Source organism: Dermacentor andersoni, chromosome 5 (genome assembly GCF_023375885.2).
Source record: "Dermacentor andersoni chromosome 5, qqDerAnde1_hic_scaffold, whole genome shotgun sequence".
In the NCBI taxonomy this organism is placed as follows: domain Eukaryota; kingdom Metazoa; phylum Arthropoda; class Arachnida; order Ixodida; family Ixodidae; genus Dermacentor; species Dermacentor andersoni.
The window spans coordinates 50,207,349-50,330,809 of record NC_092818.1 but is presented as its reverse complement, the minus strand read 5'-3'; the positions used below and the strand labels follow the sequence as shown (position 1 = coordinate 50,330,809).

The following is a 123,461-nucleotide window of genomic DNA, read 5'->3' as shown; positions in this document are numbered from 1 at the left end:
CTTCAATAAGGTAAAGCGAAGATCGAGATTCAAGACAAGATTTGGCGCATGAAGACCTAGCTATGGCAATACATGAATCGCATGAAATCAAATTTCAGTATAGATACAAACTACAGTCGGACTTCTGTATAATGAATGCCGCTGCAGAAAAAATGACCTGCACAGTGAAGGATATGCCTTGTCCGGCTTCCCGTCTTTCATATGTATATTGAGAACACTTCTGCAGCGAAGACCACTGCAGTGCATTGAATGAAGCGATCACACCTTGCCGCTAGTGTCATTCGCAGGCTGCCACACGGGAACCCTTAGTGACACTTGCTGGAGAGAGCACTTGTCGGCTAGTGTTTTCGGCGAACAAACTTCGTGGCGTATCCTCGTTAGCAATGAGTATAGAGTAAGTACAGTAATATTTAGAGCAGAGTCGGGGGTAATTTTTAATATCATTTTTTAAAAAATTGCTAACATTACAATGTTATAAAATGTGCCACACTGCAATAAAAGGAAAAAGAAAAAAAAGCAGCAAAAGAATTACTCTCGCTCTCGAGCTGTTCACGGCCACGCCGGGTAGCGGCCACGCAGTTGTTTGGTTGAAAGCGTCGTTAGCATTGGTACTGACTGGTCAGGTCTTGCCTTGGCTCGTGATGATTGATCTTGTTATTGAGGTTGCAATGAATGACATCATTTGCACTTGATTGTAAATGCTGTTTCTAACAAGAACGAACTGTCTTTGTGCACGCATCTTCAAGTTAACAAATATATGGTTTGCGTTCCGACTCCCGGTCGCCATTACCACCAATATGAAAAAAAAAAAGACATTTTTCTTTCTCGTGTAGCAGCGTGCCGCCAAAATGACACTCAGCGTGCTGAAGTTCACTTGCTCAAATTGAGTGAAGGAATGAATGAATGAATGGATGCACTTTAGTTAGTCCGTGTGACAGGGGTATAAGTTGTTGCTTTACAATAAATGCATGCAGTGGTTCGCAGCTGCGGGGCACATAGGAACACCAGATGACGCCAGAACAAGGACCGCACGTGAGGGTTCCCCGATCCTGCAGTAGCTGTGGTTCACGTGCATGCCCAGTGCAACGAAATGAGAAACAGAATAGCCCAGTGAGTGGAACAGCCAAACACTGACGAATACTAGTAGTACTAGCTGGTAACTAAAGAAAGCATCACTAGGCACAGAAAGCTTCGCACTCTTGCTCAGTGGCGGTGTTCGATGTAGCCGGCCTGGAACTGGCCATGGAAACTAGCATTGGCATACTCTGCTATCGCAATAAAAAAAAAAAAGACTAAACTGAAGACGGCAAATACAGTGGTCACAGTTGGTTGAGCGGCACACTCCGAAAAAGGAGGTTCGCTTTGGAGGTACGTACGTCCGGGGAAAATGTGGCCAAATGCATACTGTCTTGTCACACAGAGTTACTCGTACTATTTCTTGAAGTGTGCTCAGTTTGGTGATTAGATGGGTTCAGTTACACAATTCCTAAATATTCATTTTAGGGCATCGTTAACATTGCAAAAGTCACAGAATGTGCCCAGAAACACCCAATAAAATTGATTCCATAATGTGAGTGCTTACATTCTTTTTTTTTTTTCAGGGTGTAATGTGTTAAATAAATTTTCAACAGGTAGACTTAGCTGGGGACCCTCTGTTCTGCGCTAGTCCTATAGAAATGATACAAAATTGATGTGGAAGCCTTGTGAATCATAAAAATGGCATGGGAAACAAAGAAAATATGGAGTTACTGGACTATATATAGAAGCAATTTGCTGTGGATAAGTTCTGTGGCTTATATATGTAGAGACCACAATAAGTTCCAAACTTCTGGTTTAATTGCTCTTTCCATCACTTTTTCTAAACGTAGAGGCTGATTTTGAACTGGACTTGCACACCTGAGGTGATGGGAAAAAAAGTCCCATTGCACCAATAAAAATTGCACCATTGCACCGATGTTGTGCCCTACCACAACATTTTCACACCACTGGTACACATGTGGAGACAGTGCGGATACATACTGAGGAATACGCGGGGCATTGTGACTGACTAGCTGCAGATTAGGCATACTCCAGTAATAGCTCTCCTGCAAGAAAAGAGAGAGGGAGAATAAATATTTATTATTTGTCCGAAGTGTCTGGGCCTTGACTCCTCAGACTTCAAGAATTTCCTGGACGAACCTGACCAAGGATTTCCAGAGCTGTGGCTCGAAAGCCCATCGGGGTGCAGCTATCTTGTTCATATATTGCAAGAAACTATCGTACATGTGGTTTCCTTCCTCCTCCATTGTATAGTGACCCTGCGACCTAATTTCCTCAAAGGTTGCCGTAAGGCAATTAGAATTGTAACCAACTTCTGGCACTTAACAGAAATGTTCTGTCCCTGCACCTTCAATGAATGTTTGCCATCTGCAGTGGTTGCGTGCTGGCATCCAACCAATCCAGCACTATGTGCTGTTAATCATGGACAAGGCACCCCTGTAGTTTCTGTATGAAGAAGGGCCACACAGGTTTATTAAAGTGAACCTTTCTGTGCCTGTCTCCCCTGGGTTTGGCATAGGTAAGTCAATGGGTTTCATGAAGAAGTTTGAAGCCCGAGAAAGAAACCCATGCAGCAGTGCTGTCATTCCTTCACAACCAAGTCTCTTGCATCCAATTCTACAGCTTTGGTGTGACAAAACTGACTGTGGTGTGGAGGCTGGTTGTTTAATGAAGGGTCCTTTGTGCTGTCCAAAGGTTTAGATGGTGTGGTGGGTGGTAGCGGTGCGTTTTGTTCCTCCGCGAACACCTGCAAAGTACGTTGCCATGGCAGACTAGAGTTGCAGACCGATTTAACACCGAAATCTGCTGCACAAGGCACGAATTAAGACCGCACCGCTCTGTGTCTCTTATCCTGTTGTGGCAGTTCGTCTTGCTGGCTCATTATTGCTCACTTACTCCAATTCCCACAGTATGTGGAATCTGCCTATTTGTTATTTTTGTATGTTATTCCCTTTGGCAACCAGGTGTTCCTCCGTGAACACCTGCAAAGTACGTTGCCATGGCAGACTGGAGTTGCAGACCGATTTAACACCGAAATCTGCTGCACAAGGAACGAAGTAAGACCGCACCGCTCTGTGTCTCTTATCATGTTGTGGCAGTTCGTCTTGCTGGCTCATTATTGCTCACTTACACCATTTCCCACAGTATGTGGAATCTGCCTATTTGTTATTTTTGTATGTTATTCCCTTTGGCAACCAGGTGTTCCTCCGTGAACACCTGCAAAGTACGTTGCCATGGCAGACTGGAGTTGCAGACCGATTTAACACCGAAATCTGCTGCACAAGGAACGAAGTAAGACCGCACCGCTCTGTGTCTCTTATCATGTTGTGGCAGTTCGTCTTGCTGGCTCATTATTGCTCACTTACACCATTTCCCACAGTATGTGGAATCTGCCTATTTGTTATTTTTGTATGTTATTCCCTTTGGCAACCAGGTGTTCCTCCGTGAACACCTGCAAAGTACGTTGCCATGGCAGACTGGAGTTGCAGACCGATTTAACACCGAAATCTGCTGCACAAGGAACAAAGTAAGACCGCACCGCTCTGTGTCTCTTATCATGTTGTGGCAGTTCGTCTTGCTGGCTCATTATTGCTCACTTACACCATTTCCCACAGTATGTGGAATCTGCCTATTTGTTATTTTTGTATGTTATTCCCTTTGGCAACCAGGTGTTCCTCCGTGAACACCTGCAAAGTACGTTGCCATGGCAGACTGGAGTTGCAGACCGATTTAACACCGAAATCTGCTGCACAAGGAACGAAGTAAGACCGCACCGCTCTGTGTCTCTTATCATGTTGTGGCAGTTCGTCTTGCTGGCTCATTATTGCTCACTTACACCATTTCCCACAGTATGTGGAATCTGCCTATTTGTTATTTTTGTATGTTATTCCCTTTGGCAACCAGGTGTTCCTCCGTGAACACCTGCAAAGTACGTTGCCATGGCAGACTGGAGTTGCAGACCGATTTAACACCGAAATCTGCTGCACAAGGAACGAAGTAAGACCGCACCGCTCTGTGTCTCTTATCATGTTGTGGCAGTTCGTCTTGCTGGCTCATTATTGCTCACTTACACCATTTCCCACAGTATGTGGAATCTGCCTATTTGTTATTTTTGTATGTTATTCCCTTTGGCAACCAGGTGTTCCTCCGTGAACACCTGCAAAGTACGTTGCCATGGCAGACTGGAGTTGCAGACCGATTTAACACCGAAATCTGCTGCACAAGGAACGAAGTAAGACCGCACCGCTCTGTGTCTCTTATCATGTTGTGGCAGTTCGTCTTGCTGGCTCATTATTGCTCACTTACACCAATTCCCACAGTATGTGGAATCTGCCTATTTGTTATTTTTGTATGTTATTCCCTTTGGCAACCAGGTGTTCCTCCGTGAACACCTGCAAAGTACGTTGCCATGGCAGACTGGAGTTGCAGACCGATTTAACACCGAAATCTGCTGCACAAGGAACGAAGTAAGACCGCACCGCTCTGTGTCTCTTATCATGTTGTGGCAGTTCGTCTTGCTGGCTCATTATTGCTCACTTACACCAATTCCCACAGTATGTGGAATCTGCCTATTTGTTATTTTTGTATGTTATTCCCTTTGGTTTTGAGCTGTGAAGCAGTTTATTGCAAGCAGGCTCAGCTGTATGTATTTTCATTATGCATCAGAGCTGAAGCCTACGACTTAAGCGCTGGCCCAAATGGCTAGAGCTTAAAGAAACATTTACGAACAATCCGCAGCACTCAAGTTCTGCGCATTTATTAAGAGAATTTCTAGTTGAAAGAGACCTCGTGTATGTACACGTACACTATTTTACTATCCAGCCGCATGGTTAAATGCACAGGACAAATCTAATCCTGGTGTTGAGGAGGGTGAACATCTGTCCATGTTGTATGCAGAGGTGGGCGTCCAGTCCCTCTCGACTATGACCAGCCCATTATGCCGTCCAGCAGCTGCGGAAAGCGGTTCAGGTTTGGCTCCGGAAAGGTCCTCAAGCGACTTGGTTCCATTTCCTCCAGAGTGGCCTGCAGGTCTCTGCGAGTGCATGCACGCAGATCACTGACTTTTGAATGCGGAGAGGTATAAATCAACTAAAAGTGGAACAGCCAAATGAAGGATGGCTGTGAATTGAAAATCAATTGCAAAAACAAATTCCTCACTAGAGAGGTAATTTCATTGGACATCGCACCCTCTACCCTTCTGACAAAGCAGTGAGGGCATGCACTATTAAACTGATATCCTGCCTATTTTATAAGAGCATTCAACAGCATAAAGAAATGGCTCATGTGGTTATTTAAAAAAATGTTACTACAAATGTAAAATGACCGACCAAGAGCAAACCTGGTTGGGATATAAAGCAGACAGCACTTAAGTTTCTGTAAGACCTTACGACTTGTCAGGGTGCATAATTATTTGAGTTGAGGCACTTATATTCTGATATTCTGATGACGGCATCATTCTTTCATGCTACCGTCTTTTCCACTTCTCGCTCACAATGCTTTTTTTTTTTTGTCACAAAGTGGCATGCACAAAATAAGGTCTAAGCACGATCATGCCATTTGACGCTTTCTCACATTGATAGCCAATGATGGCAGCAACACGCTGGCACACTGTTTCAGCGCTGAAATAGTATCGGGCCACTAAATAAAGTAATACATGGAACTACAGTTGGAATAATTCACACATCACTATGTACCCATACATCAATTATGGCCTATGGAGGTCAATACCAGCTACTCACTTGCAAGTACAATAGAGCAGATATCCCTCCTTGTGTAACTGGCCCGCCAATTCACTCTGGTGGTTGTGGAGCAGCTTGTCGTTCACTACCGCAACCAGCTTCTTCCCGGCCCTGAGAGCTTGGAGTATGCTGCCCGCACCTGAAATAGCAGTTCAAATTAGTATCATTAAGGTACAAATGCTTGAGCCGCGAAGGAAAAAAAAAATTTCATTTCTTGCGACCTCTTGTCGAGGAAGGTTAGTTCACTGCCTCTGCCATTTCTTAGTTAAGCCTCTAACACGTAAAAGAATGTGGCACATGCAAGTGAAATATTGTCATATACTCAACAGTAGCACAAAACTACAAAAGTATGGGTTTCTCAGAAAGAAAGCTTACCTAGAGCGAGAACCAGGATTACTTAGAAAGAAATCCTGGTGCTGGGATCAAACCCAGGACCAACACATTTCCAGCACTATTGCTCATAGAGGCCACCATTTACATAGTGGACTTATGCAGAGCTGATTTTGCATACTCAGTGTCCCTGTACTTGTAGCTGTTGATTTTTAGCTTCGGTCTACAATCTGCTAGCTTCCTGGTAGGTTCAGATGGTATATAGTGACTATCCTAGAAAGGCCTTGGTCTCAGGTTCAACCCACAGGCCAGGACAAATTTTTGTTCGGCTGTGTAGATTCCTTTCTTTCGTCCTATATCGATTTACTTTGTAGCGCTGTGCTCCTGTAAGGTGGACGACGATGTTTTCCTTTCTTGAATCTTCCTCCACTTTGTAGATTCAGAACTGATTTGACACCTGAACATGCCCTTGAGCCTTTTTGTTAAATCCTTTAAAACAGCTTCATTCTTTGCACTATTGAAGAATGGAACTCTCTTCTGGGACTGGTCATTCAGAGTAGCAATTTTGATAGCACATTAAATTAACGTTTGATACACCTAAACCTGTTATGCGCGCAAATAAATTTACATTTTTGCCTGACGTTAATGAGTTCGCAGACAGTTATAATGTTATAGTACTCCGTGATGATCTCTGCATTTTCTCGATTAGTGCATTGTCCACAACTTGTGCTTTAATTTCGAAGGCCTGTTTGCAGCGTTCATGTAAATTGGTGTGTTATTGTTCGTACTGAAAACATGCCCGGCCTCATAAGGCCATCTGGCCTGCCGTATCTTGGAATATACAAGTGGCATTGTTGGGGATTGCTTGGGACAGCTGCTCCTGGACCACACATAGTACACAGGATTGCATATGGATGCAAGGACGAAGAGGGGGGTGGGGATCCAATTAACAAGAGGAGGTATGCATCTCTAATGCTTTTTTGTGTAGAATGAGAAAATGTGTACCAGGTCATTAAGTAAAATTACAAAAGCCGTTTCTGGATTTAGAAGAAATGAAAGGCGGCGTACATACACGATAGTGATCACGAACTCACCTCCATGACTTATCACCAGTGAAGCTTCGTTTATGTCTCTGGTTAAGGAATCCTTGAAGTTGTAGCTTTCCACAGATGGCTCAACGTGTCCTTCAACTTTAGGTGTGCTCCCTTTGCCTACTTGAAGGAGAACCTTCGTGTAACCTTGGCTATTCAGGACCTGCAGAAAAGACATCCAAGTTGTCCATTTAGAAGAACTTGGCTTAGCTAGTTGATACTATGCATTTAGTTATGTGCAATCGCTCGCGCAGCCAGTGTAAGATGCGAACTAACAGCTAGCACCTCCGGCGATACAACAGTCTCGATGAGCTCGTCGAAGGAGGTTGTTCCCACAGTAACAAACACGGTCTTCATTCCAAGGCTACTGCTTGCGCTGTTCCATCAGAATGGTATGTGCCTGCGTGGAGAGCCAGCGTCGACGATGTGAACAGCCAATATGATAAAAAGGGAAAGAAAGACATGCTTCTACAGCAGTATGTATACATGTATGTTCGATTAGACATAACTAGCCCATATAAGCACCGGGAAAACGAGTCACGGTCTGGTAAGGACTGACTGAGCGCGACGTCAGCCGACATTTTTCGTCCACGTATGCCCGCAGAGATCAGTTGCGTTCGTATACCTTTCACAACAGTCAGGCTTCACGTTACTCGCGTACTGCGCCGCGAATGAAATACAAGCACAAGGCCTCAAGCTGTAGTGTTGCGCGTCGATTACGTGATGCAACAGGGCTTCGCAGAACCGCGTCAATATCAACCAAAACCAAAACTCCGCGTTTACGTGCCGCCAGCGCTAGGGTACCAGCGCGCGCTGCGTACGCCTACCCTCGTTCCAAGGAAGCAACCGTCGCTAGAAATAATAATAAAAAAAACAGAAAAAAAAAAAAAATCGGAAACTACGGTATTGTGTTGTTCCCGTGCCTGCCATGGCGGAAGGGTGGATAATCGCTCCGTGGTGACAATATTTCTGTGCTGATACTCCGGGCTTGCCTGCTCACCATTGGCTTTAAGATTGGCCCTGCTATGCATTATCTATAATTGGGGTAAGCAGCACGATGTTTTCGTCTTCGTTGTCGTCATATTTCGAGTGTTTGCCGGGAGCGTCGATCGTGGTAATGTTGATGGAACGCCGACCTCAGTGTGTGTAAAGTGAGGACGCTGAAAGAAATTTGACAGAGTTGGTCAGCTCTTTTATGTTGTCCTAAGCGAAATGTCGATACATCGACAGCACGGTGTTAGTTCTGACGCTATCGCAGTAATTGGCAAAAAAGCTGGTCGCATCCTAGCCCTTATTTTGCGAATATCGGAACCTGCTGAGGTCTTATCTTGTGCAAGGATTGGTGTTTTGTAAGCACGCGATGCACGAAGGCCCAGATTCTATGGTTCCCCTGGCTACGTGACATTTCTTGTGCATTTCATCCCAGATTTCTTCAGGATAGCCACGCCGCTAGACACATCGTTTCCTCTGTTGCTCTTGTTTGCCAAGTGACAGTTGTTTAACTCTCTCATTCGACGCTCCTTTTTCTTTTTTTCTGCCCCAGCTTCGGCTTTCCGTTCTCTTATCACCGCTTGTCCGTGCAGCGCTGCTAGCCTTTGTCGATTGCCTACTAAGCCGGTGCAAGGCCCCTTCTAGTTCGCTGTCTCCGTGCTACGCCTGCACATCGTGAATCACGTCGATTGCCTCGGCTTCGCGAAGCGATATTCAATGCGACTTGGCTAGGGTGACGCTTTTAGCTGCTCTGCTCGTCGGCCCCTGTTGTCTGTGGAGTTGCTTTGGTAATAGTTGTTCCGTTGGCGTTCGAAGAGCGGTTAGAAAGACGCAGCCGACCGCAAAATTGCTTGCTTGACCGCGCACATTTTTTGCTTCACCGCAGCTGTGTTGGCTGGGTCGGCGTAGTATTCGGCCTGTGAAGCCACGTTGTTTTCCTTTTTGCCCAAACTACTTGGTATCTGACTTATATTAGATGTGTTTGGTCTTTGTTGTTCGCCGAGTTTAATTATGATACCTCGGCCACAGTAAAAGCTTTAAAAGAAAATATGACGGGCAAGGCATCACAACAGTTGCGTTCAGTGTTTGTCGACCTTTTTAATGTCTTTATTGCTTGCGTAGTTCCGGATGTTGAATAATCACGTACGTCGCAACGAACTAAGTGTTTTTTTCTCTCTTAGCAAAGCAAGCTGTTGCCCTTAAATTGTTTAGCAAAAGCACGCTGTTGCATTTAAATTGTGGAGCAGTATTCAAAACAGCACTTCTTCATTGCTTCAGTACCCTGCTACGTTCTTTGACTGCATTTCATATGCAAGTTTGCTTTTCTGCTGTTTTTTGGCGAACATGTGTGTGAGGGCAGTGAAATCTGTTTTATTGCAAGTTTAACAAGCATGATTTAGTAAATTATTGTGGCTGGCAGTTGGACTTGGCTGCAATTTCAGGAATACGCTGATAAAACATTACAGAGTTGGGCATTGCCACATACAGTGCACCTGCTGTGTATTTCACACCACCGTCAATACATGCATCAAGATGTAAGTGGTGAACTGGGCTTGTTGGTTAGGGTTAAGATAAATCATTTGTACTGATGAAAAAAAGGATGAACAAGTAGCCTGTAGTGCTCTCGGCACTTATGCGTGCTTCTTCCCATTTCAACAATATTCAGTGTATCACTACTTGTTGCTGGGCCAGATGGTTCATACAATGACGCGAGATTTTCTCTTAAAATTGTGGAGAAAAAAACGTATCACGCTTACCACTACTCTGCTCTCGCTCGAATTTTGTAGAAACATCGCACTTTGTGGTACAGATCACTCTACGTAACACTTGCCAATGCCTGGTTTTTAAGAAAGAGAAAAGCCATGTCGTCTTCGTCTGAGTCTCTCAGATCTTGAAGGCCACGCTTCGCTGTATGGCAGACAACAGAAGTGACATAGCCGCCATGTTTTTAAGAATAGGTTGTTGCGAGGGGCACAATGAGGGGCTCAACTTAAACCTTCTTTTTTTCTTGACAAACCAGGCAAGTAGCAGTGCTATGTGTTATATTGAACGTTCTGGACTATAAGATGCAATCTTTCTGGGAAACAGTAGCAAGATTGAAGTCTTTATTTATACTATTTTAAAATAAACATGCACATACTTGTTTTGTTGCAACACGGCACTCTTTCTTGACCAGTTTGTTCTTGCCTCATATTGTTTTGCACCCCTATTACACCAAAAACAAATGGTGGGATGGTTAATGAAACCTTTATTAAATGAACAACGCTGCCAACCCACGCAGGTTATGGAGGACCAGCTTCTGTCTCCAGGTGGTCAGACTGCCCAATGGAGCCATTCCTCGAGCCTCGTCAAGGGCCAACCAAAGGCAAGTTTGCTATCCATTTGGCAAGAGTTGCTAATGTGTTGGTGCACTGTCTTGCTGTTTTCCGCTCAAGCAAAAAACAAACAAAATTCACTTCCTACGTTTGAAGGCTGAACTGTTGAATTTCTGCTGTTTTGACAGTAGATTCTGTTGCTTACTTGGTCCCAATGCATTATTGATGGAAGAGTAACAACATTTTCATCATTTGTCTGCAGGGGACCGTTTTCACTTTTCAGGGCGTGCTTTGCAATTTTCACGTTGCATTTCCTGTGCAAATGTTTTGTTTCGGCAGGCTGTGCAGTGAATTTTTGAAGTGAAAACACTGCCTAGCTTGTCACAGTGGTTCCTGCTGTTCATGTGACTGGTTAGGTATATTATTGCTTCTGCTAAGCTGTGTTCACAAAATTTATTGTCTGCCCATTTTGTTGTGCAGTCACTTTCTCCTCATGGCAAAGTAGTTTTGTGAGGTTTTCATTATTCCTTGTTAATTGGGGATATCTTCAGCAGCAACAATTTTGGCCGTTAATGTCGCTGTCATTTTGACCCGTCTTACATTACCTTTTCATTTAGCCACGTTCACTATTCATGTACATTTTTCCTTACCCTCTGGGTGCTAGGTGCTTTTCGGAAGTGCCATAAATAAAATTTTTCTCTTTGTAATACACCAGCAGGCTTTAAATTTATATGCTATTTATTCACGATACGTTGCTGAGGATTTAACCAATTTCTCAACTTGAAAATTTATAAAATAATCAAGATTTACGCTAGTTATTTTAATTAAGATGATTAGTGTTCCTTAGGCAATGCGGCCTCTTCGTCACTGTCCCTTGAAGACATGTGCATAAGCAACGTTAAAGTCCCCTGAATGAGAGTTTGTAAGCAGTTGTTGAATTTCTACATTGTTTAAAGTTATAAAAAACATGCGAGCTTTCTTACACCGGTCCACCACATTGAAAAATGAGAAATGCAAGCAGCACTTGTAGTCAATAAGCTTTGTTGTACCATCTCTCATATAAAAAGAAAACATAGCGAAAAATTTTTGTTGAATGAACTTCTGGGTATAGATGGCGTAACCAGTCTATAGATGGTTTTACATTCGCAAATTTTTGTGAGCTTGGCCATGTGTGTGTATTGCCAGTAAGGTCAATGTACAAGGGCACGACACAGAGGTAATTGGCTTCGTCAGCATTGTTGCTGTGGGAAACAAAAGTGAAAATATTGTCTGGAATTGCCTGCATCAACTATGTGTACTATCGCAAGCAAGAGTTTGAAGACCAGTGAGAAGCTATATAATGTGGTCACCCAGCTTAGACTTGGGATGTGCACATGGGACTCCGTTTCAGATTGCGTGTCTGGGCTGAAAAAAAAAAAAAGAATCCTTTTTGGGTAGCATTTGTGCTCTTGGAATGCTTGTGACTGCGGAGAACACGCTACGAGTGTATATAGCATGCATTGTGTAACACTTGGTGTGTGAGATGTTGTAAACAACTTCCTTTCTGCATGAGCTTAATTTCTCATGTTTCGTTTCAGCAGAGAAGTTTTCAAATGAGCTCGCATACCCTAAATTTTGCAGCATGGTGGTTGTGCTGCTCTCCCCCCTAAAGTGTCTGCACTCACATTATTGTCTGTTACCCATATCATTAGAGGATTGTTTTGAGTTGCCTCTACCTTTTCACTTAAGATTTTACTGGGACTAAAAGCTTACTGCATCATTGTTTTTTATCTGCAAATCCTGATGCTAGCTAGCAGTACAAGCGCATTAGAAGCAGCAGTGGCGGCTACCCGATCTGTATTTTCTCACTCCAAAGTTTTTTTTTACTTTCCACTCTGGACACCACGCACAGACACAATAAACATAAGTATATACACTGGACAGAGTTTATTATATTTTTAAAGAGAAAGGGGTAGCCAACTAAAAATTATTTCTTCTGGTATGTATAGCCTACCTGCTGTGGTTGCTTAGTGGGTGTAGTGTGCTGGGCTGCTAAGCATGAAGTCGCGGGATTGAATCCCGGCTACAGTGACCGCTTTTCGTTGGGGGAGAAAGGCAAAAACACCCGTGTACTTTGATTTAGGCACATGGTAAAGAACCTCGGGTGGTCCAAATTATTTCGGAGCCCCCCACTACAGCATGCCTCATAATAAAATTGTGGTTGCGGCACGTAAAATCCCATAATTCCATTTTTTTTATGGGTAGCCTATGCCTAGAGAATCAGTATGTTGTTGCGTGCTCACCTCTCTTCAAATTGGTTTGAGTTGTTTTTTGACGCTGAAAAAATCCTGCTGACTTCACTGACCTCTTCGGCAGAGTCTTTTATCAACGGTGTGTGAAATGCACGTGAATGACATGTGTCTCAGTATTGCTACTCTTTCCAGGCAATGCTAACAACTCGTGAGAAAAAAAAAGCTCTTCTTCTAATTTACAACCTTTGTCAGGGATGGAAACATTGCTACTTGCTTGCAGAGGTCACAAGTGTATTTCATTCACTCAGTAACCGAAATGAGGCCAAGCCGTGTTCACTCAAAATTGGAATCAACAGCCGTCATGTGCAGCAGCGCTTATACTTGGACTCTCAGGAAAAAAAGAAATGAGGCTGCACTTCACCAGAAAGGTGAAGCCGTACTATTAGTGATAGCGGAAGTATAATATAAAAAGACGAGGGAAGGTAAGTTAGTGTTACTTGCCGTGTAAGTTAGTTTAAGGGCTGCACCCCCAAGTTGACAGCCAATAATAATAATAATAATAAACAGCAACCGAGAAGCAATTGTGTTTGGTGTACTGATTCCGATCGCGCTTTACGGCGAATTTTCACATACGACATGCTTTCACCCATTGCTACTAGATTTGCTTTGACAAGTAATTACATTACATTGCGTTATGGAGTTACATTGCTTTATGCTAATAATTCTAGCCATAAGTTGTGTTTAGAAATTGTTATATACTGGGTAATTCTTATATATGTTATGTGAAGAAGACGCGCCTCGCAACACAGCCGCATCACCAACGCGCGGCTCGGCTCGCGCTGTTGATTGCTGGCGTCCTTTTGGACATTGCTTTGAGCTGCCTCGCCATTCTCGGTCGCTGTGCCTTCGCATTAGGAGCCGCCAATAAACCTCTTCTCAGTTATATCTTATCTTCTCAACTGACCTTTCGTCAGGAAAAGATTTCTTTATTGTATTTTTGTCTATTAAAGCGTTCAGAAGGCATTACATGGCTTTTTTTCATTGATGTGTATTTGTGCGACTTAATGTGCCCAAACACACATATCTCCCTAACGTGCTTAACTGAATGCGCTTGTTGCACGGCTCAGTCTCTTGGTAGTGCAAGGGGACTCTGACTGAAATCGAATGGTCTTCTATTATGAGGTCTTGTATATACTCATATAATGCTGTTACTTCAGTGAACAGTTATTCGAGGTCACACAAGGTTTCTTCAAGTGCAACTGTTACTAAAAGTATATATATATATATATATATATATATATATATACCATACGCATGTGTCTATGCGTGCGTGTTATATATATATAACACGCACACACAGACACATGCGTATGGTATGAAGGTTGGACAAATATATGTACTTTGTCATTCTCATGGTAGCTGAATTGCCCCAGTCCCAGAGTTTACTCTGGTAATTTTAGTATGGAACTCTATGCTGAGCACAATCATAAGGTCTGATCCTGTCTTGAAAAATTGGTATTGTTTCCCCCTTCAAAATTCTGACTGTCGACTCGCCACCATGGGAGGTAATTTAAAGCCATAGTTTAAAAGTAGTAGGGAATATCTTTAGAAGCATATGTAGAGGGGGTGCTGTGGCAGAGCCAACCTCGGACACACCAGCGTTACCCGTCGTGCAGCCTTCCCCAGCGTGTTGTGTGCATTTTTGTGTGTTTGTCCACGTGAGCCTGTGTTCAGTGTCATCACCAGTTGCAAGAAAAGCCAGATTTTCGCATGCATGCATCGAAGAGTTCTTCAGGGCCTCAAGTTTTGACAAAAGGATGAAACTGCGCTGAAGCACTCAGGTTTTCGCTTTGCTAAAGGAATGTGAAGTGTTCTGAAGGGAAAGTGCCTGAGGACAAATGAATGCATAAAACGTAAAACTGTATGCTATCACAATACAGGTTTCTAAGTGCCGTCTTCCATCTACATAAAGGTGTGGGTTCTCTGGGACCATTTGAGTTCACAGTCCCATAAAAACAAACCGATCTTTTTTTTGTGTACATGCGCGAATGAAAAAAGAGCACAGATGTTGCACCTATAAACTTAGCTTTCCCGCTGCGAATGTTTATGCTACATTAATTAACGTGTGAACGTGCATCAGAAATTACATTTCGTGTCCAAATATGAATCACGCTGACTGTTTAGCATGAATACTTGGGAACATCAGGAAAGCATATACAGTTTCACTGATTAGATTCAGTTGCATTTGGCCCCGACATTACCACTTTCAAGGTCGCTTTCTTGTTTAGTAAAACACATCAGGCAAGCATCTTGCATGATACTTTGAGCTGTTATAAGTGAAATAGAAATAGTAAGCATTGTAAGTGTAAGTGGCATGTGTAAGGGATGTGACGAATTTCGGCATTTCAGAAACAGACGGGGACACATTGCAAAAAATATTTAAAAAAATTTTATAGCAAGGAACGGTTCTAGTAATAGGGCCCCTCACCAGGTCTGGCCATTTTGAGCTGACAAGTGCAGCACAAACATTGGTTGATAACAATCGTGTCTGCAAAGTATTACGTTGCTACGCGCCATGGAAAGACCTGAAATTTCAAATCGAACGCCGTTTTTCCTTCTCCTCGCGGCTGCCGGGCTCCAAGCCAGACGGTGACGTAGACGTGACCCTGAGCCTACGTGGTCATGTCCGCAGTGTGACATTGCTCGTGGTGTGGCATGTGACTTCGAGAATTATTCAAGACATCTGTTATCTGTGTGATCTGTTGCTTGAATTGACGAATTGAACTTTACAGAAATAATAAAACATGCAAACGGAATGTCTGCATGTTTTTTGTTTTACTTCGCACTGAAGAAAGAGAGCTGTACTTCCGCTCCGTCTGTTTGTTTCCACGGTCGTGCAGTCACGTGCATAGGTACCGAAACTATGTCATTTTCTACTGTGCTCCAGTGCGTGATCATGCTCTGCGATCCGCTTGTTCTGCCTCAGTATTCGTGTAGCACTGAATTATACCGCTAGTCATGTTTCCTTGTGCACATCGTGCAAAATCGTGCACTGCGTGAACGAGACAACAGCTTGCGCGTGACGCCATCAACAGAGAGCATCTTGCTTGGCAGTGGAGCCCGCCTGCTGAAATCATGGGTTTGTGGTACTGAAATATTTCTCTCTGCTATTAATGAGCCGATGTGAAAATTTTTTGCAGCAGCACGCTCCCTAGAAAACACGTAACAACTTCCAGCATATAACCAAAATTTGCTATGGGCCCTGCAAGAAAAACGAACAACAAGGTAATTTCACACACCATAAATCCTATGCACGCACGAAGAACTCCCTCAACTATACAATGTTCTTCAGTTCAACTGAACAAGTGACATGTAGCCACAAGAAATTGGAACGTTCTGACCGTTGCCAGTAGTGTTAGCCCAGTGGGGCATAAGACGTCAGCCGCCATGGTTCTGACGTGGAGTAGGCATCGGCCTCCGTTACAAGAGATGGGGTTATGGCTCTCTACCAAGACCAGCGTGGCACAGGATGTGGTCTTGGCCAGTGCGGTGTTGCGCCACTGACGTGGTCAGGTGGTTGCTTCTGTGACACTGGACAGTGGCCGGTCATGTAAATGTGGGGCTTGACTAGGCCCGTGGAGCAATGCCACAGTGACGTACCCAGGGCTCGGGATCTGTATCTGCTGCCGGCCATCTCCAGGTTGTCCCATGTCCAGTCCGGGTCCCTGAAATTGCTTCTTCCCGTCTCCGGAGCACAGCTAGAGGTGCATCTGCCCTGTTCCGAGTCCACGCAAGCAATACCCCTTTCAGCAGCCTTCGCCTTCATTTTCTTCCTCTTCTCTTGTGCTTGACGCATCATGTGTCCCAGTTCAGTCGTTTTTTTCACTTTGTCTAATAAATGCTTCCAGCTTCGTTTCACTGAGTGGCGTCGTCGTCTTATTCACATGCACCTTCACACCTTTTTCACCACACGTGATTAGCTCTGTCACTCGTGACAGGAGATGAGCAACGTGAGAGTCAACAGAAGAATCGGTTATGGCGAGAGCCAGGAGGTGGAAGCATAGTGAAAAAGAAATTGAACTAGTGGGTTGCAAATTGAACTGCAACCAGGAAAGCTGTGATCACGTTAGAGGTGCATGCATGCAAGCTCCACGATAGCAGCAAAGGTACAGCAAAGGTACACTTCACACGGTGCACACTGCGTATCCGCTGCTCTAGCTCGTCATGGAGGCACGGCCGTGTTGAGAAACAAGGCAAATAATTTGTTCTGGTGAACAGTTAAAATAATTACTCGAGCAACTAACAACTTAACAGCTCATGCCTGAAATTACGCAGTTGCAATGTAAGCCTGTGCAGTGCTTTACTATATATGTTGGCTGGAACAAAATTCATGACAAATGCCTTTGCTTCACCCTGTGAGGCATTGCGACCATTGTGCTGCTCACTCAATAAAACAAAATAAATAAAAGAAACCTGACAAAGTCATTGTTATCTTGTAGTGACTTCTTGCTAAAAATTCTGTTCTTCAAGCTGCACCCTTGCAACATCGAAAAAAAGAAGTTACCAGCACTAAGGCAGATGCGTGCTAATGATGTTTCTTGTTAACAAATCCTTATGATAGTGAAACTCTTGGCAGTTGTCACTGTGAAGTTCTTAAGGTAAAATGTTATTACAGGTCTCCCAAGAAGTGGTTGCTGAAGAAAGTCCGCCTCCTTCACTGTCATCCATATTTGAGACTGCGTTTGGCGCCACTGTGACGCAGTCATCGGCTGAACTGCCAAATGGTACAGAACACGCATTTGACTTTTTGCCTTGGCGTACTATCTTTCGTGTGGTGACAGGTGTTTGAATTCGCTAATCGTGACCATCGGCATTAGTGGCACGTCCTTGAAAAAGGAATGCAGAATGCATTTTTAAAACATTTCAAATAAAAACACTTGGTGCTTTCAGTGTTTGAAATGTTCACTTTTTCAGTTTAAAGCCTGAGCAGAGGCACAAAAGAGCCGGAGGGGGATTTCTGGCTGATCACTTTTGCACAATTTCTTGTGACTCTGCATCGAACATGCGTTTATGAGCAATAGTGCTCCTGCTACTATGACAAGATGGCATGCTTGGCACTGTGTAAGGAACACTAAGCCAAAGATGCCATTGCGTTTTCATTGGAGTCATGCAAAACCTTGAGAAAATAATTCTCCCGCCGGAAGTGATCAACCAAGAATACAGCCCGTGTCTAAGGAGCAGTAGTGTATTTGAAGTGCGACTTCACGAGGCGCTCTTTGTTGGCATTGCAATTGCTCAGAACAATGGTTCGCATCCTGCTGACATTGAGGTAGTGGGCTTTAGTTGTGTGCAGTTCATTTCTGTGCATGCAGGGTGTGTATGCCAGCTTGGGCTGTGTTCAGCTTGGAGGTTAGCTTGGGTGCCTTTGTCCACTCTTCTTTCCCCGCTGCCGCAGCTATGCCTTCTTGCCTCTCAACCGGCGCTGTTTTGTTTCTGTCTCCCTGTTGCAGTTCCCGAGATGCCTATTGAATGTGGCTCTCCTCTCTTTGCCTCTGCCGACGAAGATGCCGACAGTGCATCCATTCGGCTAGACCACGGAAGTCTCCGTGGCAGCCGCTGTAACTATCGCCGCACCACCTCTCCGCCACCGGCGGTTCCTCCGTACTCCCCTTACACCCCACCTCCAGCACCGCAGGAGTTCTCCCCCTTCTCTGCGCCCCCTTCTCACCCGCTCCTCTCCCTGACTGATCTTCGCATGGACATTCGGCTAGCCCCGAGAAGTGGCAGTGCGACGGCTTTCTTGTCTGCCGCGAACGTTGCCCCTCAGAACCAGGAATGGCATCCAAGCAGCATCGTCACGCCGGGCATTGTCTCGACCAGCGTCTACACTTCGAGCGTGGTTTCGCCGGACGTTGCCTCGCCCTGTCTGGTGTCGGCGGGGGGCCTAGAGAGTGCCGAGGCGCGCCACCGCAAGCGCCTGCTCAGTGAGGGCGAGAGCAGCCACTGCAAGAAGGAGAAGCCGCGCAAGGTGTATCCTCAGGTGCCCTCGTCCTACTCGGCCTCCATGTCATCGTGCCGGAAGGTAGACGGCCGCCGGCGGAGCTCCGAGAGCGAAGACGGCGTGCCTGGTGGCAGGCGTGAGGAGAGGTGTGGCTCTGAGCAGAGAAGTGGCCGCGTGTCGCCGTCGCCGAGTGAGTGCTTGCCGGATTAATGTGAAGCACGTTGCACTTCTGATGTCGGTGTTGAAAGCACAGATTGCTTTAAAGGCAGAGGTGAATGAAATGCCATCAGTCCTTGTGTTCCTGCTCTGCTTTCTTCCTTTATGCTTTAGTCTTTATCCCTGTTATGCATGCTTGCTTTACTGTTGGTTCACTGAAAGGCTGTGAAAATAAATTGTGGTACAGGAAGTGGTTAATCCAGATTTGTGCCGATATTTCGGGTAGTGGCTTCATATTAGTCTTCATTGCCTTCCTCCTGCAATTCGTGTTCTAGTAAAATTGGCAGTTATATCCTGGTTGTTTTGTATTCTTTCAGGTGCAGAAACAGCAGCCGGGGCAGCTCAGCAGGGTGGTGCTTACAGAAGGGCTACGAAGGCGTCATCTGAAAGTGACAGTGATGCAGACATAATTGTCACCCCACCCAGGCCCCGTTCTGGCCATCAGTCTAGGCCACTGTCGCAGGATCCTTGCGGCCAAGATCACAGCTATTCGGAAAATCGGCCTGTTAGGGAGCATCGGAGTCACCGTAGGGGGTCATCAAGGGATCAGCCGAGTAAGCTGTGTGTTTTAGGCATTTTTGTCTGGCACCCAGGGCACGGGATTTGTTGTGGTTGCAAGCAGCAGATGTGTGAAACAGTCCTGTTAGTTGACATTAATCACTAACAGCAAAAGAAGTGCAACGGAAGAACAGCACATGACAAATAGCATTTCAGTAACAAACAGGCAGTAGAGCCTCTCTCCTGTATGTCGTTTGGCTGTTGTTCTTCTGTGGAGCTTCTTTACCCATGAAAGATGAAAACATGCCTCAGAAATGTGAGGCTGTCTAGGAGGTTGGCATCCATCCTCAATGGGAAAATAAGCACAGCAAAAGAAAAGCAGAGGAGAGATAATTCACTCTGTTATCTGTCGTCGGCTGTTCTTTTGTTTCTCTTGAGTTTCCGTAATAGATAAGTCATTCCCTTTTATCTCCATTCTCATTACTTCTTTTTGTCATTGGCATGTGTTCCATTATTGTCGCTGTCATTGACCTGTCAACATGAGAAGTTAAATAGAAAAGAGCTGAAATAAAGGAATTATGAAGTTAGGCCCATGTGGGCGCACTCACATTAGTATTGCAAGTAGCTACTCCTAATAATTTGCTAACTAATCTGATTGTTTCGGTTTTCTAATATACTGAACGATCTGTGACCAGTGACCCACCCACATGGTTGTTGGCACAGTTCCTGCCTTGGTGGGCAGCACTGGACAGACATGTCTTAATTATTTTTTTGTTGCAGGGGAGATTACAAAACCGTGGCTGAGGGACAAAATTTTAGGGGAAATATTATTTTATCGCTTTCTCATAAGCCAGCAGCACAAAAAGATATTTTAAAGCGTTTTGCGCTTAAGTACAGCAGCATTTGGTATGGATTGGCAAGTAAAGAGGGCAGCTGATATTCTTGTCTAGGTTTAGGAGCAAGAAGTGAAATTGGGCATGTCATATACCTAATGCGTAGAACAAATTACTGGTGATCTTTTAGAGTAATGGAATTGGGTGCAAAGGTAAAGGAATCACAGCTGATGACAGCGGAGCATCAGGTGGTGTGATGGATGAGGAATAATACAGTCGTAGGGTGGTACCGTCTTATGCAAGGTAGGAAGGATGCAAGGTAGGAAGTCGTCACACAGGCTGATGATGATAATGGTGCATCTGTTCTAGTGAAATTAAATGTTTGGCATACTGGTGGATATTCATATTGTGAAACAGTGTTGCTTATCCCTTTGTTGTCCTTGTCTCCCGTTGCTGTGTGTTTCATGAGGCATTCTCTCCTATGCTAGCCAGACTTTGCCGTGCTAACTGCTAAAAGTGAACCTTTTTGGTGTATGGCTGCTAGATGATAGGAAAAGGCTGGGGTCTTGCCAGTGGTAAGCTTAAAGGGCCCATCACCAGGCCCCATATCAAATTTCGGTTATATGCTGGAAGTTGTTACGTGCCCTCTAGGGAGGATTCTACTGCAATAATTTTTGAAATTGGTTCATTATTAGCCGAGGTAGAAATATTTCAGTGCTGCGAACCCATGATTTCAGAGGCGAAAGCCACTGCCAAGAGAGACACTCTCTTCGCTTGCCCCATGTAGCCTCCGCAATTGAAATTCCTTCCTTGCATTCGGAGCTTAAAGATCGCATGATCGTCACGGGTGCTGCCTTGATTCTTTTTCCCTCGCTTTTTTGCTGTGCGGCACACTTCCGGTGATGGTGTCGCAAGCGAGCTGTTGTGTTTGTCTCGTTTCACGCAGCGCACAATTTCCCGTGCTGTGCACGAGAACACCACACTAGTGGTATAAGTCAGTGCTATGCGAATACTGAGGCAGACACAAGCGGATCACAGAGCATGATCGCACACTGGAACACGGTAGAAAGCGACATACTTTCATTTTCTGTGACTGCAAAACATGGGAACAAGCAGACCAGTGGAAGTTCTCTCTTGCTGCGGTGCGAAGTAAAACAAGAACCCGCAGACGTTCGGTTTGTGTGTTTTATTATTTCTCTAAACTTTAATCGTCTGTTGAAGCAATAGATTACACAAATAGCAGATGTTGCTTTGAATAATTATCGAAGCCGTGTGTCACTGTGAGCGGCGTCGCAGCAGTGTGATGTACAAGTATGGTCACTGCTAGCGGAAACACGAGAACTCGTGGCAGCGTCCCGCAGAGTGCCACCGCCGATGACTCGTGAAGCCTTGGCAGACGACTCACCATAGCAGATGACTCCCCGGGCTTTTCGCCAATCGCTTTGATTGCACCTGTGCCGTAAACTTCACGAGGCGCCGGTGGTCAGCCACTCTGCGGAGTGATGCCGTGGGTTCCGTGTTCCCACTAGCAGTGGTACATAGGCGTGCTTGTGCGACATTTGTCGACTCTCCGGATGGGAGCGCGGTGCCCGCAAGGAGAAGCGCGAACGGCGTTCAGTTTGAAAGTTCAGCTCTTTCTGCAGCGCATACTGATGTAATACTTAGCAGATACGATCGTTAGTGCGCATTGTATGTACGGTGCTTGTCAGCTCAAAATGGCAAGACTTGGTGAGGGGCTCTTTAAGTAAGCTGATGCTGGTTGCTAGATGGGCTGCAGGCGCTGGCTGACCCCTTCTTTCTTTTATCTGGGGGCCAGGTACATCTCAGGGTGCCGAGGGAGGCCAACTAGAACCTGGGCAGCTAGGCCCAGACTGCATCTGGCCTTCGGCGCCGGATCTCCAGCTGGATTGCCTTATCAGTGATGACGATGACGACAGCAGCAGTGTGGAGCTTGTCAGTGTGGAGCTTCCCAGGTGAGAGGTGCTAAGGGTCATTGTACATTTAGCCTGAAGTGGAACCTGGCTCATATGTTGTTTTGAAAAAAAAAAAAAGGTAGGAAAAGCCTGAAAAAAGAAAGACAACATTAACAGCATAATATTTTGGTGCACAGAGTTTCCTGGAAAAATTACTAGAGGGAAATGGAAGGTGCTAGTGTCTACGGGTGCAGCAAGTATGGAGATCGAACAAGCATGGGATCGATGGGTAGTACATGGGTAGTATGTGGGTATAGTACAGTAGAACTTCATTGATACAATCCATTTTCGTACTGGCACTAACGTTCGTGATTGAGAACACAAAAAATGACCTAATACATGCAGTCAAACCTCGATGTAACGCACCTTCATTTAAGGCATGCGGGGTATCTTGGAGGTAATCTCTCTGCGGAAAATGCAAAGGGCGAATGGTTGGTGCCTTCATGCATATTTGGTTATTCCCACACGTCTAGTGTTGGCGGTCGTATAATCTCGAGTCTCCGAGACATGGTGCGAAGTGCTCGCTCGCATTGTGACTGCAAGTTTGTGGTCATCGAGTGAGATCTGTTGTTAATGTTAGCTTGAGCGCGGCTGACGCTGATATAGCCACGGAAGATTACTTTGTGTAGTTGGCCCTCATTGCTATCGCCATCAGTGCCCCGCCTTTCTGACGAAACTGTGACTTTCTTTTCTCAATCTGGGCCGTATCTTTTTACACGTTTGTTTTTAATTTGTAGGCGTCCACTGCGGGCACTAATTGCAGTCGGCTATGGCGTCCAAGATTTACGGTGCCGTGCAACGGAACTTGGCAAATCTTGGATGCCGTGAGCTACGTGGACGCGTTGCTCTCGGCACGATCTGCGCCGCGCGTGCTAGTGCTCATAACTGTGCTATCGTGACCCAACCTTTCTGCAGTTTGTTTATAAGTGCTTACTAACAAGGTGTTATCCACCAAAAATGCTCTGGAGTTCGTGAAGTTGTTTTTAGTGCTAAATCGTTAAAACCTCAAATTCATGAAATTTGTAATTTAACGAAGTTTTTCGCTGCAAGTACAACTTCGTTAGATCGAGGTTCGACTATAGTATACACTTCTCTTTTACCGCCTAATACGTTCCTGGAAAATGTTATCTTTCAGCTCCAATGTTCATGACATTGCTAAACTGCAATCGTACAATATATTTTCCCAGTGCTAGATCCTACATGAAGAAAAATATGCGCGAGGCACGCGTGATCAAGAGCATCCGTGGCAGCGTCCCCACAGTACTCGCGCGCCTGTGCCATGCTGGCACGCATTCGGTTTTCTTTGCTAGTACCAACAAAACTTGCATTCACAGCTGTCAACACCAACCCTATATGATAAGCATCTTCACCTATATGTTTTGCAGTGCTTCTGGCATAGGAAGCTTACTGCATGCTTTTAATAGGCATTAACCCAAACGTGGTGCCGTTCCTCGCTGCAGGCGGTACGAAGTGAGCGTCATATTTCGCTCTGGCACCATCGTATTCTGGCGCGTTTCTTGTTGCCGTCTCAATGCGCTACACAATAGGAAAACAATGCAGGGCGTCTCGGTTTGCTCAAGCCCCGCCAGCTTCAAGCATCCATCGGAGTTCCGTGCTGCAACAACGATTGTTGTGAAGCGGGCACGTCAAAACTTCCAAAATGCCCCGCCCAAAGGAGCTGCTGGCCCAAGCAGAATCCGAGCACTGTAAACGTAAGCTTGCAGAAGCCGCGAAATCGACAACTTGCGTCTCTAGCTGCTCAGGCCCCACAACCTCGGCACGCGTGTGTTGGTGTTTCCTGCTGTGCTGCTTCATGCAATGTTTCGCATTACGTAGATGTCAGCTGCAGTAGAATCTGCCAATTCTTTAGTGACATCGGATTGTACGTTTTCCACATTACAGTCGCCGACCGTTTATTCGGACCTCACGGGGATTGTGGAAATGTCCGAATAAACAGGTGTCCGAAAAAAGCAGATTAAGAAAAAAGAAATCCTTTATTTCCACGCACTTATTCGGGCTTGGCAGCAGGCTTGAAGAAATGGTGAATGCGCCGTTGCACGCTGTTCCATTTAGGCGCAATCAGATAAGCCTGAATCTCGGAGAGGGTCATACGGTCACTATAGGCGGCTGAAAGCACAGTCTCTGCTTGTACACGCTCCGCATGCGATGGCAGTGTAGCACATGGTGCGTCATCTTCCGACTCGGAGTCATCGTCCGGCGGCGCAGCAGAAACGTGACGAATGGTCTCGCCGTCGTCGAGTTCTGCGCATGTCAGTACAGCAGTATCAGCACCTGTGAAACTGTCAAATGAGACGGTGTCCGGAATCGCAATGCAACTACAGTGCAGTCCACTTATAACGATATCGAGAAAGACGAAAAATATGATCGTTATAACCGATGATCGCTATATCTGGACTGCAGTTATCAAAAAAAAAAAAAAAAATTACACGCGTTTGCGCTCTTTACCTTTGCAGCTCTGAACTCGAATTCGCTACTTGCTCTAAAGAATAGATGATGTATACAGCAGGCCGTGAAAAACAAACTTTATTTCTAGCGCCAATGACAGTGTCAAGGATTAGGCGCGCCGAAATAGTCCGAAATCTGCACTTGCTTTTGCGGCAGCTTCAGCTTCACAACCGCGGTGTGCATGGATTCCAGCTGCTGCGCGAACACTGGCGGCAATCTTTTAGCATGCACAAAATCAATTAAGGAGTCGATCGACGACAGTGCACTTTGCGTGGACATCGTGGTCGGGGTCAAGGAGCCACTGTCGATGTCGTCACTGTCGCTGATGCCGTCGCCACCGTCGCACAACTTTGCGTCTGTCAAGACAGCACATCTTCGGCGATCGCCTCGTCGGTGACCTCATCGCAGAACGAGGCAGCACTGTCTGCAGTCAAAAACTCCTCCTTCGGCACACCACCTGTGTCACCAGTAGGAACGAGCTCCCAGAGCTCGGTTATGTCGGAGACTTCCACCGGGTCGGTCTCAGCGGGTTGGGGAAGTTCGTCCTTACGCACAAAGCCTGCCTTCTTGAAGCAATTGGTGATGAACCATTGGTAAAGCACCTCTTCACCATCGGCGTACAAAGGGTCTCTAACCCCTTTTCCGCTGATCGGAATGGCCGCTGATAGCTCCTGCCTTCACAATCGCGGTGCTCCCGGTTTTCAAGATGGTTGATATCGTTAACTGGACGAGCTCATACTTCTTCACGAGGGCGCTCACCTTGAAGCCGCATCGAGAGTCCTGCAATATATCCATCTTCGTGTCAAACGACACATTACTTTGCGCTTTGTCGGCGCCATCTTCGAACTGGGTTGAACCGTTGGTTGCACGCTGCTTCGGTGGCGTCAGCCTGCTATCGCGAGAGAGACGCCGGATGATAGTGATCTAAGGAAAGCAAGAGACGCGGGACGGGCGCCGCCGCGCCGCATTGCTTGTCGCTTCTTTTTTTCTTTCTCTCTCTTTCGGAGCGACTGTGGCCGACGCGCATGAAGCAGCTAGCGCCATCTTGTGGCGCGCTGCGCCAACGTTGGCTGCGCCTACTCGTGCGCGGGCGGGGCGAGACGCGCTGCGCGGTAATGGCGGCAGATACGAACTTACAGAGGTAAACATCGCCTCGCCTCGACATCGTTCGTTTCAGGGAACTAAGCAACGCAAACGTTACGATTATTTGGCACGGAAAACGCCGTCCAGACTGCAAAATTTTGATCGTTATATCCGATATGCGGTGAATAACCTATCGTTATAAATGGTTTTTTTCCCCATAGACCTAATGCATAAAATGACACTCTCATGTCGACCCATCGTTATAACCGATATATCGTTATATGTGGTATCATTATAAGTGGACTGCACTGTACTGCGCAGGTCTCGGCAGAAAATTTTCGCCGTCAGTAGGGAGCACATCGGAAGGCGACAAATCCTAGGCCTCCCGGCACCCGCTTGCCGGCATTCCCCAGCGCAGTCTGCACGGGCACTGTCGGCGCCATTAGACAATAGACGCGATGTTTCCGTATGCTGCGATGCATCACTGCAACCTCGACACAGCACACAAAGCAAATGCCGTCACGCCGACACCAGTCGCACAAACGAAAAAGGTGGCCCACTCGCAGCGTCGTGCACGAAGAAACAAATCAGCTGCTGGATTGTCTTGACATGGCTTACTAAGCTGAGACCGGAACTGCTGTAACTACGAACCAGGCAGAAACGATGATGACCGGGGATCTGCAGTAGCATCACTTCGTGGGGCAGCAATGAGGCTCCATTCAAAACAAAAATGGCGTTCACCAAGTCGAACCATGCGCCGGTCAGAGTCGGTGCATGGTGCTCTCGATCGAGTTGGCTCAAGGAGTCTCCGAAAAATCAGACGAGAGGTTGCAAGGTGTCCGAACTTTTGGCATTTGTTATACATTATGGTCTATGGGGAGAATGGCGGTGCCGCGAAGCAGACCGAATAATCGAGCATGTCCGAATTTTTGGAGTCCGAAAAATTAGTCGGCGACTGTAGTAGACTTTATTTCATGTTTTTTTCCAATACGTATGACTGAGAAAAACATAGGTAATGGATGGTTAGTAAAGATAGGGGTCGTACATATGCAGTTGATGACATACCTGGGTTCCGTTGTGATCAAATTTTCCTTGCTTATTCTAAAGCCAGGCTATTTTTATAGTTTGTCATTGAAGCACCCTATTAGTACTGTTGTGTTCAGTCGTTCACCCTGCGACAACCTTTAGTCACGGCTCGCACGATTATGGAGAACGGGCCAACGGCCTCGTCAAAATGGTTCTCCACACGGATGAATTATTACCAGCGTGGGAATACCTCGTTCATGACAGGTTTCAGCAATTATCAATGATACGGCTGTCACCTGTCAGCAGCACAAACTGACGTGTCCAAGCCAGAGACGCGCTCAGTGCGATGATCCGGCCATCACCTCTCAGAGTACGATCGGCGTCAGCGCAAATGGCAACCTACCTCCGGATTGGTGGGACCTGATGTCATCGGCCCCCTGGCACCGGATTGGGGGAAGTGACTAGACAATGATCACGCAAGGCATAAAAGGAGCTACGGACGGCGGGAGTGATCAGCGACTAACACTTTATCATCAACTTTTCTGTATTTCTTTGCATGTTCTTGTACTTAGGTAAATATATACATGTCTGTCCAACATCCTGAATATCGGACCCAGCCTCACGTTCACTCACTCCTCAAAGGAAAGAGGATCCCACGTCTTCGAACCCCGAGTCGCAACAGTACCCAACTGCTTTAAAATGACGGTCCAAAAACATTGTTGAGTTTGCTACTTGGTCAGATTTGTAGTTTGGAAACCACGTTATTAAGCACATAGCCAAATTAGCAGCAAGAGTTTTTCACTTGGCGGCTGGTGTTCTCCTTTTGCATGAAGAGGCAGCACATAGTGGGTACTTGAGCTGATCGTGTCAGGCAGCCAGAAGCAACAGCAGGGGCCCCATGACAGTGCCCCCTTTTTACTTTTCGTATGCTTTGCCGCATAACACGGCTGTACTGCGGCGAAGCTGGCTTAAAGAACTGACAACAGCAATTTTTAGGGGTTCGAATATTTCAAACAGTGAGTGTCTTTCAAATCCAGTACTAACTAATTGGGATGGAACATTTGCACACTGCTTCTTCTCTTTACTCTGCGTGCGGTATAGTGATGGGTGCAGAACCAGTTCTGGAGCAACTGTTGGCAGTTCCTTTGGAGCTTAAATGGCAATGCGACAGTAATGGTCTAGCAGGCTTCATGCGTATATTTCACTCCTTCTGTTTTTATTTGACCTTCCCCCCCTTTTCCCATCTGTAGAAACTACCGTCGACCAGCCTCACGTCAGGCACTTGGCAATGGCGGCGGACACCCCTCCACTTCTGGTTCGAGCCACGGTGGTGCTTGCGATTTGTCACGTCATGCATCGCGGCGGTCCCCTTTGTCGAGGGGACCTCTGGAGCACTCTTTGGCACAGCAAACCGCCGGCGGCAACAGTCGTGGGCTCTCCCGTCACGGTGCTGCAGCAGCTGCATTTGTGGACCTGACACAGTCGGACGAAGAAAGTGGTGCTGCCGCAAACGGCAGTGCCAATGACGGGGCTGGTCTGCCCAGGGGCGGGCGAGGGTCACCTGTGTTGCCAACGTTTTCCTCGGCGCCATCTTCCGCATTGCACTTTGGGCACGTGAACGCTATGCATCCGTGCGGGTGAGTAAACAGCTAGGGATTGTCTGTGCCAGGCCTATCTGTGCGGCACTGTTATGCTGCAGTCACTTACTCATTCTCCATCACCGTTTTAACCATACGTCATTGAAATATGTGTGCCCAATTGGCTTCTTTGTGTGAAGTCTTCAAACTGAAGCAGTAGGCTCTGAAATCTTCCTGGTCCCTAATCGCTCAGCTATTTCTGAATCGTTAACCCCCTTTGGGATATTGTGTGCAAGCTTCCTTTTTCTTTTAAGGAAAGAAGAGCAAGAACAGGATGCTGAACGTCTTGTTGGGCCACTAAATGGCAAAAGTGTGGCATGTCTCTCACACTTACAACTTGGGTGCTTTATATTGTTACATTTGTATGCATAACCTGTGCCCAGACCTTCTACTATCCCCTGGTTTCTCTAATAGAATGTAATGGGAAAAGGATTGAAAAAGAAAAATAGTGGCATCAATTTGTGACTGAATTTGTTCGCGGTAACAGCATTCATTTCCTTGACTCACTGCATCGCCTCCAAGTTTGCACAATGTTCCTAAAGTCTCGTGGAAGCTCCCAGCAGCGCTGATTGAGTGTGCTTTTGCAGTGAATTTAATGACCACCTAGAAAGAATTCTATGGGCGACAAAATTTCCTAGATATGTGCCATCAAACTTGCGGTGAAAGCACACTGGTGTTCTGCTTACTTTCTTAACAAGGTGTTGTTTTATGCCAGAAGCACGAAAATAACTGGACTGCCGATGTATTTCTTTGGAAAGTGGCAATTAACATCTCCAAACTGGTGCCATCTTGAGAATTTATTCCAAGTGTATCTGCCTTGCAAACCCCTAACTACAATTTGTAAATTGCAGTGTGTGCTGTGAAGATCGGTTAAAATGTTATGAGTGAATTTTAGTAATTGGTCAATTTGCATATTGATTTCTCATGCAAATAATGTCTGCCTTTTTTAGCAATCCAGCTCAAGGATTAGAACTGTGCTGTCTGCCATAGGTGATTTTTTAAAATTGGTAGAAGTCTTTGCACGAACAGCAAGTGTATATTTGATTGAGATTTGAAGTTGTTTTTTTTTCAGCATGCTTGAATTGATTAGCTAATTTTGTTGTTTAAACATTACTGCACTTAATTGCCTAAAAAATTCACTCTGTTGCACGTTTGAGACTGGTGAGAGTCATTGTGGGAGCAGTTTTTGAGCATTTAAAGAAATTCTGTTTATGGTGTGCTTTGCATGTCACATTGATGAAAATTAGAAGTGCAAGGATCTTTTAATTGTATTTGCCATTTTTTTCACAGTTTAACTTGCTTACTAATATGCCTACTATGCTGTCTAATTATGCCGCTAAGTGCCTACTGATATGAAAACACTTTGACGCACATGCTTTAAGATTCTCCAGTACGAAATTCCAGCCCAACACCCTGAGAATATTACCAGGGAAATTATCAATGCCTTGTAACAGAAGTGGTGTAATAAATGTGGCAGTTGCCTGTGAGTGAATATGCTGCAAAAAAGAATTTGTTTCATCGCGGGTGGTGTGATGCAGCAACAGCTATACAAATTTGTGACTGCCGTGTTGTACTCGTGTATTTTTTGTTTTCGTTGCATAATGGCAAACAAATTGGCACTCATTGCACTGAATTTCTGTGTCCTTGTCAGAAAAGGGCTCACTTGTTTCAAGTACTGTCCTTGTTTGCCAAGATTGTGTTTGCTTTCTCCCGCGGCAGCGTGTCTGACGAGGGATCTCTTGTGCGCAGTGAACGTCCCCTCCCTCCTGGCAGAGAGCCGTGCTTCGTCCGCATGCACAGGGGCCTCCCCTCGTGCCCACTGCCGCCATCGGGGGGTAGCCGGCTACTCCCCAGCCACATGCACGGGTATCCCGCCCAGCCGTACGGGGTGACCCCACAGCCTCCCACGTCTTCTAGCCTGGTCTCTGGCTTTGCCAGCTGCCGGTTTCACGGGAGCGCTGCTCCTGCAGAACCACTGCAGCAGCATATCCACTGCAACGTTGAGAGTGGTGACTCCTGTGCACGCACCATGGTGAGAAGAAAAAGCCTGGGGCCGTATTCTGTAGCGGTTCGCTTTGGAACCGGTTCGGTCTGGCTGTTGCCATTGGTCGGCGCTTCGTTGTCGTCATCCCTGGTGGGCGGGACGACAAATTTTGTTGACGTCACACAGGTTGTCAATCATCTGGAAAGGAACCGGTTCCCTGCTACGAGAGGAACCGCGGAGAAGTGGTTTGCTCGAGAGTCGCGCGCGGTGGCGAGCATGATGTCGAGGGTTGCTAGGGCAACCGTGGCTGCCGGCTAGTCTCGCGCCAGCTGACGAGCCGGCACCTAGACGAGACGAGACAGAGACGGCAATGGCGGCTCCTTTGGTTGTGCTGCTGGCGAGCACCGAAAGACAACGACGCGACGAGAGGCAATGACGCGACGCGTTCGGCATGGCTGAAGAAGAGTTTCGAAGGCATTTTAGGCTCTCCAAAGACACAGTACGACGTCTTTGCGATGAGCTGGAAGAACATCTCGGACCTAAAAGATTTCGTGGTGTCGACACTACGATGAAAGTGCTGTGCGCGCTGCGGTTTTTTGCCACCGGGAGCTTTCAACAGTGCGTCGGGAATGAAGAAGCGATTGCACTGTCGCAGCCTTCGGTCAGCCGGATCATTACAGCCATCGCCAAGGCCATTACGGTTGTGGGCAAAGAAAAAGGATGAGTTAGATTCCCATCCACGGCGCAACAGAAAGCCGCCGTCAGCTGCTGGCCCAACACACACGACGCCTTTGCTAGGCAGGGATGCTCCTCGACAAATGAAACGAGTATTTCGCGCTGCCTCGCTGAAACATGAGGACCCAGCCGCCTGTCCTTGTGCGACGACATCGTTTCGGTTTCGGCGTGCAAACAAGTCCAAAACGTAAACAAAGCGAGGCAAGTTGTTTGCATAACGTATGGCACACCGCCTAGCGACTAAATAAGAAAACAACACAAATAAAGTTACAACTCCCAGTAGCCGTCTGCGCCACAAGCTCACATTTATTACTGAAAATTATATTTGCAAGTGTTCTATACAAACCAATGTTTTTTTATCAAACCAGCAACATCCTTCAATTGCTATACCGTTTCCCAAGTACAAACAAATATGATGACGTGATCTTCCGGCAGACTGCCGCTCGTTGATTGGTTCCCCTCACGCCGCCCCGTTCCACTCTTTCTCCGAGTGACGTAATCCAGACGTAACAGCCAGACCGAACCGGTTCCAAAGCGAACTGCTACAGAATACCGCCCCTGAGGCGTAGTTGGGGTGAGAGGGGGGCGAAGGGTGAGGCGAGGAGGAACTTATTTAAACGCCTGTGGCCCCCTCTGCGTATAAACCACATCTGCCATCCAGACTCATGTCTGTAGTGCTCCTACTGTGGGTGGTGTCTTTCCCCTTTTAAGGGGGGACACTGCTATATAAATAATTTTCTTTATTTTCCCATCCATACTAATGAAACTCGTGAGTCTTGTTGATATTTTTGCACTGATTTCAAGTATGTTCTTAGTTTTGGTGTAGTTCAATTAGTTCTTAAGGTAATTAACATTGAATTCCCTTTGTTTGCAGCCTCAGCCAAAAATAAATGGCACAGTAAAAAATTATTTATAAGGCATGGTTAGATAACATATAGAGTAAGGATTGAAGTACAGTAAAAGCTCGTTAATTCGGACTTCTAGGGACCGTAAATTATGTCCGAATTAACCGAATGTCTGAATTATCGAGCGAACAACAAAAACAATAAATGCATGACTTTCATCAACAAATCTTTACTGCACAAAGTAATCGAGGATGCTCGTCTGCTTTCGAGCAGAAATCCGTGCGGATACTATTTTTCGAAGTCCTTCCAGGTGCTTAGCAGCTCGCATGCTGTCTGCAGTGTCCCCAACAAAATTCTTACAACACAGCGAGGGCCTCTGCGGCTTCCTTCACAGTGCGAGGGGGCCGAGGCTGCTCCTCTCGCGGCTCTTCCTCCTCAGAATCTTCGCCGTGCAACATGTCCCTGACAATTTCTTCTTCGGTAAGCGAGCCAGCTGTAACAACGCCGTCATCAATGCCGACGTAATCAGCGAGCGTCACCGCATCCGGCAGAACTCCTCCAAAATCCTCGCAGTCATCTCCAGTGTCGTCTAGCGACACTTTGGCCACTGCATCATCGCCAGGCTCACGCACAACGAAGCCACTGTGTCTAAAACAGTTGGCGACGACATGCGTGGGCGTGTTGTGCCAAACGTAGGCAAGAATGTTGACCGTGCTCAAAAGATTTACGTCGTGCTGCTTGCCGACTTCATGGCACAGGAGCATACGTTCCAGCACGCGCCTGCGGTATTTGATCTTGACATACTGAATTATGCCTTGGTCCATCGGTTGGAGGGCCGATGTTGTGTTGGGCGGCAAGAAAACAACTTCTATGTTGTCCAGTTCGGTGACACTGTTATGCGCAGTACAATTGTCCAGCACCATTAACACTTTGCGGTTCTTTGCGAAAAACTGTCGGTCTAACTGCTGCATCCAGCCTTGAAAAATTCCCGACGTCATCCAGGCCTTTCTATTCGCTCAGTATTCCACCGGAAGAGCAGGCATGTTCTTAAAGCACCGTGGCTTTTGTGCCTTTCCAATGACGACAAGCGGCAAGCGCTCTGTTCCTGTCATGTTGGCGGCTAAAAGAATGGTGACGCGTTCCTTGGATCTTTTGCCACCGATGCACGGATCTCCTTTCATGGTCACAGTCTTGTCTGGCAAAGCCTTAAAGAAAAGTGCTGTTTGATCAGCATTAAATATGTCATTTGGATCGTAGGCTGCGATGTGTTCGAGCAGCTGAGCGTTCTTCCAGTTGTTGGCAACGTCTTCGTCGACAGCGCCTCTTTCGCCGCACACAGTCTTAAAAACGAGGCCATGTCGCTCTCTGAAGCGCGCACACCACCCTTCCGATGCTTTGAATGCATCGATATGCATCATCAGTGCAAACCGCTCGACTTGCGCCATGATGAGGGGTCCACTCAATGGCAGATTTGCATTACGCGAGTCAACCACCCACTGAAGCAAAGCCTCTTCCAACTCTGGATGAGGTGCTGTTCGCAGACGCTTTCGTGACGCTCGAAACTTCTCGCTTTCGAACGCCTGAAGAATCTGTTCTTCATTTTTCACATATGTGCTCAAGGTACTTCTTTTCACGTCGTACTTCTTCATGGCTTCTTGTTGAGAGAGTCCACCTTGGTAGCCAAGTCCTTGGCCTCGTATTTCGGCCGCTTCACTGGCGTTGCCATCGGCGAAGAATGCAGTGACACGGGCGCACAACAGGAAAGCACCAGTAAAGTTCAATAACTGAGCTGCGCTAAATCCAGCGGTCCTCGGCAAAACAGCATGCAATGATGTAGCGCACCAATAGCAACAAAGCGACAAAATGGCCCCGTCGATAACGCCAACACATGCAAAAACAAGAAAAAGCACCCATCCAGCCACAAGTCGAGCCAATTGGATTGGATTGGCCAAGTTTCAGCCACTTGATGTCAATGGCGATGCTGCATTTGGGCAACGAGGCGTTGGTTTGGGTATCACTTTTGTGCCGCGTTTGCCGTATTTTCGTTTTTGAGCCTCGGTGGCTGCCCGAAATCGTCCGAATTATCCGAGGTGGGCTGGAATCCGTCCGAATTAGCGAGAGTTCTGTCCTATAGACTCCTATATATAATTGTGGGGATCAGGCGCGAAGGTCGAATTATCGGATTTTCCAAATTAACGGAAGTCGAATTAACGAGCTTTCACTGTATAGCAAACACTTTTTTGGTGTGACCATTAATAGATACTTTACAGCCCATTGAATGTAAGCCCACAGAATGTGGCAACCATGTGGCACAAAATGTAGCAATTGTGAAATGAAAGGTAAGAAATCCGCTTGCTATCTTTCATAGAGTACACATTAGACTTCATTCTGCAAAAAGAATTTTAGTTCTAACTGTTTTAGGTGTTCAGATATCGATGCCTCAATATTGCATGAAGCCAAAAATTTGTGTTTTGATAAAGATGCAAGAAACAAACAGCACAAAAATTAATGGAAGCTTTAACAGATGTTTTGCACATATTTACACATATACATTCCTAATAACCACCAGGAATGTAGCCTAATTGCCTGCTGCTGTTTAAATGTTGTCTCTTTAGTGCCCCTTGAACACTGTCGGCCAAGGAATGACTCCGAGCACATTCTTTTTCTCTGCGTTTGCCCTTCTCAGCCATCCGTTTGTTGCTCGTTGGGCTCGGAGTCAGGCTGAGCTCGTTCAGGATTGCTGCCGATGTCCTCCTGTTGCCTGCGTTGAGTCGCATCACTGCCTCTGCCACAGCAGCTTCTACAGTGAATAGTGATGCATGGCGTTGCTTTGGTGCAAGTGACCAGATTATGGAATTTAAACTCTCATTATTGTTCCGAGTTTTACCTCTCTGGCACCGCTCAAGAAGCTTCCTTTCCGAGAGGCGCTCATAAATTGGAAGCAATGCTTTGCACACGTGAGGTGGCAAGTTATACCCGTGTTTGGGAGTAGGCTCGCCTCAGGCTGCTGCTGCATTCTGCCGGCACCAAGAATCTGGGCCTGTTGGGCACAGACTGTGATTAGCGACTTTATCATTAGAAGTAATGTGGTAATATGCCGCCATCACAGCCTTGCGAGTTGCCTCTACATCTCTCTTGTGTGATTCCAGCGCCCAACCATAGTAAGAGCTCAACTTTGTTGTGAGGTCACCCGTGAGCCTTCCTCTGCCACCAAGGTTCTCTGTCCCCTTGTATTTTGGGATCAAGTTGCGCAGGGCTGTGCCCATACGCTTTTGTACGTGGTTAACACAATCTTCTTTTTCAATTTTTATGTAACTGTCGACATCAGCCTCTTGAAAAGCAAGAAAAGTGTGGCTGTCGCCATCAGATAACACTGTTGTGTAGCGAAGCCCATTTTTCTTGAGGGACCTCTCGAAAAGTAGAAGGCCAGCTTACACCATCATTTCTCCAGCCTTCTTGTCTGTGTTATTTTGGCATAAATGGCTAGCCCTCCAAGCTGTGTACATTGGGTCATCCTTCTTTGGTCCCCGCTCGCAGCCAGCGAAAAAGTTGCTTAACCCTTTGAAGGTTTTCGCCGTACATGTACGGCGGCGGTTTTCTGTCCCGCAAGGTCTTTGCCGTACGGGTACGGTTTCGACCCTCCGTTTGAAATTTCGCGCCATAATGACGATCGTGCTCACTGGGAGGTGCTGCCACCTCTTAGGACTTACAAGAAGCGTTTGAAATGTGCGCTACCTTCTTGGGGAGATAAACGGAACTGATTTCTAGCTTCAGCGCGTTGTGCAGACTGCGGCAACACCCCTTTTGCGGTTTCGGTTTCGCCGCGTAATCGCAACGGAGGCGCGCGAAACGTCATTTTTCTTTTTGTCGGCACTCTCTTGCAGAGGCGGTGGAAGTTGATTTCTATCTTGATTGGCGCTGCTCTTAGCTTGTTTGTAACCGCCGCTCACGAGGTATTCTCGCTCTCAGTGGCAACACGCTTTCGCGGTTTCGGTTCCTCCGCGTGATCGCAACGGAGCCGCGCAAAATGTGATTTTTCTCTTTGTCGTCACGCTATCGCAGGGGCGGCGAAATTGATTTCTATCTTGATTGGCGCTGCTCTTAGCTTGTTTATCACCGCCGCTCACGAGGTATTCTCGCTCTCTGCGGCAACGCGCTTACGTGAGAGGGTGCCTCAGACCTCTGCCCAAGGCAGCCGCACGCACGCAGAGATGTCCTGTGTGCGCCAACACAACTCGTTGCTCCAAGAGAAGACCATACACGCATTTTAGGTGTGCAGATTGCGATAAGGCGCTGTGCGGCGACCAGTGTTTCAAGGAGTACCATACTCTGAAATACTATTGAACATTTTGCAGTTCTGAGTGATGCCGACACCAAAATACTGTTCCTAATTTTTTTTTACTATTTATTCCCGACTTTATGCATCTTGCACATTCAAGATCCGCAATAAAGTAATTTGACCACCTGGGAAAGTTTTTTGAAAATAATTCGACCCTCAAAGGGTTAAAAAGTTGCTTCAGCACGAGCCCAGAGAAAAGTTCGACAACTGCACCTACCCCTATACGGGATGAGTGTCCACGAGTCATCCACGAACCATCAAAAGATACGGCGAGGTTGTCAGCGTTTCCCAAGTTCAGCACACTGTGTAGTTGGTGAACCGACTGTGCACTTTCGGTCATCACTTCTTCGGCCGTACGAATCGCTGCAGGGGCCAATTTTTTTTTCTGGCGTAGTTCTGCCCCGTCTTGTTGTGGAGACCATGGTCGGAAATGTTCATCACCGAAAATAGATCATTAGATGCTGTCTGCTGGTTCCCAGTGTACTGCATAGCACGCGCTGCCAAAATATTTATAACGAACAGGTCACCGTCTGATCGCTGCTTACGCGCGGCAAGCTCCACGCAGACGCAATGTCTCCGCAGTTGGAACATGAGAGCATAAGTTTCACAGCGAGGCCGTATTCTCGCTCACCTTTCTTGAACTCAATGTTGCTGCTGTCACATTCTGTGCACTTTGCAAACCTCAAAAGCTGGTTTTGCAGATCCAAATTGACGATCGCGAATGCCGTCTTGTCAAGCGCACTGTCGACTACGCCGCTGTCTCGGTTAAAATAATCCGATATCCGCTTCGTCGCTGCCATTGACGCGAGTTCCTGGAGTTCTTCCTCAGTTCGAATCCTGTTCTGCTCCACATCGGAAGGCTGCAGCATCACCGTGTCACGGCGGACGCGGCCGTTGTCGGCTTTGCGAGTTGGCGCACTCGCTGGACCCATGTCGTTGTCTCCAACTTCGATGCCTTGTCCACTCGACGTAGCCTCTACATCGCCCTCGCCACATCTTGGGGGAAGTGCGACGACCTTTAACCCTTTGAGGATCAATGACCTAAATATACGGCGTCGCGAACAAAGTCCGAAATGGTTGATGCCGTATATTTACGGCGCCGTCTGTTTGTTTAAAAAACGCGCCAATTTCCCAACTTTTTCTTTTCCGTCATGCGCTGCCACTATGTGGGAATACAGGGAATTTTTTTCGCGCGCCTCCCTCTCTCGGTTTTTGTTGCATGGTTTGGTTTAGCGCTAGTTCGCTCCTGTGCGCCTATATAGTACCACTCGTGCATTGGGGCGCATGCGGGCGGATGGTGGTTTGGGCTTTGTTCCACGGGCGGTTTTGGCTTCTTGTGCTTGCAAAACTGATGGCTATCTCGTTACTGGTCGCTCAAAGGGCGACCGCTTGTTTCTCGCTCGTTTGGTGCTCACGGGGGTATGCATAGGAATGATGCCGCCGTGCATGCGTTTCCGTTGCTTTTTTTTTTTTTTCCTATTTGACTGATTGCCTCTGATTGGCGATAAGATAAAGATTAGCGGAAGTTTGGCACGCGTTTTGCTTTTTTGACGGGCATGCAACCACACAGTTTTCCTGAGTGCGCCCACCTATGCGGTTCGATTACGCTATGGATGTACATATTAGTGTAAGAGCAGGAACTTTCGAGTCTTCTGAAATATTCTCGTGTTTGCATTTTCAAATCTTTGAACTATAACAGTGCATCAGATTTTCAATTCTTATAAGTTTATTTCCTTTTTTACTGTTGTTAATCATGAATGAAAAGTGCATATATACCAACACAAAATATTTTTTCTCACTTTACGTTCCACTCAGAAAAATTCCGGTAAACTTTTTTTGAAATAACTCCCTAAGAAGAATTGGAATTTGCAATAAAAAAAATCTACCGTGGGTGGTCGCATATGGCGAAAAAAATCGACCCTCAAAATGTTAAACTTGGCAACCATCAATTTCTTCTGCTTTTTGCCAAATTTGTTCAGCGTATGAAACTTTCTCGCTGACCCGGGTATTGTTGCGTTTCTCAGTCGCTGCACCCAGTTTTTCAAAATGGCGTCCCAGTGCGACAGCGGCGTGCGGGCCAACTCGCTTAGCAGAGGACACCAGCCAGCTCCGCCAATCGGGTGGCGCGGTCTTCTCACGTGGGCTCGTTGAGCCAATAGGAAACAAATGATGTGCTTTTGTTTATTGATCTATTTTTCACCATCCAATGGGTGAAACTGAGCGGCGGCGGCTGGAAACTTAAGCAGGAAGGCAGCTCTTTCAAACGAGACCAAGATGGTGGCGATAGACAGCGTCAAACGGCAGCTGCGCGATGGGAAGAAAGGGCCATTTTGGGGTTCATTTTGGCTGGAATTCAGCCGGAACTCACTGCGCAAATTATTATTTCGCCTAGAATACTGATTCTAGAAACGAGAAACTTGGCAGATAGGTAGAAATGTAGTTGTAGATTTCAAAAATAACACTTCCAAAATCTCGATATTTCTTGTGATTTTTTTGTTTTTAATACCCCTGTCCCCCCTTAACCCTTTCGCTGTCAGACCTTTCTGGCCGTGACGCACCCCCAGTGTCGGCTTGGTTTCAGGGAACGAGCATAACAGGGAATGAACATAGCAATTTATTTTGGATTATGATTGGTGTACAAATGACATAGCCAATGCAATATGCACATTTCAGTGTTTTGCAGCTGTTGTTAGTAAACATCATCATCATCATCAGCCTGAATATAACATCAGTTCAACATCCGAATCTGACGATGCGGAACTCATCTCTTTGTCGCATGACGCTGTCCGAATCCAAATCCGAGCTCGGCTCGTATTCTGAATCGGAACAGCCACTGCTCCAATGAGCAGACGAAGGTCTCGCGCTGCTCAGCCATCCGAAAGTAACTGTGCGCAGGGAGGATGCGCTTTCAGGCGCCCGCAGAACGGAGAGAAATGGGAGGTTGTGTGATCAAGAAGACAGAAGGAGATGGAAAAAGACTAAAACAAAGTTGGAAGGGCTTTACGTTTACTGCTGCAAGTCGGAAGCGAGGGTGTAGCGAGAGAGGGAAAGCAGCAATCGAGTCGCTCTTTTCGGAGAGGCAACGGCGCGTGCGCCTGAACTTGACGCGCAGTAGCAGACACACCAACAGAAGGAAAATAAAAACCTTCAAACCAGTGGAGATGGCAGAACAACCCTTGAACCCATAACCACACGCGCGTGACGCATGATCCAGCGAACGCGGAGCCACCGCGCCACTGAGCAAAGAGAGAGGGGGGAGTGGCAGTCGCACCGTACTCTTCAATACATGTACTAACATAGGTCGGGGCTAAAATACGAACTTGTAGAAAGAGTCAACAGATGGCGTGCCCAGTCCAGGAGCGGCAGCTTTGCGCTTATGCGCAAAATTTTGAACGCACGATAGAGAACGTACCGGTACGTCCGTGACAGCGAAAGGGTTAAAGAGAATCAATTTTTTTTGCCTCTCTTGCATGTTTTCGTTGTCGGTGGTTGATGGTCAGTGGTCGGACTTTCACCGCCAATACAAGAGTGAAGGAGCAAAAAGGGCGTATGTTCTTGTGCAACTGAGTTGCAGGGCAGTTTCGTCGGCGGACGCCAACAGTAAATATGCCAGATTAGAAAACTCTCAATACGAACGTAGTTCTCTCATTTGCAGTGGTAAAATAAACATATTTTTTTTTTTTTTCAGATTTCATTAAACAACCAGTGCTATTGCAGAGCTTGCGAAAATAGCCACTGGGAAACAGTGTGAAGATCGAACGTTGTTCCTTTGCAGGCATTCCTTCGTAATGTCGTTACTGTGTGTGTGTAAGCAAATACAATAGACTTTTGTTAACCTTTTAAGGATGAGACATGTAAATACCCGGGAAAAATGTTTATTTTCTATCTAAATGTGCAAAACACATCAAGAATAAGTGTAATCAACAAAAAAAAAGTATTTTGTGAAACTTTTTTTAGCAGTAGGGGGAGAACCCCAGGCAGGAAACTGGAAGTGAGCTTCATTCCAAGGCACCTAAGGTTTCACTTTGAATTTGTATGTGTAGCTCTCATCATACGTGAACCGTGGGTGTCCATTTCTTTTGCTTTACATCATGTGTGTGACACCGCTGTAGCCGGAGAGCTTGCATCGGTCTGTCTCCTCTGACCGGGCTTTCAAACGAGAGCAAGTCGCTTGCCAAACTTCTTCCTTCCTTTTCCCGTGTTCCTGCTCCAAACCAACACACTTGCTGCCTGTCATTCAGTGTTCGCCGAAGATATTTAGCCACAAATTTCGCACTCAATACTGAAACTCCTAAAAAAAAACATTTTTTTTTCGTTGTATGTGCCTGTAGGCAACATTTGTCAAAAAAGGGTTAATTTGACTGCATTGAATTCAGTATTTTTGGTTAATTCGATCCCAACTAAAGATCCTGGCCGGTGCCCATACATTTCTATAAGCTCAAACGTACAGTATATTTAAATCCTGAAATTGCTGCTTGCTGGATAATTTGAACTTGGCTGGTGAGCATTATGCTGACCCCAGTGGTGACTCCAACTGTGGCAGCATCTTTCTTGGTGGTGCTTACGGTGCACTGATTCATCATCATCATCATCATCATCATCATCATCATTTATTTTTCCTTAAGGACCCCTGTCAGGGTATTACATAAGGGGGGGTTATAGAAGATAAGGACAGAAACAAAGATATGGTTACAATTTCTCACAAGACTCAGCCTGTGGATTCGTATTAAAACAAACAACAACAACAAAAAAATACACTGTACACTGGGGTGTGCGCTACGGCAATTGCTCCTTTGCCACGCGCGGTGCCCCTTCTAGTGGGAAATGCTGAATCGTTTCTTCTGACTCCTTTCTGACGCGTTCCTCTTCTGGTGGAACATGTTTTTGGGAGAACAAATTAATAGCCATAAATTGTGCTAGACATTGTTCTCAATCTCTTATTGTACAGTGTACAGTAGAACCTCGTTCATACGTTTTGAAAAAACCGCAAGAAAAAAACTTGCTTACTAGGACAATGTACAAGCCGAAGTAACTAAACAAATTTGAGGGACTCGACTATTGTTGACATCTACATGATGCGAAGTGTCGCGCGGATCGTTGCGGCACGAGACACCGATGCGCGTGAAACTGGTGGTGCTCCAGCGACCCAAGACATATCTTGTTGTTTTCTAATTGCGTGGTGTTTTAGAAGTGCGACTGGAAACCGAAAGGAAATCGAGCTGGTGGGTGATGCCGGATGTCGCCGAAGCGAAACGTGATGTCCACATCGCGCCGCCTGCGGCAGGGAAGAGAGGCACGTTTGGATTATTGCCTGCTAAAAGCGTGCAGGACGCTACCAATGGCACTATGCACCGCGCGCTGTAAAACAGATGGGTTAAGATGCTTACCACAACAGGTGTGGCAGCAATAGCTGTGAATGCCGCGTGCGACGACCCCAGAGAAGATTTGCTGGTACCGCAATGAAAAACTGAGTTCACGCCGGCGTTTTCATGTGAGGCGGTTGGGCGAGTATTGCAGTCAAGCTGCCGCGGCGGGCAGCTATATGCTGTTCTTAACCATGCCTGCCTCACGCATTTTCTTCTTTATGTGGGATCTAGCTGCCGGAAAACTTGTCTTATGGTCGCAGTTTGGCGACATACTGAACGTTGGTGTCGAAAAATCGTATTTTCCTGAAACGTATGAACCGGTAAAAAATTAGTGTGACCCTATTTGGTCATTTTTTGTGTTCTCGATTCCGAACGTTGGTGTCGAGAAAACGTACATAACGGGAACGTATCAACGAGGTTCTACTGTATTCATGTTGGTATGGGTAAAGCATTTTTGAGACAAAATATTGCTTGCAATAAATTTTTGCTGTAATAATGAGTTTGCAATAATTTCCTTCTACTGGAATCTGGAATTAAAAAAAATTGACCACGGTGGCATGGTTCTTGCAAAAAGAAATGACAAGTTGGATATGTCATGTCTTTGCTCGCTTAAAGTTATCAGTTTTGTGATGTGACTTTCGTATGGGTGTGGACATGCTGACTGCTGGGAGAAAGTGTCGCACCTATGCCATAGAAAAAAATTGTGTATGTCTCATGAACTCTACAACAACGGCTGAGCAGAGTCGGGGAATGGTGTACTGTAGGCTCTGCACTTACTTATGAAGTCGGTGTTTTGCAGCCGTGTCAGAGATGAAACGGAAAGGTGTGCGGTTCTTCTTTCAGGGTACTGCAGCGCCAAGTGCGGAGCCTTGCAGAAGCTATGGTGGCTGCTTTAGCCATGCAGGGCCATCCAACATGGTGATGGGTCACACTCACGTGTACCCAGGTGAGTTCAGCTTGCTCTTTGAGTGAGAAGAGTACGGGGGATCGAGGGGCTTGACTTTAATGCCATTAGCATTCTTAGAATAGTTCATGCACTTTATGGTACCTAACGGTCTTTGTTTCCGACGAACTTGGGTCGCTGGGTAGCCCACGATCTCGTGTTAGACTCTGCTGTGCCGACAGAACAGGGTGAAAAAAAAAAAAAAACCGAACCATCGGATGAACTTGGGTCTCTCGTTATGTGATAATGGGTATGTTGTGATCTTCAATGAAGCTCTTTTATGCCAGCTTGTGTCTAGGTATCTGCCACTCTTCAATGACAAAAGACAAATTCTTCAACAATTCTCCGCTGGAGGGTGGAATTGAACCCACGTCTTATATACATAAAAAAGGACGGTACGTTGGGCACATTGGTATCCCATGTGTAGTTCGTGCCGTTTTGCGCTGTCAACAATTTCAGGGTCTCGTGTGCAGTTGACGTCTGAAAAGTCGGCCCAGTCTGAGGAAATGAATTCACACCCTTTACTTTTCCCCCGAGAGCTCATATCTCCACAGTCATGTCTGAAGTAGCCCTGAAGGCCTGCCAGTACCCTTATTAGGTGTACAGTCGCCGACCGATAAATCTGACACCGATAAATCTGACACCGATAATCCAAACATGCTCGGTGACTCGGACAGCTTGACGGCGCCGCCAACTGCCCATAGACTTAATGTGTAAATCAATATTGCAGACAGCCACCAGCTCTACATTCAATTATTGGTTGATCACGTGAGCAATAAGCTAATGTATGCATGCCTATTGCTCAAGCAGTGCATTCTTAACATCACCTTCCTGCGGCTCGAACACATCGGTTTCGAGCTGCCACCCAAGCAGACGATGGAGAGACGGAATGAACACGGGCTAGCTGCGATACCTTTGCTAACTGCAGAAAAAGATGATGTCACCGCATATAGGCGAAGGACGTGAAAAGGGGCATACCAGAGAAAGATGAATTGAGAAGGAACCGCACTGTGTGGGAGTGAGTGTCTACAACTTCGTGAACTACAAGTGGCACTGAACACGATGCAGATAGCGTTGCACGCATGGGAGCGCAGTGCACTGTTCACGGCCGGGAAGAAGCCTTCACGGGACACACGCACACAAAAGAAAGCTTCAAATGGTTCACCACTGCTCGTATTGCACCATCTTACAAGGCGGAATGGTGCATTAGAACCTTAGGCAATAACGCTGGAAGTAATGCAATCTGAAGGTGATTGGCTGAGTGAGGTAAAAGTCAGTTGGCTGAGTGAGGTGAAATTTGTCAAGTGCCCGCATTGCAATCCGTCAAGTCACCACCAAGATCGCGGCGAGCGCTCACCGCCTCTTTTTGTCATCTGCTAGCCAGAGAACTTCCAGAGAGCAGCCAGACCAAAATCTACCCTAACTGGTTCTGGCAGCTCCTGGGTAGCCAGAACCGTCCAGCCTGAGCGAAACGAACGCGTGGTGGTTGGAGCAACCCTAGAAAAATGCAGGCTCTCTGGCTGGCTCTGGCAGCCTGTGGGTAGCCAGAAGTGGAAAATCGGAGAGTCCGAGTGTGGCCAATGGTATGGCCGTGATGAAAATTCGCTGCTGGCCGATGTGGTAGCAGGCCACAAACCGTCTTGGAAAGCTTGCCACTATAATATGTTCTTACATCTGGCTTATCAGGGATTGGTCATGAGATCACTCGTGCAGGTTAGTTTCACAGCCATTGAAGCGGTGTTTGGGTCCGCGGTCAACTTGGCGACAACTACCGGGAGCACCAAGTTCGTCTGTGTGTTCGCATGTGGGTAGAAAACCTTAAACTGTGCGAATCCGCATGCGTGAACTCTGAACTCGTGCATTCAATGCAATCGTGTCTTCCTGTGACCAATTGGCCCAATCTTCGCACATTATTCCATGCTCTCTGCACGCGCTGCTTTTGTTGTTCCCTCTGTTCAAGTAGTGTAAATCGTTTTGATTGGTCCTATTGACTTGGTCGAACCTTGTACCGATAAAGATTGCACGCTGTGGGAATACTGTGTGCGTTCAGGCACTGACCACGCCCGGGTAATTCATGGAAGGTACTGATATTCGAAAAATTGAATATTTGAAAAATAAAATATTATATATTCCGTTCGCAAATCGAATTATTCGAACCTTCGCTATTCAATTAGTAATCGAATATTTGAGTATTTGAGTAACTGGGCTGTGGCTGCTAATGTTCCGTGCTGGTTTGCATCATCGTCGCTCTCAGAGTCAAAGTCTGATGAAAACACAGCATCCTCAGACTCGCTGCTGTTTGATCCATCGATAAAATCAGTCGCAGACTTAGTGCAATCTCGAGATCTGCAAGCTTTCAAAGAGCACGCGCTCCGCTTCCAGAGGTGGCCATTTTTGCTTTCTACTTTGACGATCGCGGAACTTCAGAGCGCATGCAAACATCACTGCGAAGAGGGAAATAAGCGAACTGCTTAAGAAACAAACATGGAGTTCTCCTCCTTCACGTCCGATGGCGCAGTGTGTCTGTGAGCGGTGCGGAAGGTCTCGAAAGCGGCGTTTCAAACCATCGATGGCGGGCTAACGATGCCCAATTGGCGCGGTAGGGAAAGAGTTAAGTGCTGGAAATGTCCCGGTACAGGCAAGCATCTTGTAAGTTGTCTGATGACATGGAGGACTGTCAGTCGTAGCAAGTATTTCTTTTAGTGCTGTGAAGGATTGTGCTAGTAGGGAACAGAAATGGTGCAGGACATAGCTGCCCCCCAAAAGTGCATTGCGCCGAAATACACAAGGCGCACGCCATACTGCGATGCTCGCTACCGGGTGTCTGCGGGACCAGATGAGCTCTGTTAGCTGAGCCGCCTTGCTTTAGCAACTCTGATACACCAGCTTCCAAGCGGCACAGCATGTGTTCAGCATCACTGAAATGTTGGGGTGGAGGGTGCACGGGAAGGAAGGGAATCTCGGCGAGTCGAGTGGTGTGTGCTAACAGTTAGGCTCTGTGTTCTCTCTCGACAGCATCTGGAAGCTCCCACGTCACCTACCTGGCTCCCCCAAATCCTCCTCCACCTCTGAATGCGGGTGTGGGTCCTGGCCTGAACCTGGGGCTGGGACAGCCGAGCTCGCCGTACCAGGCATTCACCCCCATGGCACCCGCCGCCCACTTTGAGATCCCGTCTCCCTCCTCGGCCGCTGTGTTCGCTCGGATGAACCCGTCGCACTCCAGGCTCTGGCAGGTGAGGACAGAGTGGTGTATGATCCCTGCCCTGTCAACCAACGAATCTCTGCGATCATTTATGTCATTCAGTCAGAGGGCACACATTTACATTGAGGAAACCCCTCGAGCAGTATAATAGGGCACATTGAAATGGCTTTCAAGAGGCTGTATTGGCTAAAGATGCATGCCCCCCAAAAAAGTGTTCACCGAGCCTAAATGTTCAAGAGGCCACTTTGCATGACGACATGGCAGGGATGAATCCACGCATCACATGTAATTTATTTATTTATTTATTTATTTTATTTATTATACCTCAAAGGCCCCACAGATGGGGTATTACATGAGGGATGGGCTTTAACAAAACAGTGATTCGAGAGCAGACTTGAAGTGATGAGTGTCGGAGTGGTGCGTTATGTCGGCAGACAGACCGTTCCGGCAGACAGACCGTAATTGTTCAAAAACAAATTTGGCGCACTCGTATTGCTGATGACTGTACGTGGCTTCGTTCTTGCCAGTTCTGCACTGTGGCATCAAGGAAAAAAAATTGAGGACATTGACATAGTGTCAGTTGAATCTTCTGTAGAAGTAATACGGCCCTATTTGACTTCCGTGCACTGAGTACTGCTTGCTACCCATTTGCATTTCTGAAGGCACTAGCATGTTCAACGGGAAGCCCAATGTGCATTTAGTCTTGCGCGAATATTCAGTATGTTCAAATATTCGATTGAATGTTATGCTACAGTGAAAGCTTGTTAATTCGACTTCCGTTAATTCGGAAAATCGGATAATTCGACCTTCTCGCCTGGTCCCTATAATTATATATAGGAGTCTATGGGCCAAAAGCGTGGCAGTTTGGGTGAGTTGGTATGTCATGACTGTTTTAGGCTTGTAGCGCAGCTCAGGAAGAGCAAAAAAGGAAGGAGGTGCTTTTCCATTCCAAGTTGATCAAGAGAGGCATTGCTAACCTTTGCCTTAATAATGCTTTGAAAAAGTCGTGCCACCAGAGTGTTTCGTCTAGCTTTGCCTCTCAGTGCGAACGGCTTTCGCAGGCTGGTTATCCCGTGTCCCTACAAGTGTCAATAGCAGAACGAATTCTAAGAGAGTGTAGAAAAGACAACCAGCACGCAGATAATCCTGTAACTACTCGGGGTAGGACTACCGTCATCCCTTATATTCACACTGTCTCACATAATCTTAAGAAAATCGCCCAGCGAGCGAATGTTCGCGTAGTGTTTTCTGCCCCTAACAAGCTAATGAGGATTTGCAAACACACTAATCCCAATAAGTCATATCATAAGAAGCCAACAAACACTGACACCAAGGACAACATAGGGGAAATTACTTGTGCTTAATAAATGAAATAAAGAAACGATAAATTAATGGAAATTAAAGTGGATGAAAAAACAACTTGCCGCAGGTGGGAACCGAACCCACAACCTTCGCATTTCGCGTGCGATGCTCTACCAATGCTCGGTTCCCAATTGCGGCAAGTTGTTTTTTCATCCACTTTAATTTCCATTAATTTATCGTTTCTTTATTTCATTTATTAAGCACAAGTAATTTCCCCTATGTTGTCCTTGGTGTCAGTGTTTGTTGGCTTCTTATGATATGACTAAAAAAAAATCGGGACCCTCGGTTAACGCCCTCTCTTCTCGTTATATTACATAATGAGGGTCTCGAATCCGGCAACATTGATGCCTTCAGGTAGCATGTGTGGGTTTATTGACCAGTTGCCTTCACCCAAAAAGATCACGTTCTCGTGACGCCTGCGGCAAAAAGGGCGTTCCACGTCCGCCGCCAAGGTCTGTGAGTGGTGGCGCTGGCTAACACTCCCAGGGTTCTACTAGTACACATAAATACCCAAGAAAGTGGATGGGGAAACAGCGCCGCGGTAGCTCAATTGGTAGAGCATCGCACGCAAAATGCGAAGGTTGTGGGTTCGGTTCCCACCTGCGGCAAGTTGCTTTTTAATCCACTTTAATTTCCATTAATTTATCGTTTCTTTATTTCATTTATTAAGCACAAGTCATTTCCCCTATGTTGTCCTTGGTGTCAGTGTTTGTTGGCTTCTTATGATATGACCAATAAAAATCGGGACCCTCGGTTAACCCCCTCTCTTCTCGTTATAATCCCAATAGGGTAGCTCCTCGTTCCTGTGACAAGAACCACAAAAATAAGTTTGTTAATTGCGCACTTGGTGTTGTTTATTGTTTTCCACTCAAGTGTGGAAAACATTACGTTGGTCAAACTGGCCGATGTCTGAATGACAGGCTGCGCGAACATGGTTACAATGCCAAGAATTGTATTACAGCTGGGGGGTTTCTTGCGCAGCACTGCAAAACGTGTGGTTGCGAACCTGTCTTAGAGGAATGCGTCATTCTTGGTCGCAGTCGTAATCAGCTCACAAGAGAAATCATCGAAGCAAAGGCTATCATTGGTCTGGGCCATGCATGTGTAAGCTCACCTTCATTATCATTATCAAGCAATGAATTGGCGTATCTCCGACTGCAGCCACAGGCTGTCTGAATATGTTACCACTTGGTTACTATCGATTTCGTTGCTTGGTTTCTTTGTTATCTCTTGATGTCATATGGTTTGCCGAGTGTATAAGTAGTCTTGTGTCACGAAATAAACCATCAGTTGGAAGTTAGCGCTCACTCTGTTTTCCGTTCCCTTTGATTACCCCTACCTCCTTCCTTTTTTGCTCTTCCTGAGCTGCGCTACAAGCCTAAAACAGGAGTCTATGGGGCGAAACTCTCGTTAATTCGGACGGATTCCAGCCCACCTCGGATAATTCGAACGATTTCGGCCAGCCACCGAGGCTCGAAAACGAAAATACGGCAAACGCGGCACGAAAGTGATACCAAAACGCAGCATCGCCATTGACATCAAGTGGCTGAAACTTGGCCAATCCAATCCAATTGGCTCGACTTGTGGCTGGATCGGTGCTTTTCCTTGTTTTTGTATGCCATCTTGTCACTTTGTTGCTGTCGGTGCGCTACATCCTTGCGCACTGTTTTGCCGAGGACCGCTGGATTTAGCGCAGCTCAGTTATTGAACTTTATTGGTGCTTTTTTGTTGTGCGCCCGTGTCACTGCATTCTCCACCGATGGCAACGCCAGCGAAGCGGCCGAAATACGAGGCCAAGGACTTGGCTATCAAGGTGGAAACTTTCGTTGTGAGGCGGCAAACCGCCTCACAACGAAAGCGTGTATACGGGATGGTATGAATATTCTTCGACACACTGCACAACACACTGTACAGAGGCATCTCATCTTGGTGTCGTTCATAGACGCGTAGCCTCTTGTCGAGCTTCTAGAACTGTTATTGGGCATAATACATGTTCTGTCTAGTGTGGAAAAGCATATCAAAGCACATCTGTCATTTGGAATGCACATAAGGTATTTGCCATCAATTTTTGTCTTGTGCCTGACAGCTCAAATTGTTCTAGCTCATTTGTAATTTTATGTCTTTCTTGCGCTCAGGCGCATATCTTTGTTCTCCTTAGCCTACAAAATTTTATGTAAGTTCAACAAAATTAAGTTCCTTGCCTACTCAAATAAAAATGCTTGCAACATACCGTGCTTGGTATACCGTCCGTGGGAAGGCAAGATTAATCGGTCGTTGTTGGCTTTGTGTCTTGCAGCACTTGCTGATTGCACAGTAATAACAAGATTCACCAAATGGCTACAGATTACTACTCCAAGTGTTCCGAAGAGACCAATTTTTCTGCTCCGAAACTGCTCCAACATGGTGGTGTGGCTGCTCCTAAACTGCACCAAAAATTCTTCAAATCCTAAACTGGCTGGCCCACTGCAGAGGCTCACCAGCGTGACGAGCACCGCTGGGGTGCGACTCCTGCACCAATTGCACCATTTGGTACAAACGCGAATTCCTGCACGAAACACAGAAAATTGACCAAAAATTGTGCCAAGCTGCACCAGAATGACTGAAATGAATGCTCCCACAGTGGCTGCATACAGCGAATGGATTTGTTCTCCGGAAAATAGTGTAGCCGTTCACATTCCGCACACCGTGCAACAGCGCCTCCCGCACAGTTTCCCATAATTTTTGCACCTATAATGCTGGACTGTTTGGAGCTTCTGGCAAGCAGACGGTGCGCACCTGGCCACTCCCGGCTGTCGTCGCTGCTGTTGGAACGGCCAGGGTGACTGTATTCAGAGTGTGCTTGAAAACGGTTGAGAGGGCCGAGCGGCGTGGTGCTCCCTAGCTGAGGCGCAAAATGATGAAAAGTGGGCTGAGGGCGCTGCAAGTGAACTACCGTATTTACTTGCTTAATGATCGCACTCGCGTAATGATTGCACTGCTGAATTTTCTCATCAAAATTCGTTTTTTTTTCTTTCCCGTGTAAGGGTTGCACCCTGAACTTACCGCAACGCTATGTCGTGTGCCAAGTCTGGCTAATGATGATTGCGCTTACCATCTGTCGAATGCTGTCGAATGCTATGCGAACGACTCTTCAAGATCTACCCAGGGTGTCTACCAACCGGGAAAACCAGGAATTCTCAGGGATTTTGAATAGTCTGGAAATACTCAGGGAAAACTCAGGGAATTTATGCTCTGTCAGGGAAAATTAGCTGTAATTTTATTAAAGGGAACGAAAGTCGCGGTAATGCTTGCTCAAGTAACAGAGAGGGATCGTAACGCATCGTCTTTGACGCCATGTCGTCTGATGGAGGAGTTGCCAGTGTACATACAGTCAACGACCGACTTTCCGGACGCCCGATCATTCACATGGCTTCGCGGCACCACCACGTACCCCATAGAGTCGGTGTATAAGAATGTTTTAAATTTCGGAGGCGAGAATCCTTCGCCGTCCGATTTTCCGTACTTTTTGCCATGACCGCAGGTTCGGAACGGCATTAAGCAAAGCCACCACCGCCGCTGTTTTGATTACCTTGCCATCTCGAAACTGCGCTCTCGCATGCAGATCCGCTGGCGGCCGTAGCCACCATCGTGGCAAACACTAGGCCTAGCTGCTTCGACGTTCGCTGTTAAGCTTCTTGCGTGTTTTTCATTGAAAGAATTCACTGCTGTCAGCAATGGCACCGACTCCGTCTTTGTGGTCCTCGCGAGTGGCTTCGAACATCGGAAAGCACGGTGCGTTGCATAATGCCGGTTCCCGAAAGTCAGCTTCGCCTCAATGTAGTTGTGCTACGCGGTGAAGCATAACAAGCGTGGGAAGGGGCAATTGCCACGAGACGCAGTATGTATTCCTTAATTATACACGCGTGTATCCGCCATCTCGTGTCACAGTACGAGCACCGATATGCCTAATAAATGTACTAGCAGTCTTCTTCGGATGTGCCTGTGGCGATTTGAGCCCTGAATGGCAGTAAAATACATGCATTCATTTTTATGCGAAGCATATTACTAGAGCTCAACCCAGCTCCTCAGGCGCGGCGGTGTCGCCTTCAATTACCTTTAATGACCCCATGCCATACCACGTGACACCGTGACGTCACGACAGAGGAGAAACGGGGCTCCAACTCGCGGCGTCGCGGCGGTATATAAGCAGCTGCGCTTGTTTCTAGGTGGCTTTGGCTCAACTCTTGCAAGAAGGGCTGGGTGGGAATCGAACCAGGGTCTCCGGAGTGTGAGACGGAGACGCTACCACTGAGCCACGAGTACGATGCTTCAAAGCGGTACAAAAGCGCCTCTAGTGAATGCGGTGTTGCCTTAGAAACGAGCTGTTTCTAAGGCTCAGGCGTGCGTCGCTTGCTCAGGCGCACATTTCGTTGCTGGCCGAACGCTGCGTTGCTCGACGCTCACCGCGTCCAATGCGGGGTGCGTAGTCGCTGCGCCGTAGCCCATTGTCTTACACCCCTTGGCGGGTCGACGGGAACGCTGTCGCGTTCCACTCTTGAAGGTGAAGCAGAGTAACGCATGAGTTGTTTCTTCTACTAGCCGAACCAAATATAGCCAAGCAACAGCAGTTCACCAGGCTAAACAGTGGTTCAACAACTAAAATAAAGGCTAGTATGCTTCGCATCCTGGGCTTAACCTTAGCTAAGCCACAGCCATTTTTTCGAACTGCTCGATTTTTTGGACATTTTCGCGGCCCCTAGGGAGTCCGAAAAATCGGACGTTGACTGCACAACTGACCAAGAGGATGATTCAAATGGTCTGTGGGGCGAACTCGCGGTGGAACGAGGACGAGAACAAAGTACGGTTGCATTGAGGAATGATGGGGAAAGGAACTGTGAAGGAGCTTGAGCTCAAAGAGCAAAGTATAGGCTGATGCCGAGATGCTGGTGACCCTTATCCAAACCAAAATAAACTTTTTAAAGCAGTGAAATGCAACACTGAGGCATTGTGCGTGGGCTGAATGTCAGGACAGTTGAGGTTGACTTACCAGCTGAGAGAGAATCTCACTTGTGACAAAGTTCAGGCCTCATACCAATGAGCTTGCTATCAGTTGACAGAAATAGCTCATATGCCCTTCAGTCACAGCATCCACATTTGTGGATGAGACCTATTTTTGACATTTCTGTGCAGTGATAGCGAGGAATAGAACACAAACATTAAAATGCATAGGGTAAATTAAACATTCTGATAATCTAAATTACTTTCATTTTACTTCTGAGGGATATGTATCATTACAGAGTACCGCTTTGGTGAAGGCATTACCGGGTTTTACGTGACGTTTGACATGGGGCATGTCAGTAGCAACCTCGGAACATTTTTTTTTCTTGAAATGTTTGAGGCCAATGAATAACTTCTGCATGTAATTCGAGCGGGGGATTTCATGCTTTTTATGAAAAAATGTGGCACAACCGACTTTACAATATTTAAATATCTAGTTACTCTATAATTATGTCTCATAATAAAATGCTGAAAGAGTCATTATACCGTCCTGATTTACTTTCAGTGGAGTCTCAATCACCATTTATGTTTCAAACACACATGTATAGACAGTCGATCATAATTCGTGACTGAAGGGGATGCTCGAAAATATTTGTTTCTGTATGCATCTCCTTTTCTTTCGTATTTGAAAATGTTCGACTCGATTTGCAATGGGTTTTACCATTTTTTTTCGAAGATATTTTATTCAATGTGCATTTTGCTAATCTCTCCCTTCTGATTTCTTTTTGAATAAAATAAACACTACTCCTTGCTATTCAAACTGGATTAAGTTGTTTTCTTTGTTTTTTAGCTGCTTACTAGGAAGTGACAGCATCGAGCGACAAGCTGTCGGGCGGTCGTACCATAAAACAAAGTTCTGTGTCAATCAGGGAATTTTCCAAAGGCACTCAGGGAAAACCTGGAAAACTCGGGGGAATACGGAAATGCCAACTTGGTAGACACCCTGTATACCAAGCGGTCTGCACGCACCAAACATTTTTAAGCAGATGCCCCATCTTATTCCTTTCATCACTTTCCGCACTCTCATGGAAAAAAAAAAAAAAGGCTACAAGCAAACATGCCTTGGCTTTCTTATTTGTAGGCTTTATAGTGATTGTGGTCAACAACAACAAAAAAGGCACCTTTCGATTCCTCTTGTCTGCACTTGTGCGCACGCAACAAATCGCGAGCGGCAACAATAGTAGCCACGTTTACACTGATACGTTAGAAGTGTACTCTATTCATACGCCGACGCTTGTAACACAGCTATTTGCCCACCCTTAGCAGAAACATGCTTTATTAGGATAGTAGTGAAGACAAATGCAGTTTCTGCAGCGTACCCGCCGTGCGTTTCTATGTCACTGGCAGCTAAGCACACCCATCTCTGTTTCAGTCCCCTCAAAGTGGACATGGTTGCGTTATCGCCACAGACTTGCTTATATTAACAATATTATTCATTACTGATACGGAAGAAACTGTTTCAGTGCGCATAATATACTCGAGAAAAGAAAAAAGAAAATCTCGTTCGGTGTGCTCCACCGGCCGCCATTTTTGTTTTGGTGTTCCGCACTGTTATAGCAGCAGTCGCCCGTTTGTTGACCTGTTGTCATCGTGCAGTAAATGCGGGATGAAAAAAATTTTTTCTTTTCATGGGAAATTTAACCCGCGTAATAGTAGCACTCCTGAATTTGCGGCAATCTTTTTGACAAGAAAGTGCGATCGTTATGCAAGTAGATGCGGTAGATGATAGAGGGTGTTAAATGAGGGGACGCAAGCGACTTGCGTCCTTTAATGTAGAGTCGCCTACCGTTTATTCGGACCTCACGGGGACTGCGGAAATGTCCGAATAAACAGGTGTCCGAAAAAGCAGATTAAGAAAAAAAAAAAATGAAATCCTTTATTTCCACGCACGTATTCGGGCTTGGCAGTAGGCTTGAAGAAATTGTGAATGCGCCGTTGCACGCTGTTCTGTTTACGCGCAATCAGACAAGCCTGAATCTCGAAGAGGGTCGTACGGTCACTATAGGCGGCTGAAAGCACAGTCACTGCCTGTACACGCTCCGCATGCGACGGCAGCATAGCACTTGGTGGGTCATCTTCGGACTTGGAGTAATCGTCCAGCGGTGCAGCAGAAACCTGACGAATGATCTCGCCGTCGTCGAGTTCTGCGCATATCAGTACAGCAGTGTCAGCACCTGTGAAACTGTCAAATGAGACGGTGTCCGGAATCTCAATTTAACCACTGCGCAGGTCTCAGCAGAACATTTTTCGCGTCAGTGGGGAGCACATCGGAAGGCGACAAATTGTAGGCCTCCCGGCACCCGCTTGCCGGCATTCCCCAGCACAGTCTGCGCAGGCACTGTCCACGCCATTAGACACTTGACGCGAAGTTTCCGTATGCCGCGTTGGATCATCGGAACCTCGACACAGCACACAAAGCAAACACCGCCGTGCCGACACCCGTCACACAAACGAAAAACGTGGCGTACTCGCAGCGTCGTGCGCGAAGAAACAAACCAGCTGCTGGATTGTCTTGACATGGCTTACTAAGCTGGAACCGGAACTGCTGTAGAGCCATTCTATTGAACCAGGCAGAAACGATGATGATGAGCGGGGATTTGCAGTAGTGCCACTTCGCGGGGCAGCAAGAAGGCTCCGTTCAAAACAAAAATGGTGTTCAACTAGTCGAACCATGCACCGATGCACCGGTCAGTCGATGCATGGTGCTCTCGATTGAGTTGGCTCAAGGAGTGTCCGAAAAATCAGACGAGAGGTTGCAAGGTATTCGAACTTTCGGCAGTTGTTATACATTATGGTCTATGGGGAGAATGGTGGTGCTGCGAAGCAGACCGAATAATCGAGCATGTCCGAATTTTTGTAGTCCGGCAAATCAGTCAGCAACTGTAAAGCTTTTTATTGGGGAGGCACCCGCTGCAGTGGGTTCAGCGGGTGGGTGTCTCTCTCCAAGGCCGGTATAATGTAAAACTATTCCATTCTGTTTTTATGCCCATGTAGGTGAGGCCCGAGCCATTTTGACCTATCGCGAAGGGCTAACGATGGATTTGGAATAAAAACGGATTGGAATAGTTTCACATTATACAGGAAAGTTAAGCATTAGGTGCTTTGGAATTGCCCTGGTCTATTATGTAGAAATGGCTTTCAATAAACCACCGCAGTTCATAGTTATGGCTTCTCTGTACGGTCTGTTTGTGAAGCGCATTTCCAGGCACTTTTCACCCACACTGTCGGGACATTAAAGAAAAATGTATTTATAAAAAAATTATCTTGGGATATTTTTCAAAATTTCGAACTCGCTATTGCAGAATGAATGCATGGTTTTTTTTATTCCTACCACTAATTAAATATCTGCAGGCATTATTACCAAGATTTGCAAGCACTAGACGGTTTCAGTACCAGGGTAATCAGCTGCAAAATTCAGCTTAGGACGTTGCTTAAGACAGTTGCAGTAGAGTGCTCGTGTTGGTTTATTTTGTTTCATCGTGGTTTCGAAGTGTACTGCCATATTTCATACTCCATTATTCCACCAAAGTTCCGATTGGCCTGCTCCAAACTGCTCCAAAACGTAATTTTACTTACTCTAAAAGTGCTGGCAAAGAGGCAGTTTTATTTTTCTTTATAAATTGATATCATGCTGCAGCCCATAGAATTATGCATGGGCTTTGAGTCAGTGACTAATTTCTATAAAAAGTAAAAAATAAAATAAAAGCATCACTTTTGTTATGCTTATATAGCAATTTAGCTGCTCTCTTAATTATAAGGGCTTATTATAAACTGTGCAAGTCATCATAATGTGAACTATTATTTTTGTCACACACATTGCTGTGGGATCAAATTGTGTGACCTTTACACGTATACCAATGGTCCATAATTTGACTAAGGGATTGTAGGTGCTGCTATACTCATCATACTGAAATTCCGTGGTTTATGGGATAAACAGGTATACTTATTCTAGGACCTTTTTCGAGCATGGGTTTTTTTTTTTTTTTTTTTTGCAACACTGTTGCAACGTTCGCAACAGTGGCAACACTTTCTTCTGCTCTCGGGAAATCCACATCAACGAAGTCTGATTTAATTGGTAAAGCATATTTAATTGAGCACCGCTTCCTTTTGTTTTTGTACGTTTATCTTCAAGCATTGCCTGGCATTGTTGTGGCTTCTTTCAGAGTCAGCAGAGAATGCAAGAGATGCAGAGGCGGTGCATGTACCAGCACACCCTGTACATGCAAAGGTGAGGGTCACGGCATTCTCCTTTATCTCCGTATGTCTCTCTGCCTGTCCACGGGATAAATTCAAAGCGTGTCGCACGACAGTGCTACACTACCAGTGTTACGCATTTGACTCTGTTCGCTGGGGTTTTCCTGCTTTGTGCAGTAAAGCACGTATCACCCATAAGGCTTTTTTCACTCACTCAGCCAGCTTGAGGGTTTTTAAGCTTCCTGGCCTTCGCACATTTAAGGGGAGACGGGGGTCTTAAAAACCGAAAATTAAAAAAAAAAGAAGGTTTTTCAGAACTACTTGTTTTGGCATCTGTAATGCCTAATCTACACCGTATCAAAACAATTTGGCCCGAAATGCACCCTAAGTGTCCGCAAAAAAAAAAGGAAATGATTTTGTCAGCGTGGATGGCGAGAAACGACCCCAAAATCGCGCAGAAACACCAATGTTCACGGAGCTGTTTCTCATCATTCCCGCCACTGAGTGCTGCCATCTTGGTATTGTTTGAAAAAAGTTCTGCCTTTCAGTTCCCCGCATCCTCGCCGACAATGGCCGCATGGAAAAAGTACAAATGTAAAACAATCAGGCACTGGTTTGACGAAGCTCGCAATGCACGCGGCCTTCCTATTGGCTCAGTGCGCCAACGCGCTGAACGGTGCCTTCTGATTGGCTGTTGCTATGGCAACTAGGCCTAGCAGACGAGCTTGTCTGCTAGGCCTGGCAGTGGGTTGCTTTGAAAATCACTGATACGACGTTTCTTTGTTTATCGTATTACGAACATAAGCGTAAAATCGACCCTCTTAAAAAAAAAAGTTTGAAACCGAACATGCGACCACGAAAAGCGACGCGCAAGCAGTCTCTGCTTCCTAAGGCAAGAAAGTTATCCCAAGGCTCAGACAAGCCGACAAGATCACACCAGAGATAAATCACTGCGTCGCGCAGTCTCATACCGCATCGGCAATAACGCAGCAGCGAAGCTAACCATTGCCCACTGTCCCTGCGTGTAGGTTTAGTTTGGAGGCCACTGATGCCTATTCCCGTGCCTCTCGCGCATACGCGGGTTCTTGCTGGTGCATTCCAGATTCTATTGGGAGCCTATATGTGCGCTAACGTCTGCATCAGCGAAAGAATTTTGAGTTTTTAATTATATTGTAATTATTATTTCCCAGTTTTGAAGCTTGAATCTTATATTTTTCCTGCTTTTTTTTCTAGTTTTTCGGTTTTTCTCAAGTATAGCTTTTTTAAAGTCTCAGATGTTGGGACCAGCACTGTGGCCCTTCTACTCATTCTATTATCATTGTTTTTTCCCCTGAATGCAGGTGAGTCAGAGAGTGCGCAGAAACTATGATATCGTGTCTTAAGACAGTCAAATATTTTGAAATCCTGTAGAAATCACCAGCAAGAATTCACATTTGTAAAGCTGCATGCAACTTTAGAATTTCATAACATTGGCTAAAGTACAGACACATACATTCAAATGCTAACTTACAGTATTTGAACATCCAGGAACATGCTTGCTTACTTTTAGCTATGCTGTTGCTGTACATCTTTTGCAAGTCATATGCTAAATTTTTAACACAAGAAAAATTGTAACAACTCTTTTTATTGACCTCAGAAAAAGCTTAATTGCATATTTGTAAGCAGCACACAAGATTAGATGTGTCCTGAAAGTTTCATGTTTCAAGAGCATTGCATGAATACAAAACCAACTAATCATGAGGCTGGTGTCTCGTTTAAGCGGTGATGCTTGAAATTGAAAACTTGAAAGACTTTCTGGATGTGTTTTTTTGTCAAGTGCCTTTGCCTTATCACAGGCTTGATAATGTTTTCTTGAATCGATTTCAGTAAATTCAGTGTTCTTATGCTCAGTAACACCTGGGCAACATGCTAGAGCCTAAAGGTTTTCCTAATGTTCAGTAGACAAGAGGTAGTGGCTGTAAAACTTTAAATGCAATTTTCTCAACTTTCTTTTCTTCGTCAAGCGCTTTTGCCTTACGGAAGTTTTGAAAATGCTTGCATCAACTGATTTCAGAGAACTAGGTACAATTTTTTTGGTAAGATCACAGCTACACCCTAAAGCTTTCCATTTTTGCTTAAATGTGATAGATTTTTAATTAAATCAAATGTAGGCTAATTACTGCCATATTGTTTTTTCTTCCCAACTTTAGTATTTACTTGAGATAATCACAATTACTTTAGTTGTATTTGCTTAGCTTTAGGATGTGCAGTGGGCCTTTGGAAATGTCTGCATATTCTTAAATATTCTAAAAACACTTTGTTTTCATGAAGAATTACTACAAAGACCCGTAAGAAATGACCTAATGAGGACTACCGTATTCTGTCATATCTTTTCTTCCAAGTGATATATTTGAAATCTAAATATATATTTGAAATTGGCATTCTACAATATATCTGCACAAAAAATTTAAACAACATATGTTGAAAAATAAACAAAAGTTTTCATGACCCTCATCCCGCCTTAATGAGCCTTCAGGGTGCTAACCGAATGAACCTAGTACACAGTCGGAGAACCATATGGGAAATTTACTGTTTTTTTAGTTGCAGGTTGAAAATTATAATGAAAGGTGAAATGAAAGCAGAGGAAAAGACCTATCTTGACACCAGTAGGAGCTGCCTACACGACCTGCATGTGATGCAGTGGCCAGTTTTCTGCGACTAAATTCATGTACTACTACGTGACATCTGTGGTTGACAGGACGTTCTACACTTGGCATTCCATAATCGCCGCCACTAGGGCTATGGCGTGGTGCTGCCGAACTCAGGGTCGCGGGTTTGATTGCAGCCATAGTGGCTGCATTTTGTTGGCGCTTCCTCCCAGCGGTGGCAGATTGTTTTCTTCTTCCACTTTCATTTCCTTTTTCATTATTACTTCTACGTTTTAATGTAGAAAACATGGTTGTAATTTCTCCTGTGCTTTCCTCTATAGGCTTCATTGTCTGTTAGTTTGATTCGGTACTCAATAATCTATTTGAATTCAGAGTGCTGAGAACAGTCTATCCATCTTCAAGGTCACTATGTGCATTCTCTTGATGAATGTCACCGCGAATCAGCGGAGTCGTAATGGCGGCATTACTTCTTTTTCCGGTTACGGTACCAAAAATGCCCGCTTTTCCAAGCCATTGTTACGCATTCCCCCATTCTTCGAGCATAAAATTTGGCACTAAGGCAGCTCTCTATGTACGCTATCTGAATATAGAGTTTTTACATGGCCCAAAATTTTATTGCACTTGGCCATTAACATGGACGTATTTTTGCACACGCACACCTTTGCACGCACGTGCCAGTGAGCGAAGAGAACGGAAGTCTTGACATCCTCTCGCGCTGACCTCGCAGGCAGCAAGAGGCGCTAGCCCTGCAACGCATGATGGAAGCCCAGCGGGCAGCTGCAGGGCTGGCGGCAGGCGCTGCCGCCGCCGTTGCTGCAGCTGCAGCTGCTGTCGCCGCCCCTCCTATTCCCGCCGTGGCACCATCGGCGCCGCCCGAGAGCCTGTACGTGTGCACCAGTGCAGAGCGGGGGGCACTCCTGGTGGCACAGGGCACGAGGGATACGGCGGTGGCTCCCCAGGCTGTCCCCGAGGGACACGGCGGCCGGGGGGCGGCCTCTTCCTCGTCTGCGGAGAGCAGCGGGGGATGCCAGGCGACACTGAGTCCACCCCCGGTACAGGTGGCCAGCGAGGCGGTTGTGCTGGACCCCAGTGTTCAGGCCGAGGAGGTCTTCGCATCCCCCACTGGGTAAGCTGCCATCTATGTATCGCCTTCTAAAGAGATACCAAAGAATGACACTCGGTTATCAGAATACAACGTAATCTTAGTTTATGTATACAGTCAGACCTCAATTTAAAGAAATTCCTGATGTAACGGAACTATTTTCGTTTTTTGATTTTAGTTCCATTGAAAACCATGTATTTTGTTTTCGCAATATAGTGGAGTAATTTGTCGATGCAATTTCAGTGTAACGAAGTTCATGGCCATTTCAAGCATGTATTTGGAGCATGTATAGCTAGTAAATGTAGCAAAAAACAATAAAATGTCGCCTGAAAGTGAAGTTATTTCAATGGTTCTTCTGCCTGATAAAAGCTTTCCAAAGTGCGCACACCGCACCGCTGTAGGCAGGAAACACCACTGTGCCATTCTTACGTTGGTAAACAACTTGCGGAGGCCATGGGGCTTGCGGCAGCTCGCAGCGATCGGAGAAACACGAGAGTTGACGATTCCACCTGCGCAAGTTTGATGGGGCACAGAGGGGTAATGTGATTAAGCATGCGCTAGGGGTGGGGGGCAGGAAAGCACACCTATGTGCCATCTCCCCTATCACACAGGTCTGCTGCGTCTTGGAGGTTATCTGCCGCAAGTGCAAAGGCGCTAGCTGAGACGGTTTGTTGCTGTGATGCGCATTGCGTTCCCGCGCATTGGCGTGGCAGTCAAGAAATCTCCAGTTCCCGAGATGTGGTGTGATGCGTTTGCTCGTGTTGTGAGAGCAAGTTCGTGGCCACCGAGCGAGATCTGTTCATGTTTGCTTGAGTGCTGGTGGCATTGGTAAAACTAAGAAACTTACTCCATGCAGTTTGTCTCTTTGCTAACACTGTCAATGCTTGACCTTTCTGGTGAAAGTGCGACTTTTTTTTTGTTGCTCATAACGAATATCTGTATCTTCTTACACTTTTGTGTTTATTTTGTGGCCGCCTCCTGATGATGGCTGCAGGCACTCGGCGCAGTAAGCTAATGGCATGCAAGGTTTACGGTACCGTGTAATGCAGCGCCCACCGATCTTGATGCCACATTGATGTGTTGATCTTGACGTGATCTGCACTGCACACGCTGGAACTCATAACAGCGCTATTGGGGCCCAGTCGTCTTGCAATTTGTTTAAAAGCGCTTGCTAACCAGGAATGCTCTGGGAAATTGTGAAGCTGTTTTTACTGCTGAAACTTTAAAAACAACGTTGAAATAATGAAATTCGAGATTTAACAAAGTTTTTTGCTGCAAGTACAGCTTTTTTATGTCGAGCTTTGACTCTATACTATTAGTCATGAGTAGACGTCACCTATATCCCATGCTGGGACGGGAAGCTTGTTAGGGAAACTGCGAGCCTGTCTTTCATTTTTGGGTCGTTAAGGTTTCCCGAGACTTCACTAATGGTAAGACTTATGGTTCTAGTATTCCTTAAGTGTAGTTTACTAGTACAGCTTAACCTAATATTCCTCTCTAGCATTCCTTTAAAGGGCACCTCACCAGGCTCCATTGGAAATTTCAGTTATGCATTGGAAGTTGGTAAGGCGCTCGCTGTGTAGGTAGCATTCATTGGCCTCTGTTTCCTCCTGTAGTATACCCATATCCTGTCAAATGGGATGAAAAGGGTCCTTTGAGCAATATTTCATCAATACAATTTGGTAACTTAGTTTCACTTTTTGAATACAATACCAAGGATAGTTGATTCTGTGAGTGCTCTTGTGGTGGGTCTTCACTTGTTCCTTTCCATTTCAGTGTTGGAGAGGCAAGCGGGGGCCATGCTCATCTGCATCACCACATCCACCAGCACCACTACCACCACCCGCCGACACCACCACAGATCCACTCCTTCTCGCCCCTTACCTTGGCCCTGCCACCTAGTGTGGTTAGTGCTCCGATTTCTTGTTTCAGTATGCTAGCACGTCATTTACTGTTCAACTGTGCCCACGTCATGTTTTACTGCAAGTTATGCTTAATGTTTGCACTGGTCCTTGAAACCTCTTGTCTGAAGCCTCACGTGTCATATGTGCCTCAGAGATGTCACTCAAAATTTTGTTTGTAGTAGCAATTTAGGCTTAGAACCTGTACTTGTTCATGTCATCTTCTCTAATGCATTTTGTGTGCTTTCTGAAAGAGAAAATGTGGAATAAGCCTCAAAGCCTCAATAAACCTGCCCCATATCTCGGAGGCAACAGCCATTCTTATCCAAGCGCATGCTAGATGGTGGCGCGATACCACTCTGCTGCAAACATGAACGTACGGCTTCACAAAGGCACTTAGTATCTGCTATGAAATTAGGAAATTTGCGGGTGCTGGGTGGAATCGGTTGGTGCAGGACAGGGGTAATTGGAAATTGCAAGGAGAGGCCTTCGTCCTGCAGTGGACATAAAATAGGCTGATGATGATGATGATCTGCTATTTGCTAATGTAACTTTGTAAGTACGCACCAAATTCAACCAGTCAATCGGTCAGTTAAATATTCGGTGGACACATGTGCATTCTCTTCACCAGGTAATAGAAAAATTATTCAAGCTGTGGTGCTTGTAATATTTACTTCATCTCTCCAATGCTTCTTTGTGCCTTTTGTGCGTATGCACTTTCTTGAGCCATGCACCATCTTACTCGGCAAAAGGTACCTTTCAAAATAATTCTTGATTTGGCGTAAAGTTGATTATTTCTGCCGAGCCTTTCTAGAAAACACAGTAAATAAATAATTTTTCTATCTTGAAGGAGCAGTAGCAGTAGTAGGAAAGAAAAAAGGTAAAGAAAAAGGAAAATATATTTCTTGGAGGTGGCTAGTTTAGGCATGCATTGTGAAGGCTTGCAGCATGAAAAGACCGTGTATTATTGTGCTACTTGGTCTTTGTTGGTGTAGGGCTTGTCATGTGCCGGTAGGGGTGTGCGAATGTTCAGAACTCTCCAATTGCAAATTGATTATCATCTGATTAAATTCTGTACTCGCACTGAATGGTCACTATTTGCAAAGTCCAATATTTTTCGAATACTGTACATAGTCCGCTCTGCTCGATCAAACACGGCACAGAAGCAACAATTCAGTAATAGTGCCCATAAATAATAAGTTAAAACACAATAGAACCCCGTTGATATGTTTTGGTGCGAAAGTGTCAAATGGCCCACCGAATGAAAAAGTCTGCGTCTGCAGCAGCAAAACGTCACCTAAATTCCCATCGACTTCATTGCCATGTCACTAGCGCGGCTGGACGGAGCCGAGCAGGCGAAAGGGAACACCTGCTGCCACAGTTGCGCACCATGTGTTGCGAGAGGGGAGAGGGCATCGCCGCGACGTCACGTCACTCTCGCTCTCAGAAGCCTGTGTTATCCGCGCCTTCCTTGTTCGCGCAAGCTCTCACCTGCATTCTAACTGCGCCTCACTAAGACCAAATCAAACTGTGCCAAATGTCTTAATGTGCTCGCTTGCCCGTGAGGAGTTCATAACTCGAAGGTCCACTCAGCAGCGTTCAAGTGGACATTGATGCTTTCGCATTCACATCTCATAAGAAGCGCATAGGTGTCCTCTGATTTTTCTGAAGAAACCATGGAAAAAAAAATGTAACAGCCGGGAAATGTAACAGTGAGGAAGGGCACAGATCACCACAGCAATGTCAGAAACAGCTTTGAATGGCTGCCAGTACAGTTATTAGATGTTTTGGTGCTCATATCGTGACTGAGGACAGAGCGTGCGCGTATGTAATTAAGGGACACGTAACATTTTTTGTGACAGCGGCCCCTTTCCATTCTTGATACGCTTCACATCATAACACGGCCCTATAGCGGCAAAGCTGACTAAGGCCCCAAAATAAATGTAGCCCTGCACTCAATGGCCCAGTGTGCGTGGTTCCCGGTAGATTTTAGTCGATGCACACTTGTTTTAGGTGCTTCGCAAAAAAGCACTGTGGACGTTTTCTCCCGACGCTTGTGCAACATTTGGTTTGTGCAATCTCAGTCGCTTGTTGCAACATACCGGTCACCTGTTACAATGTGCGAGAGCGAATTTCCTTCTGCACAGCTAAATTTACGTGACTGCCACATTTAAGTGCAGCGTAAGATGTGGGAACACTACGGAGTGGCAACATACATAAGAACATGAGCATAGTAAAACCTTGTTAATTCGGATCTCATGAGACCAAAAAGGTGTCCAAATTAACCGAATGTAGAATTACAGAGGCTGTGAAGATAACAAACATGTGCTTACTACATCGCACATTTAATTACTGAATGAATCAGCAAATCATGTTTCTTTTTGGCACAACAGCAGTGCAGAAACTGAAATTCTCAATATCTCATGAATGATTAGCGTTCTCAGTGGCAAAGGCCTCGTGACTTGCTTCACAGTGCAGCTGTGTCTCACGACTCGCGCCTTTGTCCGAGACATGCTTTTCATTACCGCACGCCCATTGCGATTATCATTTTACCGATGAGCTGTTTGGCAATAGCACTGCGATGTAGCCGGTGGGTTTGATGCCAGCATGCAGGCCGCAGGGAAATCGCTTCTAATCCTCGGCAGTTTCCACCATCTTTGGCATTACATGTGCATTGCACGGAGTCTAGACTAAACTACTGCTTGCCACAACCATTGCAGACGAAACAGTGGTTGCTATTGAAGCAATATTGGATGGTGACCACACAGCTCTAAAGGCAAGCGACCAGTGCAGTGTTATGCGTGGTGGTAAATGCAAATATAAGCTATAAAGGCACGAGTGGGAATGAAATGTTCGTTCCCATTGTTCTCGCATGGTTTCTGCTGACGTCTATCATGATGCAGACTTCGCCTCTTCGTTTCGGTTGGATGCTGGCACCGCTTTTGTTCTACCGCATCGCACACTTGCGGCGGCACACCTTCACTAGCTGCATTCCGAGGGTTGTCCAAATTAACTGCCAAAATGTGTCTGAATTGACGAGAGTTTGATGCCCCTAAATAAAGCATACAGGCCGGCCGGGACCAGAGAACAAGTCTGAATTATCCAATTTTCCTAATTAATGAGGGTCGAATTAGCTAGGTTTTAGTGTACATGGGAGGGGTCGGAACTGCAGAAACGTGACGTAGCAACCAGGAAAATACAACAGTGAGAGGAATATATCAACGGGGTTCCACTGTAATGGAGCATGCTGTGTTACACAGGGAATCATACTTTACCAGCTACATTGCAATCATTTCCAGTCAAATTTTGTTCAGACATGGCATTTAGCAGTGGATATTGCTTGGGACGATTTTTGAATGTGATATGAACGTCTCTTTGAATTAAATATCGGTATGCCTCATTTGTAACATTACTTGATACACTCGAACCTCATTATAATGAAGTTGAAGGTGCGCTGAAATTTTTTTCTTTATATCTGCGACTCCGTTATATTCACTGTTGCCATTTACTGCAATATATGCCCACTGGGGTGTACAAATGTAAACATGGAGATAAGAAGACTGCCTTGCGGCCCGCAGAACCGCTACACGACCATGCAGGCGATGAAATTTAAGAACAATAGCCAGGTTCCTTTACGCCAAGGATGCAGGAATGCAATGGGGGAACATTCGGAACATTGGAACATTGGGAACAATGGAAGATTCCTCAGAACATATAGCATTTGAATAACCGTTTCACGAAAGCTTAGCTTCACATGGATTCTAAGATGTTTATGTGATCTGCATAATTTTTTTATGTGACAATAAAGTGACACTTCTTTTTTTTTAATGTGTGCAGTTTCATACATGGTTTTTCAATGCAGTTAGCATTCTTTGGGAAGTTCGTCCAGTTTGCGGTATGTCTGTCTCTCTGCATCTAACCTCTTTCACGCCAACTTGGGTCACTGTGGGGGTAGTCCACGGTGTAATGGGTAGCGCATCTGGCTGCTGTGCCGAGGGAACCAGGTTCGAAACCAACCGTCGGACCAACTCGGGTCGCCGATTGTGTCCCACTCTTCAATGAACCTCTTTGACGCCAACTTGCACCGTTGGGTATGTGACGCTCTTTAATGACAAAAAAAAAAAAATTCCTTTAAACATTTTTTGGTGCCGGTTGGAATCTTACCCACGCCATGTATATTCATACAGTCTTGTCTCAGTATACATTCACATATGTGCCACACGTGAAGTTTGTGGTGGTGCCCCTAAATAGCGCAGCGTGTCCCGAGAGGGAAGCACGAGAGAGGCCCCCCGCTGCAGTACAAGCCCCATCCATGCCGTGTTTCAGCAGTTGCAACAAGCTGTCACTACATTGCTTCAGTTCTAGTGGCAGTAACGTCAGCATTCATCACGAGATGGTTTCTGGTGGAAATTTTTGTTGAATACATAGATAAACTAGCATAATTAATTTTTTACAAATGTAATAAAATTCATCCACCTTATTGTTATGTTTTAAATGTGCTTGACACACCTGGGGAGGTATTCTGTAAGAGTCCACCTTGTGGATATGACCATTTCGTCTGCTGCTGAAGTGCTGATTGGCTGTGGCGCCTGGCTGCTGCGCACGTGCAGCCGACCCCAGCCAAACAGCTTCAAGAGCAGACGAAATGGACGTGTCCACAAGGTGGACTCTTACAGAATACCTCCCCTGGGCCCAAAATGTGGAAACGCTACATTTCATTTACCACTTTTATCTTGTATCGCGCTGAGGGCCCGATCTCACCAGACGGTGGTGCGGCGGTCTCAAGCCTCGTCCGATCCAAAGACGAAGGGTCAGAAGAATGGAAAATGAAGTCGATTGTTAGAGAATACTGCCCCAGGGGCACCTGGCCATAGCGAAAGCGAGGTATGCCATGTGAGCCGCCCGCAAGCAAACCCAATTGTGCCCAATAGTAAAAAAAAAGTGAAGCGAGTGAAAAACTTTCAGTAATCTATTGATTGATTGCTAGGCTAGATTCTGTCAGTTCTCGTGTCTTGCAAAATGAGACACGTGCGCAAGCGGCAGTGTCCCCGGTTTCCAAGCACCTGCCTGTAAACAAAGTATAATTGCACACATAACGAATGAACACACCAGGAGCAAGTTACCCACATAGCATGCCTCGTAATGCCTCACCGACTAATGGAGAATTTTTTTGCCGACCCTCCAAGCAGGTCACCGCCATACACCGTTGTCGGTCTAGTGCTGAGCAAGTTCTGAGGCTGCCGGTAGGCCTAACCAGCTCCACTTCAAAGCCACAGCTTGTGGCACTTCAAGAACAACTGTGGACGGTCACAAAATGCATCGTTTCGAGAATGTTTCATTTCTCATTGCATCAATTTAAAAAAGAACCAGTTTAACTTGCCTCGTGCCACACGTGCTATAGCTTTTGTTTGTGCTACAGGTTTGACAGCTGCTGTTGCTTTATGCAAAAGATAAATTAATGCATCAGTTTATTCTACCGGCCACTGTGTTGTTTGAAAAACAAAGTACACGGCGGCCGCATTTCGATGGAGGCGAAATGCGAAAACACCTGTGTACTTAGATTTAGGTGCACGTTAAAGATCCCCAGGTGGTCGAAATTTCCGGAGTCCTCCACTACGGCGTGCCTCATAATCAAAAAGTGGTTTTGTCACGTAAAACCCCATAATTAATTAATTAATTAATTTGAAAAACAAAGTAGAGCAGATGTTTGTGTCCCTGGTGGAAGCGAAGTGCTCGTACTGGGCGGCCGGCACTTCAGGGAGCAGGCCGGCTGGCTCCCCGCCATCGTACTTATTTATTTTATTGTCAATGCTTTCATCATTTTTGCAATTGCTTTGGGTTAGACAGTGGTATGTGTGAAGTTCCACCATTTGACAATAGGCTGCAGCCCAAATTTCGGATAGTACGCTCTTCAGATGTAATGGAGCTTCACTGGATTGCTATAGTCCACTGTAACAAGCACCAGCTGTATTCGATTCGTATTCAATTTTGCCTTAAAAGAATTGCTATTCGCACACCCCTGTGGGCTGGTGCAAAAAACTTAGAGCACCAACCCACATTGCCAGGAGACCATTTCCAATCTGAAACTGGCACGACTGGGTTCTTCTCTTTTTTTCTTGTGATAGCCAGTGCTGTGATTGTAGGTGAGGTTATTGGCACAAACTGCTGTGCAGACTGTTTGAATCTCGGTCTAAACACTGAAAAATGTGTCCTAAGCAGGGTGAATGTGTTTGTGACTAATCTGCATTTTTCCTTCTCTGTGCAGGCTGCTGTCTCTCAGAGGTTCCCAGACCTGTATGCCATTTCGGCGCTGTCTGATATTCCTCAGTACGTCTCGCTGCCCCATTACATGCCGCTGCTCTCAAGGCATGTTCAGGTGAGAGTGCATATTTTTGTCCAAGTAACTTCGGCTAAGTTTGTTGTGAAGTGGCTTAGCACAAGCTCAGTGGCTGGTGAAAGAGCTTGCTTTGGTCTTTCGGGCCACAGGCGAAGGGCACAAGAAACAAAGTGCTTGTGTGTGTGTGTGTGTGTGTGTGTGTGTGTGTGTGTGTGTGTGCGCGTGTGCGCGCGTGTGTACGCGTGTGTGCGTGTGTGTGTGCGTGTGCGTGCGTGCGTGTGTGTGCGTGCGTGCGCGCGTGCACGTGCATGCTGTTGGGTTACAGCCCAGAATTATTGTGAAATGGCTTTGTGCACTGTGTTGGGGAGGGGGGGGGGGGTTGTGTAAGAGATTGTCAACATCCACAAATAAGCAAGAATATGATGCAATAATGTTAGTGCAATAAAAACCAATGAATGTCGAAAAGGATAGAACAGCCGTATTTTTCTCCATCTGCTGTCTTGTATTGTGCTGATATGTGTTCAGCTAACAGTCAACTAGTGAAGCAGCAAGTTATAACAGCTTGTAGAGGCTACAAAACAGAGAGAGAGAGAGAGAACCATGCACATTCCTCAGTGAGAAAGGTCTGCAGCTCAAGCAAAGTTTGTCTGCTGCCATTTGGGGCCAGTCGCTATAACAAGATGAGCTAACCAGGAGGCTAGCAGGGATGGGGTGCGAATGCACCATTGAATGAGTCTGAAGGTTTTTTCCCCCCTTTGTACGTGTGTGTGCTGCACTTAATTGGTGACTGCATTCCTTTTCGTTAGAATCAACAGGGACGAATTTGCAGCAATGTCTCTGAGAACTTGTCTGTAACCCAACGGTTATTTGCGAAGTCCTCTGAGGTATTACTGCAGTTCCTACAGACCTGGTAACTGCAATGTGCAATGTATGCGTGTGCGTCCACACCAACGGAGGCCAAGGTGCTGTCTTGTGCCTTTTTCACAACCTAAACGATTGTAGGTATGAGTCCCTAGAAAGATGTCATTTCCTAGTGCCCTCTGGCAGAATCAAATTTGAAGTAAGCTGAGTAGGATTAGCGGAAGTCCTCTGTAAGTCTTCTAGCATTGTTTCCGAGTCTGAGATGGTGACACACAGAGTTTTTTCTGGATGACCACACACTGCATAGAAATTAGGATTTTTCTTGCTTAAGCATCCTGCTTGAATCTATGAGCTCAGGATTATTCAGTAGGTTGTGAAATCGCAACAGCAGGTTAGAAGAGTTAAAGTGATTAATGTTCGCGTACGGTGTTACTCATGCTTTAGTGCTTCTTGGTATCTGCAGGAAACCATGAGGTTGTTCGAGCATCGTCGCATGGTAGTGAACCGTGGGGCTTCGCAGAACACTATTGAGCGAAACACGTTTCCTCACAAATACAAAAAGGTAAGTTTTTTGGGGTTTATCTACTATTTTTTTCATGGCCACTGCCTGTGCAAGGGTGTCTTGTTCTTAAGTAGAGGGCACTGGTTTACACCAGTTCTTGCTCTCGTTTTTTCTTCTTTTACTACGAATAATGTCTAGTGTTGTGTAGGTGTTTGCTGTGGCTAGAATGTGATGCCACTGCTAAGATTGTGGTCAACTCTGCACCAAACAGCAACTCTCGCTGCTGGATACGTACAAAGCGGTGCTGGTTAGGCCTACCTGCATCGTACGGCCGTGACAAAAATTTGTTGCCAGCCGACTTGTTGGTAGGCAACAGGCTGTCACTGCAAGGTGGTCATCGATATGTTCGGACCAATAAACAGCATCGGTGATTGGGTGCGAGATCATTGGGCTAGACTGGCTGCTGGAAGCCGAGATTAGGACCGAGGGCAAAGCGCCGGAAATTAGCGTGAACGTCCTCACAAAATTTGTTTTTGTGCGTACTGGACACTGAACTGAATGACTAAAGCTCACATGTAGGCAGTCGGAGGTCGTGCGCGCATATCTGCAGTGCAGTAAAGAATGTGACACACATTGAGCTGCATGACAACATAGCCAGATGCCCTCGTGGTTCGACCAGCACGGTATTTCCACTAAATCGTACATCAGTGAAGCACAGCACAGGGCAAAATCGATTCAATTTTTCATACCACTGATTGTCCAGACATTTTTGCAAAAGGCCCAAAAAGTTTGCGCCGCGAATGTTTCGTCATGCAAGTTTGACTCTCAGTATGCTAAAGGGAAGGTGTGCAATCACTGAATTTTACCAGTGCTGGCATACGGGGCAGAGACTTGGAGACTGACAAAGAAGCTTGAGAACAAGTTAAGGACCGCGCAAAGAGCGATGGAACGAAGATTGCTAGGCATAACATTAAGAGACAGAAAGAGAGCGGTTTGTATGAGGGAGCAAACAGGTTGAAGGCCCCTCGCCTTCGCTCAGGGGGTCCGCGAGCTGCGACCAGCACGACAAAGGACGAAAGGCGCAAGGAACAAGAACCGCTTTAATTTACGATAGAATGTAACACTCAAAATTACCGCAGCCTCGCGGCCAATAGCAGAAAAGAACAAGGCAAAGAAGCAAGCAGTAAATAAGCAAAGCAGCAAAAAGCAGCAAAAGCAAAGAAGCAAGCAGCAAAACAGCGAAGCAACAAAATATACAAGCCAAAGGGAGCGACGAAAGAACGGCCGCTACAAACCATCAACCAACACAATCTTTCGGGCGATAACAGAATGCATAAAGCGCAGAAAGCAAGCAAGCACCGAACCAGGCGCGCAGATAGTCCCAAAAGCGAACAACAAGAGCACTCTTTCATGCAGACACAATACAAAGACGCTTTTCCCCCTGCTCTGTAGCACGCTTGGACAGAAACCTAGACGGGCCACGCCCCACCAGCGCCTCCCCAGGCCCGCGCCCCGCAAAAAGCCCCGAGTGCCGTCTTCGCTGCCTTCTTATCGCGCAGCTCCCTTCCCGGCAGTCCCCGCACGAGTTCTTACGATAACGCGATCGGTGCGCATGCTCCATGCGACGAGTGCCGTTGTGGCGCGCGTTTCAAAGGCTTCCCCCGTGCGCGCTACAGAGAGGGCCTAAGGGCCCGACAAGGTATAGACGATATTCTAATTGACATCAAGAGAAAAAAATGGAGCTGGGCAGGTCATGTAATGCGCCGGTTAGATAACCGTTGGACCATTAGGGTTACAGAATGGATACCAAGAGAAGGGAAACGCAGTCGAGGACGGCAGAAGACTAGGTTGAGCGATGAAATTACGAAATTCGTGGGCGCTAGTTGGAATCGGTTGGCGCAGGACAGGGGTAATTGGAGATCGCAGGGAGAGGCCTTCGTCCTGCAGTGGACATGAATAGGCTGGTGATGATGATGATGATGATGATGATGATGATGATGATGATGACGACGCTAATTTCACATTCAAAGGAGAAAGTCTTTGCACAGATGAATCCACCATGTGGCAAAGGGATTATGTTGCACCCTAGCCTATGAGCCTGGCGGAGCTTATACCAGCTGTGCTTTCTTTCAAGTGACATTCCGCCACAATAAGCAATGCCAGTTAAGGTGAGTGGTAGTCTGTGTCCAGGTTCCCACCTAGATGCAGACTCCCACCTACGCACAAAATTTCATATTCAAATGCGAAATTAACCTACTGAGTGTCAAATTTGAATATGAATATCTTGGAAAGGAAGCATTCTTCATTAACGAAACAAAATGATGTTGTCTTTGGATTGATTACTCAGGTTTTTAATGTTCATTCGTTTGTTTCCTTAGACAGTACAGTGAAACCTCGTTAAACCGTAGTCGGCCGGAGCTCGGAAAAAGTACGTACTAAACAGTAGTACTGTTTAACCGAAATAGCATGAGATCGCCCACTTACCTGTAGAAAACGGAACTCAGAGAGAGTGCGATGAAAGGGGAAAAAACATGCAGTATTTATTCACTTCGCGCGACATAAGTGTTATTTTCGTTTGATGCCGCGGCAGCCTAGCACGACGACAGTAGCCTCAAACTTACTCAAGCTGCGTGCCAGCTTCTCAGCCAGCCCCCCTCCTCTCGGCAAACACTCGCACGGCAGATTCCTCGTTGGCGTTACGTATTCTCCGTGCACACGCGCACTGGTGCTGCATAAGTTCCGGGGCGCCTTTTTTATTGCCGAGGTGCCGGAGTTCGGAAAACTTTTCGTTTGGAATAGTTACGTTATCGCGCCCCTGTTCTCGTTGCGACGATTGCATTCACGAGGCTGACGTAATGCGCAGCTTCTGCCACTGTCCGGCCTGAATCGCCCGTGCTGTCGCTTTCCGTGTCGTCCTCATCACTGTCGCTAGTCGACACTTCGGCAACAACAGAGGCAACGATGGCGAAAAGTCGAACCTCGTAGCCGACATCTCTCCGCGGTCGCAGCAGCGCTGCCGAGCAACTTCGCATTCCAAATGCCACACACTGTAGTCAACAGCAGATCCATGTCGCGGGCCAGCGCCGACTTCTTCGTGTCACATTCGATAGCACGGACGATGTCTAATTTTTCTTCTATGCTGAGCACCCGGCGTCTTTTTTTTTTATCCGAGCTTTGGCATGACGGCAGTCCTCGCTTGCACGACGCCATAACGCTCTCTCGCTTTCTGGCACGGCGTCGAAATGATGTTGATGTTGATGCGGCTTCACGTGCAAACGCACAGGGCGCTTGGAGGCCGTTGTACCGATCTCTGAGGCTTGTTGTTCTGCCGGACCGCCCGGTGGAGACGACGCACCGCCGTGTTTGCGCGACGAAAAGTGGAAACGCTACGTTTTAACCGATGCGTACGCAATAAGCTGGTACGGTTTATGCGGATACAAAATACATTATGTTCAATGGCCGCTGAGTCGGCGAATTGACTTTACTACTTTTAAACCGAAACTACTGTTTAAGCGGGTATGGTTTAACGAGGTTTTACTGTATAACATAAAGATACATACAGCTTAGACCACTTGTAACGTAACCACTTATAGTGCCTAACCGGCTATAACGCGTCCTCTTCTGACTCCCGTTTATCTTCCCATAGAACTCCATGTATACGCACACGGCTTGTAGATCAGTGTGCGGTACAAAATACCGGTTATAATGTGGATTCCATGGGAAAATCCTGCACACAGGCAATGTAGTGAGCGTGCATCTCAATGAGGTGCGCCAGCCTATGGGAGGGAATAGCGATGAGGGCGATGCAGAAGAGGACGACGACATGCAGAGTGAACTAACAAAGAATGAAAAGAAAAGAAAAATGTGGTGGCAGCGTGATGCGGGCACGCGGGTGACGGACAAGCCTTTGCTCGGTTGCTTGTCAGCGGCACACCCTCAGCTCTGAATGTGTGCGTATTGTAACTCTTTGGCGGCTTTGACTGTTCAGTTTGTGTGCGCCTGTCGGGATGTCTGTCATTGTGAAGTGCAGATATTGCGCATGCCGTCTTGATTGTTGTCGGTTTAAGCAGCGTCCCACAGATTTGCTTCGGAGCTTTTAGGCATTACACCCCCCATGTTAGCTTCCTCTGTTTCTGCCGGTACGCACACACATAAACTTGGTAAGCGTTCACAGTAGTTGCTGCGGCTGATTGCCCGAGAAACCAAACTCCGCTTCACGCATGCTGCTGCCAGTTGAGCCTGTGCGCTTGATCGCATGCCCACTCCTCTGTGGGTACAGGTGTATCAAGGGCGAGCTTCCCGTGACGGCACCGATGCTGGTGACAGAGCACCTTGACAGGCGTAGCCGACCAAAGTTACGGTCTCGTGCCAAGTCAACGTAACGCATCGTAGTGGCTGTTTGGCATGTTTAAAGTGGAGGAACCACTTCCACAACGAAAGTGAGGGCATGATAGGCAAATATTTGAATGGCTTGGGCAACTTGGTTCACAGCCATGTTTTTTGAACCACGGATCATGGATCAGTCTGACAAATGGAATGAGACACTGTAAGGCATCCGAAACTTTAGTCATCATTCTACATTAGTTCTGTTGAATTGGCGGTAGTGCCGCACGGAAATTGAAATAAACGACCAGGTCTGAAAACTTAGTTGGTGATTTACTTTCCTTAATTTAGTTTGAATTGATGTTATGAACCAGTGACTACTTACTGCTTTCATATGGCTTGGCCACTGTAAAAGCTCCATATAATATAGTTTGCAATCGCTTGCATGAACCTGCTGTGGAAGTCCATTGTACTGCTCCAAATGCATTTTTGGCTGCTCCAAAAGGTGCACCAAAATGGCATGCGCCAGTAGCATCACCGTATTTCTTTACTTCTGTGAGTTCTTTCCATTTGCTTGAGAATGCTATTGTAAAACTGTCTCATGTCCAATGTTTGGGTGGTCAAGTGCTGCTTGATTCAGATATCCCGTGGAGGAAAGAAACAAAAATGGAGATGCCTTGACGTCACATTTCTGAAGCCGGGAATGCAGCCATGTTGGTGTGCCATCTCCCGTTGCGCCTCCAATCAGCTCGCCGGAGCAAACAGGAACATGCATTGCTACGAGCCACCGGTAGTGTGTGCTGCCTACGCGCATCACAACAGAGCCTATGAAACTTTTGTAACGCTTTTAGTGAAGCAGACATGCTCCTGTGCTTTTCCATGGCATATTGAAGACGACTACGAAGACCGACGCCATGATTACTTGATTTTGAAGTAATAGTTCTGCGGAAACCCGCAAGGTGGAGAGAAGTAATTAATAAAGGGAAAATCAGACAGAAGGAAATTCGACTTCGTCCTGCCATCTGCTAGCCGCCTGGTTAGCTCAGATGGTAGAGCGGCTGCCCCGGAAAACCTGTGCTCCCGGGTTCGAGTCCCGGACCAGGATGAATTTTTCTTCAACTGCGGAGCTTTTCTTTTGAGAAACCCAGATGCGTTTCCTTAGTAGCACTTGCTACAAATGGGTGGATGTCTTATTTTCCCTTTATTAATTACTTCTCTCCACCTTGTGGGTTCCTGCAGAACTGTTACGTCGAACTTGTTGCCTTTGCTTCGAGTTGTTGACAAATCCGACTTTGCCCTGCCATCTGATAGCCGCCTGGTTAGTTCATATGGTAGAGTGGCTGCCCCAGAAAAGCGGTGGTCCCGGGTTCGATTCCCGGACCAGGATGAATTTTTCTTCAACTGCGAGGCTTTTCTTTTGAGGAATCCGTATGTTTTTCCTTTGTAGCACTTGCTACGAACGGGTGGATGTCTGATTTTCCCTTTATTAATCAAGGTTACTTGATTGTGTTGCTGGCTGACAACTCACACTCACAGACCCATCATAAGAAGCCAACAAACAGTGACACCGAGGACAACATAGGGGAAATTACTTGTGCTTGATAAATGAAATAAAGAAACTATAAATTAATGGGAAACGAAAGTGGATGAAAAAACAACTTGCCGCAGGTGGGGAACGATCCCACAACCTTCGCATTTCGCGTGCGATGCTCTACTGATTGAGCTACCACAGTGCCGTTTCCCCATCCACTTTCTTGGGTATATATGTCTCCTAGTAGAACCCTAGGAGTGTTAGCCAGCGCTGCCACTCACAGACCTTGGCGGTGGACGTGGAACATCCTATCTGCCACAGGCATCATGAGAACGTGATCTTTTTGGGTGAAGGCAACCGGTCAATAAAACCACACATGCTACCTGAAGGCTTCAATGTTGCCAGATTTGAGGCCCTCAACAAGAAGAAAGGGGGTTAACTGAGGGGCCCGATTTTTATTAGTGATATCATAAGAAGCCAACAAACACTGACACCAAGGACAACATAGGGGGAATTACTTGTGATTGATAAATGAAATAAAGAAACAATAAATTAATGGAAATGAAAGTGGATTAGGCACTCCCATCACCGCGCGCACAATTTCCGCCTCCGTTAGCTCTTGCGTTGTCACCGCGTCAGCATCGGCACTGACGTACATGCAGAAGGTGTCACAGTTGGGCACAATGCCGGTGTCAAGGAGAGTGTCCCGCGACCCTAGGGCTTGGTCGCCCACGGCACCCTCATTGGTGGCAGCACCGAGATCTTTGCTGTAACCGCCGCTACTGACCCCAAATGAGGCATGCCAGAAGCAGTTGGCGATCGTGCTTGCCGGTACAGCCATCCAAGCACCCTGTAGCATCTCGATCGCCATGTACAAGTCGATCGTGGACTTGCGCTTCATGCTCATATTGAGCAGAATCCAGTCGATCACACACTTGCGATAGCCTGACTTAAAGTTCATGATAACTCCTTGGTCGAGGGGTTGCACAACTACAGTGCAGTTTGGCGGCAAGATGCATAGCTCGATGTGCTGGGCCGCGCAGTTGTCCAGTACGAGGCATATCTTCTGGTTCAGCTTGCCCAGCTGCTCGTTCCACTCCCGCAGTCGTGCGAAAATTTCTCTCGTCATCAAGCCTTACGGTTTGACACATGACTCACTTGGAGCTTTCGTTTGCCTTTGAAGCATCGTGGTGACACACTTTTGCTGACCACGAGGGCCGGCACGTTTTCTGACCCATCCATGTTGGCACAAAGCACCACGGTTATGCGGACCTTGCTCTGCTTACCGCCCTGGCAGCGTTCACCTTTGTGGGCCAAGGTTTTTGTGGCAGCATTTGGTTGAACAGGGCTATCTCATCCGCCTTGAACAAATCTTTGGGACTGTATTTTTCTAACAGCTGTCCAACGTTTGTCTCCACCTGCGCCACTGCAGCTTCGTGCTATGCTGTGGCACTCCTTGAAATGCTGCAGCCAGCCGACACTCACCACAAAATCATCATGCTTCATGACGCACGCCAAGTCCCTCGCTTTGTACTACAACAGTTCCCCACTCACAATAGTGCCGCATGCTCTTGCGTCCAAAAAACCACTTGAAGACTGCCTTCACTAAAGCTTTGAAAGCGGAGGCTCACAGCTTCTTTCTGTCACCTAAACATCAATTACGACAGCACTGGTGACAGCTTCTTTGCTGCACAAAATAGTTGATAGCACGGTCAATGCTGTGCCGAAATCTTCGGCCACTTTTTTTTCTTCACGCCGGACTCAACGGCTTTCAGCATAGCCACCTTCTGCTCGATTGATATCGTTTTGCACTCCCATTTGCCGTCATCCATCTCGCGACGGGAACTCGCACGAACTAACCAATAGAAACACTGAGATCGTTAATGCGCACGGAGGTGACAAGCAACAACGAAAGCACAGTCGGCGTCACCCACTCACGCAGCTGAAGAGCGGGCGGGTCCACCAGTTCCATGGGAAAGGGGAGGCCAGAAGACGCGCATGGGAGATGCGAACGTTGCGCGCTATAAGACATTGACCTGATGGCTACCAAAACGGTCAGTAAATGCTTGTTGTGGAAAAAGAAAAAAATTATAGACGATTACGCTGCTTCCGAATGTGAAATTTGAGCACCGCTGTTCAGCTGTTACGGCTTTTCTATATACTGAGGCAAATAATTTGAGCAAAACATGTATGTACAGTTACAACTTTTTATTCTTCGCTTCTTCAAGAGACACTCCACTCCCAGTTCTACCCCCAGTTCTTGATTGTTGTGAAGGTAGCTTTGTGGTCGGAGAAATAGATGGATATATGCTAGACTTGCTGTACCAATGTCTGGTTCAGCGTAGCGCACCTCTGGATTCTGGCGGTGATGGCGCTGGGCCTCTGCTCGGGCAGCTTGTTTAGCAGCAGCGGCAGATGAAGGACCACCATCGGTTGCCTCACTCATGGCTCAGAAAAAACTGGCTGAGAATAAACTACTCATATAGGCAGATGGATTATATTATGATATAAACTGCCTGTGAGCCTCGGACAGTCCGTCTGGTGCGTAACATTTCACACCAGCCACTGCAAACAGAGCGTAGCTTGCCGCAGCTGCCTCGCTTATCGGGAGGTTGCGGGAGGCAACGCGTAAGCACATAGGAATATTGCACGGCAAAGAGATGGCAGTGACTCGCTGACGCTGCTAGCAAGTCAACTGAAGGTGGCTTTGCGTTTCGGCTTGAGAAGCGCGCGCTGTGATCCACTGATACCGAGCCGGCGCTTTGTCAACCGGTGAACATCGCATGCTCTCGCGCAGTCGCTGCCACGGAGAGGAGGGGGGGAAGGCGTACGCGCAGTGGCAAATGGCGGTGGCTATGCGTTTTGGCTAGAGCAGCTGCACATCATCGAGATCAGCCGCCACCGCGTCAGCGCTTTGATTGCCGCCGCATATGGGTGGCATTGGAGGAGGAGCGAAGAGAGCAAGGCTCGCGCTGTACGCGAGAGATGGTACCAGGAGCGCGTGCAGCTAGAGCAGCGCGCTGGCCCCGGCTACGGAGCTGGTTATGGCAAGGCACGACGGCGCCGCGAAACGCAGGAAGGGGCATCAAAGAGCTGCGCTCTAAAAAAAAGTTTGTTATACCCATTGCGAGGAAATTTTAGCTTCGTTAAAATGAGGTTTTCAGTACATAGGCATCTATTGGAATTTCAAGGGGAATCACGATTGCTTTGTTATATCCATAAGTTTGTTATATCCCTTTTCGTTATAACGAGGTTTTACTATATATATATATATATATAATCTATATCACTTAGTGTGCATCCTATTTGTACTGCAAGGTGTTCGAAGTGTTCGTTGTAACACTAAGGCACTTTAAAAAATGTTTGTTATATGTGGGTGCAGTTTCAATATTTGGGGTTGGAAAATTGTAAGTGCATAGGAATATGGTTATTTTAACCAATAGATCATATAAGTAGGTTTGACTGTGCCGACGTTTAATACCCCAGTTATTCTAGTAAATTTAGTGTCGCATTGACCAAGAGTACTTTGCTAACACTTTGGTGACACAGTACTATTCCAGAAAGGGTCACTTGAAATTGATGATACTGTCATTGGTAAATTAGTAATCAGATTATGTGTTTTTATTTTAGGCAGTCCTTGCAAAATAACTCTGCATCATAGTTAAAAACAAGGTTTACCATGAACTTTGCTGTAAATGGGGTAAATTATTGCAACCATGTTGACAAGACCAATCGTAATGAGTCAAGACAAAGTGGCAGTTGAATACAAGGCGAGCTCAGGAAATATATCCGTGTCTATCAAAGGTGGCATGGGAACTTTCATAATGTTTGTAATCGGGAAAAAAAAGAAAATGTGACCATAATCTGGCAAAAAACTATTTTCCGTAGGTAAACATGCATTGTTCATTCATGAATACGGATGGACTTCCATAAATACTTTTAATAACAGTAAAAAAGCGCATACACAGAAATAGATATACAGTCGAACCCGACTATATCGAACCCGTTTACATCGAATTATTCTATATATCGAACAATTTCTGGTCACGGTATAGTTACGAGTATATATAGCAAAAATTACGCTTACATCGAACAAAAATTGCAGTGACTCCCGATATATCGAACGTCAAGCGGCGGAAAAGTGCCCCCAGAAGTTGGCTTTCCCTCGCGGTAGCGGGGAAACCCGGCGGCGCGACTCCATCCAACCGCTCTCCCTACCGTGACCGCGCTGCCTCGGGCTGTTCGGGCGAGCCGTCGACACTCCCCCTGTCGCGCATAGTGGAGTCTATTAGGCCACATCCTCCCTCTTTCTCTATCATCTTTCACCTGCCACCCCCTCTCCCCTGACGACGCTTCGCCGTGCTCCCTCACGGGTTGCAGAATCAAGCGTCCTTCCTTTCTTTAGATCACTATCTAGCGACACTCCCCAGCAAAAAAATGATCCTGGCCCGCCTACAGCGCTTGCTCAGACAGCCAATCAGAGGCTCTTGTGCTCTCTTCGTGCAAGATGGCGAAAGTGCGAGTTCTCTGGCTGCTTCTCTGGTTTATCGTGTTTGCGCCTTGTGGGCCTTCTCCCGCAGTGTTGCCGTGATGAAGCGGCAGAATTCGCCTTTCGTCGTGAAGCTCGAAATCATAAATCGCGTCGAACGCGATGAGAAGTTGGATGTCCCCGCAGCGTGCAAGATTCCGAGGAGCACTCTCGGCACGATTAGGGCTAAAGTGGCCAGACTCGCAACCCGGTGCCCATGGCGCCCGACGCGTACGCACGGCCGTGTACGAGGGGTTCTTCATACGTGCCGGTTTCCGCGTGCTCGGTGAGGACTGTAAATTCTGATGAATGCGACGAAGCCGTTGCCGGTGTTGCCGAAGTTTGGAGCGTGCTGTCAAAATTTTCGGGGCATTCGAATCAACGGTGGACGAGTTTGTGAGTGCAGATGATGGTGTCGCGACCACGGTAGAGCCCGGAAACGAAGACTACATCGCCGACATCGTACCGAGCACAAATGAAAGTAGGCACATTGAGGAAAGCAACTACGGTCCTTTGCCCACGTCCTCCGAAGTGATTGGTGCACTCGCATTAGTCCGGCGCTTCTGCGCAAATGCGGAAGGTTGCGGCCTCAGCTGCTCAGACTCCTTAGACAACGTGGGGAAGTGCGTGCGTCGCAGGCAGCGAATATTGCCCAAGCAGAAGAAAATGCAGGACTAATTTATGCCAAACTAAGCTAGTTTCGTTAATAAAGTGATTTTATAAATGACATGTGCTTTTATGACATCCAATTATTTAGCAGGCTTATATCGAATTATGCTCTATATCGAACTGATAGGCGTTTTTTTGCGAGTTCGATATAGCCGGGTTTGACTGTACGCAATAATTCGATATATCCGTGTTCGATATATCGAGGTTTGACTGTAGTTCTGCGGAAACCCGCAAGGTGGAGAGAAGTAATTAATAAAGGGAAAATCAGACAGAAGGAAATTCGACTTCGTCCTGCCATCTGCTAGCCGCCTGGTTAGCTCTGATGGTAGAGCGGCTGCCCCGGAAAACCTATGCTCCCGGGTTCGAGTCCCGGACCAGGATGAATTTTTCTTCAACTGCGAAGCTTTTCTTTTGAGAAACCCAGATGCGTTTCCTTAGTAGCACTTGCTACAAATGGGTGGATGTCTTATTTTCCCTTTATTAATTACTTCTCTCCACCTTGTGGGTTCCTGCAGAACAGTTACGTCGAACTCTTGCCTTTGCTTCGAGTTGTTGACAAATCCGACTTCGCCCTGCCATCTGCTAGCCGCCTGGTTAGTTCAGATGGTAGAGTGGCTTCCCCAGAAAAGTGGTGGTCTCGGGTTCGATTCCCGGACTAAGATGAATTTTTCTTCAACTGCGAGGCTTTTCTTTTGAGGAACCCGTATGGGTTTCCTTTGTAGCACTTGCTACGAACGGGTGGACGTCTGATTTTTCCTTTATTAATCAAGGTTACTTGATTGTGTTTTGAGGAACCCGTATGGGTTCCTTTGTAGCACTTGCTACGAATGGATGGATGTCTGATTTTTCCTTTATTAATCAAGGTTACTTGATTGTGTTGCTGGCTGACAACTCACACTCACAGACACATCATAAGAAGCCAACAAACAGTGACACCAAGGACAACATAGGGGAAATTACTTGTGCTTGGTAAATGAAATAAAAAAATGATAAATTAATGGGAAACGAAAGTGGATGAAAAAACAACTTGCCGCAGGTGGGGAACGATCCCACAACCTTCGCATTTCGCGTGCAATGCTCTACCGATTGAGCTACCACAATGCCGTTTCCCTATCCACTTTCTTGGGTATTTATGTCTCCTAGTAGAACCCTAGGAGTGTTAGCCAGCACCGCCACTCACAGACCTTGGCAGTGGACGTGGAACATCCTATCTGCCACAGGCGTCATGAGAACGTGATCTTTTTGGGTGAAGGCAACCGGTCAATAAACCCACACATGCTACCTGAAGGCATCAATGTTGCCAGATTTGAGGCCCTCAACAAGAAGAAAGGGGGTTAACCGAGGGGCCCGATTTTTATTAGTGATACCATAAGAAGCCAACAAACACTGGCACCAAGGACAACATAGGGGAAATTACTTGTGCTTGATAAATTAAATAAAGAAACAATAAATTAATGGAAATGAAAGTGGATTAGGCACTCCCATCACCGCGCCCACAATTTCCGCCTCCGTTAGCTCTTCCGTTGTCACCGCGTCAGCATCGGCACTGACGTACGTGCAGAAGGTGTCAACAGTCGGGCACAATGCCGGTGTCAAGGAGGGTGTCCCGCGACCCTAGGGCTTGGTCGCCCACGGCACCCTCATTGGTGGCAGCACCGAGATCTTTGCTGTAACTGCCGCTACTGACTCCAAATGAGGCATGCCAGAAGCAGTTCACGATCGTGCTTGCCGGTACAGCCATCCAAGCAACCTGTAGCATCTCGATCGCCATGTATAAGTCGATCGTGGACTCGCGCTTCATGCTCATATTGAGCAGAATCCGGTCGATCACACACTTGCGATAGCCTGACTTAAAGTTCATGATAACTCCTCGGTCGAGGGGTTGCACAACTACAGTGCAGTTTGGCGGCAAGATGCATAGCTCGATGTTTTTGAGCACAGCGGCAATATGGTGGGCCTCGCAGTTGTCCAGTATGAGGCATATCTTCTGGTTCAGCTTGTCCAGCTGCTCGTTCCACTCCCGCAGTCATTGTGCGAAAATTTCTCTCGTCATCAAGCCTTATGGTTTGACACATGACTCACTTGGAGCTTTCGTTTGCCTTTGAAGCATCGTGGTGACACACTTTTGCTGACCACGAGGGCTGGCACCTTTTCTGACCCATCCATGTTGGCACAAAGCACCACGGTTATGCGGACCTTGCTCTGCTTACCGCCCTGGCAGCGTTCACCTTTGAGGGCCAAGGTTTTTTGTGGCAGCATTTGGTTGAACAGGGCTATCTCATCCACGTTGAGCAAATTCTTGGGACTGTATTTTTCTAACAGCTGTCCAACGTTTGTCTCCACCCACGCCACTGCAGTTTCGTGCTCGACAGACTGCGCTCCCCGTTGACAGCCCTGCCGACTATGTCGTGGCGCTCCTTGAAGCGCTGCAGCCAGCCGACATTCACCACAAAATTGTCGTGCTTCATGATGCACGCAAAGTCCCTCTCTTTGCACTACAACAGTTCCCCACTCACAATAGTGCCGTGTGCTCTTGCGTCCAAAAACCACTTGAAGACCGCCTTCACTAAAGCGTTGAAAGCGGGGGCTCACAGCTTCTTTCTGTCACCTAAACATCAATTACGACAGCACTAGTGACAGCTTCTTTGCTGCACAAAATAGTTGACAGCATGGTCAACGCTGTGCCGAAATCTTCGGCCACTTTTTTTTTCTTCACGCCAGACTCGACGGCTTTCAGCATAGCCACCTTCTGCTCGACTGATATCGTTTTGCACTTCAGTTTGCCGTCATCCATCTCGCGACGAGAACTTGCATGAACTAACCAATAGAAACACTGATATCGTTGATGCACACGGAGATGACAAGCAACAACAAAAGCACAGTCGGCGCCACCCACTCGCGCAGCTGAAGAGCGGGCGGGTTCACCAGTTCGATGGGAAAGGGGAGGCAAGGAGACGCGCACGGGAGACGCGAACGTTGCGACATTGACCTGATGGCTACCAAAATGGTCAGTAAATGGTTGTTGTGGAAAAGAAAATTATAGACGATTACGTTGCTTCCCAATGGAAAATTTGAGCCCCGCTGTTCAGCTGTTACGGCTTTTCTATATACTGAGGCAAATAATTTGAGCAAGACATGCATGTACAGTTACAACTTTTTATTCTTCGCTTCTTCAAGAGACACTCCACTCCCAGTTCTTGATTGTCGTGAAGGTAGCTTTGTGGTCAAAGAAATAGATGGATATATGCTAGACTTGCTGTACCAATGCCTGGTTCAGCATAGCGCACCTCTGGATTCTGGCGGCGATGGCGCTGGGCCTCTGCTCGGGCAGCTTGTTTAGCAGTAGCGGCAGACGAAGGGCCTCCATCGGTTGCCTCACTCATGGCTCAGAAAAAACTGGCTGAGAATAAGCTACTCGTATAGGCAGACGGATTATATTATGATATAAACTGCCTGTGAGCCTCGGACAGTCTGTCTGGTGCGGAACATTTCGCACCAGCCGCTGCAAACGGAGCGTAGCTTGATGCAGCTGCCTCGCTTATTGGGAGGTTGCAGGAGGCAGTGTGTAGGCACATAGGAACATTGCACGGCAAAGAGATGGCAGTGACTCGCTGACGCTGCTAGGGAGTCAACTGAAGGTGGCTTTACGTTTCGGCTTGGGAAGCGCGCGCTGTGATCCACTGATACCGAGCCGGCGCTTTGTAAACCGATGAACACCGCATGCTCTCGCGCAGTCGCCGCCACGGAGAGGAGGGGGGAAGGCGTACGCGCAGTGGCAAATGGCGGTGGCTATGTGTTTTGGCTAGAGCAGCAGCACATCATTGAGATCAGCCACCACCGCAAGAGCGCTCTGATTGCTGCCGCATATGGGTGGCATTGGAGGAGGAGCGAAGAGAGCAAGGCTCGCGCTGTACGCGAGAGATGGCGCCAGGAGTGCGCGCAGCTAGAGCAGCGTGCTGGCCCCGGTTACGGAGCTGGTTATGGCAATGCACGACGGCGCCGTGAAACGCAGGAACGGGCATCAAAGAGCTGCACTCCAAAAAAAAGCTTGTTACTATACCCATTGCAAGGAAATTTTAGCTTCGTTAAAATGGGGTTTACACTACATAGGCATCTATTGCAATTTCAAGGGGAATCACGATTGCTTTGTTATATCCATAAGTTTGTTATAACAAGGTTTTACTATATATATATATTGTGACGCTCTTAGGTGCATAGTGGGTTCACGCCTCAACAAACAGTATGTGGGGGCACCGAAGGGTAGTGAACGAGGACGACGACGTGTGGCTGGCTGGCTGAGTCTCGACAGGCGCTCAGTTGACCAAGGCCATCGCTTCTAACTCTACCCGGTTTCAAAGTAACGCCTTTTGTGGGCGTAACAGAGTGGTGGAGGTGCGGGGTACGACAGAACGTACCACGGAGTCTCAACATCTAGAACTTCGCCGGAGCCGTCGTCTTGCCGGTCTCTTGCCAACGACCTTCCCTATGGCTCAGGACGGAGGTGGACAAATGCCAGCTATAGTTTCACCTTCTCAAAGGTCAGCGCCAGTTGGACCTTTGCGGCACTACATGGAACCACGCTCGTTCGCGGGAAAAGTGGGCGAAGACGTCGACGAGTGGCTGATGCACTACGCATGGGTGAGCCGCTACAACCGTTGGGATTCTGTCACTCAGCTTGAATATGTTGCACTCTTTCTGAGTGAGACAGCGTTGATGTGGTATGAAAACAACGAAGACTCCCTAACAACGTGGGAGCACTTTGTTGAGGAAATTAAGAAGTGTTTTGGCGACACCCACGCCAAACAGAAACGCGCCGAGAGAACACTTGCTCAAAGAGCTCAAGCTCCTGGAGAAACATGCACTATATACATAGAGGAAATCCTCAAGCTGTGCAAAATCGTAAATCCGCAGATGTCCGAGGAAGACCGAGTCGGACATCTCCTCAAAGGAATTGCAGAAGATGTGTACAATTTCCTCATAAGTCGGGAACACGTTGATTCTGTCTCAGATGTCGTGCGTCATTGCCGTACGTTTGAGACGTTGAAAACACGTCGCATTGTGCCAAAGTTTGGACGCCTGGCGAATGTGACAACCATTGCCAGCGTCGATGAGAGCCCGTCTGCCGATCTTTCGTCTACTATACGGCAGATCGTGCGTGAAGAACTGCTGCGGCACCAGGAACTTGCGCGCGACGTCATACGACAACCTGACGCTTATTACCCGCAACACATGGCGCCTACCGCACCCTGCGCTTCCTGGCAACCGGCGGTATGTGTCACAGACATCAACCACAGAGGTGCTCCATGGCCACGTGAGGACACATTTACGCCCGAACACCGACCAGCAGAACACCCTCGCCCCAGCAGGTTTGCACGCCGACCGACCGTTCCTCCTGTGCAGCAGGCTCAGCCGCTCCGCTCTGCTATACGACCCCCCACGGCTGAGCGCTTCGAAGGGCAGTTCATCGATCGTCGTTTACCTGTGTGCTATAGCTGTGGCGACTTGGGTCACATTGCCAGGTACTGCAATCGCCGCCAACCACCGAGGTTCGACCGATCGACGATGTCTAGGCGGTACCGCGCTCCTCTGGGCGAAACATATTCGCCCTCGCACACATATTTAGGAAGCTTGCCTCACCAGCACCCGGAGCCGCTACGGAACCGTTCTCCAGCATCCGATCGCAGCTTGACACCACCACCCGCTCCTCGTGTAAGCCGGTCGCCCTCTCCGCGGCGTCGATACCCGTCGCCACCCCCGGAAAACTAGCCAGCGCGGCCGTTGGAGGTGAGGTCGCTGGACAATCTTCGATATCGACAGAGATACCTCCAACCATTTGTATGTTTAAGAATAAGGTGTTTGTATTAATTGACGGGGTTTCATCCATGGCCTTAGTGGACACGGGAGCAACCGTTTCAGTGATGAGTCTTGCGTTTAAAAGCCTCCTAGGACGAAAGGTGATGTTTCGCTGGGACCGTGCCGATACGTTTCGCGGAGTGAGTGGGGAGTTGTTGTATCCTGTGGGCGTGTGTAATGTAGACGTTACCTTGGGTGGTCAAATATTTAACGCGGAGTTCGCTGTTCTACCTCATTCTACGCATGACGTAATCCTGGGTCTTGATTTTTTGAAACTGTGTGGTGCCACCGTCGACTGCAAAACGGGTGAAATCAGTGTAGGTACGAGCTTTGCTGCGGCGTTTATGGAAGCCCCACCGTGTCGTGAAAGTGTGCTTTGTGTATCCCGGGATACAGTTGTGCCTCCGTTATCCGCAACGTGTGTTTCAGTCGCCTGTTTCCCCACCACCGACGGAACGTTTGACGCTACCGTGGAGCCCATTCACCTGAGTTGCATCAAGAGGAATGTACTGATACCGTATTGCACGCTGTCAGTTGTTCAGGGACGCACCAACTTATGGGCCGTAAACTGTTCGAGTGAACCTGCAATACTACCACAGGGTCTGAAACTTGCCGCCTACCATGAAGATCACGTGCTATCGCTCGCCATTCTTACAGAGGCCCTTGATTCTGCGGATGAGCGCCATTTCGCTAATGTCTGCCCTGCGGCGCACTCCTCATTTCTGACTATGGTAAACAAGTCGCTCAGCACTAAGCAGCGTCACGAAGTGGCGAATATTCTGCTAAAACATGCCCGACTGTTTGACTTCTTCCAGCAAGAGGGACCACCATTGTTTCCTCCTTCTCGTATACACCATCGCATCGATACGGGATCTGCCCAACCGCTGCGACAGAAACCACACAGAGTCTCACCGTCGGAACGCAAGGTGATCAATGACCAAGTCCACGAAATGCTAAATAAGAATGTAATCCAAGAATCCTGTAGTCCGTGGGCAGCGCCAGTGATCCTGGTTAGAAAGAAAGATGGTACATGGCGATTTTGTGTTGACTACCGCCGCCTCAACACCATCACTAAAAAGGACGTATATCCTCTTCCGCGTATTGATGATGCTATCGACTGCCTCTCATCAGTGTCTTACTTTTCGTCTGTTGACTTGAGGTCGGGGTACTGGCAGATTCCTATGCACGAGGCAGACAAGGAGAAAACGGCATTTGTAACACCAGATGGACTTTTTGAATTTAATGTGATGCCGTTCGGGCTCTGTAATGCGCCTGCAACTTTCGAGCGCTTCATGGACAACATCCTGCGTGGTTTGAAGTGGGAAGTATACATGTGCTATCTAGATGATGTAGTGATTTTCGGGCGCACGTTCAGTGAGCACAACGCACGTCTCGATCTTGTGCTAGACTGCTTGGACAAAGCGGGTTTGGTGCTCAACTCGAAGAAGTGTCATTTTGGAGAGCGCCAAACACTCGTTCTGGGACACCTAGTGGATAAGGACGGTATACGGCCTGATCCAGCGAAGACTGCTACGGTGGAAGCCTTCAAGCAACCTCGCCATGTAAAAGAGCTACGCAGTTTCCTAGGGCTTTGCTCGTACTTCCGCCGGTTTATTCGTGGATTTGCCAACATCGCGTATCCGCTGACATGCCTCCTCCAGAAGGGCGTTCCCTTTGAGTGGACTCCTGAATGTGAAGCTAGTTTTCGTGAGCTGAAGTCTCGTCTGACGTCTCATCCCATTCTCCGACACTTCGACCATGCGGCTCCCACAGAAGTTCATACGGACGCTAGCGGTATTGGCATCGGCGCCGTCCTTATTCAACGCGTCGACACCAAAGAACACGTCGTCGCCTATGCGAGTCGTTCTTTAAGTAAGTCCGAGCGTAACTACACCGTTACAGAGCAAGAATGTCTTGCAGTTATTTTCGCAGTACAGCGCTTCCGGTCGTACCTGTATGGGCGCCCCTTCACTGTGGTGACAGACCATCATTCTCTCTGCTGGCTGGTTAATCTCCGTGATCCGTCGGGCCGGCTTGCGCGTTGGACACTCCGTTTACAGGAATATAACTTTACCGTTTCTTATAAAAGCGGCCGCCGACACGCCGACGCTGACTACCTCTCGCGCATGCCGCTTCCAACGACGGACTGCGACGCGGACAACTTCGACTGCTATATCACATCACTGGAGCCGGGATTTCCTGATATAAATACCTTCAAGGTCGAGCAACAAAAAGACAGAACTTTAGAACCACTGCTCATTACTGCAAGGCAATCAGCACCATCCACTCGTTTCTGTGTTCGTGATGGGGTTCTTTACAAAAAGAACTATTCTACTACAGGCCCACGATATCTTCTGGTGGTCCCGGAGAGTCTCCGTGTCTCCGTCTTGCGCGCTATGCATGACGATCCAACATCTGGACATTTGGGTTCTGCGCGAACTCTCTACCGCCTCCAAGAAAGGTTTTACTGGCCTAAAATGCGCCAGACGACCGCCCAGTATGTGTCCAGCTGCAGCGAGTGTCAACGTTATAAGCGTCCGACGAGTGCTCCTCCTGGTCAACTCCATCCAGTGCCACCCCCCAGCTCTCCCTTTGAGCAAGTTGGCATCGACCTCCTCGGTCCTTTCCCGCGTTCATCCGATAGGAATCGCTGGATTATCGTGTGTGCCGATCACTTGACACGCTACTGTGAGACAGCTGCAATACCATCGGCTACTGCAACCGAAGTGTGTATTTTTCTGCTGCATTTTGTCATTCTCCGACATGGACCTCCCAGAGTCATCATCAGCAATCGTGGGCGGCAGTTCACTGCAGACGTGGTCGAAGAGATGCTTCGTCTATGTGCTTCAAGGTTTCGACATTCCACCCCGTATCATCCCCAAACAAATGGCCTTACGGAACGCACGAACAGAACTCCTACTAACATGCTGTCCATGTATGTCGAGTCAGATCATAAGAACTGGGACAGCGTGCTACCTTTCATTACGTACGCATTTAACACCTCAAAGCATGAAGTTACGGGCTACAGTCCCTTCTTTCTTCTCTACGCTCGTCCGCCTCGTTATACACTAGACACTATCTTCCCGTTTTCCAGCCACGATAATCTTTGTATATCAGAGACAGTCTGTCTTGCTGAAGAAGCCCGACGACTTGCTTCGTTACGCACTCTTGTTTCACAAGACCGCTCGAAGGCACGCTGCGACCGCCGACGCCGACACGTGATATATGACCCTGGTGATTTAGTGTTGCTCTGGAAACCAACCAGGAAACGTGGACTATGTGAAAAACTGCTGGCCCACTATGTTGGACCCTATGTTATTACGGAGCGCATCAGCGAATTAACCTACCGCATAGCACGTCTCACATCAAATGGCCGACGGTCAGCAAAGACTGAACTTTCGCATGTCGCCCGTTTAAAGCCCTTTATTTCTCGACAGCCTGTTTGACTTGCCCGGCGGGCTTCGTCTGCGCAGAGGGAAATGTGACGCTCTTAGGTGCATAGTGGGTTCACGAATGTGACGCGCTTAGGTGCATAGTGGGTTCACGCCTCAACAAACAGTATGTGGGGACACCGAAGGGTAGTGAACGAGGACGACGACGTGTGGCTGGCTGGCTGAGTCTCGACAGGTGCTCAGTTGACCAAGGCCATCGCTTCTAACTCTACCCGGCTTCAAAGTAACGCCTTTTGTGGGCGTAATAACAATATATATATATATATATATATATATATATATATATACACATCATGTATATCACGTAGTGTGCATCCTATTTGTACTGCAAGGTGTTTGAAGTGTTTGTTGTAACACTAAGGCGCTTTAAAACATGTTTGTTATATGTGGGTGCAGTTTCAATATTTAGGGTTGGAAAATTGTAAGTGCATAGGAATATGGTTATTGTAACCAATAGATCATATAAGTAGCTTTGACTGTGCCAACGTTTAATACCCCAGTTATTCTAGTAAATTTAGTGTCGCATTGACCAAGAGTATTTTGCCAACACTTTGGTGACACAGTACTATTCCAGAAAGTGTCATTTGAAATTGATGATACTGTCATTGGTACATTAGTAATCAGATTATGTGTTTTTATTTTAGGCAGTTCTTGCAAAATAACTCTGCATCATAGTTAAAAACAAGGTTTACCATGAACTTTGCTGTAAATGGGGTAAATTATTGCCACCATGTTGACAAGATCAATCGTAATGAGTCAAGACAAAGTGGCAGTTGAATACAAGGTGAGCTCAGGAAATATATCCGTGTCTATCGAAGGTGGCATGGGAACTTTCATAATGTTTGTAATCGGGAAAAAAAAGGAAATGTGACCATAATCTGGCAAAAAACTATTTTCCGTAGGTAAACATGCATTGTTCATTCATGAATACAGATGGACTTCCATAAATACTTTTAATAACAGTAAAAAAGCGCATACACAGAAATAGATATACTAATCTGATATGGCACTTGAGTGGTGGTCTATATCTAAAAAAGAATCGGCACTCGACTAACTTTCAGTAGACCAACCAGCTCTACTGCAAAATCGAACCGTGTATGTGAGTGCATGCTAGAAACCTCGATGGTGGTGTGCCCGTTGGAAAAACCAAATAAGTCATAAAATTGCATTAATCCTTTGTTCAATCGCCAACGAGGGGCGATCAGCTTTTGCGAGCCGAGTCGCGAGAAAAGGAACTCTGGCATAGCAGCATCGCTTTTACACGGTGGCATTGTTTGTATGTACCAGCCTGTGAACAGGTGTAATCACATCCCTATGAGCAACAGACGTGCGAGCATCTAGCAGTGACCCTCTGAGAGATTGGAAACCAGGTAGACATCAGTTTTTACTAGTGCAAGGAACAGAAACAGCCCGCAAGATGAAACAAAAACTAACCACCACGTGCCCTTGCACGTGCAGGTGCGCGAGCAGTTGCTGAAATGCCAGTGTAAAGAAGCCTTGCAATGAAAACCAAGAGACTATGGAGTAAATAAAAAATTACTTGTATCCACACAGGGTGACAGCAGTTTCTGGACAACAAAGAATTTAAAATGTGACATGTTTTTCAAACATACAGAGGGGGCCATAAATATACGGCATCGACCATTTGAGACTTGTTCACGGCACCATATATTTACGGCTTTGACCGTCAAAGGATTAAGCAAGGCTAGTATATTCATTTAATGTTTTACTGTTTAGATGATGGTACTTGTGTGCTTAATAAATGCAAGATGGGGAAAAAAAACAGTCTGTTGAAAACTTGACAGATACTGTCCCATTGTAGTGACAATGAATTAAATGTGGCCAGATATGTGAGCTAAGAATCTGACTATTAGGTGAAGTGAATCTGACTATTGGGTGACTATTGGGTGAAGGGACACTGCTTAAATGCAGAACCTGACTTGTTGGAGTATTCGAAGGATCACAAATAAATTAATTTAAAGGGGCGAGCACAGTCATTTGGTTGTCCAATCTGAGCCAAGTTCATCACTATTTATGAATGTAGTACCACTATGAGAATGTTGTTTCTTCATCCACTTGATTTCCATTAATTTATTATTTACTTAATTGAATTACTAAGGACAAGTAATTTCCCCTATGCTGGCCTTGGTGTCTTTGTTGGCTTCTTATGATATGTCTGAGAACGTACAACACTATTCGCGTCACGTGCATAATCTGATTTGAGAAGACTCTTTCACTGTAGAGTTTGTGGCAGCATCCACTAAATTTCAGATGCGGTAATGACTTGCACTAAGTGATAACTTGATAACAGTAATAACCTGACTAAAGATGGTCACTGGAATAAAATAGAAATAAAAGTCTAGTGGCATACAGCATCGAACAGTGGCTGCAAAGTCTATTTTGCTGTCTTGGTCCAAAATGCAGCCTACATCAGCTACTTTGCATATGGGCCCCTTTTTGATTTGTCATTTGCTTGCACTTCGAGCTAGCGGCTTGTTTTGTGGTGTTAATTGTAGCTCTCCTCTGCTCAGATTCCACGAAGCGGTGGTGACAGTGAGGACAACGTGGAGAAGTGCACCATCTGCCTGAGTGAGTTTGAGGACAACGAAGAAGTCAGGTAATGCCCCTCACCTTGAGAGCTCAGATTGCTGGGCCATGTGTTGTATGATGTATGATCTCTCAATTGATAACCTCATCGCAGGTATTACAGTTTTTATGTTTTTGTAAGGCAGTTTAAGTAACCAAAGCATTTCACAACCTTGCCGCATTCTGCATGATTTGCTTTAAAGTATGCCACCTTGTTAGGTTTGGAGTTTTAAACTATGATTTCACATCTATACTTTAAAGGGGTCTGGAACCTCTTTCTTTATAGAAGAGGAGAAATGCGTTTGAAGTTAAAATAGACTATTACAGAAATACCTTGCTGCAAAAAGTATGTCAATGCGTTCAGAGGAAGTAGTTTTTGGCAATCAAACACCCTCTCCGCTGTGCTCCTGTTCCTTCTTCAATGCCTTGCACTGAAAAAGCCACGGTGGAGCAGGGCGTGCCCACGACGCTCCGCCTTCTAATCGGCACCATGGCATGCAGTTCAAATTTGCTTTTGGATATTAAGGTAGATGCCACTACATCCGATTTTGGCACCTACGATGCGCCAAATGGTAGGCAAACGTGGTTGTCCTCTGCGAGCTGTAGTGTACTTAGCCGGTAGACTTGTGGTGGCACAAAGCGGCGGATGCGATATCTACACTACATAGAAGACCACAGCTACGTGCAACTGTGGTGCGTATGCGCACTGTTTGCTTTGTGCACAACAGGGCTTGAGTGTGCGCTCACACGCGTATGCTACAGCCTGACAATGCTACGTGGTGCAGACCAGCTTTGACCTTCACTAGCTTGACCGACGGATAGCAGCCACATCCAACTTGTGCATTTTTGAAGCGTTGTCAGTTAGTCTGCCAAGGCGTATAACCAGGAGGGGCCAGGAGTGAGAGCGTGCTGGCAAGTGTGCGCGTGATGTAACCTTAAAATTCGTGTGGTTTAAGGTTAGATGAGCATTCAAAACTAGTTGAAATTAGCGAGACCCGCCGTATACAACACCTATAAGTAGGGTGGCCAAAGTTTAAATTACTAAGTGGGCGAATGTATGTGAGCAGATGACAGTCAGGTTCCTCCAGAAGTCGCAATTATTATCGAAATTAGAAGCCACATTTTTGCTTATTTCTGCCCGTTTGTTGAACTCCATCGATAGATATACACAGTAACAGTAGGAAGAAGCCCACTGACACAAACTCCCTTCTTGATTGACGTTGGCTATTGGCCAATAGCAGCCGCGTTTTGGAATCCACTTTATTATGAAATAAAGCGTCCAGAAGAGAATGAGGTGTGCGCTTCTGTTGGAGAGCGTTTGAGAGAAAGGTGATTTTGCACTGTACTTGCAAGCTCCACGTGCTGTATACGACAGCAAAACTTGACTGATGTTCACAGCAGCATATGCTATCTGCAGACTATGTTTTTTTCACCAAGACCTAGGGGTAGTTCAGGACCCCTTTATAGGACAATTTTAGAGGCCCTTAAGTTCTTCTGAACAGTGAAAATTTTGAATATTTTGCTCGTTATTATTAAAGGAAAATGACAGACTTGTGGGACCATGCAGGCTCACAAGCCATTGTACAGTGAACCTGTTAGTGCTAGCAGCACTGACAGGTTCCCCCCCTCTTTCCGCATGATTTCCGAGGTGCATGACAGTAGCATTGAGAATGCTGTTGCTGGAGTACTTTTCCAGTGATGGTACCACTGCGCTAATTGCACCAAACTGCGCCGACTGGCGAACCCTGCTGCATCCTGCTACATTTCAGCAAAGTATGAGAAGTCTGTGCCCACCCTGCCTTTAAGGGGTAGCTTGGGCATTCCAAAATGTAACTAAGTCCTCAGGAGCCGTTTCTTGGCACCATCGAAAGAGGCATGGCATGGACGCACGGCGGCAGTAACTCTGCGGCGGACCAAGCCAAGCCTTAGTTAAACTTGTATTGTACTGCTCTTTCTTCAGTGGACTGTTGTCTATTTTGAATACCTTCTGCCCCTCTTCATGCAAGTTGCTTAGGCAGAGCTACAGTGTCGATTTTCAAGCAGCAGCAGTTGTGGTAATGGCGAGCCAGACCCCGCACTTCTCTCCTGTATGACTAGCGTAAATCGGACGACTGAAGTTTCAAATGCGGTATGGTGTTTCCTTCGTTTGTTTGAACATATTGTGCACTATGTCACAGAAATGGCGGCCATGATTCAAGTGCTGCCATTAAATTGGTCGCCTATTCCACACTTTCGTTGGCGAGATGATTTCACGGCTTTAGGGGAATGCCTGATGGCTGCTATTACGATTTGGGTTGACTCGGCACCAAACAGCAACTTGTGCCATAGGATACCAAAGAAGTGGTGCTGGTTAGGCCTAGTTGCATCATACGGCTGTGACAAAATTTCACTGCCAGTAGGCCATCGTCGCAAGATGGTTCCAACGCATATGTTCAGACCAGTATACCGCCTCGGCAATTAGGCATGAGATCATGGGCCAGACTGGCGGCCGGAAGCCGAGATTGGGTCTGCAGGTGACAATGCCAGCAAATACCACAATGGTTTTCGTTTGTTTTATTTGCTTAATGGACGGAACGGCAAAGTCTCACGTGTAGGCAGAAAGCTACAAACTGAATCCGCGCATCAAAGCCTAATCTGACAGCATCGTACACTCAAAGGTCCTGCCCGCATATCTGTCCTTCGTGACGGCACGCAACGCGCATCAAACTGCGCCACGAGTGAAAGCAAAATGTCTCTGCAGTCTCGACCATCGCAGAATTTTATATAGATGGTATATCAGTGAAGCACAGCACCAGGGTACTCAGCAAATCTTTCATACCGCTGGCATTGGAAAGAGCAACAAAAATTATTTTACTGCTAAAGTTCATGGTGTTGGACTGACCGATTATTCAAATGTGTTTTGCTAAAATAAAGAAAAAAATCGGTTGGCGACTGTTTTTCACATGAATTTTGACACTCTGTAAGGTAATTTTCACATCCAGAGGTTAGTCTCAACACAAAGATGAATTCCACCATGTGACATATGTGATTAGGTGGCACTCTAGCTTGGAAGCCTGGCAGAGCTGTAGCAGCTGCGCTGTGGCCCTCACTGGGTGAGATTCCCCTGCAATCAGCTGCGTAAATTTTGGGGAGGGGGTCCAGTATATTGACTCCATCCTATGAATGTGAAGTTATCTTACTGAGTGTCAAATTTGATGATGAATATTTCAAAACGGAAGCATTCTTGAACAATCAAACAAAATGAAATTCTCTTGGAATTGAACACTTGAGTTTTGAATTAAAACATACAGTACACCGTAATTCGTCAATGAAAAAAAAATTAATTTGTTTGCCAAAGCACATAAGCAAATATTTGCGTAGCTGGCATTATGGCATTATATTTATCAAAATTACTGGTAGTTCAACTTGAGAGGACATTATGGTATGGAAAGTTTGCAATCGCTTTCATTAATCATGCTCCTAAATTCCAATCTCCTGCTCCGAAATGCATTTTTTGCTGCTCTGAAATGGTATGGGTTAGTAGCATCACTGCTTTTCTTAGTGCAAAAGTCATACTCTGCATTGAGGTTGCTAAACTCTGCCAGCCTTGCAGGAAAGAAACCTTTGTCTTTACTCTTCACTGCATGCCGCAACCACTGGCCACTAACCTAGAACTGACAAGTGGGTTAATTGGTAATGATTCATTGTAAGTATGGTAGCGTAAGACAAGACAAAAACAAGGAAGCACTGGCCCTGTTTTTTTTCTTGTTCTTGTCTTGCACTACCATACTAATAATGGCCACTGACATCATTTTTACTCTGGGCAAGGCTAGTGCTTCACCGGCGGTGGAAACCTTTAAAGCACATCCTCATGTAATGAATGCTCTGAATTAATGTTGCCAAACTCCAAAGTAAATTTTTTATACAAGGTTCAGTGCATGTTGGATCCGAACTAGGCACGTGCAGTGTTGTAAGGATTTGGTTCCCGGCGGTTATGGTCTAGGCTTGTGCAAATATTCAATGTTTTCGAACATTAGGCTGAAATATTACGCTATTCGATGTTCGCTTTGACTCAAATTCTAGTATTCGAAACGAACAAATGTACATATTTTTCCATGTATAAGCTGTGCGCACTCCCATTTGCAACTGTGAACAGACTTTAAGACGTGGAAATAACCAGCAGAAATGCTTCGCGCAGTGACCAAATTTTTGTAAGAACTGTCTCCATTTGCGGATGCACGTCGATGTACTCGTCATATCTACGGCCAGCTGTTCTGTTCCCCACCTCTTTGGCGGTGCTGATGGTAGAAAACATTGTCCTAAAGGTGGTTTCATGGCAGTGCGGGCCGTGCTACCGTAAAACCACACTTTGAAGTGCGATTCACGCTGCCGTGAATCCACACCACACACCACGAGCAGAAATTATCAATAACCCCCCCCCCCCCCCCATATTACTGCGAAGCTTTAAATATTTTTTATATCTGTTGTACGCGTACTAAAGCTCTGCTCCTGCTTGATTATTAAAACATATTATTTGCAGTGACTGTACGGCTTGCTGAGAGACGTTCGGCTGCCGTGATTAAATTTGCATTGACGCTGCACTAGAGTGTAACTTCAGGGGCTGACACCCGGCGCAACAGCGTTGGTTAGGCCTAAACTGCCAAGGCAGGTGTGGACGGCAAAGCATTGCGAGAAATTTTCCGCTTATTGTTGATCAAGCCCCAGATAAGGTGTGCTGGTCTAGGCTGAGTATCGCAAAAGCGGCGAGCATGTTTAACATGTTTGTATGCACGTTTGCAGTGCGGAATGGGTTAAGCTAGTCTGTAGATGGAAAACATCAAGCTGAATATGTGCAATATGACATAAACTGCCAGCGTCGCGCAGTCAAGGTTGCATTTCCCAGCATTGCAACGACGCACAGCAGGCAAACACAAAATGATCCCGTGGCCACAACTATCACATAATATTAAAGACTGAAGCAGCACAATGAGCGAGAGCCTGAAACAAATTTTCTGTGCTGCCGGAGTTGAAGGAAATGTTGAATTTGCATTTTTGCAGGAAAATATCTGAATAACGGTGCTATGAAAATAAACAGACTTCAGTGATGATCCTTTATCTTTTGCAAATGAGAAAGGCAGTTTTGCCCAAAAGGCGAAGCATCGATTGCGATAGCAAATTAGCAGCCATGTGAAGTAAAGATAGTACTTTTATTGGCAATATCAACTTGTAAACATTTACTTGCTAACCAAATTAATAAGCATGGTGTCCGTACGTGCAGCAGACATGAACACATCGCACTCAATGACTGCGGACACCCGCTGTCAAAATGCTGGCATGAGGAGGTGCAGCAGCAGCAGTGAGCGAAGGGACATTCGTGCCGTCTATCGCTTCAATGCAAAATGAGCTCCGAGGACACACAGCATGCTCAAATCTATAATGCCTCCCCCCCCTGCACCTCGGTATGTTGGGTGCCTCGTGCGCGAGAGAAGAGGGCATACTTCTTTGCATTCGTCCCTTTCACGTGGGCCATAGGCCACAGCACAGTTTCAGGACTTTAAACCCGACAATGTAGTCCTAAATAAAGTTAGCTCGTAACGCTTTGCATGGCACTGCATTCTTGCTCTTGTATAATATCCCCCTTCCCCAGTCACTGTTCTCTGTCGCAGCAATGTCTCGACATGGAGAGGTTGTAGTTAGTTCATTTCAGCCACTCACCTAGCCCGGAAGGCATTGTACAGGCAGCACGTTCGAACAGGCAATGGCAGACAATAATTACAGAGTTGATGACATTAAGCATGCACTCAGTTAGACTACAACAAAACGACAACAAAATTAGCAGGAAATAAGGAACACATTCAGACATCTTGCCTTGTTTGAAGCACCAGCTTGTCCAAGTCTTCTTCCTTTGCGTTGGCTCATAAACCTTCTGCATCCCTATTGCAGGCGTCTGCCGTGCATGCACTTGTTCCACATCGTCTGCGTGGACCAGTGGCTGACGACCAACAAGCGCTGCCCAATCTGCCGCGTGGACATCGAGGAGCACCTCAAGGACTTTGGCATCTCCTCGTCATGATGCTGTCCTTCCTCCGTCACATGCTGTGGTGGTGCCCACCGCTGCTGTCCAGTGCAGAAGCTGCAGGCCCAGCCTCACTTCTCTGAGTGGCCTTTCCTTGTGTGTGTTCACCCTGTGCTGTGTTTTTTATATCTCCATCTCAAATAAGAGTGATGTTTGTTGACAGCCTTTTTTTTTTTTTTTGCTCATCCCCTCGTACCACGTTGAACTACGGTGCAGCGGCTCTGCTGACAATGCTAGTCTGTTCTTCCGTTGAGGGACCTTGACGCTCTCTGTTCTTAGGGAAGAAAGCTTCCGGGGTGCTTTGTTCGGCCAAGGAGCAAGAGTTTGATAGAAAGGGCACGCTTGTTTTTGTTTTGTTGCTGCTAATCCTACTGATGCACCGAATGCTGTGTAAATAAAAGTGCCGCGTATGCACAACTCCGGCTAAACCACGGGCTCATCCAAAGTCTATTTGCACGTGGCAAAGGCATTTCACGACGAATGGGAGTTTTATACTGTGTTTTGGTGGCTACATTTGTCTGTTTTGTAAAGAATGGTGATGCGAGACAAAGAAAGATAGGGAGCGCTGTTTGCAAGAATGGAATTGCAGCACCGTCCGTCACGGTAACGTTGAAACACTCCTCATGTGTGACGTCTTGCTCCAACAATGATGGGTGGCTCAACCGCTCTGTTAGTCTCCATCTTTTGTTGGATATCACCACAGAAAACACATGTTACTTGTGGTTTGTTTTGAACGAAATAGGCAGGTAATGAATGCAAGCGTCCTATTAAACTTAAATTGCGCGCACTGCAATGTGCCTCTTCTGTGCGAAACTTGAGCTGCAATGAGCCAGCAATTTAGCTAGAAGAGTGGTTTGCATACGGTGCTCTTATTTACGCAACACTATTTAGGTCTAGGAGTTTGAGTGCAGTGAGTGCTAATGTAGGGCATGGTTTCTTCATTCCTATAATTCTTAGTGTGCCTCTTATCACTTGCGTATTTGCTGCAGGCTTCATTGCATGGTTGCCGAGCAACCAGAAAGTCCCTACGAAGGGGACAGCTGTGAAATTGCCGAGACTTATGGTAAAACACTTGTGAGAAAAAGAAAAAAAAAACGGCTGAAAGCTTGGTGAGCTCGTCTGGAAGCAATGTGTCTTGTTAGTAAAACTCATGGGTTTGCACAAAGGATGAATTTTGTTTTACACAGGAAAAGTTTCAGTAATCTTTTTGGGCTGGTGCAGACGTTTGTTGTGGTACAAGTTTGCTGTGCCAGTGTAGAAGTTCCTTTCCTGAAGTGTGACAGCGCCTCTTCTTCGTTTGTGTTTCATGCAATCCAAGTTTGTACCTGCAAACTAGGCTTGGCTTACAAGTGTGTGCCACACAAGTTGATCGCAGCGGCAGCTAGCGTCAGTTCTTTCAAATTTTAGCTAGAATGTTTTAGGCATTGTCATTTTTTTTCATAAATTATGAATACGAAACACTGCTCCTTGTAGGAAAATCTGCTTTCCACAGACCCAGGCAAGATCAGCCAGAATTCCAAGTTGTAGCTGTTAACAATGGATTAAGTTTAGACACATGCACTGCTAAATGCTGCAGATTTCATACAGTCATCCAAAGATGTTTTCTTCTTCATGATGCACTTTACGAGTCCTATATATTCCAGACCTTTGCTTTCGTTGCTGGTTTGTTATATTCTGTTTGCTTGTTTTATTTGTGTGTGTGGTTACAGGGCTTTTTCAAATGGTTTCCAGATACCCTGTAAATGATGAACTTCCATTTTTTTTTTATTACAATTGGTCAACGTACAGAGTCTTGCAACAAAGCACCTGTTCTGTCGCTTTCATCTCCTTTCTGTTCTGTCTTCAGACCTTCTTAGGCTTTATGTAAACTACATGTATAGAAGTGCTTGTACTACACGGCTGTTGCCTTATTTGCAAGGTTAGGTTTCGTGTACATGGTTGTTAGAAAGGTCGAAAATGCTTGACGCACGTTTTCATTGATTGCTCAAAGAACATGTTGTGTTTTTGCGTGAGGCATTGTGCTTCGCCACTTGGGTGCAGTTCTAGGGCTCCTACAGTTGCCGAATTTGTTTTCTCAAAAGCCACCAGAGGAGGTGTCGTTTGTTATGCGTGAAGCCGGTGTTGTTTCAATTAACAGGATTGTCTGATCTTCTAGGATAATTTTGAATACCCAGAATAATGTTTGTCTTGAGAATTTTGGCTATTCTATTGGGGCTGTATGAAGAATGTATTTCACACATACACAACCTCTTGCATACCTTCTTCTATTGGCATAAATTTCATAGGCACAATAAATAACTTGCTCAGTCATTTTAAATGCTCTGGATTTGTTTATGTGGGTGAGCTGTGGTGACATCAATTGTTGCAGTGGCCGTAGTAAAACAAGCACAGCTAACCTGTTTGACAAGAACATGAGTGACATTAATATGTCTTGTTTTTTAACCAGATCAACCCACCCTTTCATTTTGCCTAACAGGTTCCGTCAACTTTTTCGTCCTTCTAAACACAACAAAAACAGTGGCTCTTAGATTTAAACACGTTGGTGGGCTAGTTGGTTAGCATCTGTGATAGAATGTGTAAGCGCAACTGAATGAGGACGTCGAAAGAAACGGACACACAGAGACAGCTCCACTTTCAACTGTAGCTATTTATTTTCGCACGAACTGATAAATACGTACCAAGCGAGTGGAAACAAAGTCGATAAAAAGGAACATTCAGTGGTGTATACTGAAGAACCGTGAAGGTGTCTAAGGCATGATCAAAACACACACTGCAATAGTTACAGCGATAAATAGAGGAATCGTATCTCTTTTTCAGATAGTGACACTGAAGGCTTGATTATGCATTTCTTATAATTTTGCAATTTCATAGGACTCCACAATCTCCCTTGTCATCGTGCTATGAGTCCTATACAAAATAGACATACTGTACTCTCAAACAGGGAATTGCACCCACAATTATGGCACTGAATGCCCAAACGGCCCAAGACTACTCTAGTAAAGTTATATTGATGCTCCTTTAGTCTCTGATCGATGAGTCTGTCAGCTTGACCAACATACATTCTTTTGTGCAGAAGTGGAATGATTCTTCACCATTCCACTTCTGTACATTGTACAGAACTTCTGTACTTCTGTAAATTGCAAAATTAGAAGAAAGATGCGTAATCAAGCCTTCAGTGTCGCTATTTCAAAAAGAGATGTGATTCCTCGGTTTATTGCAGTAACTATTGCAGTGTATGTTTTGATCATGCCTTAGACACGTGCATGGTTCTGCTGTATACACCACTGAATGTTCCTTTTTATCGACTTTGTTTCCACTCGCTTGGTACGTATTTATCCATTTGTGCGAAAATGAATAGCTACGGTTGAAATTAGCGCTATCTCTGGGTGTTCTATTTCTTTCTACGTCCTCGTTCAGTTGCGCATACACATTCTATCATGGGTTCTTACATGTTCCCATGTTGCATACACGCGATCTTGCACTTCGCAAAGTCTAGCATTTTTTGTATCGTTATTTTTATTTTTTGCATCACTTCGGCATCTGCAGTCAGTTATGTTTTTGTAGGTGACAGACTGGGCTTCTTGTAAGTTGAACCCAGCACTGCAGTGAATACAAATTGTAGCACCACTGGTGTTTCGCATTTATATAGATCATCCCGTAAAATCTTTGTCCATTTAATTTTTCTGCATTCCTACATACCACTAGGATGTTCTACTAGTAAAATACCGTCAGGCATGCAATTGGAATTAATAAAGGCAGTTTTAAATGTAATTTTAAAGTGTGTTTTGTGTACACGGCACATAACTTACTCTGTCTGATGTAGGTCTTTGTCAAGTATCTGTCGTTACATGGCGATGAGCATTTAGTTTGCACTTCATTTCTGAATGGAAGAAAAAGTATATATGTAGAAGACATATGATCTGCTTGGCCTTCAATTCTTTTGAGTACAACTTCATTGGGTGGAGCTGTAAGTGATCTTTATTTTCAGTTGCACCGCATTATAACAGAGCCACATCTGACATGAAAATAACTTTGCTGTAGTACTATCCAATATTTATAAGCATCCACGCTGAAACCGGGAGGCGAGTCATGTTCAGGTCTATGTAAAAGGAACCCAAGCCCGATTCCTCGACGGGCCAGCGACACCCTCCTGTCAATTTTCATGGACTGTCCATATCTGATTGATTTTCATATTGGCACTATGAATCTGGTTGCTGCAAACCTGTGTGGCTGGTATATATACCTGCCTTCTCTCTTTATTTTCCTCCCCCTCCTTGTTACAGTGAACTTCACTATAAGAGTTCTTTAAAATTAACGAAAATTTGAACAACCCAGCCAAACGCCTATTTTTTAGTGTAAAAATATTTCAGTACTATGAATTTTAGAAGACAAAAAATATTTAAAAATATGAAGGGAAATTTTATGCTTTCTCTGTATTCATGGCACCTAAAAATAATGAATTTATAACCAGAAGTATCGCACACATTTGCAACTTGCGAAGCTGCGAAAAATCCGGCACACCACCAACAGCGGCAGGTATTTCTTGGACAATTGCAAATCTATGCAATTCCCATCGCCATCACTCGCACTAAGGGCGGCCTGCAGAAATAAAAGCAATCCTTGTACAACTAGTAGTCAAGTTGGCACTGCGAAGACCGCGAGGTTACGCCTATTGTCACGAAATCGTGGCAGTCCTGAAGATTTGAGGGAATAAATCGTCGGGGAAGGGCAAGCTTGCTTAAATTGCCACCAACTTCCAGGATATATCAGTAAGTTGGCTAATTACAGAAGAAAAACAACAAAGTTTGCGAATGCTTTGGTGCTTCAGTACTGTTTGTGATGAAGTGCACTGGGGTGCAGCATGTATCAGCGAGATTATGTGCAGCGGGCGTGAAGGCTCGAGGCATGTTACCTACGCCTTCGCAGAATGCACAGCTGCATGGTTCGTGTGTGACAGTTGGCCCATGCTTGGGAATGGGCGGGTCATGGTAGCGGCCACTCTGCAGCATTGCGTTTCATCATACTGCACGTGGAACGTGCAGGGAACTGTGGCGCACGTAATGTCACTGTTGGCAGATGTACAGCCGGGCATACACTCACTTAGTATTAAGATTCGAGCCTTCTGTGAGCTGCGCACGCACTGGCAGAAAGATGTTGCTTCACATAAATGCACCTTCTCACTGCTGTTATATTGAGTTGTCAGTGGCACAAATGCATTTGTGGATGAATTTTTAACGTCGGTTTGTGTTTTCGGTGGAACAATAATTCAAAAATAATGGAATGATAGTTGCCGGCCCCATGAAATTCTTTTAATAGACACCTCACTGTATATGTGTATCTGTTTGGGTGTCTGTTCTGGTCCTACCTTTGTTCAAACACCGTCAGTTGTGCATGTCTCTCGTAATAAGCCATAACTGCATGTATGACCACGTTTTATCCCATGTTCAGATAATTGGGCCTTTTAGTTATTCAAAGGAAGAAACTGGGTGCTCTAGAAGTTGTAATTACCACAAGTAACATTGTTACTGTTTTCAGTTAGCGTTTGAAAATTCACTAGTCAAACCTCGATAATACATACATGTGTAATTAAGTATGGGCTAAGACTGCCAAATTTGGTTGGTAATGTCAATTTGGTAAATGTCAAATTTGGTTGGTAATAGCTTTATTTCAGTGGAGCATTCTCAAACAATAAGAAAATCGGAATTTCAGCATCAAACACAGTATCAATTATAGTTGAGTAAATTCTTGTTTGCACATGCCTGATAGTATATGTTCTGATAACAAAAATGTCACAGTCGCCAATTCATCAGATGCCTGATTTTTCGGACCTGCATGATTATTCGGACTTTTCTGCAGCACCGCCGTCCGCCCTAGCACCAACGCTGTACTGGTCACATGATGCGTGATGCGCACTGTAACAAAGTTCTAACAAAGTTATCACCACGTCGACTAGGCACAAAACCACAACTTTGCAGATTCCCAACAAAGCAGCACTGGTTAAGCCTAGTCCTCTAAGCGCTTTGGTCAGTGGAGTGGCTGGTGAGAAGCTGTCATGGGAAGCTTGCCGTCAATGTTTGCACTCTGTAGACTTTATCGTTGGTTGAGTGTGGGATCAGATGCATGGGCTAGGCTGGCGGCCGCAGCAGTGGAGTACGGATACACACATGGTCTTCTTCGAGCTGGAAAAGTCTGTCGGCAGCGGTCCTCAGCAACTTGAAATGACACATATGTATTTGTCTCATTTTGCGCAGCAGACGATTTTGCGTGCTCTCAGTGAGAGGATGAAAGAGCATGATCGCCTGTGCTGGAACACGGCAGAAAATGACATAGTTTCGTTCTCTGTGCGTGTGACTGCATGACTTGGGAACAAAACTTAACTAAACGGAAGTACATTTCTCTTGCTACAGTACGAAGTAAAATGAAAGCATGCAGACATTTGGTTTGTATGTTTTATTATTTCTCTAAACATTAGTTCGTCTATTGAAGCAACAGATTAAACAAATAACAGATGTTACATTGAATAATTCTTGAAGTGATGTGTTACTATGAGTGACATTGCAGCATGGCCATGTACGTAGGTGTGCTTGCGGAATTTACGTTGACTGTCCGGCTGAGAGCGTGGCACCCGCGAGTAGAAGAGCAAATGGTGTTTGGTTTGATATTTAAGCTCTTGCTCCAGGACATAGCGATGTTATACTTGGCAGACTATGACCGTTAGCATGCATTGTATGCACTGCACTTGTCAGCTCAAAATGGCCAGACCTGGCGAGGGACCCTTTAAGACAAAGCTTTATAAATAGTGGCATATTTTGGTGCAGTGAGCAACCCTGGTGAAATGTTTCTGGCCATTCGTCTGTCAAGCAACTCGGTACTACTCGCTGTTGCGCTTGCTGAGGACCCTTTTTTTTTCTGTGGCATGATGCAGCAAGTTGAATAGGCTGTAAAGTGTGTCATAGACTTGGTCTTGAGTTAGGCTGGAAATGTAGAGTGCACCCTTCACTCTGCTGGCATTTTGTGCAATGTGGGATGGTGTGGGCTGCACCACCTGGTGGTGGCTAGTACAAATGTCATAGATAATGAGGCAGATACTTTAGCCTAATATTTTTCCAAAAGTTTGTTTGATATTGTATGCCCCCACCCATTTCTTATGTACACTTTCTCAAATGACCCTCCCCTACCTCCCACCTATCTCGGCTAATCCGTTGCTGGATATTTAAACAAGGCTTTGTACTGAGGCTTTTGACCTGCTGTAACGTTCCGAGTCATCGCTCATTACCAGAAGAGCACTTAGTCTCATAGTTGTGCAAGATATCAATATGATAATCCGGTTCATATTAAGAACAAATGTAGTTGGGCAGGTTGTGTGCTGTGTTGAGCAGATAAGCAGTTGTCTATTTGAGTGAATGCAAAGGTAAGTTTGACAGAGTCACTGCTGACAAAAAGGAATAATGATAACATCGGAAGTAAATTTGTTAATATAGGATTGGTTTGGCTGACGCGGGAGAGGAGTAATTCAACACATCTCCGGGAGACGTGCATTGCTGCAAGAGAACACAAAGGCTGGACATTTTGTAGCAAGGGTTGGTAGCTTTGTCTAATCTTGTTTCACCTAGCTGTACCACTCCCCCACCATGCTGAAATAAGAATTAGTGTTTTTCTAGACTTACTTTCCTGAACTGGACCTGGGTTAAGCTGTTGCTCTTTGGGATGATGGGTGTTGTTAATATTGATGTCAGCTTGGGATGTTGCGGTACCTTTGTAGCAGTATAAATTGTAGTAAAGCCGACTTTGGGCTTAGCGGAAAGGTACTGGGGTCCAGCAGTAGTGATCATTTCGGCTTGATGCAGCGACGTAGTACTGTGGCTGAACAATTCTGCAGTGTTTGCTGGGTACACTTCGCTCAATCCTCTATGCAGTTCCTGTTCTACTTTTTTTCTTTTGCATTGACGTGAAAATTTTGATACAAGTTGTTCGCCGATGACTCTGCCCACTGTGTTTAACGTACTTGTTCCTTGGACATATTGTGCTCTAAGGCCAGGATTGAGCATGAGTGGGAAAAAATTAACTGAAATGCGAGTTTTAAATTTCCTTGCTTGTGTGCGCGACATTGGCACAGTTTATTTTTTGACACAGGACTTCTGATGCTGCAGCATGTTTACAGGCCAGGTGTGCAGCAAAGCCATATGCTGTGTTTTCGAGTAATGTGCAAGGAATGCTTTTACTTTTGTTCCCATTCAGTTGTCTTTCTGGTGCGATAGTACCTCTGGTCTGTAAAGCTTTGCCATTTTGGTTATTCCTGTATGAAGTCTGCACGTGAATGGAATGATGCATTGTGGGCTTGTATTTCATACATGTAAATATATATATATGCCTTTGGGAATGAGCTTTTGAAGCTTTATTACCTTTGGGCATGTCGCTACTTTCCAGATGCAAGTCTAGGCTGTTCATCTGACATGTCCAGCTGATGTGCTTAGGTGCATAGACCCTTATCTACCGAGGCATTGTCTGTGCTGCCGTAAACGACGTAAGCTGTAGTGAAACTTGTTGATCAAGTTGCTTTTTTTTTCTAGTTTGTTTTGAGCTGTTTGCATTTGCTTTGAATCATGTGAAAGCAATGCAATGCAAATCCTTGATTCTGTATTTAAAAAGACTACATTGCAAGGTACCCACTCTGTACTTTTGAATTGTGCATTACCTGGAAGCGATGCCTATAGTTTTAAAATAAAAGTTGTCTTAAACTTGCTGTCCTGCTCTTTAGCATGTTCTTTGCTGCAATTTTTTAGGGAGATGGTGTGGAGTGGCTTGTTACAAAATTGCTTACATGCCAAAACTTGCAAGGGCTGTAAAAATTATTTATTATGAAATGTATTGTTTGCGATATTAATAATAGCCTACCAGATGAAGTTGCTGACCTGTCGGTTATGTTCCTCCACATTAGCTTCTGCCAGAGGTGCTGCTTATTTATGACATATAGAAATTGGGCCCATGGCCACCATGTTAAAGAGTGTGTGGGAATATAGCACACGAAAGGAGTACGCAGTCTTGAACAAAACTTAGCTCTTTGCTGCGAGTCCAGGAATGATACTGTTGCATGAATACCATTTGCAGGTGAGGGATATTTACAAGGCATAGTATCTACAGAAGGAATTGCAAAGCTGACCAATACAGCTTGACAGCTCTCGCATAAGGTCAATTTGTCTACTAGTGCGACTGTATGTATCCTTCATCATCATACGCCTATACAGGCATGTATATTAGCTTCTGTTAGAGGTGCTGCTTATTTATGACATATAGAAATTGGGCCCATGGCCACCATGTTAAAGAGTGTGTAGGAATATAGCACACGAAAGGAGTACGCAGTCTCGAACAAAACGTAGCTGTTTGCTGCGAGTCCAGGAATGATACTGTTGCATGAATACCATTTGCAGGTGAGGGATATTTACAAGGCATAGTATCTGCAGAAGGAATTGCAAAGCTGACCAATACAGCTTGACAGCTCTCGCATAAGGTCAAATTGTCTACTAGTGCGACTGTATGTATCCTTCATCATCATACACCTATACAGGCATGTATCCAGGGGGGGGGGCTCGGGGGGTCCCCCCCCCTTCCGAAATTAAGCGGCATACGTCCCTCCCCCGTCCGCCCAAGGCACCGCTCCTGACACCCATTCCTAGAGCGTTGACAAACCAATCTACTCGGTGGTCAACATATTGCTGCCTTCTATAGCGAAAGCAGTGTATGACTAACTTCTGCAGTGTTCTTGGGCATCTGTTAACAGAAAAAATCATCACGTGGGCCGATACTGGTTATAGTGCCAAAAGGGTCCAAGATCAATTGCACATACCCCTGTGGACTCGGGAACCTATAACGCGCCTTTTGGAATCTTCGGGATGGGCCCACGTATGGGGAGTGCTTAACGCCTGCTTCACCTCCGCCGCGGTTGCGCCCGGTATTGCAATATCTTCGGGGTCGCCCTACATGTGGGGAGTTCTTAATCCCTGCTTCACCTTCACCACGGGTCAGCCCGGCATTGCATTACCTTCGGGATGGACCCACGTATGGGGAGCGCTTAACGCCTGCTTCACCTCCGCCGCGGGTGCGCCCGGTATTGCAATATCTTCGGGGTCGCCCTACATGTGGGGAGTTCTTAATCCCTGCTTCACCTTCACCACGGGTCAGCCCGGCATTGCATTACCTTCGGGATGGACCCACGTATGGGGAGCGCTTAACGCTCGCTTCACCTCCGCCGCGGATGCGCCTGGTATTGCAATATCTTCGGGGTCGTCCTACATGTGGGGAGTTCTTAATCCCTGCTTCACCTTCACCACGGGTCAGCCCGGCATTGCATTACCTTCGGGATGGACCCACGTATGGAGAGCGCTTAACGCCTGCTTCACCTCCGCCGCGGGTGCGCCCGGTATTGCAATATCTTCGGGGTCGCCCTACATGTGGGGAGTTCTTAATCCCTGCTTCACCTTCACCACGGGTCAGCCCGACATTGCATTACCTTCGGGATGGGCCCACGTATGGGGAGTGCTTAACGCCTGCTTCACCTCCGCCGCGGTTGCGCCCGGTATTGCAATATCTTCGGGGTCGCCCTACATGTGGGGAGTTCTTAATCCCTGCTTCACCTTCACCACGGGTCAGCCCGGCATTGCATTACCTTCAGGATGGACCCACGTATGGGGAGCGCTTAACGCTCGCTTCACCTCCGCCGCGGGTGCGCCTGGTATTGCAATATCTTCGGTATCGCCCTACATGTGGGGAGTTCTTAATCCCTGCTTCACCTTCACCGCGGGTCAGCCCGGCATTGAATTACCTTCGGGATGGACCCATGCATGGGTAGTGCTTAACACCTGCTTCACCGTTGCCATGGGTCGGCCCGGCGCTGCACAACTTTCGGGATTGGCCCACGTATGCGGGGTGCTTAACGCCTGTTTCACCTCCACCGAGGGTCGGCCCAGTGTTGCACTATCTTCGGCAGCGGCCCACGTGGGGGGGGTGCTTACGCCTGCTTCTCTTGCGCCGTGGGTCAGCCTGAGATTGCACTATCTTCAGGCCGACCCGCAGCGCAGGTGAAACACTTTGCTTTTCGTTTGAGAGCTTTGACTGTCGCCATCTTTCGCTGCCATTCCATCTTTACAGAGTGGAATGATTGTCAATTTTTTCACTCCTTTTGGATGGCGGTAGTTATCGGTATCTCCTGGGGTGTGGAGGCCAGTTTTCTCATCGATTAGGTGCCCACGCGATTAACTCAAGATGAATTTACTTGTCATCATCTATTGCAGCAGGTATTGCAGCAGGTAAGGCCTAGTTTATTGTTTTCATTATAATATTTTATTTATAATACCCAACACAATTTTTATGTCACCATCGTTTCAACAATGACGCGCATCCCTGTTGCTTCGTTAGTTCAACCTTCGTTGTTTAGACTGGAAAGGGATTCGGTTCATAGTCGGCTGGTCTGTATGTTCGTGGAACGAGTTGTGGCCGGAGAAAACGGCAGTTGCGTTTAACTTTTCCTTTTGCTTCATTACTTCCTCGAGTGACGGCTCGCCGCGACGCTGGCAGATCCTCGGAACCATATACCCGCGATATGGGTTGGATAAGGTGAAAAATAAAATATTGCAAAACAGCGTCCATCATCAGTAACACTTCATTTGGGCCTAGTTGGTACATACTTCTGAACTAAACGTAACAGCGCAAACATCTAAGACGAGCCACAAAAAGAAAGACAGGACACACACTGGCGCTGACTTAGATGTTTGCGCTGTTACGTTTAGTTCAGAGGTCCATCATCAGACCCTGCAATAACCGTTCAACCCATAAGCAATATGACTGACCCGTTACCTCGTGTGGTTTCTCCCTTATTGTACAGCACTTTTCGTGCAAATTTGGCAACTGGAAAAAGAGTCGCAAGGAGATGAGAAAGTAAGCGATCTACTAAGTGAGAAAGCCAAGGCAACAGCCAAACTGGGAGGAAAAGCCAAAATTGTTTGTGAAAGTATTTACGGATCAACATTTTTTTTATTTAAAAAGGAAGTAGAGGTAACACCGCCGAAAGTGGAGAATAATTCCGTGTGTTTTGAATGAAGCTTCGAGCTGCCCGACGTAGCCACTTCTCGGCTGTGCTAATGGGGGGGGGGGCTTCTAACCTTTTACGGTGGGCGCAGGACGTCTAGAGCCGCAGCGTCCTGCGCTCTACGCGGTTGTACGGGACTGGTGACCACGCATCGTTACGCAACTTCCCAAATAACAACACAAGTCTGTTTTGCTACTTGGTAGAGCAGTAAACGAGAGATACAAAAGAACTGAGATTGTTGCGCAAATATAGATTTCTCTATTATTCTTCCAGAGCTAATTCAAAAAAGCGCTGCTAGAAATCTTTATTTAATTTGCACTTTCGCTTGTTAACTTGTTCTTGGCAAGGTTCTTCCTGTGCATCTTTCATGCGTGAGTCCATTTGATGTGGTTCTTTGTTTGCCAAGTAAAAAGAGAGGTGTATCTCACAGGCGTACCTGCAAGATACACATTATTTTAATTCTCTTTTGCGGCTTTACGTGGCTTTATGGCAAATGGTGGGCATTATTCACATCTGTACTAGTAAAAGTACCCTCTCCCTCATTTGCATAGAAAAGTTGCCTTGGGTTGGGCCCCCCCGAAAAAAAATCTTGCGTACGTGCCTGCGCCTATATCTATGTTCACTGCAGGAGAAAGGCCTCTCCCTGTGATCTCTAATTACCCTATCCTGCGCCAACCGATTCCAACTTGCGCCTGCGATTTTCCTAATTTCATCACCCCGCCTAGTTTTCTGCTATCCTCGACTGCACTTCCCTTCTCTTGGCACTCATTCTGTAACCCTAATAGTCTACCGGTTGTCTTACCTATACATTACATGACCTGCCCAGCTCTATTTCTTTCTCTTAATGTCAATTGAAATATCGGCTATCCCCGTTTGCTCTGTTTCACACCACTCTCTTCCTGTCTCCTAATGTTATGCCTAACATTCTTTGTTCTATCGCTCTTTGTGTGGTTGTTAACTTGTTCTCGAGCTTGTTTGTCAACCTCCAAGTTTCTGCCCAATATGTTAGCACCACAGAATGCATTGATTGCACACCTTTCTTTTCAATGATGATGGTAAGCTTCCAGTCAGGATCTGGCCATGTCTGCCGTATTCCCTCAACCCATTTTTATTCTGTAAATTTCCTTCTCATGATCAGGGTCCCCTGTGAGTTATTGACCTCGGTAAACATACTCTTTTGCAGACTCTAGAAGCTGACTGGCAATCTTGAACTCTCTCCAGTGTGCCTTGAATAGACTGGATGACAGGCCATTTACAGATGCAAAGATCTTTGGAGCCTGACCTCACAGTTCATTAGCCCAGAAAGCAGTTCGAGCGCTTCTTCACTGCCTGAAGGCAACAGACTTGAGTGCCCGACTGTAGACATGCTGCACCTAGCTTAGTACATGTGCGTTATAGACTCATGTTTTCTCTCTGTTTCACTCCCCATGTAGGGTAGCAAACTGGACTCAGTCTGGTTAACCTCCCTGCCTTTCCTTCTTCCCTTCTCCCTTCTTGAACTCTTGTTTCTGTCTTCTGCATATCAATCTTCAACCCCATTCTGACACTTTCTCTGTTAAAGTCCTCAATCATTTTTTGCAATTCGTCCCCAGTGTTGCTGAACAGGACAATGTCATCTGCAAACCGAAGGTTGTTGAGGTATTCGCCGTTGACCCTTACTCCTAAGCCTTCCCAGTTTAATAGCTTTAATAATTCGTCCAAGCATTCAGTGAATAGCATTGGAGAGATTGTGTCGCCTTGCCTGACCCCTTTCTTTATAAGTATCTTTCTCCTTTTGGAGAATCAAGGTAGCTGCGGAATCTTTAGATTTTCCAAGATATTCACGTATGCCTCCTGTACTCCTCGATTACATAATGCCTCTATGACTGCTGGTATCTCTACTGAATCAAATGCCTTTTCCTGATCTATGAAAGCGATATAGAGAGGCTGATGGTACTCTGCAGATTTCTCGATTACCTGATTGATAACATGGATGCGATCCATTGTAGAATATTCCTTCCTGAAGCCAGCCTGTTCTTTTGGTTCAGTGAAGTCAAGTGTTGCAATGTTAGGCTCTGCAGATATACCTGGTCAGGCGAGAAAGCGCTGGAGGATTTTTAGTGTTAAGAAATCTGTAGAAATATGCTGAAGTAGGCAAGTTGGAACTGATTCATTGTAAGCAGCATGCACATGGACAAAATCACGGACAAATCGTGGACAGGATGAGCAACATCTTATCAGCTGTAAGCTTATTCAGAATAAAAACTGGGTTTCATCATGTTTCGAAACCTGGTTCGAAAGACTTCTGTGGAATATGAAAGGAAATTGATAGATGGCTAGGTTATTTAGTTATTTGCATTAAAAAAAAATGTTGGTTTACAGTGAATACAGTCGTCTTCAATTAATTCGACTTTGACAGAACCAGAACCCTGCAATGTCTTTTACAAAACCAATTGAATTGATGAAATTATCTGGCAGGTTGAATCAAAAAAGAAAAATCTACAGACACACTGCTGTCTTTACTGAGCAGCATTTTCCAAATACTAACGCACCGCCGAACCTGATGCGCACCAAGTTAATATAAGTTCACGGTAGGAAATAATGTGCTTCCGAATCCAACGTCCATCCAATTTCATTTAAAAAAATGTATCCTGCCTCCAAGTCTCGTAATCAGAAACAAGATGAAGTCTGTAGATTTCACCTTACACAAAGATTTACTCGTAACGTCCATTATCATGAATACAGTACAGCTTTTTATTGCTGTCTATAGACCATAGCATGTCACCTTTCTGGTCCATGGCATTTGATATTCCACAGTCTTCAAACAGCTGCACAACAATCGCAAATTGCCGGCACGGTGGCCCATTAACCACTTCGCTTGCGATGCATGAAGTGTCCGGAGTGTCAAAAACGCGACACGATCGAAGATGGGCAGCGCACGGGACAAGTAACACAGAAAACCGAGACTGGATGAAACACTGACTCACAAGATTGTTGCACTTTTCAGTGTTGTATGTTGAAATAAAGTGGCTTTGACTTCTAAGTTTAATGATAGGCTGTGCAAGTATACATGTAGGCCAAAGGGCATGTGCATGCACGGAAATCTAAAGGGTACGGAAAAAAAGATTACTGATGGCTTGGCTGCGCCAAGAACAGAATTTCGTGTGAAAGCAAATTTTCTTGGACCAAATTAGCCATTTCCTTGCGCCAAATTAGGCATTGCTGGGCTGTTGTTTGACTGGTTGCTAATTAACTCCTTTGCAGTCGCGATGTCGTTGTTAAACTTGTTTTATTGCACACGTGATAAGCGTAGTCATGCACACTGGGTTGAATAATGCATACAAGTTTACTTGGTGGACACAGGAGGAGGTGGATTGCAGACTTGCACAAACACCATTTTATGGTTTCGTGCCGTACTGGTCAGTGTTGTAGAGCAGCCTTCGCGCTTGCATGAACAGTATCTGAAGGGAAATTGTGCGTTCCACTATGGGGTTGAGCGGAGGGAGGTGGGTAGGCTTAGGTGGATATTTATATCCATTTCACAGAGTGCAAAGGCACTTTAATTTGGATGAGTGAAGACTTACACGGTCTGCACACCTTAAATGAAGAGGATTCTTCAATGTCGGGACAGGCCAAAGCCAAGGTCATGTACATGGGAGGCCATGACACAGTCCAAGTCCTTGTGCCAAAGTGTGTCACACACAGAGCACACCAAGCCAAACAGGTTTCTCTTATCTCACGCAGGTGTTCCACCATTTGCTCAAGTAGCATTTGACACAATGAGCACTTTGAGCCACTTTGACTTTGTGTCAGTTATCACAAAAGGAAGCATTTTCTCCTCAGTGGTTCAGCGTAGTCCCAAGTGCAAGCGCTTCCAGCATACATGCAGTTCTGGTCAGAACACCGGTTCTGCTTTAGGTGGCATTGCAGAATGCTGAAGGCACTGTGGACACTGTCGAGAGCAGAACTTTATTTCAGCATCTATGCCAGGCCACCAGAGAAGGGATCTCGCCATACCTTTCATGATGACCGTACCCTGGTGAGTTTCATGCAGCATCTTGATACGCTGGCGAGCAGGAGCTGGTGCAGTCACATAGTTTCCCTAGTAGAGAAGCTTCTGATGCGCACTCAGTTCATCACGCCTGTTGTAGAATGGTTGTAGTGACTTGTCTGGCATGATTTGTGGCCAACTGTCCTTTACCCATTGTAGAACTTGTCTTAGACTCTGGTCACTGTTGTGCGATTCTCACCCCCGTACTCTTGGGACAAGGGAACGACAACACAGTAGTGAAAACAATCACAAGGGCATTTATTGCACCTTTCATAGATCAATGCCAGCTAGTCGAGTTGCCATCCACAAAACATGCCGATGGGCGCGCGCCAAATCCAAGTCCGACTCACCGCGACCGGATAACGAGCGAATATGTTCGCCCCATGCTAGATACCAACGCCTGGCCGTTCGCGCGTACGGTCACGCGAACGATGGCGCGTTCGCACGAGGCCTCACGAGACTGTCTCGCAGAAGCATGGATCGGCGCACGCGCGGAATGTACAGACCACTCGACGATCCCGAACCAAAGGGAAAGCGCCTTCTCCTTTATGCGAGCAAGTAACCTGCCGTTAGGCGGCGTTAGCAGAGCCACACTCGCGCCATCTCTCGTGCTGCGCTTCAACCAGACCGACTGCCGCGGGCATCAGGCCATGCGGCGAAGCCGGATTACAGGAGACTGGAGCTATGCGGGAAAACAGCGTATCAGGTGACGCGTGAGAGTCGCTCATTCCCACACTTTTCATGAGGTCTTGCAGTTGCTTCACTGATATTGTCAGCTTTATGAGGTTGTAGATTGAGTTTATCACCTCTGGTGGTGATTTTGGATCTTGGTACAATGTCTTTAGTGGCAGCCTGCTCATGGAATCTGCATTCCCATTGAGGCGTCCTGGACAGGGCTTGATGCTGTAGTTGTAGGCTCCAAGGGTAAGAGTCCAGCATTGAATTCTTGATGCATTCATGGCTGGAGTTGCCTTGTCTGCTCGAAAGACCCCCTCCAGTGGTTTGTGATCAGTCATTAGCATGAAAGGACGGCACATGAGAAAGTCTGAAGTGTGTGACATCAAATATGGCAAGAGCTTCCCTTTCTAGCTGTGAATAGTTTCATTCTGCTGGCAGGAGGGTGCGAGATGCACATGCCATGCCACCCCACCTTACCGATGCGACAGCACTGCACCTACGCCGTAGGGTGGGGCATCACAATCTAGCACAAGCTCCTTTGACGGATCGTAGTGGGCTAGAATTTTTGCTTCCGTTATGGCTTATTTGCTCTTGGCAGAGGTGTCTCGTTCTCCATCTGTCCACCTCCAATGGGTATTATTCTGTAACAGCACATACAAGGGTGCTAGTAGCATCTACATGTTGAATAGGAACTTTCCGTAATACGAAAGGAGTCCAATATAGGATCTTTGTTCCCCACATCATTGGGTTCTGGTGCTTCAATGATGGCTTCTGTGTGTTCTTTTTTTGCAGGCTGAAGTGTAGCTGCACTGATCTCATGACTCAAGTACACAAGTGATAGTTTAACAAGCTCCACTTTTCCTGTTTCAGCTTCACATCTGATTCTTTGATCTTTAGCAGAACGTTTCGTATATTCTGCAGATGTTCTGCATCAGTCTTCCCAGTCACGAGGACATCATATGGAGGTTCATGAGATCCCTTGCAGAGTTTGTTTATTCTTCTTTGGAAGGGTGCCAGAGCTGATAACACACCAAAGGCAATGCGGTTGTATGCGAAGAGGCCTCTGTCTGTATTAATGACCAGGAGGTTGCTTGTCTTCTCATTCACAGGTACCGGATTGTAGGCTTCCTTGCAGTCTAGCTTCGTGAACTTTACTCCACCTTGCAAGGATGCGAAAATGCCTTCAACCTTTGGAAGTGGGTGATGGGTTGTAATTGATGCAGGATTGACACCCAACTCGTAGTCTGCGCAAATCCTGACGCTTTTTCTTCTGCTTTCAGCGCTGATACTATGGGAGATACTCATACTGAGTGATCAACCCCCGAAGTGATTCCTTCGTCTTCCAATCTTTTAAGTTCATGCTCCACTTTCTCTCGCAGTGCATAAGGTATGGAGCAGACTCTAGTTCTGTGATTGAGTGTCAGGTCGAAGCTCTACATGAACTGGAAGACCCTTGAGTACTCCACAACCTGGCTTAAACATGTCTTCAGTCTCGTAAGATGTTTTGCACCACGAGCTCTGTTGCATTTCATACCAGCTGTTCACCTACCCTGGTAGAATGTTAAATGTTGCCAACCAGTCCCTGCCACACAAGTTTGGGCTCTTGCAACCGACTACCAAGAGTGTCCGTTGACTCGTAGTCTCGCCTAGGCATATGTACACTGTTAAGGAACCAAGCACAACTGGGATGGCCCTCCCCCCCCCCTCCTATTGGCCCCGGGTGCACGGGGCCAATAGAGGGGGGGGGGGGGTGTCATATACGTCTGACGACACCCGAAAATTGTCGATATCCTCGCCTTCCTCGACTACACCCGGGGCGGGGGGGGGGGGGGGGTGACAGAAGAGCTAAGGGCCCCGGGTGCCAGATGACCTAGCTACGCCACTGATCGGGAGAATAGCGCTTCTCCCCGAGTGGCGGAGAGGGAGTCTCCCCAGTTCCAAGAAAGGGAAAGGAGGGAATGGGGTGCCTTGGGCCCAGGCGTCGCGAAGAGCAGCAGGAGCGGCGAAGGTGCCCTCTCCCCGCTACCCTCCGCGAGCGAGCACGTGATTATCGCGTGATAACCGCGTGGCCGCTCCGGAGGTATCGGGATGCGCGTGCGATCCCACACTGTTCAAGGTCACCATTAGCTCCTTGTACTTCTCTCGGCTTCGCCGGTGCCAACAAGCTGCGAAGGGTGGCATATGTACTGGAGCCGACACTTGAAAACAACATCCACTTCTTTTTTTCGTCTTGTTCGATGCCGTTTGCATGAAAGAACGCGTTCAGCCGTTCTGCGTACGAGAGCCAGGTATATTTGCTGCTTTATTCCTCCACTTTGCCTTACGTCGCGATATCTGTACCTTTGCGCGGGAAGGCCGTGTAGTTCCGTTGTTCAGCGGGAGCATAATCACTTGCCTGCCTGCATCTGGAGTTGATGTCTTCACCAGGCTGGTTCTGCGTCCATGATCCACACGCTCGTCGCCTCGAACAGAGCGAAGGACAAAAGAGCGAACGCGGACGGCAGCAGGGGATGAAACAAGCGGCGAGAGCGAAGGGAGCGTGAGGTGTAAATCGGAGGAGGAGGGTACGGTGAAAGCATGAGGTGGAAAGCGGAGGAATAGTGTATGACGAAAGCGTGAGAAGAAATGCGTAATCGCGACAACTACCGCTACAAGATGGCGCCAGAGTAGCGCGCCGTCGTCTGTTCACCGATGACCTCTTTGTCTTCGGTCACTGCTTTTCACCGGCTAACAAGTGTTAAACGTTATCCGTCGACGCATGACGCGCCTGCATGTATCGGAAGTTTCGCGAATGTTATCGATATATAGTACTATCCGTTGAATGTTATCACCGAAGCTTCTTGTAATCTGATTGTATGCGCGGCGCGAACTGTGCAGTACTTTCTGAAAGCCACGTGGCCGCCAGCGATTACACTGGAACCTTCGACGAGTCATGTATGAAAGCCGACACAGATCAGATTTTAGACAATTGCCGAATCTGCTACGTGTATCTTTCAAATTTCTTGCCTCAATATATCGCGAAATGAAAACACGTATAAAGCTGCGCTCAAATTTCGCATAAGGGAATGTCGTAATCGTCAGTGACTTTTTTTTATACTGGGATAACAACTATTTATTCCCGAAGTACAGAAATGGCGGTCGGCCGTGCACCGGCTTCTTTGATGGAATTTCTAACGCAACGCGCGAACACTTGAGGCATGGATACTTGAGCTCAACGGGAGCGCAGTCGCGCTCCCGACAACAAGGAGTATTAGATGCGCAAGAAAAACACCAAGGAACAAGAATATACACTGACGTTGCCTTACAATACGACGAAGGTTCGGGTAAAATGTATGCCGCTGCCGCTTATTGCACAGAAAACGGACAAGCACACTGCGTGAGCCACAACGGCTATGCTCACTGGACAGCCACTGAGCTTGAACTACAAGCCATCGAAGTCCAGGGGAAAACGCGGTGAAGGCGGGAGATGGAAATTCAAGTCGATGAGCAAGACGAGAACAAGTTAAAAGCTGGAGCCAGCGTTTCGACAAGTGGACTTGCCTTTTTCAAGGCGACATATGCTTTCCTCGGCACAGTAAATATAGGTATGGTTCTTCTAAAGGGGAGAGGGGGTAAGGCGGGTGGGCGAGGGAACGACCGAGGATGTGTTAGCGGCGATGGTGTAGAATCGAAAAGAAAGGTGTGCTGATCTAACCTACAGTTACACGTCAACCGGCTGACACGGCGCTACCTCACATTCCTCCACCAACATTGAATAGAACACCTTTCTTTTCAATTTCACACCCTCGGTCATTGCCTCGCCCACTTGCTTTACCCCCTCTCCCCTTTAGAAGAACCCTACCTATATATACTGCGCCGAGGAAAGCATATGTCGCCTTGAAAAATACAAGCCATCGAAGAAGCCATTCAACTCTGTGATGGGCACACAAAAGCGACGGTTCACATATACACGACAGTCAAGAGGCCCTCAAGCATCTGAACTCCCGATCCTACACGACTACCATAACACACCGCATAAAACAAGCCTGCCGCCACCTGCGGGATAATAGACGTGTACGCATTCTGGTATACTGGACACCAGGTCACAACATGAGGGAAGCTGAGAACAGGCCGGCCCATGAGGCTGCAGGCGAGAAAATTAGACGGACCGCCATCGCAGCCTTGGAAGTGAGCCCTCCATTACTGGACCACACCTATCTCCCCGTCATCCGTCGCTCGTTGTACCAGACTGCCAGATTTCCCGACTGAAGCACGAGAGGAAGGCTCTACCACGGGCTTCCACACCTAGCATCATTCCTTCCATTCCCACTCGCCTTCCAAAAGCAGCCCAGGTTCTCACCTACAAGGCAAGAGCAAAGGCATACATTACACCGGATGTTCTGAGCAAGTGGAGAGGAACACAAGTGGGATGCCCCAACTGCCGTGCGATCAACATCGGTTTCAAGCATCTGATCTGGTCCTGTACTGCTACAGCCAGCCTCAGATAGAAGCAGACCCGACATTTATGGATGGCGTCATACGACGACCGCAAGGAAACGCCACCAGAATAATTAACGCTTTGCTGTCCTTCGCTAAGGAGGCAGGCATCCTTGCTTTCACCTGATCCTTTACCCCCATATTAGGCCACAGGCCATCTTTTCTAACAAAAGTCTGAGTCAAATAACCAATCACCAAGAAACGGGACAGGCAAGGAGACACAGTCTCTCCAATGCTATTCGCTGCATGCTTAGTAGACATATTCAAGCTATTATGGAATGCTTAGGAGTGAGGATCAACGGCGAATATCTCGACAACCTTCGGTTTGCAGGTGACATTGCCTTGTTCAGTAACACTGGGGATGAATTGCAACAAATGATTGAGGATCTGTTATGACTTAGCGAAGCCGTTAGCTTCGCGGCACTCTAGAGTTTCATGGCAATGCAACACGGAAGTTAAGCACAGAGGCGAGGCACGGTCAGCATACGTTATCGCCTAGTACCGTAATGTCCCTGTGTGAATCGTCCACGTTCAACACACGGGGTTGCTTACACAACATTCTTCCCCCGTAGCCGATGTAGTCCTTCAGGTAGCTCAGCCGTCGTTTGATGCGCTGAGGACGGTCAAGCTGCTCGTATGCCTCGAATGGTTCCAGCGGGTGTGAGACAGGTGGTGATAGGGGTGACTCGACCACTTGTTCCTCCGTGGTGTCAACACCCTCACTTGGCAAGATTTGCTCCTCAGTGTTCACAAGGCTCCGGAAACAGCAGCTTGGGTCAATGGTCTGATTTGGCGATACAGTTAGAGGATCAAAATATTAATTCCACTCTCGGATCCTTATCTGATCAACATGCCGCTTCCAAAGACGATCGTCTATGGCACAAAAAAACTTGTAAGACAGGTCCAGTAACGTCACATACAGGCAGCCGCGTGCATGCAGGCAGCAGCCACAGCAGGCAGGCAGCCGCAGCCACTTTGGGCCTTCCAGGTGATTTCGGATGAACACAGGCTGGTGATAGCTAAAGTAACGAAACTTCTGGGGGGGGGGGGGTATTCTGTAAGAGTACTGTCCATTTCCACCGCTGCTGATTGGATGCAGCTATACGAGCAAGGAGGCGACGAACGGCCTTAGCGAATCAGCAGCGGGCGAAATGGACAGCCCACTAGGTGGACTCTTACAGAATACCCCCCTCCCCCCCTGGTTTCCTTGCTGCGAGTTTTTACAGCAAGGCTTTACACCTCTATCCTCAAATGCATTTGTAGTGTCCGTGGGCGAAAACACAACCAGTCACAGCGGGAGATATGCGCCGCTGGGTTACTTGCAGCACCACCAGATGGCGCTCGCCTCCGAGGTGCTGGCCGTGCAGGGAAAAGCAAAAAGTCGTAGTTTTGATCGACTGGAAGGCGAAGCATCGATTGCGATAGCAAATTAGTGGACATCCATACGAAGGAAGGATGGTAGTTTATCGGGTGTATATACTAGGAAACATTCACTTACTAACTAAATTAACGAGCATGGTGTCAGCGCGCACAGGCAAACATGAACACATCACACTCGATGACCGCGGACACTCGCTGTCAAAATGCTGGCGTTAGGAAGTGCGGCGGCGGCACCGAGCGAAGTGACCTTTGTGCTGTCTATCGCTTCATAACTGAGCTGCGTGAACACTGCACGCACGAAGGTATGAGCCGTGTGCAGTTCACTTTTAAGGTAGGGCGCACACTACCGCGCGCGGCCGCACAAAGCACGCAATTGCTGCCCGAGTAGAATGCCGCCCCCGCGCTGCTTCCCCGCTTTCAGTTTTCGTTCCTAGCGCGCGCGATACTGAGCCGCGATCGTCGGTTCCCCTTGCGCGCGGTCGCGCGCATGGGGAACCATAGAGCACACGGCGACGGTGTTATCGCCCGTGGACTTGAACATCACAAGGACAGCCAAAAATTCACGGGGGATTACCATATTCCCTAATGCGAAATATGAGTGCAGCTCTATATGTGTTTTCATTTCGCGATAAATTGGCATGCGTGGACAATTTGTCTCGTGCCGCACATTGCAAATGGAGCGAAGTGTAGTGCGGCTGCCTCGCTATCTGAAGATCGCGAAAGCCAGCGCGTGGCATACGCGTGGGCTCTGTTCACAAGCCGCCGCCCACAGGCCTCCCAGACGACGCGCGCTATTCCGGCACCAACTCGTAGCTATCATCGCTGCACTACACTTCTTTCTCACCCTTTCGCCATGCCCTCCTCCTCCGTTTTCCCCCTCGCGTCTTTCACCCCCCGCTGCGCCCTGCGTTCGCTCTTTCATCTTTCGCTGTTCTTGTTCGCGCGGTTACACCTACGCCGACGCTCGCCGCAAGAACGGGGGCCTAACAGCTGTGCTCTGAAGATTGCCTCTATTCCACCATCTGAAAGTGTATGCACAGTGAAGATGGTGTGGACGTTAGACGACATTACACAGGCACCACCACCACCAGCGGAGTACGTCACGCGCGCACGCACGTCTGCGGAAGTTCAGTATACATTCTCATTCTTCTAGGCCGCCTTACAAGCGCAAGTGTTTTATTGAAATACAATAATGTTTAAAAGTAAATTGCATTAGAAAATGCGTAAGGTACGACTTACACACAAGCTGCAGACATGATAGCTTCGAATTACAATATGAATATACGTGAAAACATAATTCTGTTACGCGCAAACTGAAACGCAATCCCCTTTTCCAGCATCAGTGGTGGTACTGTTGTTGGGCAGTGTTTGCCATAATGTCGATTACGGTCGCAGCACACGCTGTGCGACAGATGCAACTGGCAGAGCGCTCACGCATCAAGGATATATACGTTGTGTGCACACGTCTGTCACGCTCGCATGCGCGTGTGCAGAAGTGCAGCATACATCCTCATCCTTGTAGGCCCTCCGTCTGGCGCAATTGTGTTAGTTGTGAATTCCTCAAAGTAAACGTTGTCACAAAATTCCTAAAATATGACTTAAACACAACATACAGACATGATACCATCGGGTCGTAATTTGAATATACGAGAAAACTTAATTCTATTACGCGGAAACACAAACACCTTTTCTAGCGGTCGGTTTTTGGGTGAGCACGCCACGAAAAATCTCGATCAGCTAGAGGCTGTTCTGATCGATCGGCCGTTTACCCCGCGAAACCAACCACTCACGGAGGACGCGACGATGGTGAACGAGCCGATGACCCCTTCGGAGCCATCCCCAACTGCAACGATTCATGGCGAACAGTTGAGCTATGTCAAGAGGGGGACATTCCTTCACATCAACTCACATCAGCACAAACTGCGATGTCCGTGCCGAAGACGGGGCCATTTTGCTTCCGCCTTTCCCTGTTCGTCTACATTGATGTGCGTGT

The 123,461-nt window shown here is 46.6% G+C and overlaps 2 protein-coding genes and 1 non-coding gene across 4 annotated transcripts; 2 read left to right on the top strand and 1 right to left on the bottom strand.

Annotated features, from left to right (window-relative positions):
- Nucleotides 1-4,779: 4,779 nt before the first annotated feature.
- Alg13 (Alg13 UDP-N-acetylglucosaminyltransferase subunit) lies at nt 4,780-7,982 on the bottom strand. Of its 2 annotated transcripts, none has more exons than XM_050177626.3 (5): nt 7,824-7,982; nt 7,475-7,598; nt 7,202-7,361; nt 5,778-5,916; nt 4,780-5,071 (listed from the first exon to the last, which is right to left on the bottom strand). In XM_050177626.3, exons 2-5 carry the CDS (start codon nt 7,553-7,555, stop codon nt 4,960-4,962), a joined length of 492 nt encoding a protein of 163 aa, XP_050033583.1. In that variant the 5' UTR covers nt 7,556-7,598; nt 7,824-7,982; the 3' UTR covers nt 4,780-4,959. The 2 variants fall into 2 exon arrangements, with proteins under 2 accessions (XP_050033583.1, XP_054926267.1); XM_055070292.2 differs by lacking the exon at nt 7,824-7,982 and adding an exon at nt 7,724-7,747.
- Nucleotides 7,983-8,124: 142 nt separating this feature from the next.
- Nucleotides 8,125-107,565, top strand: LOC126530302 (uncharacterized). The gene is made up of 17 exons (XM_050177621.3): nt 8,125-8,243; nt 10,470-10,553; nt 17,410-17,518; nt 18,245-18,925; nt 19,269-19,505; nt 22,099-22,255; nt 28,081-28,467; nt 30,217-30,499; nt 42,580-42,682; nt 45,695-45,912; nt 56,444-56,508; nt 59,850-60,248; nt 62,001-62,130; nt 68,391-68,501; nt 69,787-69,885; nt 92,713-92,798; nt 98,690-107,565. Exons 2-17 carry the CDS (start codon nt 10,473-10,475, stop codon nt 98,817-98,819), a joined length of 3,276 nt encoding a protein of 1,091 aa, XP_050033578.2. The 5' UTR covers nt 8,125-8,243; nt 10,470-10,472; the 3' UTR covers nt 98,820-107,565.
- On the top strand, nt 47,779-47,851 carry TRNAL-CAA (transfer RNA leucine (anticodon CAA)). Its single transcript has one exon. It is a non-coding gene; the product is annotated as a tRNA-Leu (tRNA).
- Nucleotides 107,566-123,461: the final 15,896 nt, after the last annotated feature.

Excerpts from the sequence above, each read along its gene's own strand:
- LOC126530302 (XM_050177621.3), top strand. The coding sequence starts at position 10,473 with ATGGAGGACCAGCTTCTGTCTCCAGGTGGTCAGACTGCCCAATGGAGC. Across the intron at positions 17,519-18,244 it reads ATCGGCTGAACTGCCAAATG|TTCCCGAGATGCCTATTGAA; the intron begins GTACAGAACACG and ends TCCCTGTTGCAG. Across the intron at positions 60,249-62,000 it reads GTCTTCGCATCCCCCACTGG|TGTTGGAGAGGCAAGCGGGG; the intron begins GTAAGCTGCCAT and ends TTTCCATTTCAG.
- Alg13 (XM_050177626.3), bottom strand. The coding sequence starts at position 7,555 with ATGAAGACCGTGTTTGTTACTGTGGGAACAACCTCCTTCGACGAGCTC. Across the intron at positions 5,917-7,201 it reads ACTGGTGATAAGTCATGGAG|GTGCGGGCAGCATACTCCAA; the intron begins GTGAGTTCGTGA and ends CTGCTATTTCAG. Across the intron at positions 5,072-5,777 it reads CTGCTCTATTGTACTTGCAA|AGACCTGCAGGCCACTCTGG; the intron begins GTGAGTAGCTGG and ends ATGCACTCGCAG.